At 39.9% G+C, this 144179-nt stretch overlaps 1 protein-coding gene across 1 annotated transcript; it reads left to right on the forward strand.

Moving 5' to 3' along the window:
- Nucleotides 1–13402: 13402 nt before the first annotated feature.
- Nucleotides 13403–83922, forward strand: LOC128067378 (glutamate decarboxylase 1-like). Its single transcript, XM_052660385.1, has 14 exons — nt 13403–13542; nt 57612–57865; nt 59858–59948; nt 65689–65801; nt 66118–66233; nt 68030–68109; nt 70633–70687; nt 71342–71458; nt 72256–72320; nt 72416–72494; nt 76035–76184; nt 82143–82250; nt 82996–83085; nt 83749–83922. Exons 1-14 carry the CDS (start codon nt 13403–13405, stop codon nt 83920–83922), a joined length of 1632 nt encoding a protein of 543 aa, XP_052516345.1.
- Nucleotides 83923–144179: the final 60257 nt, after the last annotated feature.

Below are 144179 nucleotides of genomic sequence, written 5' to 3' on the forward strand. Positions count from 1 at the left end.
GGTCTTCAAATCTAATAATAGGACTTAGAGACATAAAATTCCATTTTTTGATATATAAATTTCATTGTGATTGTTATTGTTATTTTTGGTCGGTGATAGCAGGAGTCATTTAACCTAGTGCTATTGCAGAAAGAAAGGCATAAAGCACCAAGCAAATGTTTCGGAGAGCATGTCCTATAACAAACTGTATGCTGACCTGGGTGGACACTTATTTGGGAACTCTGACACTGGGCACCTCCGTGACTGTAATCAGCCTGAGTACGTGGCAGTCATCGTGTCCAGGTCCTATGCTGGAGAAGCTGTTGAAGGGGTCATTCCCCAGAAAGCAACGAGATCATGTCCTTTTTGCAGGCATGATTACTTGGAAATGGCGAAGAGGAAGTTCACACACAGTTTTACTTTTGCCACTAGAATTTAAATATGCTATGATGATTTTTTTTGAAATTAGAAAAGAAAGGGTCTTTTTTTTTCTTACTTTGGAATTCCTTCACTTACTTCATGCTTTGCTTCAGCATGAGTCACAAGAACAATCAACTCATACAGTTTGGAAGTAATTTTGCAGCATTTTAATGATTCATACTTTGGTTTCTCTTATCTCTGTTTTTATTCTCTACTCTTTCATTCATTGACCCTTTGCTTAAAACATAGCTCTCAGGCCCTGCCGAGACTGGGAGAAACGTAATTCAAAACACCTGACAGGCAGGGTGATCATGCATTCATCCACAGACTCAGTTTATTCTCATAGGGAATAAGGGGTGTTTTAGCAAAGTGCAAAAACAAAGTTGTTTTGATTATTTATTAATAGCTGCCTCTTCTGTAAAGTATTTATGGGAGCATACACAAGAACATAAATACTAAAACACAGCTAAGAATACAGAATCAGACTGAGGGCAGAAATAAGATCCGGGGAAAAGGTGCATATATGGCAGCCATGAATTTCACATGACTGCTACAGTGAACTTCAAATTTATTTTTGGAGAAATGGGAACATTATTGTCAAAGTCTCTTTATCACAGAAGAAGCAACATGCGAGTTCATCTGATGCTGTAAATTATTTTAAAAGCTCTTGACTCTCTGAAGAAAAAACTCGAACCAAGCCTCTGGCTGAAGCAGTGTTGAGAAGATGGCTTGCATAGTGCAGAGACATATTGGAATTAGCAACGTGAACGTTTTGTCATTAGGCTGGCAAAATTGTGACACACAGTTGACACACACACTGAGGCATTTTGGTATTCTTAATGAACATGATAATAGCATAACAAGACCACACTAGTGACAATAGCCCTTTCATAACAATTAGTCTTCTAACACACTATTTTAAAGCACTTTACATTTTAAAATTTGTCAAACTCTCACAGTGATCCTCTGATCCAAATATGATTTACAGTCTCTTGTTTTATGGGGAAGAAAACTGAGACCCAGAAAGGTCACGTATCTTGCAGGGATGATCACTCAGGAAGTGACAGAGCTGAATCATTATTTATCCTGTCTATGATTCACAGAACCACTATCTGGAAGATGCTTGACTTTTACGGAATGGAGATGAAAGCATACATTACTGTGTACGTTATTATAGTTACTACTTTATAGGAAAAAAAACTGAGAGCAGAAAAGTGAAGGTAAAGCCATCGTCACTCTGCTTAGGCGCACAGAACACAGACTGTAAGGCCTACACTTGTTTGGACCAGTTATTTTTGTTTCATTTTCCAACCTGCCCTGGATTTATAGAGTGAACAAACACCAGTGTGGATAGAGCATCCCCAAGAAGGAAGAGTAGCTTGAACTACATGCCTGGCTGTGAGGAGGCGGCGTCTTCCCTGGGGCTGCAGGAGCACCAGCTATGGCCTTGTGTCTTCTGTGTAATGCTGCCCAATCTTTTGTCCACAGGTGAGCATTGTTGCTCTTACAGCAGTGCTGAGACAGTGGGCTTCGTGAAAGTTAGACTATAGGATGAGAAAATATGTTTGCAATAGGATACTAAGAAATTTTTTATTAACTAGTTTGTAGGTGGCTCTTTAAAATGAAGCTAGATCCATATTAAAGAGCACTGGGCTTTTTGCTTAATTAAGCCTAGATTTGCCTCTCTTAAAGAAATGAGGTTGTGGGTTATTTCCGTTATTATTCTACCACTAAACAGGTTATATAAATTAAACATAATGCCTCCCATTTAGTTTTCCACTTTCATTTTCTTTTCTATCTTTTAATACTCCCTTATTAGACTATATCAATCCATGTGTTTATGAAATGTAATATCATTACTAAATACTGATGATTTTGTCCTGTAACTGTAAAAGAAGTTTAAAGAAGCAGGAAGTATCTTGTAAATTTTTTATAAATTTCATATTTTTAATGCAGTGCTTTAACTTTTTTATTTAATGGGAAAGGAAGATATATGATAGGATGAATTGAAGAGTATAAAAGAGATAAAGTAAGATTGAGGGGAAGAAGAAGCAATTATGCCTCTGGTAAATGTTAATGTTGCTGTAATTGAGCACAAATTTAGTTCTTATCTCCTGTAGCTATGGCAAAAATGGAAAGTAATTACTAACGGAACTTATCTTCTTGTTTCCATAGCAACTTATGTATATCTCTAGCATTCAGTTTATTGCAGTGTTTTAGAATTAGCTTTCCCGCTAGACTGAGTTCCTTGAGGTCACAGACTCTGCTTACCCAAAATAATTTCTCCAAGAAATACCTATGATTTTACCACCACAAACTGAAACTCATTGTCTATAAAGACAGCTTATTTCTGTCTTCACTTCCAAGTTTTCACAACTATATAAATTTTTCTTACTAAATCTGAAGGGGAGTTTGCTGCTTGGAATATTATGAGAGGTCCATTGGGTAGATGGTTGGATGGCATTACCAACTAGATGGACATGAGTCTGAGCAGGCTCCGGGAGTTGGTGATGGACAGGGAAGCCTGGCATGATACAGCCCACGGGATTGCAAAGAGTTGGACACGACTGAGTGACTGAACTGACCGATTGGGTAGAACATCAGAGTGTGTCCTCAACAAGTTTTATAGCAAATCCAGTATTTGGAAGTGAAATCCAAATATTCATTTCCCATGGTGAAATGTAATTGATTTGAGAACCTAATATTAAAGCACCCATCAGAGTAGTGACTTACAAGAAGCACACTTAGGAGCTGCACACACGGAGATGTTGGGCAGTTTTAGTTAACTCAGAGGTGGAACTGTATACTTAGAGAACTGTGGGTTATGGGTTTACATGTGTGTTCCATGAACCTTGAGGGTTCTGTAGGACTTCAGAATTCACTAAAGAGTAAGGAAGAGATGGGAGCGTTTGATGTTCCAGATGACAAGTCATTTTCAAACAGAAGATGTATTCTGCAGTCAAGTCCAGCTCTTAGCGATGCCATGGACTGTAGCCCACTAGGCTCCTCTGTCTAATGACTTCTCCAGGAAAGAATACCAAAATGGTTGCCATTCCCTTCTCCAGGGGATCTTCCTGACCCAGGGATCAAACCTGGGTCTCCTACTTACAGGCAGACTCTTTACCACCGGAGCCACCAGGAAGTCCTCAATCTTACGAATGTATTGTTTCTGTATGAACTGCATTGCTAAACTGCATTGCTAAACAAACATACAGGCAAATGAGTTTGAAAGATAATGAGTCTAAATATTTAGATGGTTGCTATATACCCTGCAGGAGTGATTCTCAAACCTGGCTGGTCAATCTGTTCACTTGGGGGTCTTTCTATATCTACACGTATGAAGGTCCTGCCCCTTAGAAATTCTGATCTATTAAGTACAAGTTAGAGCACAAAAATTTGTTCTAAAAAATTAAAAAACAAAACAAAACAAAAAACTCTTCAGAGGGTTCTGTGATCACTCAGCTTCGTGGAACCCACTGCTTCTACCACTTCCAAATCCGTAGTCTCTATGGACAGCTGTTAAGAGGTGAAAGGCTGGATTGTGTTCATTTAAAACATAGTCACAACCAAAAGCTGAGGTATGTTTTATTCAGCAGAAAATTGTAAAACTTAGGCCCCGGAGGCAGCATCTCAAGTAGCCTTGAGAGAACTGCTCTAGGAGGTGAGGGGAGGAGCCAGGCTACTTAGAAGTTTTGCAACAAAGGACAGGTAGTCTGAACATCAAAAGATTATTGCTCATTAAAGAACACCAGGTATCCCAAGTTAGGGAATTGGGCGCTTTTCTGTGTGTGGGAAGATACAGGAGTCTGGGCTTACTGGAGTTGTTCCTTTCCTGAGCATCTCACGTGCATCTCTGCTATCTGGGGCCAGGATCTTGTGTTTTTCACATCCTGTGCTCCCTTGGGGCTCACCACAGGGAGTGGCTGCAGTCGGCTCAGTCACAAGTATTCCTCTCCTTCCTGAGTGCCCTTAGGGCTCACCTGCTCACATTGGAGGACCACAGTTGACTGTGACATCTGTGTTTGCTGATATGGCAGGAAATATTCCATTTCCCAACTGTATGTGTTAATACCATCCCCAAATAGCACATGTATGGTATTTAGTATTAATTTTTAAGGAGGAAAACCATTAGTTTTGAATCAAATGGAGACCGTTTCCAAAAGGCACAATGCAAATGAAACATGGTAACTACCACATGAGAAAATGGAGCTAGGAGACTAAGCTCTGTCCTTTTTCTCTCATGACAAAGTTGTTTATTTCTATCTTAGGGAAGTGAGCCAAAACTTAAGTTGGCTTGCATTGTCAGGAAAAACTGTAAATAATCAAAATAAAAGATGTGAAGATAGTAAGATTGCACTAAAAGTAGGAAGGATTTTCATCTGTAACATAAATGTTATTTTCAACATAATGTTGTATAGTGTTTATCATTGTTCTGTATAATTAAGAGTTCTAATATTCTAAATATTTTAAAGGCATTGGTATAACATTTCTGCTCTTGACAAAGTCTAACCCAAGGACCAGTTGGTGAGTTAGCATCAGTAATCAACATTTCTACAATGAATATGTGTGCAGGTATAAGTGTCTTCTGTAAGAAGCAGGTGTAGATAGAGCAAATGAACATTGCTTTATGAAACCATGCAGGAAATTTAAAATGTAGGAATACCAGCCTCTAACTCCTAGGAGCCTAATGACTGAGCATTACCCAAAAAGATGGGGCAAATGTTGTAGTAACACATGATCAGTAATAATAATGGCTAACGTCTCCTGAGTTCTTACTGTGTGACCAACACCATGCTAAGTGATACAGATATACTCATCCCTTGGTATCCTCAGGCATAGTGCCTCCAGATCTCTCACAGATATCAACATCGGTGGATGCTCAAGTCCCTCATATAACATAAAATGGCAGAGTACTTGCAGATAACCTATGCATGTTCTCCTCTGCACTTTAAATTATCTCTAGAATATTTATACCTGACTAAAGTAAATGCTATGTAAATAGTTGTAAATACAATGTAAATGCTATGGAAATGGTTGCTGATGCACAACAAATTTAACTTTTGCTTTTTTAAAACTGTTTGGAATTTGTTTTAGAATATTTTTTATTATTGTTCATTGAATCCAAAGGTGCGGAACCCTGGGGTTACAGAGGGCTGACTGCACAGGCTATCTTTAATATCACAATGACCAGATGACATAGATATAGTATAATTCTACTGGCTGCTTAAATGGTAAAAAATCTGCCTGCAATGCAGGAGGTCTGGTTTCGATCCCTGGGTCAGGAAGATCCTCTGCTGGAGGAAATGGCAACCCACTTCAGTATTCTTGCCTGGAGAATTCCATGGGGGATTCCTGGACAGAGGAGCCTGGTAGGCTACAGTCCATGGGGTCACAGTCAGACACAACTGAGTGACTTACAGACACCCACACAATGATAAGAAGTCAATCTTTATAGAAGCTAGTCGATAAATAGTAGGCTGGAACTTGAACCCTTGCAGTGACTTAAAACTCTTTGATCAGCTCCTGGGGGGAAAATGAACACCTGAATTAGACACTTTCATTACTGCTGTGGTTGAAAAACACACATGAAATGGCCTAAGATGTTGTAGGTGCCCCCAGAATACTGCTCTGTGCAATAGCAATAATAGATTGAGAAAGATTTGCTGTGTTTTTTAAAAAGATGATTCTGTCATATATATGTAATAGTGAGCAGTCCAATCCTTCACTGAGTGTTTATTATTTGATTTTTTTTTCAGCACTTCAGAAAAATATAATTTATAGTCCTGAAAACCATTTGATGTCAAGTTTCTTTAAAATAAACTTAAAAGTAATCTTCTTTTCACTTTTGATCTTAAATTTTTAAATGCCCTTGGAATGAAAACACAACAGTTTTGACTACATGAGACACACAGTCAATTGAATCTAACGTGGTTTTTAAACTTCCCTTCTCAAAAGGGAAAACTAATTTAATCATTCAAAGTGGGCCAATTTTGTGTTGAGACAAACTTTAATCTTTAATAGATTGAAATAAGTGTTCTGATGAACAAAAACCAGTGTGTCAGTATAAGACCAGTTATAAAAGAGGTGCATACATAGAGGATCTGTCTGATCAAGAAAATCAACAAGGAAAAATAAACAATCTAGCCTGTAGAAGGTACTTAATAAATATTTGTTGGATGATGAATTATTTATTTTATATGCGTGAATCAACTATGTGATGTCAAATTTTTTCCTACAAGGTCATACTACTGATGTTAACATAATACAGCTACTAACTTGGGCTTTCCTGATACAAGGAAGATGGAAAAAATTAAAAATAGTGTAGAAGAATTGAAAAAAAATAAAGGAAAAAAAAGCCAGGGAATTTAAAGATTTGGTATGTTTCTGCAACCTCAGGTGCTTAGTTATGCCTAACCCTCTGCGACCCCGTGGACTGTAACACTCCAGGCTCCTCTGTCCCTGGGGATTCTCCCGGCGAGAATAACTGGAGTGGGTTGCCATTTCCTCCTCCAGGAGATCTTCCAGACCCAGGGATCCAAGGCTAGTTTCTTTCATCTCCTGCATTAGCAGTCAGACTCTTTATCACTAGTGCCTCCTGGAAAGCCCTAGCTATGTATGGTGAATTTGAAAGTCAAAAGTCATATTCTCTAAACTTGGAAAGCTGCTTCCAGTCTGGGAGATGGTCAGTTTCCGTAATAAGCGCAGTGCAGGGGTGAGTGAGTAGCATGGGAAGGGCTGAGTAGTGGCAGCAAACTCTTGATCAGTGATCAGGAGAGCCTTGCAAACAATGAAGTTGTTGGATTTTCTGACTGGGATGATACCTACCAGAGTGATTTGGATGTTTGGAGAGTTGGTAAACATATAATGTGTTTCGTCCACCTCCATACCCCATCAGTGAGCGGGAGATTCCTTCACTAGACATATGGGGATGGCTAACGCTTGACACCCAACACTTGACAGATGAGATCACACCAGCTTGTTAGTCACATATACTCACAGCCTCGGGGAGGACCGCTATTCCATGCAAGGCCACCCTGGGGCTGCTCTTGGGAACAGAGCTATCAACCGGGGGCTGGGGAGGCAGGTTTTGAACCATCAAGAAGGTGAGGTGACCCCTGGTTCTCACTCGAGGATGTGACTGGCTTCTTTGAATAATGCCCAGCTAGCAGCGAACTAAAATACCCTAATCTGGAACTAAGCAGGAACTGCTCCAGGCCCCTTTGATAAGGAAGGTCATTCAGCTAAGGGGCCTTATTCTTAGGAACAGAGTCAGGAGACACTGGGCCATTCAAAGCCCTCTCAGTTTCTCCAGGGATCACGGCAGCACTCAGTGTGTTGCTGCTCAGTCACTAAGTCGTGTTCGAAGTTTTGCGACCCCAGGGACTGTAGCCGCCAAGCTCCTCTGCCCATAGGATTTCCTAGGGAAGAATACTGGAGTGGGTTGCTACTTATTTCTCCAGGAGATCTTCCCAATCCAGGGACTGAACCCTAGTCTCCTGCATTGGCAGGTGGATTCCTCACTGCTGAGCCGCCAAGGACGCCTAGCACTAGTGAGTCTTAATTTTAGTCTTTATACCATATGATGATATAAAGCATCCTCAGAGAATGGACACTTTATTCCACATTTTACTAACAGAGTGAATTGCGAAGAGGCCTTAGTTGGGTAGGAAACATTTCTTTCTCCCCTTGAACAGAGGTGAAGTGAAGGGAAGTAAATAGAGCTTTTGGCACGCTGTACCCAGAGCTTCCCCAGTGCCTCAACTGTAAAGAAGCCCCCTGCGGTGCAGGAGACGCAGGGGACTCAGCTTCAGTCTCTTGGGCGGGAAGATCCCCTGGAGAAAGGCGTGGCCACCCACTCCAGTACTCTTGCCTGGAGAATCCCATGGGCAGAGGAGCCTGGCGGGCTGCAGTCCATGGGGTCGCTAAGAGTCAGACAGGACTGAGCAGACGTGTGCATTTCCCATCTCTGTGCCCCTTTGACCTGCTGTCGTCTTCTTGAACTGTTTTCGTCGTGTTTTCGTGCTATTTCTCTGGTTTACTTTGGCCCCTGAGAAGAGCTAGCTTTAATCAGATGTTTGTCTTTCATTCAAATGCTGGTCCATTCTTTGTGCTCATCAGAACTCGGTTTCTCTTGGGTCAGTATCTTCCATGTACGTGCTGTGGCATAAGGAGAGGGAGCTTTTGAACAGCTAGACCTGGTCTCTGGTGTCGAGTCTGCTATTCACTGTGTGGACTTAAGCAACCTCCCTCATTGCTCTGGCGCTGAGTGCTTCCATTTGTCGGACTAATTAGCTGAACTGTGATCTCTAAGGTATCTTTCAGTTTCTCTATCTCATGCCTCTGAATCTGTTCATCAGAGGCCTGGGCCTCAGGCATAGTTTAAGATAAATTAAAAAGTTGGTTCCTATTCTATAAAGAATGAATGTAAGAGGCTTCCTTCTTGAGCTGAGGCTGACTCCAGTTTTGAAGTCTATGTACCCAGGGGATATCACCTGCTTCTACTGACTATTTGGACCTCATTTCGGATTTCATTCCAGATTTTCTATTCTGCCTTTGACAGACTCTAGCTTTGGTTTTTCTTCTGGAATGGTTCTCTCCCCACTCAACTCCCACTCATTAAAAAAAAAAAAAAGATTCTCTTTCTTCCTGCTCAGGTTTCCAGTCTGAGAGTTTATTTGGGGTTTGTATTAGGAAAGGCAACTGTATTAACTGGTGGCTGGAAGGAAAGTCTCTAATTAAGCCTTGAGGGGATGAATAGACCTTGAATTGGATATAATTTGGAATAGCATCACATAGGTGCCTGCCTGCTTTGCGTCCTGATAAATTCATTTGTACTGGCAGTCATTATGGGGGGGACCAGTTTTCTTTCTTTTTCTCCACAATTACCATTCCCTGGTATCTCAGCTGGTAAAGAACCCGTCTGCAATGCAGGAGACCCCAGTTTGATTCCTGAGTCCGGAAGATCCCCTGGAGAAGAGATAGGCTACCCACTCCAGTATTCTTGGGTTTCCTTGGTGGCTCAGCTGCTAAAGAATCTGCCTGCAATGTGGGAGATCTGGGTCCAATCCCTGGGTTGGGAAGATCCCCCGGAGAAGGGAAAGGCTACCCACTCCAGTATTCTGGCCTGGAGAATTCCATGGACTGTATAGTTCATGGGGTCACAAAGAGTCAGACATGACTGAGCAACTTTCACTTCATTTTGCTTCACCATTCCTGAAAGATTTCACTAAATAGTCCTGGTTGGATGTAGTAAAAATCAGCCTTGGTGTCTACTATTACTGATACTTAATTTTATTCAGCCTCGACTTCAAAGTAGATGGTTTCAAAGGGTCTTGTATAAGGAACTAGTCTTGTTTAATATTCTTTTTATCTTTTGTTGATACAGAGGAGAAACCCATAAGGGAAAAAACTAAATGTGATTAAATGAATTCTCATGGGAAACAATTTAAAAAACTGACCTTTTTAAAAAATAAACTGTTGAGATGTAATTGTATGTGTTTAATATTGTTGTTGTTGTTCAGTTGCTAATTTGTGTCTGACTCTTTGCTACCCCATGGATTGCAGTGTGCCAGGATTCCCTGTTCTTCACTATTCCTGGAGTTTGCTCCAACCCATGTCCATTGAGTCGGTGATGCCATCCAACCATCTCATCCTCTGTCACCCCCTTCTCCTCCTGCCCTCCATCTTTCCCAGCATCAGGTTCTTTCCTAGTAAGTCGGCTCTTTCCATGAGGTAGCCAAAATATTGGACTTTCAGCTTCAACATCAGTCCTTCCAATGAATATTCAGGGTTGACTGGTTTGATCTCCTTACAGTCCAAGGGACTCTCAAGAGTCTTCTCCAGCACCACAATTTGAAAACAGCAATTCTTTGACACTCAACCTTCTTAACTCATTATAACTGGTACAATGGGATTGTTAATTGGATATAACCGATATTTAAAATTTAGCAGTGTTATTGAATAATTGTAAAACTTTTTAATGATATGAATGTAATAACATGATAATTTAATAATAAATTTCATCATTATTTAAGCTCCCAATAGAAAAATTAAACCTTGACTTGGTTTGGTAAGGCCTTTCTATAAAATTCAAAGCTAAGGAAAAGAGAGAAGTTTTAACAAGGGCAATGAAGAGCTTTGGAAATGCAGACCATTATTCTGATCAATACAGCTGACAACTTCCTGTTCTGAGAGGAAGGCAGAAGCAGTGTTAAGTGAGTAGTTTGATGACTTGTTGAGACTTCCAGGTGAATCAGTCAAGGGGCACTATAGGTATAAAGTCATTCAAAATATTGCACATTAGATTCTAATTTGCCTATCCCACTTTGGATCAGCTGGTGGAAAATGTACACATATTTTGATTTCAGAACAATTCAGAAGAACAAAACTCATGCTTCTCAAGGGAAAGATTTGACTGTCTCTGTGACACTTGAGGTTTCTGTTGCTGGTTTGCATTCCTGCTGCGCTTGCCTCAGGAAGTCACGGCAGGACTAGAAATATACATCACTGTGCCAAGCAGCCAGGATAGGAATAAAGAGTATGAGCTTCGCAGTTAAACAGATACATGTGAAATCTGTCTTCTCTGTTTACTGTGTGCCTTTAAAACTTTTGCTTGACCTCTCTGAGTTCTGGGTATCTCATGATACTTACCAATACCATAACTTTGGCCCATGAGAGAAATACTGTAAAAGGCAGTGTCTAGAATATTTTAAGGCTTTACAAATGCTACTTAATATTATTTTACTCAAAGAAATTCTATCTATGATACTCCTCTCCATGAAAAACTTAGTCTAATTATCTTGTATTATGAGAATAATCTTAGCCTGCTGTGAAGCAATAACTTAGCATGAAACCCAATGGAGTTAATCATTACTAGACTGCTAGACTGGTTTTCTCCTTTATTCAAAATTTGATCCCCAAGATCACCTGGGAGGCAGCCCAAACGAAGGCTGAGGTTAGAGACTCTTAAGTTACTTTGATTTTGAAAAAGGGCAAGTTATAACTTTATAAATTTATGAAGACCAAGAAAATAAATATTTTTATAATACAACAATTGTTTACTTCTCTGGCCTTTTTATGCTTCTAGATGTTAATTTAACAAATATGCTTTGCATTTAGGGTCCATGCTACATCAGTATTTTTCTTTTCTAAACAGATTAATGCTATATTAGGAGTTGAAAAAAGTCATAAACATTTATATCAAGCATACTGTAATAAAAACCATCATCTTGTGGGTCACTTTTTAAAATTACTATTTTATAGAATAAATTCATTTATGAAAAGTTGACTGCTAATCTTTTTAAATTAAGTGATACCCCGTAGATAAAAGTCATCTGTAGCTGTTTAGTTTGTCCACTGAAAGGTTAAGATAATGACCCACTGCAATGAAACATGTTCACAACCCTAGGTTATCCAAAAATCTGTTTTCCTTCTTCAACCTTTCCCTTGAGGTAAAGGACTATATTTTTAAACTGAAGACTAGAGTACAAAAGTGGGTACTGAAGTTTGGTGTTATAGCTGAGTGTTAGAGATAAGCGAGGAAGCATAATTTGGATGCAGAAAAAAAAAAAAAAGAGCATTTTTTAGGATATTTCTGGTTGTAGGACAAATGTTATATGAAATCTTTTAGATCAAAAGTATTCCAGGACTTCCCTGCTGGAGCAGTGGGAAAGCACCCGCCTGCCAACACAGGGTACGTGGGTTTGGTCCCTGGTCTGGGAAGATTCCACTTGCCTCGGAGCAACTGTAGCCCACCTGCCACAGCCGCTGAGCTGGCGCTCTAGAGCCCAGGCTCTGCACTCAGGGAAGCCACTGCAAGGACAGCCCTCTCCCAACTAGTGAGCAGGCCCCACCGGCCACAACTGGAGAAAGCCCACATGCAGCCACAAAGAGCCAGAGCAGCCAGAAACAGATACGTAAATAGATGAAAGTCAGCTTCCTAGAAAGAAAAGCAGCTGTGAGTGGGTGTTCAGAGACGTGGAGGTGAGCGCGGGGGAGGGGAAGCCTTCTGTGGTCCTGATCGATCAGGTCTCCATCTTTAGGGAGCTTATGCCTCTGGACTGTGCGCTTTACAAGTATTTCAGAGTTTTTTTCCCTCTCCCCTCTGGTGAGGTAGGATGGCTGCATTAGATTAGTGTTGGGAACAGGCATACCTCAGAGACCCTGGAGTTGGTTCCTACCACTGTGATAGAGTGAATATTTTAATGAAAAAGCCACATGAGTTTTTTTTCTTTTTTGACTTCTCAGTGCATATGCAAGGTATACTGCTGTATTATATTATTCAATAGCATTGATTTACTGGATTTGATGGGATTAGAGAATGTGATAAATATATACACATGTATGTACATTCCATTGACATGCATATCTCCATGTGCACATTGTGACTTGCTCCTGCACACACACCACGATTCGCCCAGACATGTCACATGCCACAGTACAGGGCCCGTGTCACTGCCTGGACACACCACCACAGGAGTGCCCCTGCGTCTAGATACACCAGGTGTGTGGGGACACAACCGGGCACACCAAGGGGCCGTCGCGACATGACTGGATGTTGAGCCGCTGCCTGGATTGAGGTGCACAAGGATGAGCCCCTGTCGGAAACGCCCGCCTCTCGACACACCAGGGAACGTCTCGACACCGCGCCCATGCAGACGCGCAGCTGTGAAAGCCTTGGTGTCGCAACCCATTCCTCCTATCGTGACAGAAGGAGCCGTCCTGAGATGCATGAACGTGTTTCGAGGCCTCTCCAATCGCCGACACGTGACCACACCACGTGTGGTCCCTTCTCCTGGACCCGAGTGCCCCCTGGCCCGACCCCAGGCCAGGCAGGCCCCCCATCGGGACACAATGCGTATGGAGCCCGTGCAGCATGTCAAGACAGAAAACCACACCGCGGCCAAACCCTTTCTGCAGCGGCACGCTCACTATTGCAACCCACCACCCCGTGCTACAGCACGCCCTCTTGTGCTGTGACCCAAGGGGGCCGCGAAACAGGGAGATGCCGCGACACAAAGCGTGTCACAACACGCACGCAGAGCCACGCCGGAGACGCCCGCACACCGCGATGTGTCAGAGCGCGCCGCGCGGATTGCGAGAGCGTGGCACAACGGAGGGAGTGTCGCAAGCGCCCCCTGGGAGGTCAGCATGGATTTTCTATGTTGTGACACGCACCAATGTGATTTTTCCTTCTGGAAAAATGCGGTCTTACAGACTAGGGGATTAGGTCCAGGCAGAACCCAGCTAGGTCACCTGGCCCAGCTACGTCTGCCCTGTAAAGGCCAGCGAACTGCCCTGGGAGCCTGAATGCTGCGGGTACAGCTCACACAGAGAGGAGCTTACCAGTGCCTCTCCTCCTGGCTCAGCTGGTAAAGCATCCGCCTGCAATACGGGAGACCTGAGTTCCATCCCTAGGTTGGGAAGATTCCCCTGGAGAAGGGAAAGGCTCCCCACTCTAGTACTCTGGCCTGGAGAAGTCCATGGACTGTAACCCATGCCGTTGCAAAGAGTCAGACATGACTGAGGGATTTTCACTTTCAGTAATGGGTAAGAAAGACAGTGAACGCTTGTCCCAGAATGTCACGAGAAGTTTGCCTTGGAGTTCCTCACTGCCTCCAGCCTGTTAACAAATAGAGTGAACGGCTTTGTTAAATGATTCACCCATTGGGCAACATCTCATATAGCATGCAGAGAGGTTTCCTGGTTTGGAAATTTATATTTACCATCATAAGGTAGAGAAGGGCCGTGTAACATCTATTATATCCCAAGTCTTAATTCTACTAAGACATTTTATTCTTATTTAAATACAGTCTCAGAAAGACTTTATTATTTTTATCAAGTTTGTTTTTCACCAGCGTCTCGGGAGAAGTCCACTGGGAAGAGTGGCTTCATTGGATTGGTGGTGTTGCTGTTTAGTCCCTCAGTTGTGTCTGACTCCTTTCCCACCCCTGCCAGGCTCCTTTGTCCATGGGATTTCCCAGACAGAGATACTGGAGTGGGGTGCCGTTCCTTTTCCAGGAGGTCTTCCTGACCCAGGGAAGGAACCTGCATCTCCTGCACTGGCAAGTTAGTTCTTTACCACTGAACCACGTGGCAAGGCCTTTATCTAGACTGCAACTCCATATTCTTGATTATCTGCAGAGGTCACCTTCTTTTTCCTTAACAATTTATACCAATACCTTATATATAAATATATAAGTCCTTGGTTAAAGGGGTGATAATTACAGTTTCTGAGTCCATAGCATAGGTTTTAGAGTAATTCATAAATGTGTTCAGTTAATCTCTGAAAATTAACTAGGTCTGTGATCTTGTGTAATTTATTTAATTTCAATGAAGCTGAGTATATTTATGTGCAAAATGTGTCTAAAAGTGTCAGAGTTTTTTTAGGGTGAAATTAGATTAACATAGTAGACAGGCAGACGCTTTAACCTCTGCACCACCAGGGAAGCCCCAGTAAATATTTAAATGGGATTAACTAATCTTTTTATTGGATTTATTAATATATGTCATAATATATTTTTAATAAAAGGGTGGATTCATTTCCCTGTATGTTCCTCGTGAAGCCAAACATCCCATGGCTTAGATCTGATACTTTGTCTTGGTGAGTTAAAGCATTTCATAACCTCTTATGCTTTTTATTAAAAAAATATTAAAAACCTACAAATTGAATTCATTTAAGATAGTATAATAGAAAGCTAGTTGAAATTATTATGCCATTTCCAAATATAAAATGCTTGTGAAAGCACAAAATTAAATCAAAGGGAAATTTTGCTTTCTACCATAATGGAATCATCGGAGCTAGGTTAGCCCTATTGTCATAATTCTATTAATATAAAATAGGGGGAAAAATGCTGGTTTTGAGCAACAGGCAAAGCAAGTCTGTGGTAGGAGAAGCTGAGTTTGGAGGATATGGAAACTGTACTGTACTTGAAATTCTCCTATAAATCCAAAATTGGTCTAAAATTTTTAAAAAAATGATTGAAAAACACAATTCTCTCTTACATACTACTTTGCAACTTGCTATTCCCATTATTTATAATACAGAGTAATTTATTATATAATGTAACCAAATTTATTGAACAACCCTTTATTGAACTTTATAGTATCTGAAATAATGTTATAATGCAATTTGTTGCACAAGCTTTTTTTTGGCCTAGTGGTTTGAAAGGATATACTTCAAAATGTCACCAGTAGTAACTGATGGATGGACAGGTGGAAGTGATTTTTTTATATGTTTATGATTTTACATCGCTTCTCAATTTTCTTTCTTTGTTTTGAAGATGTATTATTTCTATAATGAGAAGATTTTGTCTTGGTTTCCTCAAGTTTTTCCTCTTTCTTTTCTTTTCTAAAATTCGTTTATTAGATAGAGCAGTACCATTTTAAGAAATATTATATAATTATAAAAATCCAGGAGAAAAAAATCAGAACAATGTACTAGATGTATTGGGATTAAGGCAATCAAGTACAATAAGCCCATCCATTACAGTTTCTGAGTTTATTGTAGCCCATGGCATGGTTTTGCAGTCTTTTTTCAGGTAACCCTGAAGGTCCATCGGATCCTTTCAGGGGGAATGGGAGGTCAGCCCCACTTTTATAATAAAACTAGTAAGTTATTTTTCTTTTTCACTGTGTTCACATTTGCACCGGTGGTACAAAGGCAAAGAAGAAGAACATTAGTGGTTCCTCAGCACAAATTGAGTTACGCCGAGCTGGCCTCCTAGACATGAAGACTTTGCTCTCGCAGTCAACCCAAACCAACCCCAACGCACACACACAGCTTCACAAAAGCCCAAAGCAGAACCAAGGAAGCAAACAAAAGCCTAGTTTTGCTTAGGAATGTGCGGGAGGCCGAAGTGGAGACTCTTTGCTTAGCAGACGCTGGTCTTTGAATGCCACGCCGTGCTCACTCCCCTCCGCGAGTGTGCCCCGGAGACGAGACGGCCTGCTCTGCAGGTCTCCCGGCGCCTCTCTCCTCTCTCACTGGAGCAGGTTGCCTTCCCCTGCTCCAGGCGATCTGCATGGCCCAGGGATGGAACCCCTGTACCTTGCTTCTCCTGCAAGGCAAGCGGGTTCTCTACCACTTTGTTGCCTGGGAGAAATAGTCTATATAAGGCAATAGGAAATACACGTAAAGCAGCTGCTGGGCAGCGAACCACCAAGCTTGTCCTAAGGAGAAGCACCCGTTCCACTGAATGCTGAGCTGAACTGGCACCTTTTTTTCATCTAACACTGTTTTCACTTTAAAGAATGACTGACAATCTATGGTTCTTTTAGACGTGGGTATTTGGCAGACATTTTATTACCAATGAACAGAATGAGTCTGCCATTTAGAGGAAAACAATTAAAAAACATTCTCCTACATACGTTTAGGAGCCAGTCTTTCAATGTGTTAATTTTCTTATCTGGAATATTCAAAGACTGGCTCCTAAAGGTATGTAGGAGAATTTATTATTTTTTTTTTAATTTTGAGGATAAAAAAGGAACTGCTAGAAAGAAAACGCACACACAAACACACAGGCACGCATAGACACAAACTAGTTGCAAAGGAAGAAATAAGAGGCTTCTTGAACTGTGAGTTACACAAGCAACAAACACGAAGAAGCAACAGATAGTTTTCACAGGACATATTGTGACAAACATCTCTCGTGCATCAAGCTGGGTTATTATGATATTGCAGTGTGAAGACATTTTTTGTTATTCAAAGACTCAGATAATATATTACTTTTATTATTTTCACAAAAACAACGACACAGCAGCAAGCACAGCACTCAGAGACTGAATGAAGATAGAGAGAAACAAATGCAGATGTAGGCAGAGGCATAGAGGCAGACGCAGAGGCAGGTACGGACAGAGGCCCGCGGCAGCTGCTGGGGAGACGAGGAGCTGACTGCTCTCCGACAGTCCTTCTTAAAACCAATTCATACAGTGAAAACCAGAGTAAAACCAGTCAAGAAAGACAGTTCATACAGTAAAAGACAGAGAGGACAGAAAACAAGGTACCATGAAATACGAAGACAGCATAAGACAATTAAACAACAGGAATGAGACCGAATACGTTCTTTTAAAATTTAGGTGTAAGAAAATAAAACATACCTGTTAAAAGATAAATGTTATTAGTGCCATGTAACAAAATCCAGATATTTGAGTGTTTGCCAAGAAACATTCCTCAAATAAAGTGCTACAGAAAGTTACCACGAGGCATAGTTGCAGTGTAAGAGGTTAATGAGAAGAAATTGGATTTGGGATGTATGGGAACTCTTTGTACGATGCTTGTTATTTTTCTGTAAATCCAAACTTGGTCTAAAATTAAAAGTTTATTTTAAAAAATAGAACACTACTCCATAGACTGCTTTGCAACTTGCCCTCGTTTTGTATAGGTGTATGTTGCAGAAGGTTTCCCATATTAACAATGGTAGATTTACAGTAGTATTTGTAATCTTTGCAGACTAATCCATCATGTAATACAATAGCGTTTCTTTTAAAAATCCTTTGCTGAATTTTATATATCTGAAGCAGTGTTGTAATGCTCCACATTCTCCAAGCCAGGCTTCAACAGTATGTGAACCGTGAACTTCTGGATGTTCAAGCTGGATTTAGAAAAGGCAGAGGAACCAGAGATCAAGTTGCCAAAGTCCGCATCTTTTTATATATATTTTTTTCTTTTTCACTGTGGTTCCTCACAGGACACTGAATACAGTCCCTGTGCTACGCAGGAGGACCCTGTGTATGCGTTCTATGTATGATGCTTTGCATCGGCTGTTCCCAAACTCCCAGTTCTTCCCTCCTCCATCCCCCACCTTGGCAACCCCGTCTGTTCTCTATGTCTGTGAGTCTGTATTTCATAGGTATATTCATTTGTGTTGTAGTTTAGATTCCATGTACAAGTGATATCATATGGTACTTGTCTCTTTCTGACTTTCTTTGCTTAATATGATAATCTGTAGCTCCAGCCATGTTGCTCCAAATAGCATTATTCATTCTTCTCACACTAAGCTGTTTCAATATCCTATATGTAATTCATAGTTTTAAATGCTGTTATTAAATCAGAAAAATCAGAAAATCAATATCCAATTAAAAATTAGGAAAAAGTAAAATAAGTGTAAGGAAATCACATCAAAACCATGAATGCTACCTAATAGTAAAAATGCTATTCAATAAGTAAGTGAAATTGCTCGTCTTTGAAAACACCATTACAGTACACATCCTTCAGTGAGGGTAATTAAGAGAAAAAGACAGCAAGTCTGAATTCAAGTTTTAGATTAAAAAATATATTTCCCAGAATATAGAGTATCTAACATATTAATTAATATCAATGAGAATATCTTGGTGGAATTACTATCCTGCACTCTTCAAATATGGCTTCATTTACCAAATTAGAGTTAAGTAAAACAGTATCAGAGTAGACTACTTTTCCATTTTAAATGACTTTGTAAACTGGACTTATGAAGTTCTATATTTAAGTTTACACAGACCTATAAGACTCTTTTCTTTTTTTAAAATTTATTTTATTAAAGTATTGTTGATTTACAATGATGTGTTAATTTCTCTTTCACGCAAAGTCATTCAGTTACATATATGTGTCAATGCACACTTGCATGCACACACATATACATACACGTATATATTCAGTTATGTGTGAATGAATATATGTTATATACACATACTTTTTCATATTCTTTTCCATTATGGTTTATCACAGAATACTGAATATAATTCTCTGTGCTGTACAGTGGGACCTTGTTATGAGACTGTCCTTTCTATATATTTACTGTTCTAGATCTTAAAGGAAGAATGCTTCCCAATTTTTTCCATTAAAGTAATATAACACTGATTTCCAAACTGCAAAAGACATAGTTATCTGGCATCCCATTTTCTTTACACAGCCGTGAATCAAGGCTCACGTGTATCCCCAAAGTGTGCTCTCTGCAGACCAGCTCGAGGGCAAGCCAGTTCGTAAACTTCTGTCATCCGGTGGGTTGTGACCACACTTTTTCCAATGACGTGTAATTCCTAACATCGGAAGGAGGGTCTCCTTTCAAGATTTCCCCTTCTAGAGTGTGTGCCCTTAGTCCCTGCATGCTGTACAGAATTCTCTTACATTTAATAGTTACTCTTAAAGTGTTAATTGCTCAGTCATATCCGACTCTTGGCGACCCCATGGACTGCAGTCCACCAGGTCCCCTGTCCATGGAATTCTTCAGGCAACAATGTTGGTGTGGGTAGCTGTTCCCTTCTCCAGGAGATCTTCCTGACCCAGGGATTGAACCCAGGTCTCCTGCACTGCCGACAGATTCTTTACCATCTGAGCCACCAAGGAAGCCCCACTCTTAAATCACGGTTTAATAATTCTTTATATTTAACTTCTCAGTAATATTAAATCACTACATGGCTTCACGGAAGAACTGTACAAAAAAGATCTTCACGACCCAGATAGTCATGATGATGTGATCACTAATCTAGAACCAGACATCTTGGAATGTGAAGTCAAGTGGGCCTTAGAAAGCATCACTACGAACAAAGCTACTGGAGGTGATGAAATTCCAATTGAGCTGTTTCAAATCCTGAAAGATGATGCTGTGAAAGTGCTGCCCTCAATATGCCAGCAAATTTGGAAAACTCAGCAGTGGCCACAGGACTGGAAAAGGTCAGTTTTCATTCCAATTCCAAAGAAAGGCAATGCCAAAGAATGCTCAAACTACCGCACAATTGCACTCATCTCACATGCTAGTAAAGTAATGCTCAAAATTCTCCAAGCCAGGCTTCAGCAATACATGAACTGTGAACTCCCTGGAGTTCAAGCTGGTTTTAGAAAAGGCAGAGGAACCAGGGATCAAATTGCCACCATCTGCTGGATCATGGAAAAAGCAAGAGAGTTCCAGAAAAACATCTATTTCTGCTTTATTGACTATGCCAAAGCCTTTGACTGTGTGAATCACAAGAAACTGGAAAATTCTGAAAGAGATGGGAATACCAGACCACCTCACCTGCCTCTTGAGAAACCTATGTGCAGGTCAGGAAGCAACAGTTAGAACTGGACATGGAACAACAGACTGGTTCCAAATAGGAAAAGGAGTATGTCAAGCTGTATATTGTCACCCTGCTTATTTAACTTCTATGCAGAGTACGTCATGAGAAACGCTGGGCTGGAAGAAATACAAGCTGGAATCAAGATTGCCAGGAGAAATATCAATAACCTCAGAAATGCAGATGACACCACCCTTATGGCAGAAAGTGAAGAGGAACTAAAAAGCCTCTTGATGAAAGTGAAAGAGGAGAGTGAAAAAGTTGGCTTAAAGCTCAACATTCAGAAAACGAAGATCATGGCATCCAGTCCCATCACTTCATGGGAAATAGATGGGGAAACAGTGGAAACAGTGTCAGACTTTATTTTTTGGGGCTCCAGAATCACTGCAGATGGTGACTGCAACCATGAAATTAAAAGACGCTTACTCCTTGGAAGAAAAGTTGTGATCAACCTAGATAACATATTCAAAAGCAGAGGCATTACTTTGCCGACTAAGGTCCGTCTAGTCAAGGCTATGGTTTTTCCTGTGGTCATGTATGGATGTGAGAGTTGGACTGTGAAGAAGACTGAGCACCGAAGAATTGATGCGTTTGAACTGTGGTGTTGGAGAAGACTCTTGAGAGTCTCTTGGACTGCAAGGAGATCCAACCAGTCCAATCTGAAGGAGATCAACCCTGGGATTTCTTTGGAAGGAATGATGCTAAAGCTGAGACTCCAGTACTTTGGCCACCTCATGTGAAGAGTTGACTCATTGGAAAAGACTCTGATGCTGGGAGGGATTGGGGGCAGGAGGAGAAGGGGACGACCGAGGATGAGATGGCTGGATGGCATCACTGACTCGATGGACGTGAGTCTGAGTGAACTCCGGGAGCTGATGATGGACAGGGAGGCCTGGCGTGCTGCGATTCATGGGGTTGCAAAGAGTCGGACACGACTGAGCGACTGAACTGAACTGAACTGACGTGCCTTCTGTCTCCTGATTGGACCCAGACTGATACTAGCTTCCTTGGTTTTGATATATCATTCAATGGACCCTGTGAAAATGAGTGGGCAGCATTGCTTCCACCACAGGCTTTTTCTTAAAAGACAGCTTTATTGAGGTTATAACAGACATACGAATATCATATATGTTTAAGCTGTGTGACTTGATGTTTTGATATGTATACATTGTTAAATGATCACCACATCAGGCTAATTATTACATCCATCACCTCTATATAGTTACCATTTCCTTTTCATGTGTGATTGAAAATTTAATTTCATAGATACCCTGTTAGCAAATTTAAAGTATGCAATATAGTATTAATGATAGATACCAGGCCACCAGGCTGTATATAAGATCTCAAGAACTCACCTTCCGTAACTAACCTTTTGCCCTTTGAACAGTGTCACCCTTTCCTGCGAGTCTTTGGGAACCACTATTCTACTCTCTGCTTGTATGAATTTGTCTACCCCAGTGCCCCCTTGGGCTTCCCAGGTGGCTTAGTGGCAAAGAATAGGTCTACCAATGCAAGAAGTGCAGGAGGCCCAGATTCCATCCCTGGGTCACGAAGGCCCCTTGGAGAAGGAAATGGCAACCCACTCTATTATTCCTACCTGAAAAATTCCATGGATGGAGGAGCCTGGCAGGGTACAGTCTATAGAGTCATGAAGAGTCTGACGTGCCTGAAGCGACTAGGCATGCAGTCCCCGCTTGTCTGAGGCCACTCTGTCTGCAGTTTCAGTGACTCTCAATGAACCGTGATGTGATGATATTAAATGGAAGATTCCAGGAACAAATGATTCCTAAGTTTTGTATTGCACCCCATTATGAGTAGTGTGATGAAATCTTGCGCTGACCAGCTCCATCTCTTGGTGTGAATCTCCCCTTTGTCTGAAGTCTCCAGGCTCTTAAATGCTTGTTATCAGATTGACTGTCAATGTATCAGTTTTTTTGTACAAGTAACCCTTATTTTACTTAATATTGGCCCCTAAAAGCAAGAGTAGTGATGCTGGCAAGTTGGATATTGTCTTATTTTACCTAATTTATAAATGAAACTTTATCATAAGTAAGGACTTCCCTGGTGGCTCAGACAGTAAAGCGTCTGCCTACAATGCGGGAGACCTGGGTTCAATCCCTGGGTTGGGAAGATCTCCTGGAGAAGGAAATGGCAACCCACTCCAGTATTCTTGCCTGGAAAATCCCATGGATGGAGGAGCCTGGTGGGCTACACAGTTCATGGGGTCGCAAAGAGTCAGGCACGACTGAGCGACACTCACTCACTCGTGCACGTATAAAGAAAAACACAACACACGTAGGGTTCGGTATTATCTATGGTTTCAGATATACAGTGGGGGTCTTGGAAGGAATTTTCTGTGGTTAAGGGGAGACTACTCTATTTTAGATTCCGTATCTAAAATGAGACCATGCAGTATTTGTCTCTTTAAAGTTAGCTACAAAAAGGGACTATAATTTATCACAAAATATGTCTTGAATTAATTGACTCTTGAGATTGCCTCTCTTCTAACTTCCAAATTTCAATCCGTTTCAATTTCATACTGTTCTCAGTTGGCAGGAATCTCAAAGTTAACTTCTCAGTATTTCCAGCCCAAGTGTGTTCAAGGTCCCTGGCAGAAGGTGGGGCTATAGTGGAGGGTCTTATGGACACAGGGCTTCTACTATTACATCAGTGTCTTCATAACCTATATGATATTTCAGAACTGATTGAATATAAGCCCTGATGATCACCAATATTATCCCTGTAGGGAAATGCATGAATTTGGAACTAGCAGCAGGAAAGCCACTGAAGCTTACATTTGTTTAAATAAACCTCAAATATACGAGATTGGGTTTCAGGCATGAGCTGGGGATCCTGTAGTCCATCGGGCTGCAAAGAGTCAGACACGGCTGAGTGACAAGAAAGCCTAATGAGCAGTAAATGGAGGAAGAGAAAATATCTGTCCAGATGAATGAAATCTTTTCTCATTCCTATCTTAAGATTATAAGCTATATTTATATTTTCTAAACTTTAGTCTTTATAAGGAGAAGCCAACAAATGTTTTTCAGTAGAAGAATTGAACTATCTCACAAGAACAGAGGAAATCCTGATCTATACAAACATGCTTTTTTGATTTATCCTTCTGGAATCCAAAAACATCAAGTGCTTAACATGTCGAATCCAGGAAACTAAAAGAAGAAAATCTCTGTTGTTTAGTAGAAAAAAAAATCAGTGCTTATAAGAGAAAAGTGGTTGGTGATTTGCTACCATGAAATCAGAAATTTCTTTGTTCAAAGATGGAAGGTAGAAAATAATTGATTGTATCATCAATAATAAGACTCACAATTTTCCATTTTATTATCTTCAGACTACTGAGAGTCAGAAAGTTGATTCATAGGACGAAGCCCATAAATGACACAAATGTCTCTAACAAAGGAAAACACCAGTCTCCCCTTCTTCAAAATTCAGTATCACCCTTTGATTGAACTGAACATTCTTGTAAGTGAATAGAAAATAAGCAAAGTGATTCTATTCTTGAGGTTTCTACTATGTCCTTCAATTGAAATCAACTAAAGGCCAGTTTATCACTGACATAAAGCAACCAAGAAACCATGCAACCGGAAATAAAGAGCACATTTCCAATAATGTTATCTATCACACACATTGTTTCAGAAATCAAGATTCTTACTAGAAGACAGAAATGTCGGCAGGCGGTCAGCATGGGCATGTTCTGGGGATAGAAGAGTACCCTCATGCTCTGCACTATTAACTCACATACCCCATTTCTTGGAACCGCGTAAATGCTATGTATTTACCGCCTTTGAAGGTGGTTTTGCAAGTTGTCATCACGTGATGTTCCCTGAGATTCAGTCTTAACATCATCAGTTTCACCACATTAGAGTGATAAAATCGTTTCTGCTACATCTCATCCTATTGCTTTGCCCAGGTGCATTCCCCGAGGGTGACTTGGCTTATTTATGAATTTATCTACTCATAGAAACCATCAGCCATTGAGATAAAATGATTAGTCTTAGCACAGTCCTACTCACTCACTTCATGGAGTTTTAGGTCCTGTAAACATCAAACTGTTTCCCTTATATATATATACTTGTGACGTTTAGAGAGGCAAAGCATTTTTATTATCACTGACCCTCCCAAAGAGTTACCAATTTCTTTAAGCTTTGGCAGGTGTACCTCCCGTAAAGGGAAACGTCCCAGGCATTCACAATCGCTTAGAAGAAAGAGTGTGTGACTTCATGCACGTGAGAACCCTGAGCATGCACTCATGAAGACAACTGTTTCTTTTTCAAGACATCACTGCTGCACAAAGAACACTAGAAATGTGCTCTCCTTTAACAGTGTGCACATTACAATGCTTTGAAATTAAGTAAAGCCTGATTTTAATCCAAGCTCCACGTCTTACTTACACGAATAGGTTCATCTTTGAGCCTCATCTTCAAAGTGAAGAAAAACGGCCCCACTGTTACAGGGCTGTTTTGAAGCCCTGTAAACGAGAAGCCTAGGGCGTGTGAATGGATTCATGTCTCAATGGACATGAGTTTGAGCAAGCTCTGGGAGATGGTGAGGGACAGGGAGGGCTGGCATGCTGCAGTCCCCGGGGTCACAGAGAGTCAGACACGCCTGGGTGAATGAGCAGCAGCAACAGGGGCATGTGAAAGATACATTCCTGCAAGTAGTGATGGGAGATTAGACACAGTGTCCGTGCATCAGTAATATCACTACAAAAATGTATCCACATTATCCCTGAGGCAATGAACGTAAGCAGTTGCCACAGGCCATTTCTCCTGTTCTATACCCAACTGATGTGCAAAGACTTAGCGTATAATGATAGTTACTGTAACTAGGGAGAACAAAGGTAGGAAACTGAACTCCTGCTCTGTGCCAGGCATTTTTCAAGGCTTATTCTGTTAAAAGTACAGTTATAATGAACTTCCATGACTTTTTTAGAGAAACCATTTCCTGTCGAGAGAACTCCAGCTCTTCACGAGGAAACTGTTGTTGTTTGATCACGTAGTCGTGTCCAACTCTTTTGTGACCCCATGGACTGTGGCCTGCCGCATTCCTCTGTCCATGGGATTGCCCAGGCAAGAATACTGGAGTGGGTTGCCATTTCCTTCTCCAGAGGACCTTCCCAACCCAAGGAGCAAACCCACACCTTCTGCATTGACAGGCGGATTCATCACCACTGAGCCCCCGGGGGCGCTCATGACGAAGAAGTGCCTTTTATTTCTCTGCAGACTTTAGCTCTCTCCTTCACCTGGTGTATGCCCAGGAAGATCCTGCAAGAGTTCCCAGACGGGGCAAGACTTCAGGCTTTGCGTTTCTTTCCTCTAGAGAACCATACAGAGAGGACTGAGGCACGATGTGAACGAGCGTGATAATGTCTGGGGTGTGCGTAACCGTGCGGTGAAGCTTGGTAGCACTCACGTGACATTCCTCTTTCCTAAGATTTGCGGGATCTTTTCATTGTCCCTCTATCTTCTTGCCCTTGAATATCACACTTATAGGCATATATTCAAATATAAGGATGATTTTGTTTCAATTGAGTAGAATGGAAGAAAAAATAAATCCTCACACACTGTCCATTTGAGTCATAGAAGAGTATTCAAATTTGCACTTTTCTTTACTGGATTGTGTTTCTTGGCTTCTCATAAAAAAAGAGTTCTAAGATATAAGGTGACGATCTCATGTTACATTGTACGATTTTTACTATTAACTAATATAACTATTTGCTAATAACTAATTGTTATTAGTTATTATATTGTAACTATAATATAATACATTTTCCAGGACTTGAAAAGGTCAGTTTTCATTCCAATCTCAAAGACAGGCAATGCCAAAGAATGCTCAAACTGCCGCACAATTGCACTCATCTCACACGCTAGTAAAGTAATGCTCAAAATTCTCCAAGCCAGGCTTCAGCAATACTTCCATATGTTCAAGCTGGTTTTAGAAAAGACAGAGGAACCAGAGATCAAATTGCCAACATCCTCTGGATCATGGAAAAAGCAAGAGAGTTACAAAAAAACATCTATTTCTGCTTTATTGATTATGCCAAAGCCTTTGACTGTGTGGATCACAAGAAACTGTGGAAAATTCTGAAAGAGATGGGAATACCAGAGCACTTGACCTGCCTCTTGAGAAACCTATATGCAGGTCAGGAAGCAACAGTTAGAACTGGACATGGAACAACAGACTGGTTCCAAATAGGAAAAGGAGTCCGTCAAGGCTGTATATTGTCACCCTGCTTATTTAACTTCTATGCAGAGTCCATCATGAGAAACGCTGGGCTGGAAGAAGCACAAGCTGGAATCAAGATTGCCGGGAGAAATATCAAGAACCTCAGATATGCAGATGACACCACCCTTATGGCAGAAAGTGAACAAGAACTCAAGAGCCTCTTGATGAAAGTGAAAGAGGAGAGTAAAAATGTTGGCTTAAAGCTCAACATTCAGAAAACGAAGATCATGGCATTTGGTCCCATCACTTCATGGCAAATAGATGGGGAAACAGTAGAAACAATGGCTGACTTTATTTTTTTGGGCTCCAAAATCACTGCAGATGGTGACTGCAGCCATGAAATTAAAAGACACTTACTCTTTGGAAGGAAAATTATGACCAACCTAGATAGCATACTCAAAAGCAGAGACATTACTTTGCCAACAAAAGTCCGTCTAGTCGAGGCTACGGTTTTTCCAGTAGTCATGTATGGATATGAGAGTTGGACTATAAAGAAAGCTGAGCACTGAAGAATTGATGCTTATGAACTGTGGTGTTTGAGAAGACTCTTGAGAGTCCCTTGGACTGCAAGGAGATCCAACCAGTCTATCCTAAAGGAGATTAGTCCTGGGTGTTCATTGGAAGGACTGATGTTGAAGCTGAAACTCCAATACTTTGGCCACCTGATGCGGAGAGCTGACTCATTTGAAAAGACCCTGATGCTGGGAAAGATTGAAGGCAGGAGAAGGGGATGACAGAGGATGCAATGGTTGGATGGCATTACCAACTTGATGGACATGGGTTTGGGTGGACTCTGGGAATTGGTGATGGACAGGGAGGCCTGGTGTGCTGTGGTGCATGGGGTTGCAAAGAGTCGGACACGAATGAGTGACAGAACTGAATAACTAATTGCTATTTATTAATAATAAATATTGCTATTTAAAGAATCAATGATTTAGTTTTTTGTTACTGTTGCTGATATTCACTAGAATGTGAGATAATAAATATCAATGTCTCCAGCAAAACATAAGACAGCGCCAAAATGGATCCTTTCCATTATAAATAATAAAATGTTGAATAAAATATAAGAACACTTAAAATATACAGATGAGGTGTAAAGAAAAAAATTTTGAGTACTAGAAATAGACAAGACCCTCTATGCCAAGTCAAGAGACTAAAACTGACGATTTTGAAAACTCCAAAAATGGGAAGAGGGGACAACAAGACCAGATGTAAAGCCTAGAAATTTGGAGCAGAGGTTCTGGCTCCACATGGAGCCTTGGACTTTTAATTAAGTCTTATAAATAGATTTAAAAATTCTCAATAATACCACAAGACTAGGACCTTGAGGTGTTCTCTCTTCAGTGAAAACGAAACAGGAAAAAATCTTTTAACCAACCTTGAAAAGTAGAAAGAAGCTTGTAATTTGCCCCAGGTATAGGCTGGCCTATTGGGGTGGAGTATGCCTTTTAAAATTGAAAACAAAAAATGTGACCCATGCGTGATGTTCAAATTAACTATCAAATGCTACAGCATATTTAATCATTAGAATAAAGAAGAGAAACACACGATCATCTCAAAAGCTGCAGAAAAAAGCATTTGTGAAAGACAAGCACCTTTCATAGTAAAAACAGTCAGCACGCTAGGCTTAGAAGAGAACTTCGTCAAACTGATGAGTGCCATAAATGAAGAAAAACCCACAAAAAGTATAGCTAGCATCGTACTTACACATAAAAGACCGGATGTTTTCCACCAAATCAGGGGTAAGACGAGGGTGCTCCCTGTCCTACCTCTACTCAACAAGATACTGTAAGGGTGCAGTCAGTACAAGAAAAAACAAAGGCATGTGGACTGGAAAGAACAAAGATTTTCTCTACTTGCAGATGACATGCCATGATTTTGGAGCTAGAAAATACAAGTGAATCTACCCCCACAAGTCTGTTAGAATTAATGAGAGAATTAAGCAGAGCAGCATGACATGAGATCCACATGAAGAAAATCAATTGCATTTCTATAAAATAGCAATCAGAAATCCAAAAATAAAATTTAGGAAATGATTAAATTTACAATGCTATTAAAAGGAATCACATATCAATACTTGAAAATAAATTTAACAGAGTGAACGCAAGATTTTACATTGAAAATTGCAAACCCTTGTTGAAAGACATTAAAATAGGTCTAAATAAATGAAAAGATATTGTGTGTTCATGGATTGAAAGACCTAATATTGTTAATAAGGCAAATCAAATCCCTATAAAAATGCCAGTTTTTTTTTGTTGTTGTTGTTGTTGTGAAAATTAACATTCAGATCCTAAAAATTCACATGAAAAGGCTGGGAACATAAATTAGAGCATAAACAATCTTGGAAAAGAATGCAGAGGGAAGCCCCACATAAACAAGGATGAAGGCTAGAAAATAGTTTTGAATATATATGGGAATTTTTTAATGTAATAGAGATAGCAGTATAAAAAACAATGGAAAAGTGAAAATGTTAGGGGAAGCACACTGATTGAAGCCGCCTGCCCTGGCCAGGCACCACAGTAACCATCTGCATGAGTTGTTTTATGACAGGAGGTCTGGGTGAGGAACACGGAACTAATAAGCCTCCACCACACGGAAGAGTTCAGGAAAGGTTAAAAGGAGACACCACCTCCCAGAATCCTTCACTCTGGCATCCATCTTGGCTGAACAAGGCGTGCACCACCAGGAAGGACTCTGAGTCAGAATGATTGGCTAAAGACAACCCAGAAACTAATCCCATCACCATAAAACCCGAGACTGTGAGCCATGTGGCAGAGCTGATCTCCTGGGTTCTCTTCCCCAACTTCTCTCCACCCGGGTGCCCTTTCCTAATAAAATCTCTTGCTTGGTCAGTACATGTGTCTCCTCGGACAGTTCATTTCTGAGTGTTAGACAAGAGCCCAGTTTTGGGTTCTGGAAGGGGTCCCCCTTCCTTCAGCAAAAAGATGGATTGCTTTATAAGAGTGATGTTTGCCATTCAGCTATATATATGTTTAAAAGCTTAGATTCCTGCTCATAGCATAGAGAACACTGAAAATCTGAAAGTAAACAGTGAAAGTTTAAAACTTAGAAAAGTACAGATAAACTAGCAAGAGAAAGTAAGTCGATTATGGAATCAATAAAAAACACAGGCGTTCACTGAAGGGGAGCCCCAAGAGCCAATAGACAGATGAGAAACACCCAATCTTACGGCTTACTAGGGAAATGGAAGACATGACAGCAGGAAAATACCGTTTTCACATAATCGGCACACCTTAAAACTCTGATAATGTCAAGTCTCAGCTAGAACATGGTGAAACAAAGCCTCTCCCACTGGGCTTGTAGGAATATAAATGTTTGCACTGTTTAGAGGAGGAACTGGCAATTTCTAGTAAAGCTGAGCTCTGCCTGTGTTTTGATCCTGCCATTCTACTTACAGAATTAAAATCTATTTAAAAGACCTGAACACGTGTGCAGGTGAGCATATTAATATAATCATTCTAGCCTTATTTGGAAAAGCAAAAACAAATGAAAAAATAAATGTTTACCAATATATACAAGGAACACCTTACTATGGTGCTTTTATACAGTAGAAAGAAATTTAATTAGTTCCATTCAGAATTGATAAATCTTAAAACCTAACATTGGGGTTACAAAAGGAAGGTAAATCATATTATGGTGTAAATTTTAGAAATACACAGAGGAATTGTGTTTGTTATTTATAGATAGTGAATATGTTACGACGTTATAAATCATAAAGAGAAGGGTGTGCGTGGTTTACTCACGAGAGGACAGGTTGATGGTGAGATAGACATTTTTAATCCTTTTTGTAACACTTTATATAAATTGTATTTTTATATATTCAAAAATCTGTATATAATAGAGTATATTATTGTTCACATATACACATTTTATAGTAAATGTGTATATATAAAATCCCTAAGTAAATACAGTAAAGCAATTTTAAAATCTGGGTAGTCTGGGAGTTGGTGATGGACAGGGAGGCCTGGTGTGCTGTGATTCACGGGGTCGCAAAGAGCCGGGCACGACTGAGCGGCTGAACTGAACTGAGTGAGTACATTGCTTCATTGTTCTCTGTACTTTTATTATGTTTGAAACCTTTCATAATTAAAAAAATATATATGAAAGACTTCTTTTGGAAGTAAATCACTTGCTTCTGGTTCTATCAAGAACTGAGTAAGCATACGGCATGTTTTAGTTTAGCATATATATGTAATAAAAGGCAGAGCTTCTTTTCTCCCAGCTCTGAGGAAGCAGTTAGAAACCAAACTGAGTAATAATATGTTCTTACCATCTTAAGTTGCTTCTAAAATACTGAAAACCAAATATCTTTAAAATGGCCATGTCTAAAATAATATTCACCTTTTCTTTCATATGTGTAAGATTTAATTTGGATTTACCCCTCTACTAAATCGGTGGTCCTGGGTTTATGAAGTAAAGATTATGAATTTATGCTTTGTATATACGAGAAGAAATGTAAGCATTCTAGGGAAACAAATGTGGGCCTATAAATCACTGCTATTACAGAAAGAATACTATTCATTAGTAACTCAGTGGTCAGTACACTAATACCAATTTTTTTTTAAAGATAATATCCTTAATGCTTAGAATGGTAAATAGCACTTAGTAATCAATTAGTTATTAATTTTTTATCAAGTAAGTGAGAGAATGAGTGAGTGGAAACATTATCACCTTCAGAATGATCTTAATGAAGGTATTGATCTCTATGAAGTTAATGAGGTTATCTAACTTACCCAAATTCACACCATAAATCACTGCTTCTTTCACAGTGTCCCTTGAGCCATCCTCCAAGAGAGGAATAAGGATTCCCCTCCTACAGAACAGGGTTCCTGTGGATATATTAGCAGTAAAATCTCTGATCGGGCTGTTTTTATAGCAGGTAGACATACTGTGACCTCCAGAAGTGGGTTCTCCTGCCTCTTTCCTACAAATTAGCGGTGGGAGAATCGGAAGATTTCCTCTTTGGAGAGAAAGCCTGCCCTCATCTCTGTATTCTGTTCTTCTTCTCAGTTAAGAGAAAACTAAACTCAAAATTCAATCGCTTCTATCTTCCATCATTTCATAGAAATATATCTCCCTGAGGACCTCTGTGTATGCACATAGTGGGTAATTGAGGCTGTATGATGATGGACCAATAACTTCTCTTTCTCTCATATGTGAAATTATCCTGCTAAACGTCATTCAGTTTGTTAATGCAAGTTTCAGGCCTGTGTATTTTAGTAGTAATCTTTCTATTCTCAAGCTTTTAAACAGAAAATTTTATATTTACCTTGGTCAAGAAGCAATGTAGTTCAGTCTGTAAAGAATCCGCCTGCCAATGCAGGAGACCAGGGTTCGATTCCTGGGTCGGGAAAATCCCCTGAAGAAGGAAAAATCTACCCACTCCTGTCTTCTTGCCTGGAGAATCCTATGGACAGAGGAGCCTGGCAGGCTACAATCTATGGGTCGCAAGAGTCAAACACGACTGAGCGACTCAGCACACACACATATGTTTACCTTGTCTAGGGAGGACCAGCCCAAGTGACACGGCAGGGTGAGATAAAGGCTTCTCACCTGCTGGGGGAGAGAGGAGAATGTGATCACGGGTGGGGGAAAGGGGGCTGAAGATGGAAGCTGCGCAAATGGTTCCACTTCTCCAAGTAGGCCCTTGCTGGGCCTTTGGTTGGAGGCCTCTCACCTATGACCAAGAAGGACAGGTGGATGGCTTTGGTTCTGGGGTCTCTAGACTGGGGCTTCATGACCATGGGTCTCGAGAGTCTAGCAAGGGGATAACACATGCTCACAAGCGACTGTGATATGAGGTGTGATATGGCAGGATACAGAATGTCCCTGTGGGGAGAGGAAGAAAATGATTAGATTTCCTTTCAGGAGAGAATGTGTGGGTCACAGGTACCAAAAGACTTGGAGATTAAGGTGAAATTTCTCATGACTGCTAACAGTTTGGCAGCATTTTTGATGGAAGGAGAAGAAATGGGATAAAAAATGCACTTATCTCAATCAAAAGAGGCAATTAAATATATATGGCCTGCATCAAAAAATGAGTGCTATGAACAAACTGAGGATTATTGAGTGTGGATAAAGAAATACTTTCTCTTATTATGGAAATCCTGGATAATCACATCTAAAGCATACTTTTTCTGTAAATGTGATCTCTCTAAGCCAACACATATGTTCCCCAGAACTGAAAAACGTGTACCACTTGACCCATTATAAATTTCTCCACTTCATTTTAAGTAATTTTATTAATAATTTTGCTATATTTGTAAAACAAATTCCTGTATGAATAATTCAGCAATATGATTTTCTTAATGCACTGAGAAAGGGAAAAGCTCAGGTTGGACTATCAATAGTTAAAAGATACTTTTGTCTCTTAATACACTGTGAGAGGGGGAAGCAGCATGTAGTAGAAGCTATTAAATGGTTTTAAAAAGTAGTTTTGGTAAACAAAGTGAGGGAAGTGGACCTTGCCGAGCTAACTGCTTGAATTCCATCCTGCACAGGCTTCCCACATCTGATTGCAAGTCCAAGAGTGCCATCTACTTCCCATTTTCTGTACAAAATTCCAGCATTTGGCAAACAACACAGAATGATCAAGAAAACAAAACTCTGACCTCAGATTTATGATTTACATCTGCAAAATAAAATAGGTATAGCAAGAAAAATTTAGTCATATAATCTTTCATATAAAATACATAACTCTCAATGTTTTCTATTTCTAAATCAGCAATATCTTTTGCTCTTTTAAGAAGATAGGTGTCTGGTACAGGTTGCTGGAAAAAATTAAATCTTGCATATTATGACAGTTTTAAAGCCATATCTGAATTTTAAGTAATTTTGGAATTTCTTTTTTTTTGTTTTTAATGTGATCTCTAAAGGTTGTCACTGCTTGGAATTAGATTTCCGGAAAACTTGCTCCTGTACTATGTTTATCTTTGAGATCAAATAACTCTTCAGTTGCCAGCTGTTAATTGTCATTAGTCATCTTTACTTGATAGCTTCATATGTTTAGAGACAGCACCCTTTTCTAGATGATTTCTCCTAATAAAAGTAACACAGCAATTTCTTTTGAGGGACTCCACTTTTGTTAATCAGTGTTCTTATTCAATCTGATGGTTAAGGGTACGGACATGTGAGGAAGCGGTTTGTTGAGCAGGGCTGACTCAGTTACCTCTGAGCTTGGTACATGGTCACTGTGGCCTAATTAATATGAATCAACAGTTTTCATTAGATGGAATATTTTAGTTTGTCATTAAAGGTATTATTTCACAGGTAAACATTTTGAGTCCCGACGAAGAAGTTCAGGACTGTCAATGTTTTTAAGGAAAAAACAATAATTGATTTCTTCCAGATCATGATTAGCTAATTAATAAATAACACTGGGAGGAGGGCACAGCAACCCACGCCAATCTTCTTGCCTGGAGAATTCCCATGGACAGAGGAGCCTGGTGGGCAACAGTCCAAAGTGAAGTCACTTGGTCGTATCCAACTCTTTGCGACCCCATGGACTGTAGCCTACCAGGCTTCTCCGTCCACGGGATTTCCCAGGCAAGAGTACTGGAGTGGGGTGCCATTTCCTTCTGGGTCACAAAGAGTCAGACAGACTGAGCAACTAAGCACAGCACAGCATATACCACTGGGCTTCCCTGGTGGCTCAGCGGTGAAGAGTCTGCCTGCAGTACAGGAGGCGTGGGTTCAGTCCCTGGGTTGGCGAGATCCCCTGGAGGGGGAAATGGCAACCCACTCCAGTGCTCTTGCCTGGGAAATCCTAAGGACAGAAAATCCTGGCGAGCTACAGTCCATAGGGTCGCAAAAGAGTCGGACACGACTCAGTGACTAAACAACAATATACGCCGTCCCATCTTGGGAACCAGGGGTACAGAAGTGAGAACATTGAGAGCCTCGTTCTCATGGGGACGTTAGAGAGGGTGTTCAGACAAGCAAATGGTCAACAATTGAATGAATTTTACACTTTCAGATAGTTTTGACTGCTCTGAGAAATCACAGCCCAGTGACATGAGAGTTACAGGTCAGAACGATGAGGAATGGCCAGTCTACAGAGGGAGCTCTCACTGACTTGTCTGAGAATATGAGGCAGTATCAATATTCAGGATTGCACCAAACCTCATACAACTAACACCGCTGGTGTGAGAACGCAGACTTCTTATTCTCGTCTCTACAGCATGAAGGCAAGAAAAAAAAAAGGGAACTGACATCAGGAAAATTCGGGATTATAGCTTGGTGCTATTTTTGCATTGGATTGAACACTTGACACAATTTGGAATTAGAATGTTTTAGCAGTCCACAGGATAGAGTCAGACACGACTGAGCGATTTCACTTTGACTTTTCACTTTCATGCATTGGAGAAGGAAATGGCAACCCACTCCAGTGATTTTGCCTGGAGAATCCCAGGGATGGGGGAGCCTGGTGGGCTGCCGTCTCTGGGGTCGCACAGAGTTGGACACAACTGAAGTGACTTAGCAGCAGCAGCAGTCTTTCAATTACCTTTTTTGGGGTGTGAAACAATTCTTAATTATTATTAAGAAGTAACAATTCTTAATTATTTAAATCACATGTAAGTGGCTAGTCTGAGGTCTTTGCTTTATACTGACTTTGTGTTTTAACTAAAAGTCTGATACTGTAACATACTTAAAGTTAGGTGAATTTAGATAATCGATATTAAAACATATGTGCTATTTATTTTTCTTGTTTTAGTTACCTAATATTTATGCTTTCCTTCAAAACAGTCTTTTACCCTGACTATTTTTTGAGCATAAAAAACAAACTGAAATTAATTGCTATTGACCACACCTACTCCCTGATAAGGCTATAAGGAAGGTTCTACTGTTCATATGCAAACATTGAGCTTGATATCTGTGAAGTTTCTAAGTAAAGCAATTTGCTGTTCAGTTGCTAAGTTCTGGACTCTTTGTGACCTCACACACTGTAGCACGCCTGTCTCCCATCCTTCACTATCTCCCATGGATTGCTGAAACTCAAGTTCACTGAGTCAGTGACAATATCCAACCATCTCATTCTCTGTCACCCGCTTCTCCTTCTGCCCTCAATCTTTCCCAGCATCAGGGATTTTTCCAATGAGTCATCTCTTCACATCACATGGCCAAAGTATTGGAGCTTCAGCATTAGCAACAGACCTTCTAGTGAATAATGGCTGCTTGTAAATACAATTCTGTAAGATTCCTGGTTTGTATTCTAAGGCAGGAGAAGTCTAAATTAAGCCCCAGCATTTTTAATAGATGTTGAAATTACAGGTTTATAGAAATCATGCCGCAGTCCTTTCATGAAAACCAATAACACATTCTATATTTTTCTTGGCTGATAAGAAAATTGTTGCTAGTCTCCAAAATAACTGTAATCCATCATGTGGAAATTGGAGGTTTCAAAGGGAAGATTGATCCAGTATTTTCACTTTTGCAGGCAGGATGAAGTTATTCGGATCCCAGAGAAACTAATACGAAGGCAGATTCTAGTTTAAGAGAATATGATGTATCATTTGACACAGATATTTCAGAAGAGATGCTCTACCTTTGGTAGAGTAATTAAATGAGATGACCTCATGATGAAATGTATTGCTAACCTATTTATACTATAGATGATTGCTATAAAAAATTAAGTTGAAAAACTTGCTGAGTTCTTTGCTAACATCTTGGCTTTCTGTGCCTCTGTGCTAAACAGAAATACAGAAACAGTTACAGAGGAGAAGGAAAGAATGGCTTCATTACTTTCCAGGCAAAGAGAGAACATAGTGGCCTAGTGCCCCAAGAACTGCGCCCCTCTCCCTGGTGAGTAAGGAGAGGCTATATAGTCAGGCAAGGCTATGTGATAAGGATCAAGGCACTAACAGCAACTTTGCATTCTTTCTGCTGCAAAGTTCCAAAAGGAAGAGATTGCTGACAAGATTAGAATGTGTAGAGTCATGCAAAATGCCAGGCTGGATGAGTTACAATCTGGAATCAAGATTGCTGGGAGAAATATCAACAACCTCAGATACGCAGATGATACCACTCAAATGGCAGAAAGCAAAGAGGACCTAAAAAGCTTCTTGATGAGGGTGAAAGAGGAGAGTGAAAAAGCTGGCTTAAAACTCAACATTAAAAAAACTCCATGGTATCCAGCCCCATCACTTCACAGCAAATAGAAGGAGGGGGAGAAGGTGGAAGAGGCGACTGATTTCTGCGGCTCGGCTCTAGGATCACTGCAAACGGCGACTGCAGCCCTGGAATTAGAAGACGATTGATTCTTGACAGGAAAGCTATGACAAACTTAGACAGTGTAGTAAAAAGCAAAGACCTCACTTTGCCGACAAAGATCTGTATAGTCAAAGCTATGTTCTTTCTAGGAGTCATGTATGGATGTGAGAGCTGGACCATAAAGAAGGCAGAGTGCTGAAGAATTAATGCTTTTGAACTGAGGTGTTGGAGAAGACTCTTGACAGTCTCTTGGACTGCAAGGAGATCAAACCAGTCCATCTTAAAGGAAACCAACCCTGAATACTCACTGGAAGGACTGATGCTGAAGTTGAAGCTCCAACACTTTGGCCACCTGATTTGAACAGCTGACTCATTGGAAAAGACCCTGATGCTGGGAAAGACTGAGGCAGAGAAGGGAGCAACAGAGGATGAGATGGTTGGATGGCATCACAGATTCAATGGACATGAACTTGGGCAAACTCTGGGAGACAGTGAGGGACAGGGAAGCCTGGTGTGATGCAGTCCGTAGGGTCCCAAAGAGTTGGACATGATTTGGCAACTGAACACACGACATAGAGTGGTGGCTCTCCTAATCTTAATGAGTCTCCCTGGCCTTTTTAATCTTGCCCCAGGTAGTTTCATCGCTCGAGCTTCCTTGATTAGCAACTGACCTGCCCCTTGGAACTCAGGAAAAGTCATGGAGGCCGGAGTCTTGCCTGTAAGAAATGCAGGACATGCCGGGAAGTCCAATAAGGTACTGCTCAGCATCAAGTTGATTATAAGCCATCTAGTCGAGTTATTCAAGTTTATTCTGCCTTTTTTTTTTTTTTTTTTTGCTATTCTCTCTCACTGTCTTTCTGGATACATGTCTTCAAAAAATTAATGGAAAATAAAGCCAATTTAATTATAGTATATTAATGCCAATTATATCTTTCAACTGGAAGACATTGTACTTCCTTTCCACATGGTAAATTTTATAAAAGAACAAAGGAATAGTTCAAACAATACTTGAATGAACAGTAATTGAATTTCATGCCCCATCAGCCAAATTTAAGGATATTCCCATTGTCTTAGAGCACAAAGCATGGATTTCATTATATTCAACATAGAACAATATCCTTTAGAATGGGCGACCTTCTGAGTTTTGAGAGACTGTGTGGGCGCTTATGTGTGCTCAGTTGTGTCCGACCCTATATGACCCCAAGGACTATAGCCCAGCAGGCTCCTCTGTCCATGGGATTTCCCAGGCAAGAATACTGGAGTGGATTGCTATTTCCTTCTCCAGGGGATCTTCCCAATCCAAGGATCCTGCAATGCAGGTGGATTCTTTAGCCTCTGAGCCACCAAGGAAGCCTGCTGACCTGATCTTTGAGAGGCTAAATAGAGACAAACATATTTTTTTTAAAAAGCAAGTTTCTTTCTGACAGTTCATCTCACAATAGCTGCTGGTTAAATTAACTCCACCTAACATTCAACTTTCCCACACATGACCCTGAAACACTTTAGATAAATACCTGTACTTTTCAGCATTAGCGGTAATTTGGAGGTAAAATAGTTATGCTTTAACTCAGCTCTCTGACTGTCCACGTTGTGTGTGCGTGTGTGTGTGTTACAGGTTGAATCACCTGTAGTCACCTTTTTCTTGGTCTTCATGGTAAGAAAATAATTGGCCCTTGGTCTTGACAGAACAGCCTACTGGACATCTGACCGTAGAGTAGGGAGATAGCAAGTCAAGGTCAGAGGGGAGTGAAAGTTCAAAAATTGGAAATTTACTGGCTGGACCCCTGCAGAGAGCTGAAATAGTTTAACTGGCAATGCTCAAGGGAGAATACAAAGGCTCCTTCCCCTTCAGATAAGTTTCTATAACTGAGCACTCACATGATGGGCTTCCCTGACGGCTTAGATGGTAAAGAAGCTTTCTGCAATGCAAGAGACCTGGGTTTGATCTTTGGGTCAGGAAGATCCCTTGCAGAAGGGAATGGCCATCCACTTCAGTATTCTTGCCTGGAGAATTCCATGGACAGAGGAGCCTGGCGGGCCACAGTCCATGGGGTTGCAGAGTCAGACATGACTGAGCGACTAACACAGGTATCTGGGAGCAGTATCCTACATATTCCCATCCTCCTGTCCATAGGGAGTGGCAGCAGCTGTATCACAGGCAGGACTCACAAGACCCGGGGCTTCCTAGGTGGCACTGGTGGTAAAGAACCAGCCTGCCAGTGCAGGAGACATAAGAGACATGGGTCCAATCCCTGTGTCGGGAAGACCCCCTGGAGGAGGGCATGGCACCCCACTCCAGTGTTCTTGCCTGGAGAATCCCACGGGTAGAGGAGCTTGGAGGCCTACAGTCCATACGGCTGCAAGGAGTCGGACACCACTGAAGGGACTCAGCACACGCACACGCACGTGACCCAGGCGAGGACTGTCTCGGAGCTGGGTGAACGCAGATAGCTCCGATCTGCACCCCTGCTTCCCCAACTTTAGGTCAATGCACTCAACACGCTGTGGTGCGTATTCATAACTGAGGCCTTCAGCCGTCTATGTTCAGATCACAGTTCCATTTGCTTGAGATGTTCTTCTACCCTCCTTTACAATTTAACTTATACATCTAGTGAAAACTACATTTCCTTCCGAAACCTCCCAGCTCTCAAGCAGAGCTGGCCTTTCTCTCTCCATGCTCCCATGCTGCTTCACGTCTGTCTCTTTTCTATCTGTCATAGTTTGTATTTTTTTAATAAAATAGAGTTAATTTACAATGCTGTGTTAATTCCTGCTGCACAGCAAAGTGACTCAGCGACTCACACATATGCATAACATTCTTTTCGTTTCTATTACGGTTTATCCCAGGCTATTGAATACAGTTCCCTGTGCCATATAGTAGGACCTTGTTGTCCGGCTATTCTGTATGTAACAGTTTCCATCTACTATCTAGTCCACTCTGACTATTGATTTCAAATTATTTGATTACAGTTCAGTTTTCCAAGTCAAAGTGCCTGAGCACTTTTAGAAAAATCTAGAAGATGTTTTTCCAGAGAAGGCAATGGCACCCCACTCCAGTACTCTTGCCTGGAAAATCCCATGGACAGAGGAGTCTGGAAGGCTGCAGTCCATGGGGTCTCTGAAGGTCGGACACGATTGAGCGACTTCACTTTCACTTTTCACTTCCATGCATTAGAGAAGGAAATGGCAACCCACTCCAGTGTTCTTGCCTGGATAATCCCAGGGACGGAGGAGCCTGGTAGGCTGCAGTCCATGGGATCGCTAAGAGTCGGACATGACTGAGCGACTTCACTTTCACTTTTCAATTCCATGCGTTGGAGAAGGAAATGGCAACCCACTCCAGTATTCTTGCCTGGAGAATCCCAGGGATGGGAGCCTCATGGGCCACCGTCTATGGGATCGCACAGAGTTGGACACAACTGATGTGACTTAGCAGCAGCAGCAGCAGCAGCAGATGTTTTTCTCCCTTACTCCCATAATTAAGCCTTTTATCCTGGCCCATAGTAGACAGTGTTTGTTTCTTGCACTTGGTTTTTTCTTTTTTGTAAGAGCATCCACCCATGATTTAGTTTGATATTCACAATTTTGTGTGATTTTCTGAGATTTTAGCAATTATCACTAAACCAATCTCACCAATGAGAAACTTGACTTTAAAAGTTTTAGAAACTTGACTGCATCTCAAAGGTTTTGCAAACACCCATCAGTCTCTGCAGTTTCAACCGCTCATGTATGTAAATAGCTTTGCAAATACTTAGCATTTCCTGCTGCTTCTTTGTTGACTGGTTTTGGCTGCTGACTATCATTCTGTCCTCATTCACTCCTTCAAAGTCTGGAATCTATTGCTGCCGCACCTTATCGTATTTATTTTTGCTGTGTATTTTATTTTTTATAACATGCTTTTAGCTAAGTAAATACATTTATTTTTCTTTTATTGGAAGACACATTGTTTTGTAAAACATTTTCTCATGGATGTCACTGACACACTCTAGCTCTTTGAATTCATGTTAAGATTGAAAGTTAGCAATTTTCTTTACCCATCATGAAGAGCCTAGTTTTATGAACATGCCTCTACTTAAGAAAAATGGATTTTTGAAGTCATGTGAGAGACTTGTTGCTATTTATTTTATCTACAGCGACATGTTAGGAGACACAAATCTAAGACTGACAAAGTCACAGCAGAGGACAAGAACACAAGCTTGTGTCTGGGGTATTATTAATGGGACACCAGAGTGGCGTGTTTAAGAAATGTCACTGCTAAATCTCAATAATTTTCTTCCAAAATATTTTGTCAGGTATTCCCTAACAACATATATCATTGTTAATATAGAAGCAGGGAAGCTAATTTAAAAATAGTTATATTTATTAGGGTTTCTTTGTTTTTATCAAGTTCACATTGTCCTTAAAAATTTATAATATGCCAAGCTCCATGCTGTGTGGAACACAGTAGGGGTATGTTGAAAATTATTTTTTTTTTTTACAAGCTGTATCAGTCTTGCTTAAGAAATATCCTCTAATGCAAAACTCAAACATTGACATATTATTTCATTTAATAGATACTTATTGTCTCTTAAGAAGTCCAGAAACTGATGTGAACTGAAAGACGACTGACAAATGAGCAGTCAGTGACTGCTCACCTGTCTAAATACCACAATATGTTAGCATAAAATGCCAAGGAATTGCATAGGAAGGGAACCTAATTCAGTTTTGTATGCTCTGGGAAGTTATGGAAAATGAACATGTGTAATTTACGACCAGAAGGATGAATACCAATTAGCTAAGCAAAGGGTTAGGGAGAAGGATGCAGGGTAAAGGGATTACATTTTAAATGGACCAGATCAGAGAACATGGAATTGTGTTAAACATCTTACCCCCTGGCGGGTAAGATTCCCCTTGAAAATAGACTATGAAGGCTGCGGAAAGAGAAGTGTTAAACTTGGTGGCATAGACAGAATCAGAAAGGACTTTATATATCATACTAAGTAATTTGGGCCTTTGTACCACTGAAAGATTTTAGGTAGGATAACTTTAAAGTAATACTAATGCTTCAAACTGATGACTATAAATGCAGTGTCTGTCAAGAGTGGAAGTTAGGGAATCAAGATAGTACAGATGTAATAAAGAGAAGTATAAAAATATAGAACTACTGAAGACGTAAAGCCAAAAGTACTTAACTATTTCATGAGAGATGTTGCGGAGAAGAAGGAGTAAGGGTCGACACATTTCTCATCCGGGAAAGCGAATATACAATGCTGTATTCAGGAATAGGAGAAAGGTCAGGAAGGACAGAAAATGAGTCCTGGCTTAAATATGTCATTTTAGAATATTAGTTTACGTTTCCAATGAGTTTAAAGCCTGGCAACTTGAACTAGAACTTTGAAATGATGAGCATGGTAAGTAAAATAAGAATTGAAGAGAGTCATGGCTTGAACTCTAAATAAATATCAAAGAGAAACAGGAGCCCGGTAGAGCTGAAGATGGTGTGATCATCAGTAAGAGGTGGAGAGAAAAGCAACATAATATGATATTATACAAAACAAGTTAAGGAAGCATTTGAGAAAGGAGAAAGTGGTCATCAGGATTAAAATTTAGAGACAGGAAAGGAAAAAAGTTTCAATACCTGCGAGGTAGAATGCAAATGGTAACGAATTGAATAATTGCTAAAAGTGGAGCAAACACGGGTAAAATGGCCTACAAGTGAGGAAGCCTGATGCTCAAGAGGAAGAAAAAAATTGTATGATAACAGTGAATCATATGGGTTCACAAATAGAGGAAGTTTTGAAGTTGGAAAAGTTTTGACTTTCTATAAGGACGAATGAAATCTGTATTAGTTTATTAGGGCATCCATAACAAATTGCCATAGGTTGAGTAGCTTAAGCAACAGGAACTTATTTTCTCTCAGTTCTAGAGGCTGCTGCTGCTGCTGCTAAGTCACTCCAGTCGTGTCTGACTCTACGGCAGCCCACCAGGCTCCCCCGTCCCTGGGATTCTCCAGGCAAGAACACTGGAGTGGGTTGCCATTTCCTTCTCCAATGCATGAAAGTGAAAAGTGAAAGTGAAGTTGCTCAGTCGTGCCTGATTCTTCTCGACCCCATGGACTGCAGCCTACCAGGCTCCTCCTTCCATGGGATTTTCCAGGCAAAAGAGTACTGGAGTGGGCTGCCATTGCCTTCTCCGATTCTAGAGGCTAGACGTCTTGAGATTAAGATGTCAGTAAGACCGGTTTCTTCTGAGTCTGCTCTGTTTTCTTGGCTTTGTAGGTGGCTGTCTTTCTCTGTCTCACTTGTTCTTTCCTCTGTGTATTTCCGTGACCTGATTTCTTTTTCCTATGACAGCACGAGGTATATTGGATTAGGATCCATCCTAATAACCCCGTTTAACTCAATCAGCTATTTAAAGACCCTATTTCCAAATGCGGTCGCATTCTAAGGTACTGGGGGGTGAGACGTCAACATATGGGATTTGTGGGGACACGACCCCACCCCCAAACCTTCTGTTGGAGCTTTGTTTCCTATAAAGGGGAAGGAGTCGAAGTCAGAGGAGAGAGAAGGGAACCAAGAGGGAGTGAAGTCCCCGTGGGAGATAGGATGGAAAAAGATGCAGGTGAGGCTTGGCCATAGAGGAGGGATCTTTACAGTAACAGAAACTGAAAACCAGAGAGATGCAGCTGCCCTTAGTGTACACAGGTACTGGGGCCTGGTGGTTTTTATCATCGCAGGAAGAAATATGGTAGAGGAGTTGGGCTAAAATTTTGAGGCAGATTTGCTGGGTGGGAAAGAGGCTACAAAACAATAAAGCAAGATGTTGAGAATATTGACGAGAGACTGCAGTAATGAACCGTGGGGCCTCTGCTGGCTGGGAAGGGACTAAAGACAGGAAGCAGTTAATGGGAAGGTAGTGAAGCAAGTGTTGAGAACTTGAAGCTCTCATGATTTAGTGTTGATTCACTTGAAAAATAAAATCTATGGGATTTTGCTTTTCCTAACTTTTTTTATTAGCTAAATCCATCAGTGTTTTATCATCTCCAAACATCATTAAACTCTCTATATAAGAAAGCTGTTTGCTCTTTCATAGAGGTTAATACAATCACCCAGTACCTCCTTTTATACCAGGTATGGCTTATTTACAGTACAAAGCATATTTGCTTACTATCTGATGATGTTTTGAAAGACAGTGCCCTTGGATTTAAGAATATAATACTTATTTTGAAGGAGTAGAACTGAGGGTTTAAACGTCCATGACTACTAATAAAATTGTTCGTTGCAAAGGATGAGAGATTGCAGAGGGCACCTACAAGTGGAAGGCAGAAAAATAATTTTTTAAGAAATCTCTGAAACAGAAAACAATGGTGGGTGTGGGGTGGGGGAATAAATCTCCACTGCAAGAGCATCAAAGTAAATAAAATGAGAGCTAAAGAGAGTGCCATAATTATGGCTGGGTTGTAAATGTCTATTTTAAGTCTGCTTCATCTAGTTTAAACTGTTTTTCAGCTCCTTACTTGTAAGTTAGTACTGTACAATTACTAAAGTCTGTTAAAATTCATACCTTTAAAGCAAGAAAACTAAGATATGAATTTATTAGGCATTTAGGTCAAGTAGTGTATTCTTTAAAATAAAATTTATTTTCCAAAAGTACAGCTAGTGTACCATGTGATACAAAAACCCCACTGATGATTCGTCACTTTGACCACCTTTGCTGACCTCTATTGCTGGTGTAATGTAAACTTACAAATGTCTCTCATGAAATTTGAGGCTTCCTTCAATCTCCTGATTTTGCAGTTTCACTCCTGCTCCATCTGTCCCTTGATGACAAAGAAATAGGTTATTTGATGATTTAGAAAGTGGAATTAAATGAATTGTACATGGTTATGCTCACCCAGGGAGAAGGCAATGGCACCCCACTCCAGTACTCTTGCCTGGAAAATCCCATGGACAGAGGAGCCTGGAAGGCTGCAGTCCCTGGGGTCGCTGAGGGTCGGACATGACTGAGCGACTTCACTTTCACTTTCACGCATTGGAGAAGGAAATGGCAACCCACCCCAGTGTTCTTGCCTGGAGAATCCCAGGGACGGGGGAGCCTGGGGGGCTGCCGTCTCTGGGGTTGCACAGAGTCAGACACGACTGAGGCGACTTAGCAGCAGCAGCAGCAGCAGCAGCAGCAGCAGCAGCAGCGTGCTCATCCAGTCTTTACCTCAAAGAGTTCCACTCACATTCCTCACCCTTTTTCAGATTTCTTTCTCAGCTACATTCCTTCAGCCTTCCATGGATGCAAGGATCCTGCTGAGATGAACTTAAGTGGAACCTGAACCTCAGAGTGGAGTAACTTTTGAGTGTCAGTGTTAATTTTAAAAGTTAGAATTTGGGTTCAAATTTAGAATTTGGATTCATCAGCTGGACTCATTCACATTTGCTTTATGGGGACCAGTATGAGCAGATGGAAAATCTGTTTTGGGATGGATGGAGAAAGCCAGGTAAAATTCAGTAAAAAGAGGATGATGTAGGGATCCTCCTCACAGCTTATTTGAAGGGAAGCAATCCAGTTCTGATCCAGTTCTGAGGCTGAAATAATATTTTTGTTCATTTGAAAAGTCTTAATTGAACATGTACCAAGTCCTAGGCATATGGCGGAGCCCAGAGATAGGGAATGAAGCCAGCACTATCGCTAACACTGAAAAGGCCACAGTCGAGTCGAAGATATGACTCGGTTCGAACTTACTGGTTGCCATGGCTCAACCAATTACACAATTGTAGCGGTTCATATTGGAGAAGGAAATGGCAGACCATTCCAGTATTCTTGCCTGGAGAATCCTGTGGACGGGGGAGCCTGGTGGGCGGCTGTGCATGGGGTCACACAGAGTCGGACACGACTGAAGCAACTTAGCAGCAGCAGCAGTGGTTCATAGGTATCTCGGGAGGAGTAAGCTGTTAGTAGCACTCTAAGAAGTAGGGAATCTTCATAAATAAGATTAGAACTGACTTTGAAGTATAAATTGGCTTAGGTATGAAAAAAAGAAAGTATTCCAAGCAAAGGGAATAATCCAAAGACACACAGAGAAGTAAGTGCTTAAACATGGTTCACATCTGCTCTGAATAGCGAAAGTCTTTCCCCCATGATTTTTCTCCAGAAAGAAATAACTAATCTTTATGTGGCCATTTAAGATTAAAGAAGTCCTTAAGATAATTCAGTTTTGAAGAATTAAGCATAGCAGAAAAGGGAAATTGTTGGGGTGCTACATAATATTGAAAAAGTATACGTTGGATGATTAAGTGACATTTGTAAACAAGCATCTCCAATTGTATTGGTTTATAGTAAATTACATCAAGTATGCAGCCAGGGGGCTTCCCTGGTGGCTCAGTGGTGAAGGATCTGCCTGCCAAAGCAGGAAACCTGGGTTCGATCCCCCGGTCAGATCCCCTGGAGTAGGAAATGGATATCCACTCCAGTATTCTTGCCTGGGAAAGTCCATGGACATAGGAGCCTGGCAGGCTGCGGTCCATGGGGTTGCAGAGAGTCAGACACGACTGAGCATGCCCACATGCACACATCCCTAGAAATTCTCATCAGTGGAGAAGGCACTGGTGCGAATCTGCACAACAGCCTTAGTCTTCTTGTTCCTGACAACTTCCCACAACTGGTCTCCCCTCAGACTTCCAACATATTCTTTTATCTTTAGCTGAAAATGGTATTTAAGGTGGTAACTTGGGCCATTTTGGGAGTTACAAAGGTTTTCCTGGCTAAATCTTATGTATGCAGAAGGTAAACAAGTTATTAAACTTATTATTGTTTTGACAGGGAGGCCTGGCGTGGTGCGGTTCATGGGGTCACAAAGAGTCGGACACAACTGAGTGACTGAACTGAACTGAACTGAATATGTCTTTATTACAGGCGAGTCTCAGCCAAGAACCTAGAGTTTTCTGGAAAGAAAAACATGTTTTCCTCCCCTACAGACACATTATAGTCAATAAATGTCCTTTTAAGAAATCAATGAACTAACATAATACTCACTTTACTGTGGTTTTTAAGCATTGAATAAAATTTAATTAATGTTACTTTGTTCTGAATTTTCCAAATCTCCTGTAAATGTGTTATCATACCTTCATAATTTAAAAAATGAAGAGAAAAAAGAAAGAAATATAATTACAGAGAATAAATTCAGTTAGGAAACTTTTGAAATCTTGCTGGCAACTTAGAAGAAAATGATACAAAGATATGATTTAAATTGACTCCCAAAAATGGAACCTTGGTGTCACAGATGCCTGAATTCTATGTCTATATTTTGCATTTATTCCAAGACTTAAAAACATGCATTTTATATTTCTTCTTTCATGGTAAGATATGACGTGTTCTTAAATTCTTATTCAATAATAATATAAAATATAATGATGGTATTCTTGATGCTTTATTTCCTTGGTTAAAATTTAATTTTTGGTCCTCACACTAGGTGATTTGGACTAAGCTGATAGAATTTTCTGAGGTTGTTTAATTCACTTCATTAACACAAAATAGCCATCTACTAAGTTTTCAGTTTTGCACTACATCAATATAGACAAAGGTGAGAAAGACACAATAGTAGTTACTTCAAGAAACTGATAATGTAGTCAATGAAGCAGAATGTATACAAGCAAATAATTGCATTGCAAGATAATCAACACTCTAAGGTAAAATCCCAGAATACTGAAAAAACATTCTGTATCAATAATAAGGAAACAGAAAACTATTTCATCTTATGCTGTTGAGAAAGAATAAGTGAGTCCTGTAAGAATAAGTAGGACTTCTCAAATAATAAAGGTAATTTGGGGAAGACATGCAAAATTGAGTTTACAGCAAAACAAATACATTTAATAATTAATTAACTCAAGTGACTGAAGTCCTCTCATCTTGTATATATAGTTCACACTGTAGACTAAGTGAATGACAGTTAATAGATAAATAGAACTCCATCCTCATTCCTACTGCAGACTAGAAAGATGAGAAATAAATGTATTTTCCTCTGCTCTTTTCTGGTTAATTATGGCTGTCTCAGACAGTTTTAAAGCTTTCTAATGTGTAAACAAGAATCAAGCTAATATCTCATTTTCAAATAGTGTTCAGTTATGCAAATCTCTGTCTTTCATCTTTGCTTTTTATTAGCACAGTGGTATCCAGTGATTATAATGGCAGAGGATTTTTTAAAACTATTCAAATGTCATGTATATAAGGAGAAAAATTTTTGTATCAAGCATCTTCTACAAAAAGATGCATAGATAAATAATTCAGGGGATATTTATAAGTTTATTCATTTGTTTTATCCATAGAAGAAATAATGCACAAATAAATATTCATGAGCCAACTTGTGTTACTGGTTTATTTTGTGATACCCAGAGGTTATTTTTTTCCTCTTTGTATTCAGTAATGATCATTTGAGATTCAAATGCAAACACTAGGTGTAGTTGTCATACCTGTCCATCATTAAAAAATGAATTATACATCTTCATGAGGAAAAAAAAATAACTTATTGCCTCCTTCTCAATAAGACACCACCATTTGAAACCCTGCTGTGTATTTCAGAACAATTTTGTATCTACACTGAAGTTTACAAACACAGCACTTTATAACTTTTTGGTCTCAGGATCCCTTTACATATAGTCTTAAAAATTAGTGAAAACCTCAAAGAATTTGCTTTATGTGGGTTATATCTAATAATCTGGTTCTACTAGAAATATTCCAAATTAAATTAGTAAATTTAAAATATTTATCAGTTTATTTAAACGCAAAAATTGCAAATCTATTACACATATTGCACTTCACTAGTGGCTCAGATGGTAAAGAATCTGCATGCAATGCATTATATATTAACAGAAATAACATGGTTTTTTATAAAAAATAATTCTCTTTCCCAAAACCAATCTAAAACTCATTGTAACAACTATTTGTAGCAAACTGGATACTATTAACACTTGGCTGTTTCCGGCTTTCGTGACCGGGATAACCTGAGATTTGCCTTTGTTTCCTAAAGCTGCTGTCAGTCATTTAGCACAGATGTCACAGATCTGGCTCTGTGAAATTCAACTTGGAATTATTTGTTGCTATTAGTCCGTATTCTAAAATCATGCTTCAAAATGTAGGCTTTGAGAAAATATAGGAACTTCTGAGAAAAGAAACATAAAGTGCATGTGTGAACAAATAGAAAGTAGCAACATGAAATAGCCATTCACTTCCCCCGGTGAGGGGCTGACCTGGCGGCTCAGATGGTAACGAGTCTGCCTGCAATGCAGGACACCCGGCCTTAATCCCTGGGTTGGGAAGGCACCCTGAAGAAGGGGGTAAGTCAGGAATTTGCAAAGCCAAGCATCAGTATTACTTTACATATTCCTATTTTATGTTGAAGTGAAAACACACACCAACTGAACGCAATATAAAATACTGATAACATGATAGGCTGGATTTTAAAAAATCACTAGGTGGAAAGAAATGGGAAATGGTGTGCTATGTTGTTTTAATAAAATGAAGAGATTAAAATTGGAAGATCTGCGTTTTGGTCTGGGGTTGAATCTCTGTTCTGAAAGTTGTTAGTTATACTTTGTAGGGGGCAAACTCCCTAAGTTTTCTGGAAAATAGTTTCTATACTGTTGGTATTTTGTTAGAATTATATATCTGAATAATGGGAATGGCATTTGTTTTGCTTTGCTACAAAAAACAAAGCAAAACAAAAAAAGCTCTTTTTCTGCTTTACAAAGCAAGCTGATAAAAGAAAGATGTCCTATAGTCTAGACACAAAAAGTACAAAGAAAAATATTGGTTCAAGTATATTGAATGATTATAATCTTTTCTCCTTACAGTGTGTAAACAGTAGGTTTGCAAGTGCAAATAGGAAAACTAAAGTGAAATGTAAGATGAAAGAATCACATAATTGTAAAGACCAGATTGTTCCATAAAGCAAGAGCTGTTCTCTCTGTCCTTTGTATATTCAGAACATTGTGCTTCATGGTATTGTTAAAATCGTTTCTCAAAGACAAAAACAAATTCTCCCAGAAGAAATCAGTGACTAATGAAAACAAATGAAGTCAAACCTTACAAAGTAAACACACATCAATATGTCTCCTGGGTGTTATTTGTATCTTTCTATTCCACAGTCTTAATTATTTACTCTGTCTTCAAATGTATCTTTCTATTTGAACCCAGATAATCAGACATTATATGGAAAGAAAGGCTAATAAATATTTCCAGTGAAAGCAGTAACAATTCTTCTTTGGACTTTGTAGTATGACTAAGCATCATATAGATATGAAAATACTTAAATGATTTTCTGAAGACAGAAAAAAATACTCTTAAATATTGAGTGCAAGTGTAGTTGAAGAGATAAATTTCAAATTTTACTTCCTTATAGTTAATTTAAATATAAAAACTCATACTCAATTTAGTTATTGGAAAGTTTTAAGTATCTTTGAAACAATTTATATATGTTCATTTATTTTTTAATTGAAAATTGCATGAAATCTAAATACAGACTAAGTATTTCAAATGAAATCTAACATCTTCATTGAGAAGCAGTTCATGCTTGAAATGATAAAACTTAAATATATTATTAAAGTTAATTCATCTGTTTTTAAAATTTTTGAATATGCTATTTTTCTGAGCATTTTTTTCTTTTACTTTTAAGTGCCACATAAAATGGATAGCACAGATCAAGGGAATGGTGGTGCCATAGGAAGACAAGAACTCAGGTCTTTGGATGAACTCATGGAGCAGAACTCTGAACACCTTCCATCCAGTTTAGATTTCTTCGTAAAAGAGAAAATAAAATTATCGGTTTAAATCACTCTTATTTTTGTTTTTGTTAAGGCAGCCATACACTATTTTAACTAATAAACTACTTCATAGATTTGTTGAGAGGATTGAATGAATGAATGCCTCTGAAGGGCTTCGACTAGAGCCTGCCATATACTAAAGCCCGGAGCTTCCCAGGTGGCTCAGTGGTAAAGAATCCGCCTACCGACACAGGGGACGAAAGAAATGTGTGTTTGGTCCCTGGGTTGGGACGATCCCCTGGAGTAGGAAAAGGCAACCCTCTCGAGTATTCTTGCCTGGAAAATTCCACGGACAGGGGAACCTGGTGGGATACTGTCCATGGGGTCCCAAAGAGTCGGACACAACTAAGCCGGCATGCAGAGTATACTAAAAGTTCGAAGCGTATAAGATTTACCATTCTTAATATATTTCCAAACTGAAAGAAATTTTCTCCCTCCATAAGCCTATAGCCCATTTTATATATTTGTATTACATAGTGCCATCATCACTCAATTTCATGCCTTTAATTGGGATTCATTTTGAAGAATTTGTCAGAGAGCCTATGCTCCTGCTTCTAGCATCTCCACTAGTCTCACAGACGATAAAAAAAAACAAACTCTTGCTCTAAGTTTTACCAAGAGACTGACTATTTTCAACCACAATCCCTTCACAATTGTTTCTACAACCATAAGGAAACCACGATCACGTCATCCCACGGCCCAGATCCTGTGCGGTTTTGTCCGCTAAATGCCAAACACATTTATGGGTCTTTCGCACTTCCCCTGTTGATAACTTCTCCCTGTTGGTTTCCTGGGATGTCACATACACTTATTTTTCCTTATTTCCTCAATTAGCACCTCAAGATACTGTGCATTAAAAAAATTTTCTTCGATGTGATTTTCCTGTCTCATCACCTCGTTAAATGTCACTCAGTTCAGATTTCAGCTCACACACACCCTCTTCAGAGAGCTGCAGATGGCCTTTCAGACTGTTAGTCATCTGTTAATTCTCTCAGAGCAACTTGGTGGCACATTCATGGAGCGCCCCGTCCCAGGTCACTACTATAATTAATTATAATTTTATTATAAGTGTGGCATTTTTCATGTCATTAAAATATGTAGAGTTTTGTCCTGTCTGTAACTCTCTTTTCTGCTAAATTGTAACTTCCTTAAGGGTGGGTTTGATTGTACTTTTTGTACCTCCCCTCCAACACCAAGATAGAACTTCTAATAAATGCATTAAACTGCCAAAGGAGCTGTACAAAAATTGAAAAAACGTTGCTCTGATAATTCAGAGGGAAATAAAGATCACTTCAGCTCAGTGGTGGAAATATGCAAATATTTATGGAGTTACTAAGCTATGACAAGAGGAAGGATTAAGAGAGTGCACTCTACAATGAGAATGATTGAGTTCGAATCCTGGGTTTGCCACTTACTAGCTGTGTGATTTCTGGAAAATAGCTTGACTTCTCTGTGCTTTAGGTACTTCATCTGTAAAATGAGGGAAGTAAAAAGCGTTTTATAAGGTTGCAGGGAGAATTAAATGGATTAATGTGAATCTCTCTTACAAGAGTGCTTGGCACATAAGTACTCAGTAAACGTGTGATCCATGGGCTTCTAATTAGGAGAAAGAAGGAGAGAAGTCATTTAAAATATATGAAGTTGCTCTATACAAAGTGCAAGGAAGTAAGAAGAGGTGAAGTTAATAGAAGAGAGTGAGGGAACTATTTTTGAGATGCAAAAGGTTTCTGTAGGTGAGTGGTAGGAGGTAAGGCAAGAAAAGTGTCAACTTAAGGAGTTTATAGTAGATATCATCATTAGAAGTTTTTGGTCCAGGCAATGGCATTATCAGAATCATTTTTGATTGTTTTTTTTCTGTCTGTCAAGACTGTCAGGAAAAAGAATTCATAGTTTGTTATAAACACTTCAAAAGCATCATCTCTTTTTATATTGAAAGCTCATGAGTAGGTATTACTATGGTGCCCACTTTATTGATGGGAGGGCTGAAGTAAAGGAAGATGTGAAACAGAACACAACAGTAATAATATCTAAATCACTGAAGTTCTATGAGGAGTCAATATATGAAATATATTTAGCACTGTATTAAATACAGTAAGTGTCCAATAGGAAAAAAGCTATAGGTTTAACTTTGAGTGACTGTTTTTTAAGAGTATGATTCCCATTTCCTCTGGAAGTCCTATCTAATATAGTGTAATATAATACAAGAAATCTTGGACATGCTCTGTAGATAAAAATTATTGAGTTTTCATTTCAATTTATATATGGTTTACAAATGCATAAAATTAGAATCAAGTGAAAAAAACAGCAACATTAATTTCCCCTTGGGCTGGGGAGGGTCAGCTGTGTGTTTAGACACAAAGGTCTCATTGTGAGGACGTGAAGGGGAAGAAATAGAGCGACAGAGAGTACTCTGTGGGGGAGACCCATTTGCTCAGAACCGGGATTGTCCGAGTCCTTCAGAGCACAGAGTGCCCGCGGTCAGTGTGCGGGGAAGGAGCGGGTGAGGAGGAGGAGGAAGCTAGGGGACTTCGTGGGATGAGCTGTGCGCGGGAGGGGGTTCTCACAGTGCGAGCAGGGCAGGGACAGAGCCGGGCTTATGAACAGAAATGAGCGGGGGTCCAGGAGTCAAGAGCAGAGCCGACCTTCGAATGAAGATACTGAGATCATCTTCCCTAGTGGATGCAGAGACACGAGCGGGGAAGAACCGCCTGCCAGTGCCGGAGACCCGGTTCGATCCCTGGGCCGGAAGATCCCCTGGAGGAGGAAACGGCAACCCACTCCATCTTCTTGCCTGGGGAGTCCCACGGACAGAGGAGCCGGGTGGGCTCCATCCATGGGGGCGCACAGAGCTGGACGCGACGGAAGCGGCTCAGCACGGCCGGGTGGATGTGGCGGTGAAGGTTTGCGGACCATCGGAAGAGCGGCTACGGACTCGGGACTCCGGGGAGCTTCTGGTTTCCATTCTCCCGCTTCTATGTCACTTTCCAGTCATCAGTCAGTTCTACTGGAAGCAATGAAAGCAGCAAGAAACACACAGAGAAAGTGGTTTTCAAATCATCCAATATGTTTCTTTGTTTATTTGTTAGAGGCTCTAGTGAACTCCTTGATGAGGAAAAGATTGTAATAATGGGTCCGGATTAGGTTGGAATTTGTCAATGCCTTTTGACAGCCCTCACTCCCCCCTCCCCAGACATCACTGAATCTTTTTATCCTGGAGAAGGAAATGGCAACCCACTCCGGTACTCTTGCCTGGAGAATCCCGTGGAGGGAGGAGCCTGGTAGGCTACAGTCCACAGGGTCGCAGAGTCGGACATGAAACGCAGAGAAGAGAAGCTAACATATTTCCAGGCCCCTTTGTTTTGTGAGCCACCCATCTTTTCATGTTCTTTCATTAGCATGCTCAAAAGATGCTTAATTTTAAAAAATAGTAATGTTGACCAGCACGTTATTTAATAGTTGTAAATTCCAAGGGACTAGTCGACAAACTCTTGAGAAAAGGTTCACCTGGAAATGGGGCTCAGAAATGACGATCATTATGTATTTTTGGATTATTTTAGAATTTTCAATCCAAAAGTAGAAAATAATTCCTGTGTTACAAACATTTGAATTATACTATTAATATGCCCATGCATTATTTTTGTTTGTACCCTAGAATATTAATATACCTAACATATCTGTCGATCTATAGACAAAAGTTGTAATTGTTAAAGGGAAATTGAAATTCGTTTTTTCCCCAGTAAATCATACTTTTAAAAGGCAAGTGATGTTTAAACACGATACATACAATTATAACTTCCCTGGTAACTCAAATAGTAAAGAATTCACCTGCAAAGCAGACCCAGGTTTGATCCCTTGGTTGAGATTTCCTGGAGAAGAAAATGGCAACCCACTCCAGTATTCTTGCCTGGAGCATCCCATGAACAGAGGAGCCTGGCGAGCTACAGTCCATGGGGTTGCAAAGAGTTGGACATGACTGAGCAGCTAACCCTTACATACAATTCTCTCTCAGTAAATTCTCTAAACAAACAGGAGCATTGTATTGCGGCCTGTTTTACAAGTAATGGAATTGCTCCAAATTTCTATGCCATCAAAAAAAAAAAAAAGAAAGAAAAAAAGGACCTTGAAAGGGTCCCTTATAAATTATAGCAGTTACTCATGTTTAATAGTCAAGTTCTTTTCATTACATCAAAGTGCGCTCTGGGTGCAGGAATTCTCTTAAAGTAGATATTATTTTTTCATGGACCTCAAGGAGTGTGGGTATAGCCTGGCAAGTAAGTTGAAATTTTGTGAGAAAAAGTGAAAATTAAAAGTTCAGACTCTCAAGTCTTGTTTATTTTCTATGATTATTAGTTATTAACATATTTTGACAGAACATATTAGCAATCTTCATCTTATGCATTTAAAGCAAGCATTTTGTTATTAAATATTAATTTAATTTCAGGTTGTAGAGCCAATGCATAGTTGAACTATTAATGGAGTATAATTCTTATTCTGCTTTATCAAATCTTTTAGTCGCTACATGACTTTTTAATAAATGTTCTGTAATACTCTTTCATGGATAGAATTTTTTTATTTCACTTTTCTTGTGATTTTTGTTTCCACTATTTATAAGAAGTGATGCATTTAAAGCTTTAGTACTTTAAAATTTATTTATTATCAATTATTACTCACTGTCTATAGCACTGAAACTTGGAAAAAGCAATTTTCCTCTAGAAGAAAAACTGTACAAAATATTAATTTATGTCTACTGGATCACCATGTAATATGAAAATCTGTTTTTAAGTACACTGAATTCTCTGCAAAATTATCTCACATTTCTGTAATTTATGTTGTCTTTTCTTATGTGCAATTTTCTCATGTATTAGGATTTTACTTACAGAGAAAGCTATACTGAAACACTTTTGTCTATTATACATAAACATTTAAAATGCTTGTGTTTTACAAACTGATAAATGTATGAATGCTTAAAAGTTAAACCAAATTAATCTTGCTGCAGTCTTAACAAATGCAATCTGGATTATATAGGGGAATAGCTTATTTTATTTCAAGAAAAATCCAGTAGAACTTGAAACAATACTACTAAGCTTACAAAATAGAAGCTACAAAATTTAGCCATACATCATTTTCTGACTTGCTGTTGTTTTTTAGTTGCTGACTTGTGTCTGACTCTTTTGTGACCCCGTGGACCGTAGCCCACCAGGCTCCTCTGTCCACGGGATTTCCCAGGCAGGAATACTGGAGTGGGTTCCCATTTCCCTCCCCAGGGCATTTTCTGATTACTTCGTGTTTTTTCTATATAACTATTGGCAAACAAGTCGATTTTATAAATTACAGTTTGCACTTTCTTTTTTCTCCTACGTTGTTCAGGACGTGAAATGATATTAACAATGAAATAGCTGGCTCGATGGGATATTTGTTTTAACAATTTTATTGAAGAAGACTATAAGACTTATTTTCAAATATTAATTTTTAAAGAGGATAATGTATTGATCTTTGGATTTAAACACTTGTCTATAAATTCCAGTCCAACCATATATAAAGCTATTTTTGTTAATAATAGTATCCATATCATAAGCCTGTATTATGAGGATTGAATAGAATGACACAGGTGAAGAACTTAGAACAGTGCCTGGGCCATAAAGTGCTCAACAAGAGTTAGTTTATTACTATTATTTAACTTCTTTAAATCTGTTTATCGACATACTGGGGAAATGTACCTATATTGGATGGTTACTATATGTTACCTATATTGGAGGATCAAATTGTGTGCACAGCACTTAGGACTCTTAATATGTAGTAGATATGGTTATATGTACTTAAATGTCAATACCCATGCAAGGATCTTATCCCGTAGCAGGCATTGTTATTTATAGTTAAAGATAACAGGTCTTCCCTAGTGGTTCAGACAGTCAAGAATCAAGTTGCCATGTAGGAAACCAGGGTTCAGTCCCTGGGTTGGGAAGATCCCCCGGAGAAGAGAATGGCAATCCACTCCAGGATTCTTGCCTGGAGAATTCCTAGTGGGCTCCAGTCCATGGGGTCGCAAAGAGTCAGACATGACTGAGTGACTAACACTTTCACTTTACTTCATGAATGGTCTTTATTATTAGATTATCAATCCTCTATGCTAAGCTGACATGAAGCTAGCGTGTAACAGTTGTATCATTGCTCTCTGTGTGGTGATAAAAGCCCCTCGCATAATTTCAGTAGAGCTCATGCTTCTCTCCAGTTTATCCCGCTCCACCAGAGATCACATGTAAATAAAAATTTCAAATGTGATGAGTTTTTTTCAAAGCATCCATTTGATTACAGATTTGATTGCAGTAATACATCTTATTAGCATGTTTTAATAATTATAAATATTTTCTTTCTCAACTTAGATAAAAAACAGATGAGAAAAAAATCCATTCATGCTTGTCAATCAACTGACAAAGATGTGATAAAAGAAGCTCCTGCTGAGAATCTAATGACTAATTTATCAAATGCTTATGCTTCAGGTATGGATGCTGTTAACAAATGTTGTTTCATTTTTTTAATAAAAAATTAAAAAATTTTATAAAATTCTATGTTATATACATATTATTGAAGTAATTTTGATTTTCTTAAGATCTATAGACTAACTTTTATAAGTATACTTTAGCTGACTTAAAAGTACAACTTACCAGCTCCTTTTTGATGACAGTCAAATAAGGACCACCTGGTAGAGCTTAAAGGGCCAATTACTTTCATGGCGTTTATTTAAATTGGCTTGCTTTTTAGTGAAAATTGTTATTCAGTGGGACTTCAAATGAAGATTATTTGTAGGATTTGAACAGATGTTGCTTTATTTACTATTTGACATGGCCTTCAAATGTCTTTAATTTTCTATGATTAAAATTCTGATAGTGAGTTTCTTTGACTCTTTAGATACTGACCTTGTTGTTTATTTCTTTTTTCTCTAGATTTGTTGCCATCCAAGGAGGGTGAAGATTTAACAAAATGTTTTCTGCTGCGAGTGGTAAATATTCTTCTGCACTACATTGAGAAAACTTTTGATGTTAAGAATAAAATATTGGACTTTCATCATCCTCATCAACTTCTTGAAGGTTTGGATGGGTTTGACTTAGAACTGTCTGACCATCCTGAATCTCTGGAGCAGTTGCTTGTTGATTGCACAGACACCTTAAAATATGGTGTAAAAACAGGTAATTTTCAAGTTTGTTTGCCCGAACTGGAGACTGAATGAGTAGCCTTAAGTTTGAAAAATACCCTAATTTCATTCATTTTTATTTAAAATATTTGTCTAGTTTATTTTAAATTGGTATTTTCATATATGAATTGTTTATTAATTAACAGAGAAAGTAAACCAAATGATTTTGGTTTGGAGGGATATATCCTAATGGCAAATAACATACAGTTTTTATTTACCTTTTTCATGTTTTTGCTTTATTTGATCATATTCATTACTGGATGCTTGATTTATTATCTCTGTACTTCAATAAAATATAGAATGCTAAAATTAGATATATATGTAATTTATATATACAGCCTATATTTTGGAAAGTGTTTTCTGATTAAAATAACATTATTGTAACTGAACGTAATCTCTTAAAACAATGGTATTTCCAGGAGCAAGTGATATCTGAACAAAACTGTAGAGGCAAAACAGATTCACAAAGAGCTATCACACATGTTACCTTTAAGATAGAGTGTAAAGCCAGTGTACAGAACAATCCATTGTGGGGCTAAGGAGGAGAAGCTTAATTTAACCTGAGTTGAATATGGAGTGTTCAATTTGACAGGCAATGTTGTCCTTCATAGAAAAATTTGAAAAATCATTATAAGAGGAACCTGGTATTTTTATAGTTGAAATTATTTATCTTTTTTTGCTGCCTGTATTTTTAAAGAATTCTTTTCCATTTTGGTTTCTTACAGGATGTCGACTATCCCGTGCCCTACGCTAGGACCTTGCTCTTTATCCATCCTACATGTGACAGTTTCCATCTGCTGACCCCAAACTCCCAAACCAGTTTGCCCTCCACCCCTCTCCTCCTTGGCAATCACAAGTCTGTTGTCTGTGTTTGTGCTTCTGGTTCTGTTTTGTAGATAAGCTTATTTGTGTCGTATTTTGGATTCCACGTATCTGTAGCTCAGCCGCTAAGTTGTGTCTGACTGCGACCCCATGGGCTGCAGCACGCCAGGCTCCTCTGTCCTCTATCATCTTCTGGAGTTTGCTCAAGTCCATGTTCACTGAGTTAGTGATGCTGTCTAACTATCTCAGCCTCTGCCTCCCCCTTCTCCTTCTGCCCTCATGTTTGCCAGCATCACAGCCTTTTCCAACGTGTTGGCTCTTTGCCATCAGGTAGCCAAAATAATGGGCTCAGCTTCAGCATCAGTTCTTCCAGTGAATAATCAGGGTTGATTTCCCTTCAGATTGGCTGGTTTGGTCTCGCAGTCCAAGGGCCTCTCCGAGTCTTCTCCAGCACCACAGTTGGAAAGCGTCAGTTCTTTGGCGCTCAGTCTTCTTTATGGTCCAGCTCTCACATGGTGTTTCTTGCTTAGTATGATCATCTCTAGGGACCTGATATTTCATCCAAAAAACGTATAAGCAGCTTTGGAAGGAAAATTATTTCATCTTCCAGGTGATCTTTCCCCCGTTCACTGAGGTAGCTTCCCACACCCCACCTTCGGTCTTTCTACTTCAGCTGGGTTCCTCACTCTGGTATTTGAGCCCCTTCTCGTTTTGGTGCCTTCTTATAGCTGCTCCTCCTCCTCCACTGTTTGGAAATAGACTGAAGACCTTCCCTGAAAGATCACTTCCTCCAAAAGCCTTCTCTGGAGACTGCCTCTCCTACTCCTGACCCCTTAGAAATGGTCTTATAACATGCTGATCCTTTGCTTCATAATTTTTGCTTTTTACTGTTCTTAAATACATTTTTGTCATTATTTGATTATGTCTCCTTCTTTCAATAGCAAGTGAGACCCCCATGTAGCAGCTGTGTCCACCCTGTATGACCGCTGGGCCCTAAAACCCAGAACACTCCCAGCATAGGATAATCGCTCAGGAATGTTCACTGAATGAAATCGTGTACTTGATCCATAACACCTGTTCACTGACAAACTGCTATAAAATTTAACCACATTTCAGCCCTGTGTTTACACTTTGACCCATGTGCAATTTTGTCTTTTTTTCCCAGGACATCCTCGCTATTTTAACCAGCTCTCCAGCGGGCTAGATGTGATTGGACTTGCAGGGGAATGGTTGACAGCCACTGCAAATACCAACATGTGAGTGTCCTTCTGGATCTAAGGAACGTGAGACTGTGAGACACGTGAGCAAGAGTGAAGCTGTCAGTTGTTGAAGTTCCGTGTTGCTGGACAGGATGTTTGCTCTATCAGGAACAAATAGGTGATACCAGAAAGAAATGCAAAGAAAATGGTTCCTGTTCCCAGGTGGACATTTTAACTGGTCCTCTGGACTTTCTCTCTTCTCTAGAAACTCTTAGGATCCGAATTTCCTGATAAATAGTAAAGTTCAGTTGATTAGCCTGAGTCATTAGTGTGCAGACTGGGAGTCCAGCTCCGGGACTGAAATCACTGCAATACTACCCAAAACAGCCCAGAGCATACAGTCCAAAAATGACGCACACCAGTGTATGAAAAGTTGCCTGAATATTAATTGGAACTTCAATCTGCTCCAAGGTGAAGAAAGTAAACTATTAAAGTGAAATCGAACTCCAATGTGGCTCCTTAAAAATTTTGACCTTTGTCACAACAAAACTTTCAGTTATATGAAAATGAGATACACCGCTTGTACTGCTTTGAAGTAAAATTAATTTCAGGGCAATATATTTCAAGTTTAAAGGAATAGGGAAATGATTGGACATGAAATTGGAAGGAATAGTCTGTCTCAGATGTTAATATAATTTAACTACAATCAAAAGAGATAGCTGGTAGAAATTTAAACGTTAAAACCAGGAACTAAACATTTATGAGAACTGACTGCTTTACTGTGTAGGAAAGCTGTGGTTTATTTTCACTGTTTAGTTGTCATTGGGATCTTAATGGTGCACACGGTTTTATAAATGTGAAATGCATAGAAAAATAAGCTGCACAGTTTATTTCTAGTTTTAATTTTCATTGCTTGATTGTAGCTCTTTATTTGAACACACATAGAGTAACACTTTTGGGAGCTTCTCTGATAGCTCAGTTGGTAAAGAATCCACCTGCAATGCAGGAGACCCTTAAAGAACCTATACCATTTGTGATATATAAAATGTGATGCATTTTATATAAATTATTACATAAAAATCATTTTACAAATCTTACTCAATTATTTGGAATCCTATTGCTATGAAGCAATCATTCTCTGTATGAAGGAAATATAGATTTTTGGTTTAAATAGAGAAATAGTAGAGAAACACAAAGAGAAAGCATTTAAGAGATGGTTCTATATGTTTGAATTGTTCTTACTTGAATCGACGGATGTGTGCATGCATGCTAAGTGGCTTCAGTTGTATCCGACTCTTTGGATTATAGTTCACCCGGCTCCTCAGTCCGTGGGATTGTCCAGGCAAGAATACGGGTGTGGGCTGCCCCTTCCTCCCTCAGGGGGATCTTCCTGACCCGGGATCGAACCTGTGTCCCTCGCGTGCTCTGCATTGGCAGGTGGATTCTTTACCCCTGGAGCCGCCTGGGAATCCCAACCATAATGTGAGACAATAGAAAAGCATGTGAGAGGGAATTGATTAGAGAAACAAATTTAAGTCCTAACGCCACCCTTTAATGGGGCTCTGGTCAGCAAAACAAGACCAGGAGCTGACTGTGGCTCAGATCACGAGGTCCTTATGGCCAAATCCAGATTGAAATTGCAGAAAGAAGGGAAAACCACTAGACCATTCAGGTATGACCTAAATCAAATCCCTTACAATTATACAGTAGAAGTGACACGGAGGTTTGTGACATTGTACCGGAGGCAGGGATCAAGACCATCTCCATGGAAAAGAAATGCAAAAAAGCAAAATGGCTGTCTGGGGAGGTCTTACAAATAGCTGAGAAAACAAGAGAAGCTAAAGGCAAAGGAGAAAAGGAAAGATATACCCATTTGAACGGAGAATTCCAAAGAATAGCTAGGAGAGATAAGAAAGCCTTCCTCAGTGATCAGTGCAAAGAAATAGAGGAAAACAATAGAATGAGAAAGTCTAGAGATCTCTTCAAGAAAATTAGAGATACCAAGGGAACATTTCATGAAAAGATGGGCTCAATAAAGGACAAAAATGGTATGGACCTCACAGAAGCAGAAGATATTAAGAAGAGGTGGCAAGAATACATAGCAAAACTACACTAAAAAGATCTTCATGACCCAGATAATCACGATGATGTGATCACTAACCTAGAGCCAGACATCCTGGAATGTGAAGTCAAGCGGGCCTTAGAAAGCATCATTACAAACAAAGCTAGTGGAGGTGATGGAATTCCAGTTGAGCTGTTTAAATCCCGAAAGATGATGCTATGGAAGTGCTGCACTCAATATGCCAGCAAATTTGGAAAACTCAACAGTGGCCACGGGAGTGGAAAAGGTCAGTGTTCATTCCAATCCCAAAGAAAGGCAATGCCAAAGAATGCTCAAACTACTGCACAATTGCACTCATCTCACACGCTAGTAAAGTAATGCTCAAAATTCTCCAAGCCAGGCTTCAGCAATACGTGAACTGTGAACTTGCGGATGTTCAAGCTAGTTTTAGAAAAGGCAGAGGAACCAGAGATCAAATTGCCAACATCCACTGGATCATCAAAAAAGCAAGAGAGTTCCAGAAAAACATCTACTTCTGCTTTTTGACTATAACAAAGCCTTTGACTGTTTGGACCACAATAAGCTGTGGAAAATTCTGAAAGAGATGGGAATACCAGACCACCTGACCTGCCTCTTGAGAAATCTGTATGCAAGTTAGGAAGCAACAGTTAGAACTGGACATGGAACAACAGACTGGTTCCAAATAGGAAAAGGAGTACATCAAGGTTGTATGTTGTCACCCTGCTTATTTAACTTCTATGCAGAGTACATCATGAGAAACGCTGGACTGGAAGAAACACAAGCTGGAATCAAGATTGCCAGGAGAAATATCAATAACATCAGATATGCAGATGACACCACCCTTATGGCAGAAAGTGAAGAAGAACTCAAGAGCCTCTTGATGGAAGTGAAAGAGGAGAGTGAAAAAGTTGGCCTAAAGCTCAATATTCAGAAAACGAAGAACATGGCATCTGGTCCCATCACTTCATGGGAAATAGATGGAGAAACAGTGTAAACAGTGTCAGACTTTAGTTTTTGGGCTCCAAAATCACTGCAGATGGTGATTTCAGCCATGAAATTAAAAGACGCTTACTCCTTGGAAGGAAAGTTATGACTGACCTAGACAGCACATTAAAAAGCAGAGACATTACTTTGCTCACAAAGGTCCGTGTAGTCAAGGTTATGATTTTTCCAGTTGTCATGTATGGATATGAGATTTGGACTAAAGAAAGCTGAGCACCGAAGAATTGATGCTTTTGAAGCGTAGTATTAGAGAAGCCTCTTGCGAGTCCCTTGGACTGCAAGGAGATCCAACCAATCCATCCTAAAGGAAATCAGTCCTGAATATTCACTGGAAGGACTGATGTTGAAGCTGAAACTCCAAAACTTTGGCCACCTGATGTGAAGAACCGACTCATTTGAAAAGACTGTTTCCTGATGCTGGGAAAGATTGAAGGTGGGAGAAGAAGGGGACGACAGAGTATGAGATGGTTGGATGGCATCTCCAACTCAATGGACGTGAGTTTGAATAAACTCTAGGAGTTGGCGATGGACAGAGAGGCCTGGTGTGCTGCAGTCCACCGGGTCACAAAGAGTCATACATGACTGAGCGACTGAACTGACTGGCTGACTGTTGTCTGAAAAGAATAATGTCTACTCCAAGGAATTGAAATAGGATCAAAAGGTAATGTGTCTAAGAAGCTGAAATTGACACAGCACTGGCAAAAATGAGCCTCGTTGAAAGGGAAGTCTGTAAGGCTTGCTTTGTAAACTTTGTTCCTCTTAGAACTAGCAGCTTAATTCTAATAGGCACTGGGTTTTCTCAGTCTGGGTTTTTGTACAGAGCCCTGCGCCAGAGCTTATGTATTATCACTGGATTAGCGCATGCCATCCAGAGGAGCAGGATTGATGGGGAATGAAGGGAGTCAGGACAAGGCAGAGGGTAACACGAGGGCCCTTTTAGACCTGGTTACCCCTTAGAATAAGCAGAAGCGAGTGCACGGTCTCTGGGAATGTACACCCCCCTGTAGAGAACTGCTTCTACCATCAGGCCCTCTGTAGGGAGCAAGGGAACAAATTTGTTCTCCACCAGGTCTCTTACGACCAAAGGACTACACCATAGGATGGTAACGTGCCCCACCCATCATCACTGGGCATTCTTGGGACTCCCAGCTGACTCCATGGCTTGTCATAAGGGTGAAAGGAAGTCCCAGGGCTGAAGGTTAGGGACTGCAAGCGTGTGATTCTCTATCGTGTTATAGGTGAACGTGGTCATGGTGGCTGGGCCTGAATCATGTCCGAAGACCTGAGAGAGAGCAAGCTGAGCACGTCTGAAATGGCACATAGCTGGTGTCTGGTACAGGGATCCACATGGAACTACACATAAAGGAATCCTTAAAATTGTTTTGAGGACAAATAAAAAGGATTTCTTGAGAATAACTGGGCCCACTCTTTGATTTGGGAGTCCTTAGTACATCCATTGGAGCAGGTGATGGCACCCCACTCCAGTACTCTTGCCTGGAAGATCCCATGGGTGGAGGAGCCTGGTGGGCAGCAGTCCATGGGGTCCTGAAGAGTCAGACACGACTGAGCAACTTCACTTTCACTCTTCACTTTCATGCATTGGAGAAGGAAATGGCAACCCACTCCAGTGTTCTTGGCTGGAGAATCCCAGGGACGGCAGAGCCTGGTGGGCTGCCGTCTGTGGGGTCGCCCAGAGTCAGACACAACTGAAATGACTTAGCAGCAGCAGCAGTATATCCATTATTATTTACTGCATTTTGGTATTTTTAAAGAAAAGCGTCAAGCCTTCTATTTTAATCTCAACTTCTTTCTGTAGAGCTAATTTCACAGGGTGACTCAGAGGAGAGTCCCCCACAACAGTCTTCTTTTTTATTTATTTATTTATTTTTATTTTGCTTTACAATACTGTATTGGTTTTGCCATACATCAACATGAATCCGCCACGGGTGTACGTGAGTTCCCAATCTTGAACCCCCGTCCCACCTCCCTCCCCATACCATCTCTCTGGGTCATCCCAGTGCACCAGCCCCAAGCATCCTGTATCCTGCATCAAACCTAGACTGGCAATTCGTTTCTTACATGATATTATGCATGTTTCAATGCCATTCTCCCAAATCATCCCACCCTCTCCCTCTCCCAGAGTCCAAAAGTCTGTTCTATACATCTGTATAGAACAGTCTTCTTTGAATTCTTTTCGATGAAATGTTCTTGCCTGTACCATCTACTTGCTGTCACTGGAAACAACAGTTTTTAGCCTTTTTTTTTTTTTTTTTTTGATGTGTTTGCCCATAATACAATCTTTAGCTCAATAACATTTATAAACCAATTTTTAGAAAAAGCTCTTTCATATTCTGCAAATCATTATCTGTAGCTGTAAATATGTTGACCCTCAGGAAATGTGTATATATTTTATTGATAACTGGGCATTTTCTGTCCCTAACAGTGTTGTGTGTGTGCTGAGGGTATGGGGCTACTTTCAATTTCCTTTTGGTGGCAAATGAAATTCCCAGGTATTGCACAAAACAATAGGAACCATGACACTTTGTAGAACTAACATACTCTTGATCAGGGGCAAGAGCATATAAAATTTAACCATTTCTTGCACAGTCTGTTGTAGAATACAAAAATCTGTATAATCTTACCTAGCACATGACTTTGTCCTCTTCCATTTAATATAATTCAGAGTGGAATTTCTCTCTATATATATTATAGGTTTACCTATGAAATAGCTCCAGTATTTACTGTCATGGAAACAGTTCTTCTTAAGAAAATGTGTGAAATTATTGGCTGGAGAGAAACAGAAGCAGATGGAATATTTTCACCTGGTGAGAAAAAGGTTTATAAGTGAAAAGAAATAATAGGAGAAAGTAAAAATGTATTTAAATTAATATGATTGAGTCATTGAACTAATTTGAATGTTCATAAGCCATATTGTTGGTTATAATCATAAACAAAGTTTTTTGAAATCTAAAAGTTGTGGATTTTGTTGTTTGTGATTTCTTTTAATACTTTCAAGGAAGACTATTTTAAAAATGACATCAGTGATTTACACCATTTTACTTTCAGAAAACTCTCAAATCATCTCAATCAACATTTCAGATTTTTGAAATCAGATTAACAGTCACAATTTCTCTTCCATAGGTGGGAGTATATCAAACCTCTATGGTATATTAGTAGCTCGTTATAAGCAATATCCAGAGATAAAAGCAAGAGGCATGGCAGTCCTTCCATGCATTGTATTGTTTGTTTCTGAACAAGTAAGTATCAAGTCTAGATTTTTCTAAGCTTTAAGAATCTTCTAAGATATACTGATAAAGTAATTTAGACATTGAGAGTATTAGCTTCATTTTTATGTTAAAAATACTCTGTAATCTCTGTTTGGATTTATATATTGGTATTGGAAAGGAGAAAAACAACTTTCCAGTCAATACAGACTATATAGATTAACAATACAAATAATTCAGGAAAAATTTTATTTCAACATAGGAGAAACTAACAGGAAAAAAAATATGATTGTAAATATAAAACATTCTGCTATCTTTACCAAAAAAATATCAAGGCATAAAAATTTCAAATATTTAATGCTTCTTTTTAACATTGCATGAAGAGAAGAAGAAAGTGATTAATGTTCTGTTTTTCCAGTTAGGCCAGAAGGAGTTGGTTGAAGAGAAAGCTTTGTTTTTACACACCCTCAGCCAAATGTTTATGAAATTGACAATAGATCCACTGAGGTCCCCTTTAGCTTTCATGTTCCGACTCTGTGTATAGTATCAAAACTTCTTTAAAAAAATCAGTTAATCCCTCTGATAAATCTGATCACTTTTCCTTTTCCACCCTGGTAACATTCATAACTGTAAAGTGTAATTGAAGTCCCAGCTTGAGAATTGTACCTCAAAGTACTTGGAAACACTGGATTTCCTAAAACTGTCCCTATGTCTGCAATGTCCTTCCTGTACTAAACTAAATTAGCATTATATAAATACATATTACCAAATTGGGACCATTGCTGCATTGTTTTGGTTCAGTGGCTAAGTCTTGTCTGACTCTTTTTCCACCCCATGGACAGTAGCCCGCCAGGCTCCTCTGCCCATGGGATTTCCCAGGCAAGAGTACTGGAGTGGGTTGCCACTTCCTTCTCCAGGGGATCTTCCTGACCCAGGGATTGAACCCGAGTCTCCTGCATTGCAGGCGGATTCTTTACCACTGAGCCACCAGGCAAATTCCATTGCTGCATATTTAATGTAATTTACTATAAAACAATACAATCAAAGATACTTGTTTATAAATGTCATTTTTATCATTTGACATATACTTTTTCAATATTATGAGCAAATAAGCTGAAATCCCATAATGTCATTTAAAAAAAAATCATTTCCTATTTAATCTATGTATTGATACTCTCCATTGAAATGAAAACATCGTAAGGGTTTTAAATTTCTCTTTTCTCTCATATATGTGGTCTTTTCCAGACAACTAAAAATAACCCAGGAAAAGTTTATCTTTGAGCTGTCAGCTCCATCTTACTGATTCTGTTTATATTATGCAAATTATGCCGAGATAGTAGTCACCCAGAAGGCAAGAAATCAAAGTTGATATCAAAGTCAGAATTAAAAACTACAAGCAGAGGAAAAATTGATTCCTTTCTTTAGGCCTCTCCTAAAAAAAATTTGGAAATTCAAGACTTAAAGCTGTCCATAACATGCAAAGATTTACCTGGAGAATATTGTCAGTAAATTTATAAATGACACGATTCATGTGGATACAGAAAACTAGAATAAGAATAATCAAATCCCTGCGTTTAAAGTGTTGTGCTGAGTGACAATGCCTCCTAGAAAGAGGTGCTACAGCCTTCCTCATCTCAACTAACGTCATGATAAGGGTCTGGAAGTGTGCCTTGAGAACTACACTTCTGTATGTGTGTGTGTATATATGTATATATGCACAGATCCATTCAGACGTATGCATATATGCCCTAATTTGAGTGATGCACTAGTGTAAGTGATGATTTAAGGCAGGAAAATTAATGCCTTTCCTGTTTTCATTTTTGCCCAAGGGTCATTATTCCATAAAAAAAGCTGCAGCAACTCTTGGTATTGGAACAGATAATGTAATTGAAGTAAAATGTGATGAAAGGTATGTTTCTTAACACATTCTCAAGATTTTTATTATCATTATCCTTCATATAAAGATTAAAACCCCATTTTTCTATTATCCCAATTTTTAGCAAGAATACTTTTCCCAGATTAGTTTCAATAATTTTAACTGGGAGTAATTGTGAAAGAAGTACCAAAGTTATCCTATACAGTATCCTGTACTGAATACAGCCCTGTGCAAGTGAGAGTGTCGCATACCTTTTCTTTAAGTATATTGAAGTAGCAATATAATGATGTTTGATGAAAAAGTCAGTTGCATCAGAAATTTACAGTGTGAAAATATATTTCCATTTCTCTTGAATCTTACTTTTCATGAATAAGCTATATGATAAATACATATATTCTGGAAGATCATTTTGATGCATATTAAATATATTTATGCATATCAAATTCTGTGTTACAATCTGCAACTTATTTTTTAAATTTTTTTGGCTTTAGAATATATCTTAGAAACCTTAGCCTGTGAATTTATACAGACTTTCCTTATTCTTTTTAAATTACTTTGAAGTTTTCCATTTTGTAAATATAATTTCACATATCTTATTTAAAAGGTTTTCACCTGGATTTAAGTATTTAAAGACAATGATTAAATGAGTGTGTGTGTGTGTGTGTGTGTGTGTGTGTGTGTGCTCAGTCATGTGTGACTCTGTGACCCCATGGACTGTAGCCTGCCAGGCTCCTCTGTTCATGGAATTTTCCAGGCAAAAATACTAGAGTGGGTCGCCATTTCCTCTCGAAGAGATCTTCCTGACCCAGGGAACAAATCTGAGTCTTTTGGGTCTCCCGTATTGGCAGGTGGATTCTTTACCACTCACAGCACCTGGGAAGCACTGATTTAATGAATATAATTATAGAAGTATACTTGAATGTCTGTATTTGAATATTTCTCACATGAATCCCTAGAAGTTGAATTACAGGTTCAAAGACTGTCTGCACTTTAAATGTCATATAGATTTTCATTTGCCCTTCAAATATTTTTGAGTTAACTGACGCTTATCTACTGGGAGAAACTTGAATATTGTCGATACTTCTGTACTTGAAAATTCTGATAGATGAAGATGACCTTCAGTTGTTTAGAACTATTTCTGTCTAGTATACTGACCAACCAGCTGTGTGTTACCGCAACACGTCTGTTCATTTCTGTTTGCCAATTTCTTATTGGTAGTTTATTATTTATTGGCTTGTAAAAATATTTATATACTGAGATATTTTGAAATGTAAAATATATGACTGTAAAATATTTTGCAAACATGCTTTATAAGTTTGTCATTCTACACTTACTTCAAGTTGTTTGGTTTTCTTTATATACACCCTGTACATGTGCTGAGAATCTCTTTCCCAGATATTTTGTATCTGTTTTTACTACTACGAATAGGATATTTTCTACGTTTATTCAGAACAATTAGTTTTAAAAAAATAGGAACCTAATTTACTATTGAAACCCTCCCATTGCTCAACATTCTTATAGTTTTCAAAAGTTTTTCAATAAGCAATGTTAGGTATTCCAGGTATACAACCATATGTACTTAAATTAGAGATTTTTCTTATTTTCGTTTCTATCTATCATCTATTATCATCATGATTACTTCCCTAGATAACAGGTATTTCTTCATAAAAAAAGATACTGTAATATTGATGGTGGTAGGCATCCTTACTTGATTCTGGACTTTAAGAGAAATGCTTCCAGTGAAGACGGTGTTTCAGTCTGATAACGGGATGGAGCAGGAAAATACTGGCTTTTGGTTTTTTGTCTCAGAAATTTGCTGTGAAGAAAAATGTGAGACCACCTGAATTTTTGCCACATTCCCCCCACCAATTTGTATCTTTGATTTTTCTGTCTTAACACCAAGAAGTCTTTATGAAAGTGAAAGTCACTCAGTAGTGTCTGACTCTGCGATCCCATGGACTATACAGGCCAGAATACTGGAGTGGGTACCGTTCCCTTCTCCTGGGAATCTTCCCAATCCAGGGATCGAACCCAGGTCTCCCACATTGCAGGCGGATTCTTTACCAGCTGAGCCACAAGGGAAGCCCAAGAATACTGGAGAGGGTACCCTATCCCTTCTCCAGGGGATCTTCCCGGCCCAGGATTCAAACCACCAGGGTCTCCCGCATTGCAGGTGGATTCTTTACCAACTGAGTGAACTATCAGGGAAGCCCCAAGAAGTCTTTATAATTAAAGGTTAATCAATAGAGAAAGGAAGAAAGGAAAGAGGGAGAAAGAAAACCATTATGTATCTTAGAAAAATCAGAATCTTCTGATATGTAAATAATGCAGATTTTAAGATGATTGAATAGTAAACTCAGCTTCCTTTAATTCGAATAACATGATATTTTATCTTGGTTTAGGGAACTGCTTATTGCTTGTTTTCCACATCTATAAATACCTTTGGGAGTCACTAAGAACTAATTTTTTAATCTTGAATATTATTAATTCTTCTAACTGGTAAAATCAATATGTTTATTCACTCATAAGAAAACAATGTGTATTTGACTTTTTAAGGGGAAAGATGATTCCAGCTGAGTTAGAGAAAAATATATTACAAGCTAAAAGAAAGGTAAGTTCTGAAGTTCCATATTTAACTTGCAAATGCATCTGTATTTTCTTTACTGACTTTCATTAGTGGCAAGCAACTGATAAGAATTTCACTTCTAAAGCTGAAGTGAAATAATTAAATGACATTGCAATATTTCCGTGACCATTTTGTTTCTATTAAATATCAAAAGAAAAGTTATCACCAAAAGTAAATAAAGTAGTTTATTTACTACTAAAGGAGTTTAGTCATCTTTATTGTTGTGGTATGATTTTCTGAAAATAAATTCAGAGAGAAATAACAATAAATGAGATTCAGAGGCAATGATATTTGTTCATCTTATGGTTAAGCTGCTTTTTCCGTTACTGTAGGTGCCTCTAAATGTTTGAAGTTATTAGTTATCTAATGTCCTTACTCAGGGGCTTCCCTGGTGGCTCAGCAGTAAAGAATCCACCTGTCAGTGCAGGAGACGTGGGTTGCACCCCTGAGTTGAGAAGATTGGCTGGAGCAGGAAATGGCACCCCACTCCAGGGTTCCTGTCTGGGAAATCCCAGGGAAAGAGGAGTCTAGTGGGCTATCGTCCGTGGGGCTGCAAAAGATTCGAATGTGAGTTAGCAACTAAGCAGCAACAACGGACTTCACGAGATTATAAGAATGATGCCACTTTTGCCATCCCAGGGCCAGACTCCTTTCTGTGTGGTGGCCACAGCAGGCAGCACCGTGTTCGGGGCCTTTGACCCGCTCCATGACATCGCAGATATTTGTGAGATACACAGACTCTGGATGCACGTGGATGTAAGTCATGTCCTAGAGTTTGGCTCATAATTTCCCTTTTGTAAGAATGTTACCTGTGAACAGCCCTCATAATTTCTTAATTGACATTACAAGCAAGACCAAAATTTCTCTGTAACTCTAATTTTTATAATGAATAAATATCAAGGAAAAGTAGTCTCAGTTGCATAAATTACCTTAAAATAGACAATGCACTACCATAGAAAGAGCTACATATGTATCAACATTTTTTTTTAAAGTCTAAATGCCTATCAATATTCAACCAACAGTTTAGAAGATCAATTGGAAGAAACAGTTAAACCTGATTTTAAATCAAAGAGACTTAGCCCCTTACTCTAATCTATATTTCTTAATTGATAGCTGTTATGGAAGTAAAAACTTTTGATGTTATTGGTACAATGACTGTGCAAAGATGTCTTTGGCTTTGATTAGAGTTGGACAAATGTAAAGTTATATAATATGGTAGATACTTTAATTTTCTGTAGTATTGCCAAATCTGATGCCAACTTTAAAACAATTCTGTCTCTGGAAATCATACAGAAGGTGTCTCTTTGCATTAATTGTCAATAGAAACCTAAAACTTTACTATGTCATGAATAGATAATGAGAATCCATAGGAGGAAAATTCTAAATACATGGCCCTTTTAAATGAGATAATTATAGCCCAGTTTATAGTTATCTAGCATAGCAATCAAATCTTCATCAACTTTCGAAATAAATATGACATAGGAAAGAGCAGTCGGTGCTATGTGAAAAGAAATAATTAATCTAAAAGCACAAATCCTTTGTGTCTATTGTAGGCAGCTTGGGGAGGTGGATTGCTGTTGTCCAGAAAGCATTCCTATAAACTTAGTGGCATTGAAAGGTGAGAACTGGGCCGCTGCTCGTGCAAGTGGAAGGACCTCTCCAGGCTTCTGTTTTGTCTCCTTAGCCTGTGAGCACTGCTGTTTTATCGCCTAGGGCCGACTCCGTGACCTGGAACCCCCACAAACTCATGGGTGTGCCCCTTCAGTGCTCTGCTCTCCTGACCCGGGAAAAAGTAAGTGACCCCTGTTTTCGATTAGTGATGTAATGGAGACCCTGGTCATGACTAGGTTCTTTGTGCATGTTCAAAACCAAAATCATTATGGTCTCATTGAATTCATGTAGTGCAGGACCATTTGCCCTCTAGAGGAAAGCTGCTCCTTAATTATCAACCACTGGGCTTCCCTAGTGGGTCAAATGGTAAAGAATCTGCCTGCAATGTGGGAGACCCGGGTTCGATCCCTGGGTCAGGAAGATCCCCTGGAGAAGGAAATGGCAACCCACTCCAGTACTCCTTCCTGGAGAATCCCACGGACAGAGTCCATGGAGTCGCAAAGAGGCAGACATGACTGAGAAACTAACACTGGCAGTGGGTAACTAAAGTGTCACAGAATCCGATGACTGTAGGGCCGCAGGTAGTAAGTTAATGTGAAAGCGATCTGGGAGAAGACAACAGACAGTGATGAGAAATAGAATAGATGACAGAAAATGTGGTCATTTGTGACCTCCCTTCTAAACACACCATGAACGAATGTAAGGCCTCTTTGGAGTCAGATTTGGCCTGCTGACCAATTTGTTACCTTGGAGAGTAAGGCCAAAACAAGACTTGTTTTAAGTAGGGATAACGGTGATGTACATTTAGCATAAAAAGCAAAAAATTACGGGTTGTATGAAATTATTTTTTGCTTAGGCTTCCCTGGTGGCTCAGAGGTTAAAGCGTCTGCCTGCAATGTGGGAGACATGGGTTCGATTCCTGGGTTGGGAAGATCCCCTGGAAAAGGAAATGGCAACCCACTCCAGTATTCTTGCCTGGAGAATCCTATGGACAGAGGAGCCTGGTGGGCTGCAGTCCACGGGGTCGCAAAGAGTCGGACACGACTGAGCGACTTCGCTTTTTCACTTGTGTATTTTATCTCTGCCAATAGTAAACGTAATGCTACACAAGGAGATAAGCCCATGATCTCCTGCAAGAAGAGATACAATTACAAAGTTCAATTTGAATGTTCCCTGTCTCTACTTAGTTCTCAGAGGTACAGACACACTTTACGCAGCTGTCATTTATAGCTTTGTTTTCTTTCTCTCTTACTCACAAGCAATCCAGTGGTTTGAACTTAAAAATAAAGTGCTTGTCTTCCCATTATAAACTGCCTGAGCTGGTACGCCCCACTTTCTGTTGAGTGAGGTATGAGATTACACACCTCTTCTTCTCTAGCTCTAAGACCATCTTGGTCCTCTCCTACCCCGAGGCATTCTCAGCAGTCCAGGCTGGGACCAGGAGCTCTGCTGCAGCTCCTGCTCAGCTGGCTGCATGGCAACAGCCCTCCACTTTGCTCTCAGGTCTATAGTCCACTTGCCGATTTCCGGTACTTTTATATTTAGGGCTCAAAAACAAATTTTCTGCAGTCTTTCTTCATTTCTTCACTCATAATGAGTATGTGGAAGTAGCCCTGCCCTTCACTGCTCAGCTTCCTACAACCCAGACTGTAAACTCAACTAGGCTAGAGTTTTTCCTTGCCACAAATCCACAGTCCCAGCACAGAGAATGACAGATTTTAGGTGCTTAATTTTTACCTCAGAGGCTTCCCAGGTGGCACAACAGTCTAAAGCATCCAGCTGCCAATGCAGGAGAGGCCAGAGATGTGGGTTCAGCCCCTGGCTTAGGAGGATCCCTGGGAAAAGAAATGACAACCTACTGCAGTATTCTTGCCTGGGAAATCTCATCGGCACAGGAGCCTGGTGGACTACAGTCCATGGGTTTGCAAAGAGTCAGACGCATCTGAGCACACACACAATCTTTATCTAAGAACTATAGTTAAAACTCACATTGTTTACACTGTTTTAAAGTATTTTAGTTTCTAGTTCTAATGGGGCTTCCCTGGTGGCTCAGAGGTTAAAGCGTCTGCCTGGAATGCAGGAGACCCGGGTTCGATCCGTGGGTTGGGACGATCCCCTGGACAAGGAAATGGCCACCCACTCCAGTACTCTTGCCTGGAGAATCCCATGGAGGGAGGAGCCTGGTAGGCTACAGTCCATGGGGTTGCAAAGAGTTTGACACGACTGAGCGACTTCACTTTCTTTCTTTCCTGTCTAACAAAATATTAAAGTCGAAGTTTGAAGTAAACTAACGGGAAAATATTTTTCATGTGTAAATTGGACCCTATAGTGTATAGCGTATTAGTCATTCAGTCATTTCTGATTCTTTGTGACCCCAGGGACTGTAGCCCACCAGGCTCCTCTGTCCCTGGAATTCTCCCGAGCCAGATGGTAAAGAATCGAAGGATGTGCCTGCAAGGCAGGAGACGCAGGAGACATGGGTCAGTCCCTGGGTTGGGAGGACCCCCTGGAGAAGAGAATGGCTACCCACTCTGGTATTCTGCTACTTGAGTATTTTGTTAGATAGGGACTGGAGACTGAAATGTTTTAAAACAGTGTATGTAGTATATATATATATATATGTAGTATATTGTGTACACACACACACTGTACACATACACACACCAAGTACTCTCCTTTGCAAGGTATCATTTCTTCTCTATTTCACCCCAGTACTTCACATCTTATCACCAATTGTGATCCTTTCCTTAGACCCATAAGCTGCTCCTAAATAAGAGTGTGAGTTTTCTTCCCTTGGAAATTGGATTGCCACAGACTCCCAGACGAACTACCCTCTTGTTAGCTCTCAAACTTAGCACTGTACAGATATATGATCTTGAAAATTCCTTACTGTGGTGAAGTTTCTGTTTCTTCAATCTATAAAAATGATATAATAGTAGCGCTTACGCCCTAAGTCTGCCATGAGGATCAGATGTTATGTTTGTGATGTGTCCAGTATGTAATAGGCACGTGATAAATACATTCTTATTTGCTTCATATTCAAAAGGTTATAGTTGGTATGGATTTAAACTCTACCCAGTCAGTGCACACAGGTTTAGCCTTTGTTATGCTGTGGCAATGCATATCTTTTGAGAAAAGCCTCTTTTCAACTGGCTGATGGAAAACATTTCTTTTCTCTAGTGATTATTATTTAATCATTCAAAAGGAATATTTCTCCATTCTTCAACACCAAGGAGGAATGTTTTCGACACCTTTTATGTAAGAGGAAATGGCTAGGAAAGGGCAAAATTAAATAAGTGGACTGTTTTATTCTCCACCTCCTGTGGCCATCAGAGCAGTTTGCTTGACTGGCATCTAAATGGTTGACTCATGAGAAAGCTTAGTTAAAGTGAACCAGACACTCAATTCTAATTAACTTCAAGGCAGGCTGGTCACATAATTTCAAAAGAGCAGCAAAACTTCAAGGTTTTTAAGAAAAGTTAAAGAAATATAGACAACTGGCAATCTAATTACACCATCTACTGTTTCAGATAAATCCAAAGAACAACTGAATCCATGAAAATCCTAAGAAAGTAACATATTTTTATATAAAATAAACAAAAATTCTATTTAAATGTGCCTGTAAAGTAGAAATGCTAAGTGAACTGAAATAAATAAGTGATTGTGCCTTCTTATTGAGATGTGGATGACTTACCCAGTAGATATATCATTCCTTTTTCAGGGTCTTCTGGGAGCATGCAACCAGATGCAGGCTGACTACCTTTTCCAGCCTGATAAAGTCTACAATATTAACTTTGACACCGGGGATAAAACTATTCAATGCGGCCGACATGTTGATGTCTTTAAGCTCTGGTTAATGTGGAAGGCAAAGGTAGGAATTTGCCATCTTTTAAGAGGTCCTATGTACTTGGATACCCGATGTAACTAGTTCCATATTTTAGAGCTTACTTTGGATGTCTTTCCCCAGATTATGGTCCTTTCATTTTAAGTTTTTCTCTTTTTAAAATTTTATTTATTTGTGTTTGGCTTCGCCGCTGCTCGGGCTTCTCTTTAGTTGTGGCGAAGGGGGGCTGCGCTCTAGCTCCGGGCTTCTCCCTGCGGTGTCCTCTCTGGCTGCAGAGCCAGGCTCTGGGGCGCATGGGGCTTCCATCCTTGCAGCACGTGGGCCCGGTAGCTGCAGTTCGCAGGATCCAGAGCGCAGGCACGGCAGTCGTGGCACACGGGCTTATTTGCTCCGCGGCAGGTGGGATCTCCCCAGATCAGGGACTGAATCCCTATCTCCTACATTCGCAGGAGGTTCTTTACCCTTGAGCCCCCAGAGGAGCCCTACGGTCCTTTTATTTTGTTAAACTTCTGTCAACCAAACTGCTCTAACTGCAAATGGCAAGCTTGGTTGTGAGCTCAAAATCCCACTGAGATGGAGAAGATTTTAGCTTCTTTTACCATCAATATGTATTCTATCAAATGGTAGGAGTAAAATCTGTTAGGAATATAAATTTGCCTGCAGGTTTAAAAGAAAAGAAACTTTTTTTTGTTCTAATTGGAATTGGAAATAGGTCAAGCCACTTGAAGTCAGTATATATTCCCAGCTGTGAACACTTATCAATTACCTGAATATTCAATCTACCTTAGAGTCAAGGTCGGGGCTTCCTAGGTGGCACAGTGGTAGAAAATCCATCTGCCAAGGCAGGAGATACAAGAGACCTGGGTTTGATGCCTGGATCGGGAAGATCCCCTGAAGAAAGAAATGGCAACCCACTCCAGTGTTCTTGCCTGGAGAATCCCATGGACAGAAGAGCCTGGCAGGATACAGTCCATGGGTCGCAAAGAGTCGGACACGACTGAGTGATTAATAAACACACACACACACACACACACGTATACACAGGGTCAAGGCCAACAGATACAGTCTCTCCGAAGATCACAACAGCAGGACATGCTCTACATCCTCCTTCCGCTATTTAGAATTTTCAGCTTAAATAATGGAAATGCTTTTAGGAAGCTATTTCTATCACCTCCTTCCTAATCCTCTATAGGAAGATAGGCAGTAGGTCCTCTGAAGATGAAAGCTTTGACATGAACCAACAGCTTCTTTAATACAGTGGGAACCTGATCACAACACATCGCCCAGCCTCTGCATCTCAAGGGGACTCCTCTGTGTATCACAGGTAGTTATCCTTCTCCAGAAAAGTTGCTTAGGTTTTTATTTGGTGGATATAGAATTCCTAGTACAAAACACAAATAGAAAAACATGTTCTGTAACATGAATCACAGAGGCAAATTCAGGATACTTCTTTAGTAATCTATAATACATTGGCAGCATTTTCTCTTACAAATTTATCTTTCATCACCTGCTTTTTCTTAACCTTATAATCACCTTGTTTGAAATAAGCATTTTAAAACCCACGTTGAGTAGTGTATATATATTGATAACTCACCTTAAATTCTTTCAATAATAAGGCATTGAAATAATAAATATATCTATTCAATAGTATAGATCTTCAGTAGTCATGGGTTTACCATACGTTGAACATATATTAGGCTACAAAGCTTCACTTATGTAATTTAGCTTATGTGTCCCAACAGTTGAGCTGGTTATATCTGGTAAATAGGTAAAGAAATTAACTTGCTGATAGATGAAGAGAACTTAATCTAAGGAGCACAGCTGACTGTCAAATTCAAAATCTATTTTTCCACAAATTATCTTTCTTAACATAATTCACAGCACCATGGGAATGCTAAAACTCATCTAGAATAGTGATGAAGAAGCAGGTTTATCACCATTTGCATATGGAAACTATGTTACCAAAAAAAGGTGTATAAACAGATATTATGTTAACAAGGCCATTCCTGAGAGTAGGGAAACAAAATTCCAGTATACAGCAGAATGGAAATTATTTTCATATTTAAGAACATGTTTATATGTTAAAATGCAAGTTCAGGTAAATATCCACGGCAGGCTTGAACGGGAGGAGTTGACTCGCAAGTTTGTTGCCTGATCTATAACTACTAAATATTTAAACATTTGCTGGGTGAGTCTCCATCAGTACTCTTGACAAGATGATGGGAATTAAAGAAGAAAGTCTAGAGATATAAGTGAAAATTTTAACTTTTTTCCTCATTTGCTGTAATTACAGAATGAATACCTCATTGATTACAGAAAAGAGGAGCCATTTTTAATGAAATTCATATTTCCTTGAAGTAAAATTAATTCCATAAAATACTGTGGTAGGTTATAAAACTAAGTAATGAGAAAATCATATAGAAATATAAGATTCCACAAACGCTGATTATTGTCCAAAAGCAAATCTAATGAACAAGCTTCTCTTTTTGGATGGATTTTCTACAAAAGTTGGACTAGTTTCGTATTCATAAAATGACTGTGTTTGGCCAGGAGAAAGCTATCGAGCTTAATTGCGCAAGAGCCCATCTGCTTCTTCTAAAGTCACGATTGCATTTGCCCTGAGGCTGGGGTCCCGCTTTTCTCCCGTCAGTGGCTGACAGTGCTTTCCAGGGAGGCTAAGGCATACAGCTGCTGAGAGACAGGAGACTGTTCCTAATAGCTGAGCTGATGTGAAGAGGTCTTAAAGGCCTTCCTACATCTTAGATTACCCTGTAGTCTAGGATGCTTCCACTCCACCTTTGCCCATCTTTTCCCTTCACTTAGAGTCATATTTGGGCTTGCCTGGTGGCTCAAATGGTAAAGAATTTGCCTGCAATGTGAGACTCTAGGGTTCAATCCCTGGGTTGGGAAGATCCCCTGGAGAAGGGAATGGCAACCCACTGCAGCATTCTTGCCTGGAGACTCCCATGGACAGAGGAGCCTTGCGGGCCACAGTCCCTGGGGTCACAGAGAGTCAGGCGTGACTGAGCGACTAACACACACACACGGAGTCATATTTATTCACAGTCTGAAAGCTTTCGCAGTCTGCCTACCTCCCTCCTACTGTCTTTCACACAGGCATGTGTGTGCGCTCAGTTGCGTCTGACTCTTCGCGGCCCCGAGGACAGTAGTCCGCCTGGTCACAAAAGCTTAAGTACTGAGAAGATGCTGAAGTGCCACCTCATATTGTTGTAAAGGCCCTACATTGCATACCCTAAAGTAACCAGTAATGGGTACCCTCAGCAAAGAATATCTGGGATGCACAGACAGAAGCAGAGATCATTAGAAAGCAAATTCAGTGATGCGGGAGAGGGTGACTTGTCCAGCATAGGGGCAACAAGTAGGTTAAGAGATATTAGAATGTAATTACTGTGTGAAGTTAAATCCAATGGCATTTTCCAAAAAATTCTACTGGGTGTGGGTGTGAAAAAAAGAAGAAAATCAAGGATAAGATGCTGATGGTGTGGACCTTGGCAACTAAAGGATAGAATGGAGATTGGGAACACTGGGAAGTACAAGTTTGTGGAGAAAGGTCAGGAGTTCGGTTCTGGACATGTCATTTTGAGATGTTAGTTATATTAACAGGGAATCAAACATATGAATCTGAGGTTCAGAGATGAGGTCTCAGGTGGAAATAGAAGTGGGAGAGTCGTCAGCCTTTCCATATTGCTTGGAGCCATGAGACAAGTGGCAATCATGGAGGGAAAGAAGGCGAACGGAGACAGAGATGGGTCGGTTTCTCCGTGCCTTTGCAGCCCACTTTATAGCACTCTAAGAGCGAATTAAAGCAAGAGTGCAAAGCACTGAACTACTTACCTGGGCTACAGCTAAAGGTCAGCAACTCTCAGTTCTAAGACATCCTATGCCAGCCAGTATGCCAAGGGCTTCATTTGCCATATTTCCCCTGTTCCTCACTGCATTGTATGAAAGTTTTGAAACATATTGCTCTGCATACTAGACAGATAAAAACCAGATGTCAAGGGCTTCCCTGGTGGCTGAGTGGTAAAGGATCCACCTGCCAACACAGGAGACGTGGGATCCACCCCTGGTCTGGAAAGATCCCACATGCTGTGGGGCACAGGAGGCCAAGAACCACAACTGCTGGGCCTGCGCTCGAGAGCCCGGGGCACGGCCACTGAAGCCCACGCACCCTAGAGGCCACGCACTCTAGAGCACATGCACCCGAGGGCACACTCACCCTAGGGCACACTCACCCTAGGGCACACTCACCCTAGGGCACACACACCCGAGGGCATACTCACCCTAGAGCACACTCAACCTAGAGCACACACACCCTAGGGCACACTCACCCTAGGGCACACACACCCTAGGGTACACACACCCTAGAGCACACCCACCCTAGAGCCACACACACCCTAGAGCCACACACCCTAGGGCACACTCACCCTAGAGCCACACACCCTAGAGCACACACACCCTAGAGCCACACACACCCTAGGGCACATGCACCCTAGAGCACAGGCACCCTAGGGCACACTCACCCTAGGGCACACTCACCCTAGGGCACACCCACCCTAGAGCACACACACCCTAGGGCACACTCACCCTAGGGCACACACACACCCTAGAGCCACACACCCTAGAGCCACACACCCTAGAGCACACACACCCTAGAGCCACACACACCCTAGAGCACATGCACCCTAGAGCACAGGCACCCTAGGGCACACTCACCCTAGGGCACACTCACCCTAGGGCACACCCACCCTAGGGCACACTCACCCTAGGGCACACTCACCCTAGGGCACACACACACCCTAGAGCCACACACCCTAGAGCCACACACCCTAGAGCACACACACCCTAGAGCCACACACACCCTAGAGCACATGCACCCTAGAGCACAGGCACCCTAGGGCACACTCACCCTAGGGCACACTCACCCTAGGGCACACCCACCCTAGGGCACACTCACCCTAGGGCACACTCACCCTAGGGCACACACACACCCTAGAGCCACACACCCTAGAGCCACACACCCTAGAGCACACACACCCTAGAGCCACACACACCCTAGAGCACATGCACCCTAGAGCACAGGCACCCTAGGGCACACTCACCCTAGGGCACACTCACCCTAGAGCACACACACCCTAGGGCACACTCACCCTAGGGCACACACACACCCTAGAGCCACACACCCTAGAGCCACACACCCTAGAGCACACACCACCCTAGAGCCACACACACCCTAGAGCACATGCACCCTAGAGCACAGGCACCCTAGGGCACACTCACCCTAGGGCACACTCACCCTAGGGCACACCCACCCTAGGGCACACTCACCCTAGGGCACACTCACCCTAGGGCACACTCACCCTAGGGCACACACACCCGAGGGCACACCCACCCTAGGGCACACACACCCTAGAGCCACACACCCTAGAGCACACACACCCTAGAGCCACACACACCCTAGGGCACATGCACCCTAGAGCACACTCACCCTAGGGCACACTCACCCTAGGGCACACACACCCGAGGGCACACTCACCCTAGAGCACATGCTCTACAGCAAGAGGAGTCTGTACCCCACAACTAGAAGTAGCCCTGAGTCACCACAGCTAAAGAAAAAGCCCTCCCAGCAAGGGAGAACAGTACATTCAAAAACAAACAAATAAGTAAAATTATTTTAAAAACTCATGTCAAATATTTATCAAACATTTGTAGATCTAGGCAACATAAGCTTAACAAGGCTAAGTACCTTGCCTCAAGTCCCGCAGACAGTAGGGGAGTATAAAGCAGATTGAGGAGACAGAAATAAGGATGCAGTGAGAATAGAGGATACCCGCTGTTAGTAGATAGTAGTCACATTTATTTAAATAAGGACATTTAAATAAATTTAATACATTTCAAGAGCTTCTTAGTTTAATTTAAAGGTACTTAGTTGAATAAAGGTTTTGATTTTTTTTTTTTAAACTACAGGGAACCTATGGCTTTGAGGTACAGATTGACAGATATATGGAACTTGCAAAATACTTCTATAAAGTTTTAAAGAAAAAAGATAACTTTAAGCTTGTATTTGATGCAGAGGTAAGGACTCTATTAGTGGACTTTTTTGGTGATACTTTAATGTATCTTTTCTTTATTTGCTGAGTATTTTTTCTTGAATCTATTACCTGTCTAAAACACTTTGAGATAATTCAAAAGTTATATGCAATAATTATCATACACCTTTTATTTTATCTAAGTGCTGCAAAACATTTAGATCTTAAAAACTTTTCCATTAAATTCTCTTTTTCTATAGGCTTAGGGCCTAAGAGAGTAATTTAATACTTGCCTTGCCTTTCTTTGTGCACGCTTAATTGTGTCTGACTCTTAGTGTTCCCATGGACTGTATTCCACCAGGCTCTAAATTTAAAAAAAAGGATTAAGATAAAACTATTTGGTTATAATTGCTTTTCTGATTTTGATAGCACTTAATCAGAGACATTTAATTTTTCCTAGCATTTGTCATGTAAGTTAGACTATGCAGTTGGATTTCTGGAGAGTAGGTGACATAGGAAAAAGTGGTCTTTAAGTTACCTGATAATCCTTGGTTAATTATTATTAGATGCTAAATTATAGATATTAATGATAAAATTGAGAGTTTTTGCTAGTATTAATCCATCTTCCTCTTCAAGGGCCAGTCAGCCCCTTGGCAGCTTGATGGCATGGGTAATTAAAATACTTCTGGGATAATTAAGAAATTAAGTAGGGCTTTAAGAATACTCATAAAATTACTAGAGAAGTAGATGACACTTTAAGAATACTTGTAAAGTGTTAATTTTTGATTTAGCCTGAGTTCACCAATGTCTGCTTCTGGTATTTCCCGCCAAGACTTAAACACACCCCAAAAAGTTTTGAAAGAGATCAAGAACTGCAAAAGGTAAGTTTGTGTGTGTGTGAGATGGGGGTTATCATTTGAATTCTGCATTTTAAACAGTGTGTGAATGCCCTCTGCGAGTCCCAATCTCGGTGCCACTTTGTCCTGTAGTTTCCATAATGACCCAGACTGTTATGTGATCTAATAGCACCTGTGCGATATTGCTTTAAGAGCTGCGCAAGACATTAAACAGGTAGAACTTTCCTCTGTAGAACTGACAAAGAAGCCATGTTTTGCTGTGAAACAGTGACCTTGTTGAAAAAACTCAAGTTGTATTGTAATAATTGAAAGAGTGAAAGTTAGAATACCAGAAGGTATTCCGACTTTTCCATTCTCTAGTTCATTTTACCTCTCTCCCGGATATGTCTGTTTAGATTGGCATATAAATGTGAACAAAATGTCATACAACCTTCTTTAATGTATTCTAGTACACTTGCATTATTTTATGAGTTTGGTAATTGTGAATCATGGACTAGCAAGAGCATTAATGTGTTTAGAACATGCTGCTTTTTTTTCTGTAGTAAGCTGCTCCTTAAAAGTTTTCCCTGACAGTTTTAAATTGCCTGCAATTTACCTCAAGCTAATGATAGTCATGTAGTCATCTAGGAGGTAGAACAGTATTTATTTGTAAACCTTCTTTTTAATGATATTTGCATTTATACACAGATTGCTCCAAAGATTAAAGCACAGATGATAGTGGAAGGTACAGTCATGCTCAGCTACCAGCCCTGCGGGGACAAAGTAAATTTTTTCCGAATGGTCTTTTCTAATCCTGCCACAAGACAAACAGATGTTGACTATCTTATTGATGAAATTCAAAGACTTGGGAAAGATTTATGATACTGCAGTATAAACTTGAATACCAAATGTAAAAACCAACTTGAAAAATCTATTGCTGAAGATAATAAAGGGATATTATAAATGGTATCTTCTCTTTAGAATGTTTGATTCTTTTTTATCCTGTTATGTAAGATGATGACAGGGGAGTGGGCTCACTGCAGACAGATATAGAGATTCAAGTTTGTTTATGTATTTGTTGGTTTCACTAATTCAGTAAAATTTATGGAAAGTCACAACTGTCTTGGGCTTCAAAATCACCGCAGATAGTGACTGAAGCCATGAAAATAAAAGATGCTTGCTCCTTGGATGAAAAGCTATGACAAACCTAGATGGTATATTAAAAAGCAGACATCACTTTGCTGACTAACATCCATCTAGTCAAAGCTATGGTTTTTCCAGTAGTCATGTATGGATATGAGAGTTGGACTATAAAGAAAGCTGAGCGCCGAAGAATTGATGCTTTTGAATTGTGGTGTCGAAGACTCTTGAGAGTCCCTTAGACTGCAGGGAGATCCAACCAGTCCATCCTAAAGGAAATTAGTTCTGAATATTCATTAGAAGGACTGATGCTGAAACTGAAGCTCCAGTACTTTGGCCACCTGATGCAAAGAGCTGACTCATTAGAAAAGAGTCTGATGCTGGGAAAGATTGAAGGCGGAAGGAGAAGGGGAGGACAGAGGATGAGATGGTTGGATGGCATCGCCGACTCAATGAACATGAGTTTGAGCGTGGTCCAGGAGATGGTGAAGGACAGGAAGCCTAGTGTGCTGCAGTCCACGGGGTCACAAAGAGTCAGACATGACTGAGCAACTGAATAACCACCACAGCTGTCAGGGACATTTCTTGGTGCATTAAAATACATCAGTAAATTAAAAAGACAGAAATCCCTCTGCTTATAAAAAAAGAAATTCCATTGTAAAATTTGGTAAGTTAATATATATTTACATGATTGATTTCATTGCATAAAGACTTGCCAAGTTCAAATCATTTTCAGTATCATATGGTAGCATTCTGTCTCTGTAAAAAATAAAGTAGCGCATATGATGTTTCTCTATTTCAATAAATCAGAGGAAGAAATGTTCTGAATTCTGGAGCAGAGAGTCAGAGAAGAGGATGACAGGGCTGACAGATTGGCCTTTTGCTCCTTGCATTTTTATTTAGAAGGAATTGTGGCTTCTACCAAGCTTACATGCAGTGATTCAATTAATTGTTTCTGCAATGCCATTTTTAATGTCTCTGAAGATCTACAACAGCGATATTTAATGTCCATCTAAACATATCTGCTCTTTTCCTAATCCCAATCCCCAGCATGATGTGGATACAAATTCAATAAATGTTTTTACAGAAATATCAGAGTTGATTTTCTCAATCTCATGTGAGGCTTCTTATCTCTAGGTCCCCATTTTAGTTTTCCTTTCACAAATACAAGAAGAGATGTACATTAAATCTTTCTGACCTTCACTCTCACATGGAATGTCTTTTCATGTAGAAAAAAAAAAAACTTTGCAAGACACTTCCTTCATAAAGTAGTGATAGTGGCTATGCTGATATGTTATTTAAACTCCATATAGGAATAATAGACAGCCCATTAAACCATACCTGTATACTCTCAAACTAATGAAGCATTTATGAGGAGTACCGTTGTGACTTAAATTCTGCAGCTCATTGGATAGTTAAACAGTCTTACCATCTAGCAACTTCCACTCAGTATTCTGAACTATCCTATTAAGAATAACTTAAAATTTTCTTTTAAAAAGTAGCTTTGGTACATCTAGATGCATCTCTGTGTGCGTGCGTGTGTACTCAAGTCACTCAGTCACTTAGTCATGTCCAACTTTCTGTGACCCGATGGGCTATAGCCCACCAGGTTTCTCTGTCTGTGAAATTTTCCAGGCAAGAATACTAGAGTGAGTTGCTATTACCTACTCCAAGGGATCTTCCCAGCCCAGGGATAGAACCTACATCTCTTGTATCTCCTGCACTGACAGGTGGATTCTTTATCACTGGCACCCCCTCGGAAGCCCAGAGGCATACCTTACCAGGTTTTTAATTATAAACAATGGAGTATCATTGTTTATAAACTGTTTCCTCTTGATCTAGTGATCCTCGTAAACTACTGCTTCTCTGGACTACGTGTGTGTGTGTGTGTGTGTGTGTGTGTGTGTGTGAGTTGCTCTGGAGTGTCTGACTCTTTGCGACCCCATGGACTGTAGCCTACCAGGCTCCTCCATCCACGGAACATTCCAGGCAGGAGTACTGGAGTGGGTTACCATTGCCTTCCCCTTCCCTGGACTGCATACATTTCCACACTATTCTCCACTGATGACCCTACTACTGTGCTCAGTATACAATTATTACCAGCTTGATGGTTTTCCGGGTGCCTGTTCATCTGCAGCAGAAGAGAAAGTTCTTGCTCAACTGGCCTGGAGAGATAATCAACCAAGCTATGAATCTTAATTCTGTCTTTACATATATATCATTATTTATAAGATTTTTTTCTGAAATAATGTTTCTTTCAACAATAGATACTTCTTATATTCAATTAGACAATTATCTCTACAAAGATGAGGATGACCTATAGGACTACCATTTTGTAACCAGGACCAATTATGGGACTGTCAAGAATATAACTGTAAGAAAAGCTATGATAAACCCAGACAGCATATTAAAAAGCAGAGACATCTATTTGCCAACAAATGTCCACAGAGTCAAAGCTATGGCTCTTCCAGTAGTCATGTACGGATGTGAGAGTTGGACCAATAAAGAAGGCTGAGTGCTGAAGAATTTATGCTTTCAAAATGTGATGCTGGAGAAGACTCTGGAGAGTCTCTTGGACAGCAAGAAGATCAAACTAGTCAAACTTAAAGGAAATCAACCCTGAATATTAGAAGCTCAATACTTTGGCCACCTGATGTGAAGAGCCAACTCATTGGAAAATACCCTGATGCTGGGGAATGTTGAAGGCAAGAGAAAGGGGTGACAGAGGATGAGATGGTTGGGTGGTTACATGACTCAACATGGACCTGAGTTTGAGCAAACTCTGGGAGATAATGAAGGACAGGGAAGCCTGGCATGCTGCAGTCCATGGGGTGGCAAAGAGTCAGATATGACTTAGCAACTGAACAACAGTAAGAATACAATTAACATATGTTTACTGACATGGATGGAGAAGGCAATGGCAACCCACTCCAGTACTCTTGCTTGGAAAATCCCATGGATGGAGGAGCCTGGTGGTCTGCAGTCCATGGGGTTGCTAAGAGTCAGACACGACTAAGCAACTTCACTTTCACTTTTCACTTTCATGCACTGGAGAAGGAAATGGCAACCCACTCCAGTGTTCTTGCCTGGAGAATCTCAGGGATGAGGGAGCCTGGTGGGCTGCCGTCTATGGGGTCGCACAGAGTTGGACACGACTGAAGTGACTTAGCAGCAGCAGCAACTGACATGGGTAATACTGAATACATGACATGGCATTGATATGCTTGGCAAACTGGCTCTCTCACTGAACCTCTTCTGGGCCAAGGATGACACTATTCTTCGCAAGTGATAGGTATGCAGTGATGTCTAGTAAGTACATCGCTGTGTCATGCACTGAACTGTACAAAGGCAATGCTTCAAGGCTTAGATAACTACAGCATAATGAAATTTAGGACTGTTCTTTCTCTGTGGCTTAACATGTGTTATTTCTTAGTCCCTGTTCTCTAGAGAAATGGTACAGAAGAAAGTGGTACAGAATAATTTAATGCAAAGAGCAGATAACACATAAACCACACACATATAAAAATTACATAAAGTCAGGAGCAATTATATAAAACAAAAGTTAATTCATTCATTATCATAGATGGCCCTAAGCAAGAGTTTAGTATGTTGAATTCCAAGGCTATACATGGGTGTATCATGAGGAGGCAAAGCCAGAATTTTTAAAATATACTGACATTATTTGATCACTCTTCACACATTATATTGACAAGGACTTAGTGGTATTCTTTCTCATTTTTTAGTAAAACACAGTTTTCTGCAGTGTTCTATTAGAGAGATATTACTTGGCTGGAATTCAGCACTTCGGGTGTTTGAACCTTATTTTGCCTCTGGTGGTTTTTAAACTCTGGGTCATGACCCTGTCTGTTCATTCAACTCAGTTTTCTCTGGGGGAGCTTTTTCTTTTTTTTTTTTTTGGTACAATGCAAAGAGCCACCCAGACAAATTAAATGAGAACTTCTGGGATTGTGATCAGAATAGTTTTAAAAACATCCCCAGTGATTCTAATAAGCAGTTATAGTTGAGTCTCTGACTTATCAGTCAATAAAGTTAATAGAGAAATCTGACCTCACTGAGTTCTATTCTCCATACAGCCATCAATAAACTGGCTAGTTTTTTGAGGGAATGAATGTACTCATTTATTGTACACAATGTTTTGCTCTACCACAACGTCTAATGAAATATCATGAGAAATTCTGGGCTGGATGAAGCACAAATTGGAATCAAGATTCCTGGGAGAAATATCAATAACCTCAATATGCAGATGACACCACCCTTATGGCAGAAAGTGAAGAAGAACTAAAGAGCCTCTGGATGAAAGTGAAAGAGGAGAGTGAAAAAGTTGGCTTAAAACTCAACATTCAGAAAACAGAGATCATGGCATCCGGTCCCATCACTTCACGGCAAATAGATAGGGAAACAGTGGAAACTGTCAGACTTTATTTTGGGGGGCTCCAAAATCACTGCAGATGGTGACTGAAGCCATGAAATTAAAAGAAACTTACTCCTTGGAAGAAAAGTTGTGACCAACCTAGACAGCATATTAAAAAGCAGAGACATTACTTTGTCAACAAAAGTCTGTCTAGTCAAGGCTACAGTTTTTCCAGTAGTCATGTATAGATGTAAGAGTTGGACTGTGAAGAAAGTTGAGCACCGAAGAATTGATGCTTTTGAACTGTGGTGTTGGAGAAGACTCTTGCGAGTCCCTTGGACTGCAAGGAGATCCAACCAGTTCATCCTAAAGGAGATCAGTCCTGGGTGTTCATTGGAAGGCCTGATGTTGAAGCTGAAACTCCAACACTTTTCCCACCTGATGTGAAGAGCTGACTCATTGGAAAAGACCCTGATGCTGGGAAAGATTGAAGGTGGGAGGAGAAGGAACGACAGAGGATGAGATGGTTGGATGCCATCACCTACTCAATGGACATGAGTTTGAGCAAGCTCCGGGAGTTGGTGATGGACAGGAAGGCCTGGCGTGCTGCAGTCCATGTGGTTGCAAAGAGTCGGACACAACTGAGTGACTGAACTGAACTGAAAGTATCCAGTTGACCCAAAGAGCTCATTATCTGAGCATTTAATGTATTCTTAGAAAGATCTCTGGTATTTGAATAGATGTCTGGCTTCCCTGGTGGCTCAGACTATAAAGAATCTGCGTATTACTCAGGAAACTGGATTTTATCCCTGGGTCAGGAAGATCCCCTGAAGAAGGGAATGGCTACCTGCTCCAGTATTCTTGCCTGGAGAATCCCATGGACAAAGGAGCCTGGTGGGCTACGGCGGGGGGAGGGTGGGGAGGGGGGGGATAAGGATATGGCAACAACTCCTCTTGTCTCTATAATTTATTCAACAAGTAGAATTGCCTCAGGATTTTTTTTCCTCTAGATAAAACACACAACCAAAAAAGAATGAATCCAATTTTTAATTTCAACTAGCCTTTCAAGAGCATTTCAGAAAATATCCTTTTATTTTCAAGGTATAAAGAATAAATCTAAATTGGAAAAGTCTGAAATGTATGTCATCAGTCTGTATCTAAAGGTCAAAACTTTAATATGAGGTTTTGATAAAAGAAATGCTTATATAAAAACATTTGCCTCTAAAAGTTCTTGACTTCTATACTGCTGATATAAGTTTAGTATTATAAAAAAGAAATTATTTCACTAAATGGTGTATTCTCATATTCTAAACAAAGAAAACAAACCTCTGGCAAAATGATCAATAAATGGATAGAAGTACATGTTAACACTTAAGATGAAACAGGGCCTCAAATACAGATTTTAAAAATGATAATAAAATTCAAAGCAAAAACTAATGTTAATAATTTTGAAGAACATATTCCCATAATACTCTCAATAAGAAGTATAAAAATAGAAGAAAGTAAAAACATTAAATCAGTTGACACAGTAAATTTGCTGCCCTATAGTGGAGACAGACATTGGGTCTTGGTATTTTTGTAGGTGAGTTTTTTTTACAGCCTCAAGAAACAGGTAGTATAATTTCATCACAGAATAAGAAAAGAAAGTAACCCCTAATTCCCAAATATACATGTACTCTGTTTTAGTAAGACCAAAATAGAATAGTATAATAAAACTACATTTTGTACCAAACACTCTTGTGACCACTGAGTTGTATATTTTAAATAAAATACCATCAAATCATTTTCAGCAGTGTTTGCTCACCTAAAAGAAGACTCAGTGTCTTAAAACAGAAGGCTTTCTTAAGTAATCTTTACATTCAAAGCAGTTTCAATCAAATTCTCAACAGAGGTTTTGTGTTTATTTTTCAAAACTTCATAGCTGATCTCAAACTTCTGATAATGGAACAAAGAACCATGAGTACCTAAGTCATTCTGAAGCATAAGTATCAGCATAAGGAAGAAGAACTTGCCTTACCGGATATCAAAACTTTCTGTAAAGCTCAAGTAGTTCAGACGCAGGTAATGACAGAGGAGCAGATCAGTATCTTACTGGACGGCTGGAGCTGAAAGTGAGAATTCATTTATATGTAACAGAAAAGTGAAAATATGGGTGAGCAGGATACGTGCCAATTTCACGATTAATAACTTTCTTCTTGACACAGGAAACAGTCGAAATAGCATTTCAACAAAACATGGAAACTGATGTTTCTTTTTTTCCCAGTTTTACTGAAAAATAATTGGCATATATCCTTCTTTAAGGTTTACAGCATGATGGCTTGATTTACGTACATTATGAAATGATTACTAACATCCATCTTCTCATGTAGATACAATACAAAGAAAGGAGAAAAGGAAAGGAAAATTTTCTGCTTTTGATGAGAGCTCTTAGAATTGACTCTCAATTTTCCTGTATATCATGGGGCATTGTTAACTATTGTAGGAAGGTGGTAAAAATGTCTAAACTTCCAGTGGGAAGCACTAGGGATGTAATATCTGACAGGATAACTACAATTAACACTGCTGCCCAGGGTACAGTGAAGAAACCAATTACATTTCTTTTTTTTATTTTACTTTACAATACAGTATTGGTTTTGCCATACATCAACATGAATCCACCATGGGTGTACACATGTTCCCAATCCTGAACCCCCCTCCCACCTCCCTCCCCATACCATCTCTCTGGGTCATCCCAGTGCACCAGCCCCAAGCATCCTGTATCCTGCATTGAACCTAGACTGGTGATTCATTTCTTATATGATATTATACATGTTTCAATGCCATTCTCCCAAATCATCCCACTCTCTCCCTCTCTCACAGAGTCCAAAAGACTGTTCTATACATCTGTGTCTTTTTTGCTGTCTCACATACAGGGTTATCATTACCATCTTTCTAAATTCCATATATATGTGTTAGTATACTATATTGGTGTTTTTCTTTCTGGCTTACTTCACTCTGTATAATAGGCTCCAGTTTCATCCACCTCATCAGAACTGATTCAAATGTATTCTTTTTAATGGCTGAGTAATACTCCATTGTGTATATGTACCACAGCTTTCTTATCCATTCATCTGCTGATGACATATAGGTTGCTTCCATGTCCTGGCTATTATAAACAGTGCTGCAATGAACATTGGGGTATACGTGTCTCTTTCAGTTCTGGTTTCCTCGGTGTGTATGACCAGCAGTGGGATTGCTGGGTCATAAGGCAGTTCTATTCCCAGTTTTTTAAGGAGTCTCCACACTGTTTTCCATAGTGGCTGTACTAGTTTGCATTCCCACCAACAGTGTAAGAGGGTTCCCTTTTCTCCACACCCTCTCCAGTATTTATTGCTTGCAGACTTTTGGATCGCTGCCATTCTGACTGGTGTGAAATGGTACCTCATTGTTCTTTTGATTTGCGTTTCTCTGATAATGAGTGATGTTGAGCATCTTTTCATGTGTTTGTTAGCCATCTGTATGTCTTCTTTGGAGAAATGTCTGTTTAGTTCTTTGGCCCATTTTTTGATTGGGCTGTTTATTTTTCTGGAATTGAGCTTCAGGAGTTGCTTGTATATTTTTGAGATTAGTTGTTTGTCAGTTGCTTCATTTGCTATTATTTTCTCCCATTCTGAAGGCTGTCTTTCACCTTGCTTATAGTTTCCTTTGTTGTGCAGAAGCTTTTAATTTTAATTAGATCCCATTTGTTTATTTTTGCTTTTATTTCCAATATTCTGGGGGGGTGGGTCATAGAGGATCCTGCTGTGATGTATGTCAGAGAGTGTTTTGCCTATGTTCTCCTCTAGCAGTTTTATAGTTTCTGATCTTACATTTAGATCTTGAATCCATTTTGAGTTTATTTTAGTGTATGGTGTTACAAAGTGTTCTAGTTTCATTCTTTTACAAGTGATTGGCCAGTTTTCCCAGCACTACTTGTTAAAGAGATTGTCTTTAATCCATTGTATATTCTTGCCTCCTTTGTCAAAGATAAGGTGTCCATAGGTGTGTGGATTTATCTCTGGGCTTTCTATTTTGTTCCATTGATCTATATGTCTGTCTTTGTGCCAGTACCATACTGTCTTGATGACTGTGGCTTTGTAGTAGAGCTTGAAGTCAGGCAGGTTGATTCCTTCACTCTTCTTTCTCAAGATTGCTTTGGCTATTTGAGGTTTTTTGTATTTCCATACAAATTGTGAAATTATTTGTTCTAGCTCTGTGAAAAATACAGCTGGTAGCTTGATAGGGATTGTGTTGAATCTGTAGATTGCTTTAGGTAGTGTACTCATTTTCACTACATTGATTCTTCCAATCCATGTACATGGTATATTTCTCCATCAATTGATTTCTTTCACCAGTGTTTTATAGTTTTCTATATATAGGTCTTTAGTTTCTTTCAGTTCAGTTCAGTTCAGTCACTTAGTCGTGTCCGACTCTTTGGAACCCCATGAATTGCAGCGCACCAGGCCTCCCTGTCCATCACCACCTCCCGGAGTTCACTCAGACTCATGTCCATCGAGTCAGTGATGCTGTCCAGCCATCTCATCCTCTGTCATCCCCTTCTCCTCCTGCCCCTAATCCCTCCCAGCATCAGAGTCTTTTCCAATGAGTCAACTCTTCGCATGAGGTGGCTAAAGTACTAGAGTTTCAGCTTCAGCATCATTCCTTCCAAAGAAATCCCAGGGCTGATTTCCTTCAGAATGGACTGGTTCAATCTCCTTGCAGTCCAAGGGACTGTCAAGAATCTTCTCCAACACCACAGTTCAAAAGCATCGATTCTTTGGTGCTCAGCTTTCTTCACAGTCCAACTCTCACATCCATACACAACCACTGGAAAAACCATAGCCTTGACTAGACGGACCTTTGTTGGCAAAGTAATGTCTCTGCTTTTCAATATGCTGTCTAGGTTGGTCATAACCTTTCTTCCAAGGAGCAAGTGTCTTTTAATTTCATGGCTGCAGTCACCATCTGCAGTGATTTTGAAGCCCCCAAAATTAAAGTCTGACACTGTTTCCACTGTTTCCCCATCTATTTCCCATAAAGTGATGGGACCAGATGCCATGATCTTCGTTTTCTGAATATTGAGCTTTAAGCCAACTTTTTCACTCTCCACTTTCACTTTCATCAAGAGGATTTTTGCTTCCTCTTCACTTTCTGCCATAAGGGTGGTGTCATCTGCATATCTGATGTTATTGATATTTCTCCCAGCAATCTTGATTCCAGCTTGTGATTTTTCCAGCCCAATGTTTCTCATGATGTACTCTCCATAGAAGTTAAATAAGCAGGGTGACAATATACAGCTTGACATACTCCTTTTCCTATTTGGAACCAGTCTGTTGTTCCTTGTCCGTTTCTAACTGTTGCTTCCTGACCTGCATACAGGTTTCTCAAGAGGCAGGTCAGGTGCTCTGGTACTCCCATCTCTTTCAGAATTTTCCACAGTTTCTTGTGATCCACACAGTCAAAGGCTTTGGCATAATCAATAAAGCAGAAATATTGTTTCCTTAATTTCTTTTTCTACTTTCTCATTATTAGTGTATAGCAATGCAAGGGATTTCTGTGTTGTGTTGATTTTATATCCTGCAACTTTGCTATATTCATTGATTAGCTCTAGTAACTTTCTGGTGGAGTCTTTAGGGTTTTCTATGTAGAGGATCATGTCATCTGCAAACAGTGAGAGTTTTACTTCTTCTTTTACAATTTGGATTCCTTTTATTTCTTTTTCTGCTCTGATTGCTGTGGCCAAAACTTCCAGAACTATGTTAAATAGTAGTGATGAAAGTGGGCACCCTTGTCTTGTTCCTGACTTTAGGGGAAATGCTTTCAATTTTTCACCATTGAGGATAATATTCGCTGTGGGTTTGTCATATATAGCTTTTATTATGTTGAGGTATGTTCCTTCTATTCCTGCTTTCTGGAGAGTTTTTATCATAAATGGATGTTGAATTTTATCAAAGGCTTTCTCTGCATCTATTGAGATAATCATATGACTTTTATTTTTCAATTTGTTAATGTGGTGAATTACATTGATTGATTTGTGGATATTGAAGAATCCTTGCATCCCTGGAATAAAGCCCACTTGGTCATGGTGTATGATCTTTTTAATGTGTTGTTGGATTCTGATTGCTAGAATTTTGTTAAGGATTTTTGCATCTATGTTCATCAGTGATATTGGCCTGTAGTTTTCCTTTTTTGTGGCATCTTTGTCAGGTTTTGGTATTAGGGTGATGGTGGCCTCATAGAATGAGTTTGGAAGTTACCTTCCTCTGCAATTTTCTGGAAGAGTTTGAGTAGGATAGGTGTTAGTTCTTCTCTAAATTTTTGGTAGAATTCACCTGGGAAGCCGTCTGGACCTGGGCTTTTGTTTGCTGGAAGATTTCTGATTACAGTTTCAGTTTCCGTGCTTGTGATGGGTCTGTCCAATTACATTTCTTGACTATCAAGCAAACGGAAAAAAACAATAGCAAGCTTTGTTTATCTGAATGATGGGTGAATGGAAATTTGTTAAATCATCTTCTATATGATTAAAATATTTCATATTTAAACAAATTAGAAACTCACTTTTGGAGTAGTTGGAAAATATGAACTGAAAGTCAGAAAACTTGAATTTTCATCCCTTTTCAGCCTTTAATTATCTCTATAAGTGAGCTGTCAAGGATCAGTGTTCTCCTTAATAAAATAAAGCCACTAGAAGAGGTCTGTGCCTTCAACCACCAAATGGTAATGGCCCTGGCTGCTCTAACCCACGTATTTCCCAGGAATTTCAATGAGCTTTGAATTGTAGCAGAATTTATCAGCCAGCCTGTGTTTGTCAAGCAGGTGACTACAGTTCTTAACTCCTGCTCCTTAATTCTCCGAGGAGCAATTATGATAATATCATCAATGTAATTCACTAACTGGCTCTTAATGTTTATCATTTCCAAGTCCTTCCTCATCTAATTATGACAAATGGCCATGTATTCAAATATCCCAGTGGGAAAATAGTCAATGTCTACAGAGTTCCATCCAAAAGAGTGGAAAGTGGGCCTGGCTGGGCTTCAAGTTTGCATTGAAAAGAAGACCTTAGCCAGATCTGTGAGGACACAGCTCACTTTGAGTCATTCGTTCTTTTTCCCTTTGCATGGAGCGGGAGCCACCAAAGACACCGCCTGTGTGATTCTCCATACTCTTAACCTCCAGAGTATCTGCTTTACTTGCTGACCTGACAAGCCTGTTAAGTGGGGATTTAACGGGACTTCCCTGGTGGTCCAGTGGCTCAAGACCCCAGTGCAAGGGCATCGGTTTGATGCCCCTGGTTGTGGAACCAGATCCCACATGCAGAACCTAAGGCCTGGCACAACCAAAGAAATAAAGAAATAGAAGTATTTTAAAAAAGGGGGGGAGGGTAAAAAAGATACAAAACAATACTTCTGCTGCAGTTGTTGTTTTAATAAGAGTAGTGATCTCTTGCTGCCTCCCAGGCAGGTCTCAGTGTGGTCATTTAGTCCGGCTAGTTGTAACTAGGCGCAGGGCAGAACTAGACCATAGGAAAACGAGCTGATAACATGGTTGTTCACTCATTGTATCTGCCCCACTCATGCGTTCAGAAAAAGGCAACGAGACTTCAGAGTAACCTTTCCAGCTACATTTTCTTTGCACTGTGTGACACAGTTCACACCTTTCTAGCCTCTCCAGCACTGACTCGCCATACTGGACCTCCCCTCTCCATCACCAGGCCTCTCAGAACGTCATTGCTGCCCCTCATAGCCACAAAGCCAAAGCATTTTGCCCGTGACGCTCCCTGCCTGCTTCACTCAGAGGGTGGCCTGGGATCCCCACCAGGGGTAGGATGGTTGGCCAAGCAGATCGTGGGCTCTGAACTTTTTTTTTATCAGATTGTATCACTTAAAACTGAGACAGTGAACTCAGCTCTGGTTCAAATATTTTTCATTCCGGACTGAAATCCTCACAGGTGAATTGAAATTCCTCAAGGTCTTGGAGGTATAAGGAGAACAGGTCCTGTCATCCTTTTTTTTGGGGGGGGGGGGTTGTTTTAATTAATTGCTACTGGGGTATAGTCGCTTTCCAATGCTGTGTTAGTGGCTACTGTACAGCAAAGTGAGTCTGTCATATGTATACACACCCCTCTTTGGGGATTTTCTTCCCTTTAGGTCACCGCAGAGCACTGAGCAGACCTCCCTGTCATCTTCATTGATTGACAGAGCGCTCAGTTTTGTGTGGACAGGCACTTAGGTTTGAGTTTTGTGTGGACAGGCACTTAGGTTGCTGGAGTTACCCTGTCAGGCCTGAGAGTGGACACCTGGCTGTCTTTTCCCCAGGACTTTAAAAAGCATATTTAAAAAGGCAAAGGAATATAGTTTCATGAAAGTGCCAGCAGATGTCAGCAAAAGGCAAGGCAATCACACTTGACTTCTATATTGGGACATCAAATATTTAAATATCAAATTCAGAGCTTAACAAAACATATTATGTTTTTATTTTTATTTACCTTTTATTTATATTTTAAAAATTGGGAGTAGGGGTGGGGAGTTGTGCTTCACAGCACACAGGATCTTGGTTCTCTGACCAGGGATGGAACCTGAGTCCCTTGTAGGGGTGGTGGTGGTTTAGTCACTAAGTTGTGTCCAAATCTTGTGAGCCCATGTTCTGCAGCCCTCTGGGCTCCTCTGTCCATGGAATTCTTCAGGCCAGAATACAGGAGTGGGTTGCCATTTCCTTCTCCATGGGATCTTCCAGGAATCAAACCTGGGTCTCCTGCATTGTAGGCAAATTCTTTACTGACTGAGCTACGAGGGAATCCCTTGTAGTGGGTGGAGTCTTAATCACGGCCACCAAGGAAGTCCCGAAAGTTTTCAAATGCACTGACTCTACCTTTAATTCCCTTTTTGGGGACAGTGGACAAGGGGGATAGCAAAAAGAGAAATTTGATCTTCCAGGGTAGAAGTTCTACTGTTTGATGCCAGGAAACTTCCTACAAGTCACTCAGTGATTCTGGCCTATCATAAAGCTCTGAGAATTCAAACTGAGAAGGTATTCACAAAGAAATCTCACACCTGGAAGGGGCCAGCACCCATTATACCTTATACCTGATGAAGCTGTCTGAAGTTTCCCTCAGAGTGACTAAACTTTAGACAGACTTCTTCCTGATGCTCAGTCAGACCCTGACCTTCCTTCTATGAAAACATTCGTTTTAGAAAATTTATAACTGTAAATTCATTGACTAACCCTTTGAGATATAAATCTTTTTAAAACTTCTTGCCATTTTTACAGTCTAAGAATGTCTTTTGCAAGGACCTGGGAACCATGCCTTTGAAATATCATGGCGTAAGCTTACTAAACATTTCTTTAAAGCACATTTTAATATTCAAAATTATAAAAAAAAGTCATAGCAACTTTTCAAAATGGTCTGTTAGATGGTCATGATGAATAAGGGATGGCTAAGTTATCCTTCAGGAAATTTTTTATTTAAAATTTTTGAAAAATAATTATTAAAATAATATTTTATTATAAAATGCTGATGTACAAAGAGCTCTCAACACAAAACCACACTTCCATAGACAGTGTATTCCTGTATTAGATATAAAATCTAAGACTTTAACTTTTAATTTGTCTCTATAAGTGACTAAGCAATGTATAAAATTATACCAGATAATAGCAAAAAATACTTCCTTAATAATGTAGCTAAGAAAGTTCAGCTTGTATAAGAGCTTGATTGGGAACACAATAATTCCTTAAATCAGTTAAAAGTTATTTAATAACCTATTTGAACAAATAAAACCAAAATCTTCTCTTTTTACCAATGCTTAGTCCTACTCTAAGGGCCATGAAATTGGCAAGATAGATGTGCTTGAAAACTGCAGCAACTAGGTTCAGTTCAGTTCAGTTCAGTCGCTCAGTCGTGTCTGGCTCTTTGCGACCCCATGAATCGCAGCACGCCAGGCCTCCCTGTCCATCACCATCTCCCGGAGTTCACTCCAACTCACGTCCATTGAGTTAGTGATGCCATCCAGCCATCTCATCCTCTATCGTCCCCTTCTCCTCCTGCCCCCAATCCCTCCCAGCATCAGAGTCTTTTCCAATGAGTCAACTCTTCGCATGAGGTGGCCAAAGTACTGGAGTTTCAGCTTTAGCATCATTCCTTCCAAAGAACACCCAGGGCTGATCTCCTTTACAATGGACTGGTTGCAGATAATTACAACTGAAAAAGCACATTTAATTCTCTGTGGATGAAAATAACATTCCATCAGTGTAAAACCAGGCATTTTGTATAAAAAGCAAAACAATGTGTGAATAAAAATATCAAGAATAACTTGATATGGGCTATTACTAATTTCTAAAAGTTCAAAATGATCAGTTATCAGAAACTTTATTTGCTTAAACTTTCAACCACTATAAAACATTTCAAAAGTGTCTTGATTGGCGTTTCAAAGACAAAGCACTTTTTTATTTGCTGATATTGTACTAGACGATCGAAGAGTTAAGAGCAGTGGTAGGTGCATGCCTGTGTGCTAAGCCGCTTCAGTCTTGTCTGACTCTTTACGACCCTATGGACTGTAGCCTGGCAGGCTGCTGGGTCCATGGAATTCTCCAGGCAAGAATACTGGAGTGGGTTGCCATGCCCTCCTCCAGGGGATCTCCCCCTGCCATAGATCCAATCAGCATCTCCTGTGACTCCTACACTGAGGTTGGATTATTTACCACTGAGCCACCAGAGAGGCTCCTTAAAAAAATGAAGAGTCCAACTTGCTCATGAATCATGGTAAATGCAAGTTTAATTGGCTTTCCAAAGTTATTTTACCCATTGTATTGAAATATGAATTTGTACATATTAAATATAAAGGTAAGCTTGTTCTTTACATTAAAAAAGAAGATAAAGAATGAAAGAATGATAAGCAGGTTTGGATGCATAGATGTTTCTACTATTAGTTTGCTGCTGCTGCTGCTGCTAAGTTGCTTCAGTTGTGTCCAACTCTGTGCAACCCCATAGACTGCAGCCCACCAGGCTCCCCGTCCCTGGGATTCTCCAGGCAAGAACACTGTAGTGGGTTGCCATGCCCTCCTCCAGGGGATTTTCCCCACCCATGGATTTAATCCTGTGACTCCTACATTGAAGGCGGATTATGTACCACTGAGCCACCAGGGAGGCCCCTTAAAGAAATGAGGAGTCCAACTCACTCATCAGTTCAGTTCAGTTCAGTCACTCAGTCTTGTCCGACTCTTTGCGACCTCATGAATCGCAGCACGCCAGGTCTCCCTGTCCATCACCAACCCCTGGAGTTCACTCAGACTCACGTCCATGGAGTCAGTAATGCCATCCAGCCATCTCATCCTCTGTCGTCCCCTTCTCCTCCTGCCCCCAATCCCTCCCAGCATCAGGGTCTTTTCCAATGAGTCAACTCTTCGCATGAGGTGGCCAAAGTACTGGAGTTTCAGCTTTAGCATCATTCCTTCCAAAGAACACCCAGGGTTGATCTCCTTCAGAATGGACTGGTTGGATCTCCTTGCAGTCCAAGGGTCTCTCAAGAGTCTTCTCCAACACCACAGTTCAAAAGCATCAATTCTTCAGTGCTCAGCCTTCTTCACAGTCCAACTCTCACATCCATACATGACTCACTCATAAATCATGGTAAATGCAAGTTTAATTGGCTTTCCAAAGTTATTTTACCCATTTTATTGAAACATGAAATTGTACATATTAAATATAAAAGTAAGCTTGTTCTTTATATTAAAAAGAAGATAAAGAATGATAAGCAGGTTTGGATGCATAGATGTTTCTACTGTTAGCTTGCTGCTGCTGCTGCTGCTGCTGCTGCTAAGTCACTTCAGTCGTGTCCGACTCTGTGCGACCCCATAGACGGCAGCCCACCAGGCTCCTCCGTCCCTGGGATTCTCCAGGCAAGAACACTGGAGTGGGTTGCATTTCCTTCTCCAATGCATGAAAGTGAAAAGTGAAAGTGAAGTCGCTCAGTCGTGTCTGACTCTTAGTGACCCTATGGACTGCAGCCTACCAGGCTCCTCCATCCATGGGATTTTCCAAGCAAGTGTACTACAGTGGGGTGCCATTGCCTTCTTTGCTAGTTTTTCATATAAAAATATGAAAGCAATCTGTTAGGCTTGGAGGACCATATGGTCTCTGTCACAATACTCCACCCTCCTACTCTAATGTGAAAACATCAGAGACAACATGCAAACAAATGGGCAGAGCTGTGTTCCAATAAAACTTTATTGACAAAAATAGGTAGTAAGCTGAATTTGGAGACGGCAATGGCACTTCACTCCAGTACTCTTGCCTGGAAAATCAGTCGATGGGGTCGCGAAGAGTTGGATACGACTGAGCGACTTCACTTTCACTTTTCACTTTCATGCATTGGAGAAGGAAATGGCAACCCACTCCAGTGTTCTTGCCTGGAGAATCCCAGGGACGGGGGAGCCTGGTGGGCTGCCGTCTGTGGGGTCACACAGAGTCGGACACGACTGAAGTGACGCAGTAGCAGCAAGCTGAATTTAGCCCAGAGGCCAGAGTTTGCCAACCTCTTTTCTAGAATAAAATCAGAATGTGCCATTTGAGTAGCAATTTATCTGAGTCATCTCAATATGGTATGGATATTTCCTCACCTAAACTCGAATGCCCATTAATACAGCGACTGATTTTAAATGTAAAACAAAGAAGAAATGTAATACATTCCTTAATGTGGGTAAGCAGTGAGTTCTCTATTCTTTTCTATTGGTTTTTCCACTGCCCTTAATGCTGTTTTATACTATATTTTCCTTATTTAAATGACACTGCTCAATATTGTAATCTCTTCTGTTCTCCTGTAATATTAAATTATAGTAGAAGACATAAATTTGGTTTTGGTTGTTTATCCATTGAAAAGTATAGTTCAGTTTATGTTGCTTTTCCTTCCAAGGAAATCAAAGCAAAAATCATATCAATTATTTACAGGAGAGAATTTATTTAGGGTACCTAAGGGGACTCTAATAATGATATTTAATTTATAATTTTTACAGATTTAAAGAATTATCTAAAGATGTGAGAAGATGCATGATTGTACTAAATGAGCATAAATATTTTTAAAGCCATGCAGGCAACGTTATAGATCATATAATTTATATCTGTCCAGAAATAGACTCTGAGAACAGTATTTGAATTTATATGGGAAGTGTAGGCAACACCTACAGGGGTGTGGGAGAGGCAGCCAATAAAAGATCTCTCAGCTAGGCAGCCACCACCATGAGCAAACAGACCTTAATTTAACCCCACTGAGACACAATCAAAATCAACAATCACAGACTGAGGGCTGTCCCTAGAATGTTAATTCTCTAGGACCTCTGACTTGCTGTATGCACACTAGTCAGGCTCCAGCGGGGGATGAACCCCTCAGGCAGAGGTGTGCTGAGTGCTCAGTACAACTCTTCTGCAACCCTTTGGACTGGAGCCCCCCAGGCTCCTCTTGCTTGGAATTTTCCATGCAAGAATAATGGAGTAGGTTGGCGTTTCCTCCTATAGGGAATAGGCGCTTGCAACAAGGAGTGAAGCCCAGGGCACTGCAAAGTGGAATGAGAGGGGGTTTAGTTGGGGCACTGGCAGTGTCTATTATGGTGCATCTGACTCGGTGACCAACACCAGCTTTGTTGCTTAGAATAGTTTCAATGTTATTTTTCCTACTCTTTCGGACTGAGTTGAGAGCAAGTTTGTCTAATGAAATCTTATTTTCTTATTTTTTTAAGTTCCTATAAGTTTCATTATTAAAAAAACTGATCACAGAGCATCAGAGAGATTATTTTCCATTTGACTTGAAGTTGCTTCTCCACTCGCAGCTCATTTCCAAAGCTTCATTTTCTTGGCTTAGTTGGGAAAGGACTTTCTTGTTGGGAGGGACTGCCCAGCTCAATGCATTTACGGTGGCAACGGGCTGAGGAGCCCTTCAGAGCAGTTCTGCAGACAGCACATCTCGTGGATGCCTGAGAGCTGGCAGAAGTGGACTTCGCCAGCACAGTCTCCAAACTGGACTCTGAACCTGAATCTACAGACCCTGCCCCCTTGAGCTCATCAGAGTCACCTGCTAGGACACAATTTGCTTTGGGTGTTGTTCGTATCCGTGCATCCAGTTTTTCTTCAACACACTTTAACTACAAGTGCACCAGAGGAAGAAATAAATTAAAAGCTAGCCAACTTGAACCATTAACTTGTTACTATACTTTTTTCTTTATAGTAGATTTGAAGAATTTTTAAATAAAAATTAATAGGGGAAAAAAAATGAGTCTTGATCTGATTCTTGAATACCTCTGACATCAAAGATCAGGTGACGTCTGAGCCAACAGAGGATAAGAAATAGCAAGAGAGATACAGCGGAAAGCAGAAGGATATGCTGTCACTGAAGCTAAGGGAGGAAAGTGTTTCTAGGACAATGGAGCTGTCAGTGTTCCGAGCTCCTAAAAGGTCATATAAGATGAGGGCTAAAGAAGAGTCATTGGATCAAGTAACACGGTGGTCACTGCTCATAACATACAGTTCAAAACTGAGGTTGTTGTTTGAAAGAAAGGAGTGAAGTATTCATTGTGAATTCATTTAAAACAAAAATGGAAAGAGTCCCATGATGGAATATGGGAAAGAGATAAGATTACTCAAGATCAGGAAAACTGGTATCCCTAGAGAGGAGCACAGAATTGAAAATGCCCCCCAAAATAAAAATTCTGCAAAACTGGACAGTTGTTCTCATCCTTGGTTAAAACTGTGCTATGAATTCAGAAGAAATACAAAAGGGTGGGGAAGGCCATTGTGAAGATCTTAAATCACCAGTCTTGGATCTCAGCTGACTAGGCTGCGATGTGTGCAAATGAGGAGTCTGAAGGATATAGATGAATGTACTGGATGAATAGAAGGAACTGGGATTCTGTTTCTTGAATAAGAGATTTGGAAGTGGAACAGTTTTCAATAATAGCAAAACAAACAAGAAAAAGAAGTACAGAGTAGGTATGAAATTATACGAATGAAAGAATTTCAGAATTAGAGTGCCTCCATTAGTTATGACTACAGCAGTTACTCTCAGGGGCTACCTAAGAAGAGTCCACTAGCAAGTGAATTATTGACAAAGGCATTGCATTTTGTAGGAATTTAAGAAAAAAAAATTGGATAAATACGATCAGAAATTTTGAAGGAAAAAAGATATGGGAAAACATGAAATACAAAGACTGCTCTTTGGTTGAAAACATCATTTGCTCAGTCTTTGTCTATCAAAATTTGAAACAGATTATTATAATTCCAATAAAATCTTTCCTTAGGTTGATTTGTAAATTTAACCAAAATATTTTGTTTCAAGGAAGGAGATAATTTACAGTAAATTTCTTATCAGTGAAGGGCAGGTAGGGAAAAAGCATGTACTATATTGAAAATACAGTGTATATTTCTGCATGTAAAAAAATACAAAAAGAAAGCACTTTAAACATAAAACAAAGGGTGTGAATGAAATCAATCTTTGGGTTTTTTTTAGAAAACAATTTTATGTTAATTAAATCACTTAGATTTTAACTTTCAAGTGTAAATAATTAACAAAATTGGAGTGTCAAGTCTAAGTGAAATTCAGCCATATGCATTTATGTATTTATGGGGTTTCATCTTAAAATCTATGTATTTATGGGGTTTCATCTTAAAATTCTTTTAACCTTAACAATTAGATTGTCTCTGACTACAATCTAATTAGCAATAGCCACAATGTTCTTAAATGTAATCTCTCCATCTTACTGATTAAATCTGTTCTTTAATTTACAGAAGCACAAAATAGATTTATTTTTGAAGCTCTAGAGCATTTGGTTAATTCAGCATTGGAAAACCAATTAATGTCATCTGTCATATCACCAGGCTTAAGAGGAAAAATCTTATGATCATATCAAAAGATGCAGAAAAAGTATTTGACAAAAACCAACACTTATTCATGATAGAAACACTCCACAAACTACATAGTTCGTACTTGATAAATAACTCAACTTGATAAAGGACTTTTACTCTATAGCTAAAAAGAATGAGAAGAAACACCACAGACAGTGAAAAATAAATTTGGAAAAGACGTATCTGTGGACTATTAGCCAAAACATACAAAGACCCACACCCTGAGGGGATGGAGACGAAGACTCCACGGTGCAGCTTCCGCCTATCCAGTGGTCTCAAAAGCCCTGCTCAGGTCAAAGGCAACAGCAGTTTCTCATTTTCCCTTTATCTTCCTTTTCCACAAGGTGGCGCCTCTTCCCCTAGAAACTTCGGCTTATTGTAGTTCATGTTCGAATGGAAGTCATATGCGATTGCGTGGTGTCTTTCTTTGCAGAAGTTCTACGTATGTACGATAGATTCTAAGAGTTTCAAAAGAAACAGAAGATCATGGGTTTCTGTGTGCCATTTAACCAAAATTCCAGTAAATGAAATGATATTCAAAGGGTTGATAAGCCAGAAGAATTACCTGCTGTAGAATGCCTAATTTGTTTCAAGCCATAGGATGTTATTTCTCATTAAAAAATGAGAATATTAATATACTCCTTGTAATCTTCTCTTGTGAAAATTAACTGATATTATGAATGCAAATTAAATGAGACTCAGAAATTAATGCAGTTTTCTTAAGTTTATCCTGCATAACTGACCAATAGGGGTTTGGCACTACTCTGTAGAACTTGTTAGATATATTTGGGGCAAGTTTGAAACTAAGATCATGGCATCTGGTCCCATCACTTCATGGCAAATAGATGGGGAAGCAATGGAAACAGTGACAGACTATTTCGGGGGGGGGCTCCAAAATCACTGCAGATGGTGACTGCAGCCATGAAATTAAAAGATGCTTGTTCCTTGGAGGAAAAATTATGACCAACCTAGACAGCATATTAAAAAGCAGAGACGTTACTTTGCCAACAAAGGTCCATCTAGTCAAGGCTATGGTTTTTCCAGTGGTCATGTATGAATGTGAGTATTGGACTATAAAGAAAGCTGAGTGCCAAAAAATTGATGCTTTGAACTATGGTGTTGCAGAAGACTCTTGAGAGTCCCTTGGACTATAACGAGATCCAATCAGTCCATTCTAAAGGAAATCAGTGCTGAATATTCACTGGAAGGACTGATGCTGAGGCTGAAACTCCAATACTTTGGCCACCTGATGGGAAGAACTGACTCATTGGAAAAGATCCTGATGCTGGGAAAGATTGAAGGCAGGAGGAGAAGGGAATGACAGAGGATGAGATAACTTGGATGGCATCACCAACTCAATGGACATGAGTTTGGGTAAACTCCGGGAATCGGTGATGGTCAGGAGGCCTGGCCGTACTGCAGTCCATGGGGTCACAAAGAGCAGGACATGGCTGAGCAACTGAGCTGTACTGAACTGAATGCCACTACTTGGAAACTGATCTTTTTATAGTTAGAATGGAATATGCTACTTTATTTCCTAGTCTTTAATACCATCCCTTTACTACTTTCCATCACGCATGCATACAGGCACCAAGAAACCGTCCTTGCATTTACTTAATCTGTCCACCAGATGGCATGGTTAGCCCAGAGGCTGTGAAATAGTCTAGAAAAGGAGTTCTTGCAAAACTTTGACATGCTTTATTTGCGAGGAATTAGACAACCTCGACGCTGCTCCCGGCTGCGGGTTAGGTGGGTCTCATGGCGAGCTGCGAGATCCCGGAGCGCGTTTGGCCGGTGCTGCAAGCGAGGGAGGCGTGCTGCGCCAAGTCCTGGGAACGCAGGCGTCGCCTCTTGCCGGGCAAGATTACCTCTCTTCTCCGCGCACGACTTGCATCAGCCAGAACCCAATAGAGGCAGTGGTTGTGGGATGATTCTGGCTTTGTGAAATATTTGCTTGCATATATAAAGGCTTGAAGTGGTGATATGATAGTGACTGATAAGAGCGATAAGAGCCTGAAAGCCACGGGGGCCCGCTTCAGTTCAGTTCAGTTCATTTCAGTCGCTCAGTTGTGTCCGACTCTTTGCGACCCCATGAATCGCAGCACGCCAGGCCTCCCTGTCCATCACCATCTCCCGGAGTTCACTCAGACTCACGTCCATGGAGTCAGTGATGCCATCCAGCCATCTCATCCTGGGTCGTTCCCTTCTCCTCCTGCCCCCAATCCCTCCCAGCATCAGGGTCTTTTCCAGTGAGTCAACTCTTCACATGAGGTGGCCAAAGTACTGGAGCTTCAGCTTCAGCATCATTCCTTCCAAAGGAATCCCAGGGTTGATCTCCTTCAGAATGGACTGGTTGGATCTCCTTGCAGTCCAAGGGACTCTCAGGAGTCTTCTCCAACACCACAGTTCAAAAGCATCAATTCTTTGGCACTCAATTTTCTTCACAGTCCAACTCTCACATCCATACATGACCACTGGGAAAACCATAGCCTTGACTAGATGGACCTTAGTCGGCAAAGTAATGTCTCTGCTTTTGAATATGCTATCTAGGTTGGTCATAACTTTTCTTCCAAGGAGTAAGCGTCTTTTAATTTCATGGCTGCAATCACCATCGGCAGTGTTATTCCCACTGGATCTTACATTTTTACAACAGATTACTCCCACCCGCCCCCCTATCTTTATCCAGAAGGGTTAGAACCAGTGGCATGCCTCCAGCAAGCTGTAAATTCCTTGGTCCTTTGATTTGACTTCACAGCCTAATGTTAACAGGATTCGGTTCTGGGGAGCCTGAGAAGGGCTGCCGGCTTTTAGATTTTCCATTGCTGTTTCAGTTTGCCTAGTGTATATTAGAGAAAAAGATAAACATTTGCAGCTACATTGAAAGATATACAGCAAGCGATCGTTTTACCTTAAAACAACTAGACAGTCACGTTAGAAGGCCTTTTGAATAGCTTATGCTGGTTAGGTTGAAACTATTTGGGCAATGGTGAATACAGAAATTATTTCTTGCATTCTTTCTATATGCTAGGCACTGTACCTAGCGATTTATATATACTATGTGCATTAAATCCTCACAACAAATGTTAGGGAGATGCTATTATGAACAATTTAAAATAAGTGTTGCAGTTAGGAGTACTGGATTAATAGAAACACACTTGGTAGCTCAGAGGTTTAAAGCGTCTGCCTGGAATGCAGGAGACCCGGGTTCGATCCCTGGGTCAGGAAGATCCCTGGAGAAGGAAATGGCAACCCACTCCAGTACTCTTGCCTGGAGAATCCCATGGAGGGAGGAGCCTGGTAGGCTACAGTCCATAGAGTCGCAAAGAGTCGGACACGACTGAGCGACTTCACTTTCACTAGGCAAACATATGGGCTTCCCCGGTAGCTCAGACAGTAAAGAACATACGACCAGGGTTCGATCCGTGGGCCAGGAAGATCCCCTGGAGAAGGGAATGACAACCCACTCCAGTATTCTGGCCTGGAGAACCCTATGAATAGAGGATCCTGGCGGGCTACAGTCCATGGGGTCACAAAGAGTCAGACACTAATACTTTCACTTTGACTTCATGGGAAAAAACGGGGCAGGGAAGGCAAGAAGGCTGGCTTGAGATTGGCTAATCTGAGTAACTTCAGCAGGTTCTGGGTGGCAGGAGCTGTCCCTGCTTGTCTGGGACCTGGCCTTGGGGCAATGAAGGAAGTCCTTTGGGATACGGACTTAAGCTACTGTTCAGGAAGGAGAACTGATTTCAAAAGAGTCAAGACCAACACACACACACACACAACTACATTTTGTAGGTGTCCTTAAATATTGTGGTAAGTCTCTTCATAATTCACACAAGTGAAAAAGTTTTTCTGTTCTGTTGAAAATTGGTACTCTGTCCATTTATCCCTTAAGTGCGGTTCCTGAAGGAGTTCTAGCAGCCTCTAGCCTCCTCTGCCCGAGCAGTGTAGAGGAGTCAGCTGGGAGTCTCCTTCCTGGAAGGGAAGGCGGGGTGGTCTTTGCTTTCATTTTATTTACTTCTGGTGGCCTGAACTGAACTGGTGGCTCAGATGGTAAAGAATCTGCCTGCAATGCAGGAGACCTGCGTTTGATCCCTGGGTCTGGAAGATCCCCTAGAGAAAGGAATGGCAACCCACTCCAGTTTTCTTGCCTGGAGAATTCCATGGACGGAGGAGCCTGGCGGGCCACAGTCCAAGGGATCGCAGAGTCAGACACGACTGAGCGACTAATAGAGACACACACACATCTTCCACACTCACTTTTACACTTTGTGTCTGTTTTTCCCTGTGTATAAAATTAAAAAGCTGAACTAGATAACAAAGATTTCTTCCTTATTTACATCAGGATATTTGATGCATAGAACTTGAGAGTCTGAAAAAAAAAATGGCAGGCAAACTATGTAAGTTCTGGTTAGTGAAAATCAATTAAATAATCAAGTATTACACAATAGAAAGCAAAACTTGTGGATCCTGGATTAAGAAAGCGGGGAGGGGCAAAATGCAAATGGAAAGAATGAATTCAGGCAAAAGGCGGTACGTATATTGACATTTGAAAACTGAGAGCCTGGAAGCTTTCAGGCCAAGTCTACATGAATACTGCAGCCCCTTGTCATCACTCCCCACAGCAGAGAAGGCCCTCTCCCCAGGCAAAAATAAGTGCTCGCCTGGCAAGAGGACCCTCTCTGAAGGTGAGCCACTCTGTCGGGTTCCTCTGTCCATGATACTGACTGGAATGGATTACCATGCCCTCCTCCAGGGGATCTTCCCACCCAGGGACGGAACCTGCATCTCTTCCGTCTCCTGCATTGGCGGGTGGGTTCTTTACCACTAGCACCAGCTGGGAAGCCACTCTGGCTGTTACTCTCAAAGGAAAGAGGTGATGAAGGGATGCATCTCAGGACATGGGATGCATCTCAGATTCTAACCGGACAAGCGCTTTCTCCAGCTTCTGTCAGCTGGATAATGGATTTGCCTGAGGCAGAGCGATCAGGCAGAGTGACCAGCCAGTTCAAGAAGAGCTGCGAAGAAAGCACAGACGCAATATTTTAGAGGTCGTACTGCAGCGGGGCATAGGCAGTGTAGATAGCTACCTTCTATCTGATACCTTCACATGTTCACTTTTTAATTCCATCTCACAATTTGCAGTTGAATATAGAAATTTAAAATTCTTTTAAAATGGTTCATTGAGGTTGCAGATTTTGCTTTTGGTTAGGATTTTTATTTTACCTTTTTTATGTTGTTACCTTGTGATTTGAAATCACATAGAATGCATTTTCCAGGTAGGACCAAGCCTACAATGACAATGCTTTCTTAATAGGTAGGGTAGACTTCTTAGACCCAGACACACCAACCTATTCCAGCTGTAGCCACCCACATGGAAAGGGGAACTGTACAAATATGAAAGTATAGCTAAGCTTTTTTTGCAGGCAAGGATGTTTGTCTCTTTTGTTCATTTCTTGTTTGTTGCTCAGAATTGAGCATGGTACTACTAGGTCTTCAATTTACTTGTTTTGTTGAATGCATTAGAACCAATTTAATTTGTTCATAAATTGCTGTTTTGAAGGAAGGAAAAAAAAATCAAGGTTGAGTCGCATAAATTTCTCAAGAGAAAAATGTATGCAGCTTCAAATTGCATGCAAACAACTAGTGTTTAGAGGGTGAAAACTGTAGTCTTTCAAAGCTGCAGTATGAAGGAAGAAAGATTCTCAGTCGACCCTAATAAAAAATGAAGATAACTGAACTGGTGCAGAATTTGGTAAGGATAGTTTTGCTGAAAGTGTTGAATATAATTTCCTTTAGAAAAGGCACTTGGCTGTTTGGTTGATCTATGAGACAATTCTTTTTTTTAATAATTAAAAAAAAATCCATCAAGAGTATTGATCAGTTGGGAATAGCTAAAAAAGACCAGGATGGATTGTTTGGATTTTCATTTTATGTCATAAATTTCTAGGGTTTTAAAAATCACGTATGACAATATTTTGTACTTCATTTAGCGTATCTTAATTTTTTTCCATTTCTTCTAGACCTGGGTTTTTCTGTACTAGTGGATGGTTCCCTTAATATTGTGACAGCCTTTCTCTGAGGCCAAGGCCAAATTATATATGCATCTTCAAAAAAGACAATAGTTCTGTAGTTGCAGAGTAATTACTTTTCTAACTTCCATGGTAAATTTTCTCTTAAAACACTATCTACAGTGTGAAATTGAGTAGACATCTGATGGAGCTCAACCCATTTATTTCTCTCCTCAAAAATCATTAGGTTTAAGTCACACTGAAAGCTGTACTGACATTAAAGAATGCATTCTATTGCTTTAAATTGCTTTTCTACCTACACATTATCCAGGGACAAAGGCACCTCACAATGTACCACAATTTGAGCTTGTGTGTTTTAAATACACACACAAACATATTATTGTTTTATAATTAATAGGTTATAGTAACACACAAGAAAGAGAACAGCCTGACATAGTTTTGGCTTCTTGGGTGACAATAAGCAGTTTTTGTGTGCAGGGATGTAATTTGGTACTAATGTTCCAACAAAAGCACTTGTTCATTATAATTTATTTTGCCTTTTATAAATTTGTATTAGTTATGCAGAAAATGTTAGCACTCTGGTTGACTTTTAATTAGCATATTCCAAGAAGAGAATTTAACCCTAGTAGGGATATAAGGATATTGATTTTCTGCCTTCTAAGACACAGGGTCAAGTATAACATGGGTGTTTTTTGTAGTAATATATATTCCTAGCAATAGCATTGGAATCTGTCACTCTTATTGATTCTTGTTTTAAAATAACCAATGCCCATTAAGTTAGGCAGAAAAGTGATTGGGATAGGTTTAGTGCTTGCTTGCTATGACTTACAGTCAATACTTGACCTATTGAACAGACATTCATATATTGTACTTTATGCATACTCATCAAAGTACACAGCATGCAAAAAGATACAGTGGATGTATATATTAGAAGCAGCTTGTAGACCGCCTGTCCTTGTTGGTTATTTTCTGGTGGATTTCCAGGGGCGCTAGAGAGAAAGTGTGCACGGTGGTAAGGGTGTCTTGCAGAGTATGTGTGGCAGAAGCTATGGTATCTGAAATAGTATTATGGAAATGTCTGGAGTTTATAAGAAAATTCCCGATACCCTAAGCACATTGGATATAAAAGAATTTCTAGACTTCCATAGACAACCATAGGGTAATGACGTATAGGTAGGATATGACTAAATTTGAAAATTCAGCAAACGTGGAACTGAAAACTTGCAGTGTGATATAGTCTACTTCCTATTTCTCAACAAATATTAGATGTTATCAACTATTCTAAAGTTATCCCATGTTCACATGAATTCAGGTCTAGAAGGAAGAGATACACTACCTTAAGAACTTTCGGAAACTGCTCACTTTGAGTTATCCCTGTTCTAGGTAGGTCTATGTGTTCATTTAACCCTGACCTTACTACAGACTTTTAGGTTTAGCCTTTTGTCTTGTATCTCACTATTTCATTGCATCTGTGGCCTTGGCACTAACTAATGTTCTTGGCTTGACCCTGTTTTCTGTGGCGAACCCTGGGGATTTTACATAGCTTCTCCTTGTTATGGCCTGTCTGATGCCCACACGAACTTGGTTTTACAACTTCCCCGTCGTTTTGCACAGGGGAAGGAAGAAAACATACTTTCTGTCTTTAAGTAAAGCGTCTAAAGGTGATTCCAGAGAAATGAGCGTATTTCAAATACCTGAATTTCGGGGAAAGTTTCAAGGCATTGAAACATATTCTATGTTTCACAAACATATTGTATGTTTTAAGGCATTCCCAGGGGACACAATGATAAAGAATCTGCCTGCCAATGCAGGAGACGTAAGAGGTGTGGATTCGATTCCTGAGTCAGGAAGATCCCCTGGAGGAAGAAATGGCACCCCACTCCAGAATTCTTGCTTGGCAAATACCATGGATGGAGGGGCCTGGCAGACTACAGTCTATGACGTCACAAAGAGTCAGCTATGCTTGAGAGACTGAACACACACACATAGACACACACACACAGACACACACATAGACACACACACAGACACACACACATAGACACACACACAGACACACACACACATAGACACACACACACAGACACACACACATAGACACACACACACACACACATAGACACACACACACAGACACACACACACATAGACACACATACACATAGACACACACACACACATAGACACACACGCCTTCTTTTCTAGAACTCCTGTGATTGTTCTTGTTTCTTGAGAGAAGTGTACTTGGGGAGAAAAATTAGTTGATCTTGTCTCCAAAGATCCATATCACTAATTAGTATAAAGATGATTTTTGACTTAAATTCTGTTATACTAATGTATGAAATCTCTCACTATGTTAGTAGTTCAATCTAATTTCATTGCGAAGTGGGATTTTCAGTCCGATGGTAGACAGTTTGGGACCTGTGAAGCACTTGGGTAACTGGTTAATAAATGTTTGAGTCTGGCTTGAATCTTAAAGCATTGTATTCTAAAATATTTAAGAATATTGAATTTAGTTGTTCTTGGAGAATTTCACTCAGTATGTCTCAAAAGTATTAATCTTTCCAGTTGTACCCTTTTAAAAAAAGATTCTTCCTTTAAAAAAAATCACAAAAATATGGGGGTATTGATCAAAAGCCAGCCTTTGGAGTTAAACAACCTTGTTTTAATACCCAATTTAACTACTTAGTGACTTAGAACTTTGGCAAGTCAGTCAATTTTTCCAAGGATATTTCCTCAGTATCATCAGGGGATGCAAATCAAAGCCTCAATGAGCTGTCACCTCACACCTGTTAGGACAGCTATTATTTAAAAAGCAGATGATAATGTGTTGAAGAGGATGTGGAGAAAAGGGAGCCCTAATACACTAATGATGGTCTTAAATTGGCACATCCATTACGAAAAGTGGTATGGAGGTTCCTCACAGCATTAAAATATAGCTACCGCATGATCCTTCAAGCCCACTTTTGGGGTTTTATGCAAAGAGCTGAAGTCAGTATCTCAAAGAGACACCTGCACTCCTATGCTCATTGCGTCAGTAATAATAGCCAAGATATGAAAACAACTCAAGTATCCTCAAGCAGTTCAATTCAGTCGCTCAGTCATGTCCGACTCTTTGCGACCCCATGAATCGCAGCACACCAGGCCTCCCTGTCCATCACCAACTCCCGGAGTTCACTCAGACTCACGTCCATCGAGTCCGTGATGCCATCCAGCCATCTCATCCTGGGTCGTCCCCTCTCAGACTGATGGATAAAGATAATGTGGCATATATGCACACAATAGAATATTATTCAGCCTAAAAAAGAGGATATCCTTCCAGCTATACACGGATGAGCCTGGAGAATATCATGCTGAATAAAATAAGCCGGACTCAAGGACTCACACTGTATGATCTCAGCCTTATAGAAACAGGGACAGAATGGTGTCCCTGTTATAATAAAATAAGCTGGATGCTAGGACACATACTGTATATCTCAGCCTTATAGAAACAGGGACAGAATGGTGATTCCCAGGGGCTGAGGGCAGGGGAAGTATGGCGATAACGGTCTAGATGCATTGTTACCGTTGATAGCTAATAATAATGTACTTAAAATTCGCTAAGAGGGTAGACCCTATGTTGAGTATTCTTACTACAAAAATAATTGAAAAGTTGTAAGTCAAGCTTACAAACCCTCAAGTAAAATGTATTTGTTGATTGAATATTTATTGATTCAAGACATCTTTTGCAATCTACATGACATTTAAAATGTTTTAATACTTGTTAATAAAAATAAAATAAAAAATAGCTAGATGCCAGAAAGAGGAAATTTCTACTGTGCATAGTAACTTTTTTGAATATTTCATGAACCCAGATGTCACTGAAAACCAACAGCTATTACAAGACACTATGAAATATTAGACAAAACATTACCCACTTGTTGGCCCTGTGTCCCTTGGAGCTGTTCGGTTATAAGTTTTGAAGGCCTTTTTAACATTTCCTTGTAAGCGCCAGAGTGAGAGATTAAGTAAAATGTGTTGGAGGAGGGCATGGCAACCCACTCCAGTATTCTTGCCTGGAGAATCCCATGGACAGAGGAGCCTGGGGGGCTGCATTCTGTAGGGTCACACAGAGTTGGACACGACTAAAGCGACTTAGCATGCATGCATGCATAGAAGAACAAAAAGTCATTTTTAATCCAACAGTTGGCCCTAAGAAATTGTATTTAAACCTACTTTGAAACAGTGAAGCTTTCTAACCTCTTTAGGAAAAAATACTCCATGGTTTGCTTAGACACGTACTAAGGTAATTTTGTCTGTTACACATAAGCAAATCTTAGGTTTCATAAACACACACTTGCACATACACGCACATGCATATTACATTTCCACTGTGTGATCAGGTTATAGAAATTGATAATTAGGTGGACAGAGAAAATATCCAAGTCTCAGCTTTTTTCCAAGGATGGATGTGTCGTTGTTATTGGGCTACTGACCTCTGCATTCTCTCGGTTGGCCATCTTGCCAGACACAGGGAGGCCCCAATTCCATCAGGCTGATTCTCTGCGGAACTCGATATGTGACCATCATCCCGTTGTAGACTCATCTTCTTCCATCTGGGTCTCGATGAAATCTGATAATTGTGTTATTTTTTTGAGGGAGAGAAAGCCATTTCACAGTGCCCTGGGGAGGGAAGCTGTGCATTACCACTTCAGAAGCCTGCTCACTTGGCAGCATTTTTCTCCTGGCCTCTGAGGCGTGTGTGCTGGAGTACCTGTGTGCTTAGTATGGGTTTGCCAATTGCAGTTCATTCCTGGACACCATGTTTCATAGAAGGTGTCAAGTCAGATGTCTTTCTGAGCTTCAGCAGCTCTAGTTTTTCTAAAGCTCTTCACATGATGAGAACTTATTTCAAAGTCACACTTTAAAAGGAAAACAAACTCAAATGCATGGTAAATAGCATTTATTTTCCTGCAGGAGAATAATCACTCAAAAATGGTAATTATCTAAAACTCTGAAACAATTCAGCAATCATTGAACAGGTTTCAATCTTTTGATATTAAATAGAGGGACAGGATCTAAATGGCATTAGGAAGAATGAAAAATTTCATAGTTGGCATAACAGTTTTTGTTGTATCAATATTTCAATGTCTACAAAGATTACAAAAATCAAAATAACAAATTATGACCAATTAAGCTTGATAATTGTGAAAAAGAATTATTCCAGATTTGCAATAATGAGAATTAAGATGAAGGTTATTTTGCATATTTTTTACACAGCATTCCTTGCTCCCTGGGCTTTATACATCATCAAAATCAGAATAAAAAGTCAAGAAAATTTCCGGTCATGGACAGGCTCATGCTGATTTTATTTTAAGCAAGTAAAAAAAATCTGTGCAGTTTCTTAAATTCCAAAAGTTGTTCTCAGGCACATCTGCTCTACAGTGTTTACAACAAAGAGTCTAGTTTATCAAATATGCAAATGTTTATTTTAATTTAATGTGGTGTTTCCAATTCAGTTAAGAGTTTCCTGCCAGAGTGAACTGTTTCACAAATCAGTTCTGATGCTTGCTCATGTCCTATCTTAACATGTCCTTATCTCAGTGTGTCCTTTAAAGCCTGAGGTGAGGTCATCCTGGAGCGAAAGGATGTGGCATGCACTGTTTGGGTCACTGCTATTTTAAAAAGTGATGTTTATTTCTTTGTTTTTGGCTCCACTGGGTCTTCATTGTGGTGCGTGGGCCTTTCGTTGCAGTGACTTCTCTTGCTGTGGCAGGTGGATTCCTAACCGCCAGACCACCAGGCAAGTCCTGTCTTACCATTTTCCATATCACAAACAGCGCTCTGAGATTCTGATGACGTCTATGTGAGTCTATGGATCAATCCCCTTGATAACATACAACAAATGACAGTATTATATGCAATTTCAGCGAATCGGTGTCTTTCGGACTGAATTCATGGGCTGCATTCAGGAACCTCAGTTTATTTGTTTCCCATATATAGTGATGAACATGAATTTGAGCCAACTCCGGGAGACAGTAGAGGACAGAGGCGCCTGGAGTGCTACGGTCCATGGGGTCACCCAGAGTCTGACATGACTAAGCAACTGAGCAGCAACAAGTGTGTAGTGAATGGGGCTTTAGAATATGCAAACAGGAAGCAAGTGAGCGGTGAGCTTTGCAGTGTGATGATAGCCTCAACCGCCTGCACCTCAGTCTCCTTTCTGGGAAAATGACTGTTGTGTCTACAGGTGAGTTACTAACATCTATAACATGCAGCTTCTTCAGTTAAGCAAGGACAATAATTCTAATCTCATAGTACTGCTGTGAGGATTAAAGAAAAGAATATGTGTGAAGTCCAGAAGGCAGTACCTGACCCAGGCTGATTCTCTACAAATGTTATGTCACCTCTCTATATAGTTATATAGCATATAACTGACTCATGTTTAATTTAACTTTTCAAATATATAGGTAAAACATACATATATACACATGTTACCTCTTTAGTATTGAGGATGGAAAAATTAAAAAACGATAAAAACCCATTAAACTAGAATTTTTACTTCTCCAATTGTGACTTTTAATCTGATGACTAACTATCCAAGTATATGCTAAGATTGGGAAATAAAGAGACAGAGGATAACAATTTACAGTTATAGTTTAATATAAATAGTGCACATTTGAATCTTGCAAACACATTGACTGTCGCTAACAATAATGCTCCTGTCAACTCCAGAATGTGCTTGTCATTGAGACTTTGAAGACTTGTGCATGTGTTGATATGGATACAAAAATCCTTCCTCTATTTGGCTTCTTCTTCAACTGGAATGGGCTTCCCTGGTGGCTCAGAGGTAAAAGCATCTGCCTGCAATGTGGGAGACCTGGGTTCGATCCCTCGGTTGGGACGATCCCCTGGAGAAGGAAATGGCAACCCACTCCAGTATTCTTGCCTGGTGAATCCCATGGATGGAGGAGCCTGGTGGGCTACAGTCCACGGGGTCGCAAAGAGTCGGACACGACTGAGCGACTTCACTTCACTTCGACTGGAATAGATCAGCTTTTGTGAAGGCAAATGGTTTCTCAGGAAGAGTTCAGATAAACTGCATTGTGGAGGCCACTGCCCAGACTCAACCATAGGAGGATAGTCTTTTTAAATCAGCAATATATTTCTTGAGCAAAACTCTGAGGAACACTGAAGGGAGACATTGTATTCTGTTAACTAATAAAATTCAGGCTCTAAGCATGCTCTGACAGCCAGTGTGAGACCTGAGCACAAATTTCCAGCTTATGTATATTTTCCACTTATTCTTGACTCTAAAATTCAGTTCACAGATTTACACCCTTAATGTGCTTAAGAGAAAACAGTTCAGAAATTTTAGTCTAGGTGATATATTTCTGTGTTCCATGAAAAATCTGAATTTCCTTGTCATTGAAAATCAGAAGTATAAAATAAAATTTTGTTTTAGTATCTGGTTATATACTTCTTTCCTTGGAAAAGACTGTGAGTTCTATATTTCTTTGGATAACTCCAAAAGCTAAGTGTTAACTCCTCCCTTGGGACTCTCTTTGAAACCATTTGACATAAAACAGATTTGTGCAATGAATCACAGTAGACTCACAAGATATTTTCCTAGCTCAACAAAAAAATATTTTTTGCTAGAGGAACGGTGCTTTTCAGAGCACAAATAAGGGTCTAGACTTATTCACTAAAGATATGTTAGTAATTAGTGGCTATTTACAGAAGCAGACCTTCATTGACATTTGGGAAGGCATGTCTAAGCAGACAGTTCCAATTGACTTCAAAATGCAAACTGGACCCAAGGGTGAATTGCTGAATTATAAACCTCATCTCCTTCACCAAGATGACTTTTATGTAAACATCGTGGACATCTTTCGAGGAGGCCTGACCTGCAGAGAACCTGCCTAATTACAATGCTCTGCAAAACTATATGATGCAAAACCCCTTGCTTATTCTAAAAATAGCAAGTATAATTAGTCTTGAAAATCAATGTTTCCACTCATTAGGATGACAAAATAACTTGTAAATAGGTGCTTAATTTACATATCCAAGAGTCTACAAAAGCTTGTCTACCATTTATTTGATTATATTCTTTTAAGAGAGAAAAAAACGTGCAGCCCATTGGCCAGCTGCCGCTCTCTGAAGTATAGGAGGTAATTACTGCCATAGTGTTGTCTGTTGTAATGGCAAATGCAATCTGCTTTCAGAGATTATCTCCTCTGGAGCTCCTCCATTCATGATTATTATGATATTGATGCTTAATGGTGAAATTTAACAAAATGTAAATAAATTGAAAATGCACTTCGCATGTAATATCTTGTGATTAATTCAACAAAAATTTTGGAAATTAAAATAAATATATATATACACACATGTATATATGTAGAAATCATTTAGTTTTTTGAATAGTAAAGGACAAAAATAGTGTGCAACAATGTTGTCTTTAACATAATTAATGCCAATGATATATCCTCAACTATTTTTTTAAGTGATATGAAGCAACAGCAATTAACAGAATTTCACTTATACTAGAATTGAACCATTATTAAAATATTTTGATGGCCAAAAAGAGAAATCTATCAAAATTTTGAGAAAGTATGAAAAATTTAAAAGACGGGGTGAACTTTTGTGTCTGTTATTGTATTTCTACATTCAACTTTGGATGTGAGTTACTTTTTTTTTTCATTTTAAAACATAGCTCTTATGGCGTTCATTTATTCCCTTAAGAACCAAAGTAACATTCAGCTGTTTAGTTTTCAGTCTTCATGTCTAGTTCACTCAGATCTTTTGTGCACAGTAATTCTTACTCAATCATCTGATTACCAAGACCAAAAATGTTTCATGCCTTTAAAAATTTTCTAGGAACAAATATACTTGTCTAGGTGGAATATTTGAAATCATTGGTATCAGTACATTCTTTCCTGGTTGATAGATCTACCTGGGAAGAAGTTCATTACAAGAAATTAGCTTTAGCAAGTAGTATGACCTTAGAATCGAGGATGATTTTTAGTTTTTTGACATAAGGATAAAACAGCATCATAATATACTACTATTTATAATGGAAAATATAAATTTAATTACATTTAAAATCAATAAATACTTGTTGAATAGATGCATTGAACTGGCCTCCTGTGTTCCAGAAACAATTCTAAGGGTTGAAACCCAGTGATGAATAAGCCCTGAATGGGCACTTCCCTTACAAAGCCTACATTTTAACAAGGAAAAGAGAAGATCAAAAATTTATTTTAAGGGGAGAGCAGTACTTGAAAATATATAGTAGAAGGGGCTGGGCTTTTTCAGAGGTCCTTTAAATTTTCTCTGAGGATATTAACTATAAGCCAAAACCTGAAAGATTAGCAGGAGTTTAAGAAAAATACATACTTTTCTTGGTTTGGCTGATTTTTTTTGTTTTATTTTAAATATTGCATTATTTATGTTTAGTTTAAATTACTATTTAGCCTACTTAATAATACTAATAGCTTAATAACACTTTTGGATTATTTGAAATCATTAATTAAACATGATAAAATGTATTTAATATCTGAAGTTTGGAGAATGCATCATTTTTTTCTAAATAGAATGTGTGTAACACAATATTCTCATATGTTATGATTACCTGAAGAAAAAGGAAAGGGAACCAAATCATTTAGGAAGTAATTATTCTACAATAAGCCTTTCCTAGGAATTATAGCATCAGAATAAAATAGCACAATGACAAATGTTATTATTTTTATAAATATACATGAATAATGTTCATTTATGTACAAGTTACGTGGATTATAAATTATGTATTACAGATGTGTAATATAATAAACACAAATACTATTTTTATTTGATAGGAACTTTTCATACATCATATAGATGAGAATCGGAATAAATAATCTCAAGGAAATGAGGACCAGTTTTCCATTTCCAATCAAGTAGTCAATAACATATGTCTGGAATTGTCACCATATTTCATGGCTCTATATTAATTTTACGAGTTAAAAATAAGTCATAAATCCATTTTTCTATATATCCTACTTATGACTATCCTTATGTTACAATTAGCTTAATTCATTTTATCAACAATTAGATTGTGTCTACTTTGTGGTAGGCCTTGATATAGAAAGAGTCTAAAACCCTAATACACTCCACGAATAGCTCAAAAGAGACAAATGGTGATCTACATACAGTTCAGGAAAGAGCAAAAGCTCTGGGATTTGCAATCTCATTTGATCCTGGAAGAAGAATATGGTAAACAAGAGAGATATTTTTAATCACATTAATTTTAAAAGGGAAGCATAAATGAATTCCCTGTTACCATGCATTTTGTGAATTATAGAAGTAGATTCTGCAGCCACAGATTAGAGGGACTCACCAAGTTAAATAAAAACCACTAGCATTAGGTCCAAAAATCAGAATAAAATACAGAATTTGTGGTTAAAATTTTTATCTACATAACAACCCCTCATGCAACTTCTACCAATTCCCCACTTAAAACACACACACACACACACAAAAACCCCCCAAAACAATTAAGAAATGAAAAGAGGAGAACATTGAGTGACAGCTAGCTATCGCCGACATCTTGGGCTGGAGGAGGAATTCATTGATGATAAGGTGTGTGGATCCCAATTAACACCCATAATCAGAAGTGGTCATTCATTCACTATTGAAATTTACTGGGAGTAAGACATTTTGTTCTTTCTTGAAAGGGAGGTAGTGATATGACTTAGTTTTTTCCCCCTATTGTTATGGATCTGTTTCTTTTTTTTTATTTAAATAATACCAACATCTATGCTAAGCAGAAAACTGGGCAGCTAGTCCTTGCTTCTGAAATGGTCAATGTGAATAGTTATTCTCAACTTTTCAGAGATTGCCACAACCCAAAAACAGAAGGGCACAGAGTGTGAATGAGCGTCCATTGCACTGTGGGGTGAGTGGGAACAAATCCCAACGTGGAGGTTGCAACCCCAGAAATAAAGCGAGTGGAAGCAGAAAAAAGAGTCAGGTATTCTTTGGTTTCTTTCTATTCTTTTCTACTTCATATCCTCCTAAAAACAAGCACTAATGCAAACACCTAATAATAGGAGATAATATTTCTTTCCAGCAATACTCCACATATCATATTTCACTCATGTCATTCAGGGTTTCCCTGAGACCTCTGTCTCTTCATTCTTTCTGGAATTATTTCTCCACTGATCTCCAGCAGCATATTAGGCACCGATCGACCTGGGGAGTTCCTCTTTCAGTGTCCTATCTTTTTGCCTTTTCACACTGTTCAGGGGGCTCTCAAGGCAAGAACACAGGAATGGTTTGCCATGCCCTTCTCCAGTGCACCGTGTTTCGTCAGAACTCTCCACCAGTGGAGAAATAACTCCAGAAAGAAGGAAGAGACAGAGCCAAAGCAAACCCAGCACCCGGTTGTGTATGTGACTGGTGACGGAGGTAAAGTCCGATGCTGTAAAGAATAATATTGCGTAGGAACCTGGAGTGCTAGGTCCATGAATCAAGGCAAATTGGAAGTGGTCAAACAGGAGAACTGTTCTGAACTGTGGTGTTGGAGAAGACTCTCAAGAGTCCCTTGGACGGCAAGGAGATCCAACCAGTCCATCCTAAAGGAGATCTGTCCTGGGTGTTCATTGGAAGGACAGATGCTGAGGCTGAAACTCCAATACTTTGACCACCTGATGGGAAGAACTGACTCATTTGAAAAGACCCTGATGCTGGGAAAGATTGAAGGTGGGAGGAGAAGTGGATGACAGAGGATGAGATGGTTGGATGGCATCACCGACTCGATGGACATGAGTTTGAGTGAACTCCAGGAGTTGGTGATGGACAGGGAGGCCTGGCATGCTGCGGTTCATGGGGTCTCAAAGAGTAGGATATGACTGAGCGACTGAACTGAACTGATAGCTTAGTTGGTAAATAATCTACCTGCAATGCAGGAGACCCCAGTTCAATTCCTGGGTCAGGAAGATCCGCAGGAGAAAGGATAGGCTGCCTACTCTAGTATTCTTGGGTTTCCCTTGTAGTTCAGCTGGTAAAGAATCCGCCCGCAATGTGGGAGACCTGGGTTCTATCCCTGGGTTGGGAAGATCCCTTGGAGAAGGGAAAGGCTACCCACTCCAGTATTCTGGCCCGGATAATTCCATGGACTGTATAGTCCATGGGGTCACAAAGAGTCAGACATGACTGAGTGACTCCCACTTTTACTCATTTCATTCAGGTCACGTATGTGGGAATGCGCTATAGTCTAGCTCTACCATCGGAAATAAAAATTAGGCCAGGTTCAGAAACATCCCTCTTTCCACTATAAAACGCTTGCCCAATTCTAGTAACACCCAAGTTGGTATAAGCAGGGACAAGGGGAATTCATATATTCTGAATGAACCACATCTTAACAGATTGCTTTTACTTTAGAGTAAGTAAACATTTGAAAACACCCTTGAATTCTGCTTCTGCTTAAGATGCAGAAAGCTTCAAGAGAATATCATTTTCAAACTTACGATGAAAGAAGAAGGGTCAGGTAAACTACACAATCGTTACTTTTTATTGAGCTCATCAGAGACTTAAAGTCACAAGTCAAGTAAACCACATTCCTGACAGAGGCAACGCTTTTCAGTGAGTGATGAGGCACAGGAATTTTTTATCTTAGAGAACAAAAGAAAGATGTAAGCGCCATACAAACAAGCTAAAAAAAATGGCTGGAAGTGTAACACATTATGAAAGAGCGAATTGTGGGCTAGCATCAGATTAGAAAATTCTCAGACCCAAGGGGCGTTCATGCTCATTCACAATCTCTGTGCCTAGCTCTCCAACAGGCGCTCATGAGGAAGCCTAGGGAAGCTGGGGGCTTCCCACGTGGCACTAGTGGTTAAGAACCCGCCCGCCAATGCAGGAGACGGAAGAGATGCGGGTTTGATCCCTGGGTCAGGAAGATCCCCCGGAGGAGGGCATGTCAACCCACTCCAGTATTCTCACCTGAAGAATCCCATGGACACAGGAGCCTGGCGGGGCTACAGTCCATGGGGTATGAAGAGTGGGACAGGACTGCAGAAGCTGAGCACTCATGCACAGCGGATGTCGGGGGAGACGAGGAGGGGTGCCCTTAGGCGGTACAGGTGTAGGAGGTGCTTAATGCTGGGGTACAGATGCAGAACCCTGCCGAACTTCCTAGACCATTCCCTGCTATGAAGCATAAATTTTAAAATCCTAGGATATCAGTAGCAATCATTGAAATCCCAGGGCTGTTTACAAATTAATTCTGAGAAAGAAACAGAAGCAAAACCCCTCTATCTTTGGATGAGGGTAGAAAGACCTGTGACACAGGATACAGCGAAGATCAGTTGCCTGGAGAAAAACCTTCTGCACCTGGAGGGGGACAGGAAACCCTAGTGGGTTCAGGATTCTACATCCATTTCAAGCAGGAGTCTTTTGCTAACCCTGGAGGAGGAGCGGGAGCCTAAGGCAAATCGCAGATACACATCTGAGCACGCGGACGGAGCATCCTCGGCGACCAGATAAACAGGGGCTGCCTAAGATAGAGGCTGACCAGGCCACAAACAGAGATCTGAGTGAACTGCTCCCACTGGGGAAGGAGCAGAGAGAACCCTTCTGCAGCACAAGTGGGCAGGGACTGCTGAAAGCAGAGGGTGGAGCTGGAACCCTGAGAAAAACCCTCCAGACCCAGCCCTGCTCTACACACAGGTAAGAGCAGCGTTAGAAGGCTCTGATGCACTGAACAGAATTAACAGCAACAGTGAAACCCAAACCCACATCAACTCCTTACGTTTGGAACTGGATCTCTGTATGTGATATGTTTCTGGCTGATTTTTATATCTGTTACTTGTTTTGGAGTTTCAAAAATTTGGCTCTACAGTCATCTCTGGGTATCCGTGGGGAAATTAGTTTCAGGAACCCTAGTGGATTCCAATTGGAGAGGGAAATGGCAGCCCACTCCAGTGTTCTTGCCTGGAGAATCCCAGGGACGGGGGACCCTGGTGGGCTGCCGTCTATGGGGTCGCACAGAGTCGGACATGACTGAAGCGACTTAGCAGCAGTAGCAGCAGCAGTGGATTCCAAAATCTCCAGATGCTCGAGTATACCCAATCGCAAGCTGTGTGGTAGATTCAGCCCTCTGAACCCACAGATCCAACCAATTACGCACTGGTTTCTGATGGCTGATTACGCCAAGGTGTTTGTTTTTTGTGTTTTTTTGAATTCTGATTAGAATTTGCTGAGATTTTTGAATCTGTGGGTCAAATTTTTTTCTCTATTTCAGAAAGTCCTCAATTATTTTCTTTTCAAACATACATTATTTTCTGGATACCTTATTTTTTCCCCTTTTCTTCAGGTCATGCTGTGCTTAGTTGTTCAGTCGTGTCTGACTCTTTGTGACCCCATGGACTGCAGCCCGCCACGCTCCTCTGTCCATGGGACTCTCCAGGCAGGAATACTGGAGTGGGTTGCCACACCCACCTGAAGCAGATCTTCCCAACCCAGGGACCGAACCCAGGTCTCCCACATTGAAGGCAGATTCTTTACCATCTGAGCCACCAGGGAAGGCCTTTCTTCTGGGAATTCACATAGAGTGTTAGACTGAAAGTGCTGACAACAGATTTTAGACACTTTTTTCTGTGTGTTTTAAACTTTTTTTGTTTTAGTTTGGATTGCCCCATCTTCAAGTACAGTGATTCTAAATAGCCTTCTATTTAATCTACCAGATAACCTCTCCTATTTGATACTGAGTTTTAAATTTCTAGCATTTCTACATGGTTCTTTTTGCAAGTTGCCATACTTCTGTAATTACCATCTGTTTGTGAATGTTATCTACTTCCTTCAATAGATTCTTTGGCATTTTTTCATAGTTGTTTAAAATTCCTGACGTAATTTCAACAACCAAGCCATCTCCAGATCTCCTTCTACAGACTTTTCCTTATCTTGTCTATATGGCACATTTTCTAAATTTGTTCATGTAGATTTTAAAATTTGTGATTATGTATTATCATTTCCGAATAAAAATGCAGACGATAAATCAAATGATATTTACTTTCTGCATATCCATCTGATCTATAGTTTATCTGCATCTGGGCTTTGTTGCTTACTGAATTTGAGTCCATTCTCCACTGATTTCGAATGTGTTGAGAGCTGGATGGAGACTTCCTGTCTGTGGGGCATAGGGCTAAGAAGTGATGGCGCCAAGCACTCTGGCCTGTGCTGGCCACCTAAGGCATCGCCGCCCATGGCACAGCCTGCCGGCAAGGCTTCCAGGCCACCGGAGTGCCCCATCTCCTCCCCATTCTGCCCCTTGTCTTCTGTACCTGCAGAGATCTCCAGAGTCCTCGTCTCTTCCTTCAGGGGGAGCCTCCCGGAGCTCTGGGACAACTCTGAATGTGTGTGAGTTTCAGCTCTTCTCTGCCTCCAGGCTTTGGTTTCGGAAATACTGGGCCCTTCCAAGGTGGCGCTAGTGGTAAAGAATCCATCTGACAAGGCAAGAGATGTAAGAGCTGCGGGTTCGATCTCTGGGTGGGGAAGGTTCCCTGGAGGAGGAAATGGCAACCCACTCCAGTATTCTTGCCTGGAGAATCCCATGGACAGAGGAGCCTGGCGGGCTACAGTTTATAGGGTCGCAAAGAGTCGGACAGGACTGAAGCGACCTCGCACTCACCCCACCTCCAGACTGTGTGATTAAAAGCCCTGATTCCTTTAGGTGACCTCCTCCGTCTACAAGTGCAACTCTCAGATTTTTGGCAGTTGAGAACCAGGGGGCCTGGGGGATGTTTTCTAAACATTTCTGCCTCACTCTTCTCAGAGCAGAAAACCCCAGAGCATCTTTGACAGATGTCTGCTGGTCCCTGCCCTCCCTCCGCTTTCCCCAGGGGACTGCTCTGCAGCGGAGGCCACAGGCACCCTAGGGATGCACTTCCTGGGCTCTCCTCATGTGTCCCAGCTGCTGACACGCTCCTCCCCAGTGTTTGGTGAAGTTTTGTGGGAAAATGCTGATGTTTGAGAGCAGGCCTGCTCTGTAGTGGGGATCCTTGCCCTTCTAACATGACTCAGCCCACACGCTGATGTTAAACGTTGTGACGAGTTTATCCATTTTCACTGTATCATTGTCATCACCCCGACATCATCGGCGGTGGATTCCTCTCTCACCTGCTCTTTTACCAGGGCTAGGCTCAGCTGTGGGTCTTACGTCTTCGGTAGAGGATTTGCCACTGTTGGGAGTTAGATCCTTTAGGACTAGGAATGTCTGAGGCCTCAGCAAACTGTTGCTTCTGTCTCTTGTGCTTGCTGTTGCACTTTGAATAGCTTCCTTCCACCAGGTCTTTTCATCTATGAGGATTTACTAGAATATATCATTCAGTTATTATTATTCAATGGTGACCCTTAAGTTTTTTCTCGCCCTTCACCACCTCATGCAGTCACTCCATCTCACATGTCCTATTCCACAGAAAAGTGAAAAACTGATGGTCGTTCAGTTGTGTCTGACTCTCGCAACCTCATGGACTGTATCCTGAAAGGCTCCTCTGTCTGTGGGATTCTCCAGGCAAGAATGCTGGAGTGAGTAGCCATTCCCTTTTCTAGGGGATCTTCCAGACCCCAAGATTGAACCCAAGTCTCCTACATTGCAGGCAGATTCTTTACCACCTGAACCACCAGGAAAGCCCTTTGTCATACTCCATTACCATACCCAAATTATATTTTCTTTACAGTCTTCTCACTCGGTGAAGTCACGTTTTGACATATGTGCCTACTTATTTGTTATCCAAGTTTCTCCCCAGAATATAATCTACATGAGGGAAGGCACTTAAGCTGTTATAGTTTCAACAAACAAATTTTGGGTGGGACATAATTTACTCCATAACAAATCTTTTATTTGTTATTATTATTCATAATAATCTTTTATTTTACTGGCTATTGGGTCTTTCTTTAGAAGTGTTAGCTCAAGTGTTTTGCTATTTTCTTATTGGATTTTCTGCTTTTCTTTCCTTGATGGCTCTTTATAAATTCTGCATATTTGTGCTTTGTTAAATATACATATTACAAATATCTTTGTCTTATCTGCAGCTTGCCTTTCACTCCTAAATGCTGTCCTTTGATAAAGGGATACTTTAAGTTGTCAAATTTATTCATGTTTTCTTTGTATTTTTCTCTGTTTAAGAAATTTGTCTAGCAAGTGAATGACAATTTTCTCCTATTTATTCTAAAGCTTTTATTATTGTATCTTCCTTATTTACCTCTGCAGCCCACTTAAACTGATTTCCATTTACCTTATGAGGGAGGAGTCAGGGGTAATATTCTCTATGCGCATATCCCGTTTGATTCAATAACATGCATTGAAGACGGTAGCATTTCCTTATTTTTCTGCAGTGTCATTTTGGGCAAAGATAAGATGACCACTTATGTTGGGGTCTGCCACCCAGGGGGGTTCACCTGATTTCATTTATCAGAGATTTTTCTGGAAGTGGTCGCATAAAGATGGATGACTGCCTAGGGGACTGACTTCAGTGCCAGCGCCTTTAGAAGTTGAAGTGATGCCACGTGGCCCAAAGTTCCTGCCATAAATCACACTGTTAGCATAGATAGTCGGGTGTGGCCTGCAGTTCCCAGGAAAACAGAAATATTTTTCTCAGTCAGGACATTCCAAGAATTTGCAGGTTACTTCTCTGGAGCCTGAGACAAAGGGCCAAACCTTGCTTTGGGCAAGGTTAATCTTTTAATGCACAGTTCTGTATAGGCTTCCCTGATAGCTCAGTTGGTAAAGAGTCTGCCTGCAGTGAAGGAGACCCCAGTCCAATTCCAGGGTCGGGAAGATATGCTGGAGAAGGCACAGGCTCCCCACTCCAATATTTTTGGGCTTCCCTTATGGCCCAGCTGGTAAAGAATCTGCCCGCAATGTGGGAGACCTGAGTTGGATCCCTGGGTTGGGAAGATCCCCTGGAGAAGAGAACAGCAGTATTCAGGACTGGAGAATTTCTTGGACTATGGGGTTGCAAAGAATTGGACACTGCTGAGCAACTTTCACTTTCTGTATAGGCATTTATTCAATTAGGTAATACAAACTGCACATCACGTAGACATACATGCTTATTTCTCCTTTTTTTTTGTATGCTGATCTATAATAAACAATAACAACAAAAATTCATTACAGAAATATGGCAAGTTGACACAATAGCTTCCTGATTTGGGGAACAATTTACCATTTCATTCCCTCATTCCTTTTATTTTTTTCTGCAATGGTTTCAAGCTTTCAACTAATCAAATGAAATTTTAATAGAATGTAGCTTTAATAAAATTTTAATTTTCATAAAATGTAATTTTATTAGTTGAAAGCTTGAAATCACTTCAGAAAAATCCATGAATAATCAACATTTAAGGGAAGTTTTGCAGAGCAAATACTAACAAATGATGCTTAGAATTCATTTAGACACAGGTTTTTATCTGAAGAGTCAAGCAAAGAAATCTATTATTTTTACCTCTTTTCCAGTTTGCATTAGAACTATTATTTATGGCAATTAGAAGATAATGCATTTTAAATATATACAAATCATAGAAAAGAGAATAAAATCTTTTATATTGGTATCATTATCACTTATACTCCATAATTCAGTTATAGCCAACATTATTAGTAGTTATTTGGGGATTAGGTATCTAATTTGTTAGTGATGAAGCATATTTTCTCAACTCTGAGCATTTTCATATTATTTTGATTGTATTTTGTGCACTTTATTCTGTGAAAAGAAATTTGAAATGACAAATAACCAGATAACCAGATAAAAGGCTGTATCAAAGCTAAGGAGATGTTGTTAGGATATTTAATAAAACATTTGCAGTTTTGTTCTCTTCCAAAATTACTCATCTACTCTACGTGAGTAAATACATAGTATCTCATTTGGATATAGTATCATTCATAAACAATTTTTGTCATATAATTTTACTAAAGAAAAATTGTCAAGTGTGAGTTTCTTCAATTACTCAAATGCTTAATAGAGACTGCTTCCAACCCTGAATGACAGACCTAATCTGAAGGACAGCCAGTTATAAACAGCTGGAAAGGTTAGGGAACCAGGAGGAAAGTCAATGAAAGACAAGAAAGATCTTTCTCGTCTTTCTTTTCTTGGAAAAGAAAATCGTCCTAATGGACCCAGAACTGGAAACAGAGAGGAAGGATTATCCTTAGAACTCTTGTCTGGACTAGAGGCTGAAGCCAGTTTCCAGGTTAATTTGATCTGTGTTCTGAGCTGATTCAACCCACTTTTATGATTTAATTTGTAAAGACACTGAGCCCTTTGTCATAAGAACAGCTTCACCCTCTCAAGTACCACCAGTGTAAAGTTAAACTAGCAGATATTCAAAAGCATTAGCAATGAAGCATGAGCTTCCCAGGTGGTGCTAGTGGTAAAGAATCTGCCTGACAATGCAATTGACATAAGAGAGGCAGGTTCGATCCCTGGATCCAGACGACCCCCTGGAGGAGGGCATGGCAACCCACTCCAGTGTTCTTGCCTGGAGAGTCCCATGGACAGGGGAACCTGGTGGGCTACAGTCCATGGGGTCACAAAAGTCAGACAGAACTGAAGCGTCTTAGCAAAGCATGAGCTTCCTAGGTGGTACCAATGGTAAAGAATCTACCTGACAACGTAGGAGGCACAAGGGATGTGTGTTCATTCCCTGGCCTGGCAAGATACCCTGGAGAAAGACATGGCAACCCACTCCAGTATTCTTGCCTGGAAAACTCCATCGACAGAGGAGCCTGGTGGGCTACAGTCCATGGGGTCACAAAGAGTCAGACACGGCTGAGCAGTTGAGCACAGCACACGGCAGTGAAGCTCAAATTTCCTTTGTGTGAATAATCTGATGAAATGGCATTTTGGAAAACAAATTCTACTATCTAAATATTATAAAATTTAAAAGTTCTTTTATTTTTCAGACAACTAAAAATGGACATATCATCAATGCAAGATTGACCAGATAAAATTCTTATATATTCGGTGTAGGGGACTGTCTCGATGGCACAAAATCCGTGATACAAAATCTAGTAATCATGTTTAATCACATAGATTCCAGTTCTGATTAAAAGAAGTACCAAGACATGTTTCTTACCAAAATGTGGATATCTTAATTACTGCTGGGATAAAAGGAACCATAATTTAGCATATGTAAGAATTTTTCTGTTTCCCAATTCTCACTGCAGTGATACTTATTGCTATTGAGTTTGATTTGCATTAATTATGTTTCTCTTCACAAAGGGTGATATTTTCGGTGACATAAAAAGGAATCATGTAGGTCTGAGTCTTCTGGTAGGTATTAGAGAGTCTTCTGGTAGTAATTTGAGGTCAGTAATTTTAACATTAACAGATGGAAAAGAGACTATCCTGAGCAAACATTGATAGTTTACCAGGAACGTTGTAAATCCCTGAAGATTTAGGTCGGGACCAGGGACCAGGCTTGGTCACTCAAGAGCTTTAGTGTAGCAGAGTTTTATTAAAGTATGACAAGGGACAGAAGAAAGCTTCTGACATAGACATCAGAAGGGGGAAGGAGAGTGCCCCCCTCATGTTAGCAAGGGAGTTATATACTTTTTAAATTAGTTATTACAATAAATCAAAAGAATGTCTCAAGGTTGAAAAGATCTTACCAGACCCACTCCCACAATTTACATTTTAAGATAACAGGTTTAGTCAGAAGGTTTTCAAGAAGAGAAACCATCCTCAAACAGAATAAATTCTTGCTATATAATCCTTAGTCCCATCACTTCATGGCAAATAGATGGGGAAACAGTGGAAACAGTGGCTGACTTAATTTTTTTGGGCTCCAAAATCACTGCAGATGCTGACTGCAGATGTGAAATTAAAAGACACTTGCTCCTTGGAAGGAAAGTCATGAAAAACCTACACAGCATATTAAAAAGCAGAGACATTACTTTGCCAACAAAGGTCCGTCTAGTCAAGGCTATGGTTTTTCCATTGGTCATGTATGGATGTGAGAGCTGGACTATAAAGAAAGCTGAGCACAGAAGGATTGATGCTTTTGAACTGTGGTGTTGGAGAAGACTCTTGAGAGTCCCTTGGACTGCATGGAGAGCCAACCAGTCCATCCTAAAGGAGATCAGTCCTGGGTGTTCATTGGAAGGACTGATGCTAAAGCTGAAACTCCAATACTCTGGCCTCCTGATGCGAAGAGCTGACTCATTTGAAAAGACCCTGATGCTGGGAAAGACTGAAGGTGGGAGGAAGAGGAAGACAAAGGATGAGATGGTTGGATGGAATCACCGACTCAACGGACATGAGTCTGAGTGAACTCCGGGAGTTAGAGATGGACAGGGAGGCCTGGCGTGCTGTGGTCCATGGAGTTGCAGAGTCGGACACGACTGAGTGACTGAACTGAATCCTTAGTACAGAGTTTAAACTGAGCTGTTTTGTTGTGTAATAATCAGCTCCAGGCATAAAGGAAAAAAAATTATGTGACTAAGACTAAGGAATATATATAGAAAAAAAAAAGAGACGCTTGTTCTTTTGTCCTCCTTGAGAATCCCAGACTCCTATCTCCTCCTTGGGGACCCTGGACTTCTTATTAACCTACCTAGAAACTTACTCTGTCAACATAAAATACCATGAAAACCTCATCCATTTTGTCATACCCTTCAGAACTTATTAATATGTGAATAGAATCCATTAATGTTTACTTTTGCTGAATACTTTTTTCCTTCATACAACTAATGGTATAAATACTGGAGGAAATATTATGGACAATATAACATTTTTAGACACACTAATTTCCATGAGTGACACACGTAAGAGTAACTAATCCATGGGAACTTCCTGGTGGTCCAGTGGCTAAGACTCAGCACTCCCAGTGCAAGGGGCCGGGGTTCAACCCCTGGTCAGGGAAGCAGATCTCACAGCTGCATTAAGAGCTGACATGACGCAACTAGAGATCCCGCACGCCGAAACTAAGACCTGCTGCAGTCAGACACGTTAATAAGTACTGTTTTAAAAAAGGCAACCCAAAAGATTGTTTTTAAGTAAGAAAGTGTAACTATTTTTTAATTTTTAAAAAGCTCAGATTTTTTCAACATTAAGATAACTATCCCCAGTCTTATGATATGCTCTTGAATATATCTTATTTCAATCATTTTTTTTTAACATGGGAAAACTTTTGAAATTTGTAGCTCTGCTATTTTTCTCCTATTAGAGAACCAACACATCTCTCTACAAGGCATATAAACAGGATTTTTCTGGGGATTTACCTAAAGAAGAAAAATCGAAGGAGTCAGGAGACTCAGATTATCAGAATTAGCAGATTATGTAATTTTTAATAATATGTTCAAATTCAGACTAATTTCAGACATGTCAAGAAAACGAATACGTTTGTTTAGTTTGTAGTACTTCCCCTCCCCAAATCATTTTTTATACTATCAGATATTCGAACATAAACTCACTGCTAGTAAATATTCTCTAAAATAATAGACCAAGCACAACCTTACTGGCACTCATCTTCTTCTAGCATTGTAAGAACGTGCGTAAACTGATTTTTGTATTTTTTGTGTAAAATATTTTCCAAATCTACATTTATTTAGGAAATTCTTTTTTGAAAAAACTTGTCAAATGATCTAAATATCTGAGAGGAGTTTAATTTTACGCACCTTTAATCTGAAGTTTAGCAGGCAACATTTACATAAAAATAAGAATTAAAGATTTTAAAATTAAAAAAATAAAAAACTATTAAAAAAATGTTATTTCAAGAAGAATCCATTATTTAAGTTCATGTGTTTGCATATTTCATGGGAGGATTAGATAAAATCTCTATGGCAATAAGTATTTCAGAGAGAATGACATATTTAGATCTGGGGAAAAGCTTCCAAATGTTGTACAAACATATATGAATTTTTTTCAAAAAACTTATTGAAAATATTCGACTTTTTTGTAGAATTAAGCAAGATCAAAGAAAAAACAAAACCCTAAACATACAGAGGAAGTTGCAATTGCATCTAGGTGGAATTATTAATCATCCTTGGACACAGTTTTTGACAAAGATGGAAAGTAGAATTTTTAAAATTTTCATTGGACTCTTGTCCATATGATCAATTTATATTTAAAACATAATTATAAAGTAATCTATAGAGTTGTCAGGATTATGTGAATATATTTTGAAATTATAGAATGTAGGTTATAAAATGAATATATATATACATGTCCCTTTGGAAGCAGTCAGAGGCGAATTTTCCTAAATTTTTTGTGGCTTTAGGAATTGGATATTTTAAGACAATTCCTAGAGATACACTGAAATAGATTGCTATAGCCCAAAGAGAATTTGAAAGTGGTATTTTTACTTACAGGCTTCAACCATGTAAATAAAAGCATGAAAGCTTCTTACTGCTCATGGAAGCTACTTTATTGTTTTATACAAAAGATGCTATCAATACTCTCACTGGCAAAATCAGCTACAAAAGCTGGTAAAAGACATGGCTCCTGATTTCAAAGAGCTTTCCTATTACAAATATGTACCTTTCACTATGCCTCACCCATTACAGATCCAATTCCTCATCAGTAAACAGAAGCCAAACCAAGAAACTCCTGTGAAGCTTAAATTGGAACATGTCTGGAAGACATCATTTTACTTGTCAATAAAATGAAACTGCTGTTATTTTTAACGATTTAGAAATCTTTACAAAAGAACCACGTAGGTACTGTCTGCTAGCATATGATGTCAGCCAAGTATTTAATTGAAGTTTCCTAGTAGCCACATAGAAAAGTAAAAAAGAATGTGGGAAAATTAATTTTAACAATATATTTTATTTAATTCAAAATATGCAAAGTGCTATTTCAACTTTCGACATTCAAATTATTAGCACAATATTTACATTCTAGAGCTTTTTTAAACCAAGTTTTGAACCCTGGTGTGTATTTTATGCTTACAGAACATTTTAACTCTCACTGGCCACATTTCATGTTTTCAATAACCACACATGACTAGTAGCTAGTAATGAATAGTGACTTAGACATTGAGACATTTGTCTCAGTGACACTTAGACATTTGTCCTCTGGCAAGAGCAATGTCCCAAAGCAGTCCTAATGTATCCACTTCTGTCCTTCCTGATATTCCCATATTTCTCCTCTTGTCTTTTCCCAGTCCTGGCCATTGAGGTCATCAACCACTCCATTAGATTTATTAAGCATCTATTATATGCCAGTGGAGAAGAAAATGGAAACCCACTCCAGTATCCTTGCCTGGGAAATCCCATGGGCAGAGGAACTTGGTGGGCTACTGTCCATGGAGCGGCAATAGCCCGACATGATTACTAAGCAACAATTATACGCCAGACGGTGTTCTAGTTACTGAAGAAACAGACAAACGAAGCTAATACCAACTAGTTCTCTGTCACCGTCAGGCTTATATTCTACTGGCTACATCACTAGTTTTGCATCGGTGTTGGTCAGAGCAGCACAGCTCCTATTAAGGTACACAGAATGAGCCATTCATTATAAAGATGAGACCTCACACGATGGTGGGAGCTAGTTGTTTCTATCCAGTGTTTGGCCTGAAGTCAGCAGAGCTGGCAGTCAGGAAGGAAAGATGGTAATGCAGGGGAAAACCAAAACCCACGGAGAAAAACCAGAATCATGAAGCCTCCTCGAACTCACATCTATCTCTTGCTGCTTTCAATCCTGATGCCATGGGTGATGGATAAGTTGGCACCATGCACCACAAAGCAGCGCAGGCACCTGACCCAGGACTCCTTGAGTCTAAAAGAAGAAATCGGGGGAGCTGGGAGAACGGGGAGCCCTGGGACTGCCCCACACCCACCCGGGGAGCCAGCGCGTGAGGCGGGCCGGAAGCAGGGCTGCAGCGCCTTGCGCACCTGTTCCCAGCGTACGCAGCAGAGCGCTCTTTTCTGCTTCCCAGCTTTTGCACTAATTCCCTCTGTGGCCAGCCTTAACCCAGAATCTTAAAACAAAGGGGATACTATGAAGACGAGTTCGAAGGCAGCTCCTCTGACACAGTGCAAACCCATCACCGTGTCTATCTCACAGGGGATTCCCAACATCGTCCTTAGAAACACTTATATTTGATTTTCCTCTCTTTTATCCTATAGTTATCAAAAAACCTTGAAATTTTAAATGCCGAAGAAAACATCAGAAAACTAAGCACTTTGAGCAAACAAGGTTTATGTGAACTAATTTGCATATTTTCTATAATACTAAACATGCCCAAGAGTCCTGTAAATAGTAAGAGGACTTCACTTAAACTGACCCACAGAAAAGGAGGTGTTCCACATAAGGAACCAGTTCAGATATACTGAGGTTACTGCCTTAAACTCATAAAAACTAACCTTTGCTTACTGAGGGTGTCACTATGTTAGTGGTCAGTTCTGTGCTATAGTCACTGATGCTTTTTAGAGATCCTACAGTCATTTTCCCTTATTGATCAATAATGAGAAAGTACTTCTGAAGCAAAGTCAAAGTGGGTGAAATTATTCAATTAAAAATTATTTCTATACAGCTACTTGGAAATTCATTGGGAGGAAAAGCAGCAAAGAAGTAATACCTAAGCTGGCCGAGAAATCGTTTTGATGTGTCAGGAAATGGCACGGTGGCTCACCTCTCTTCTTCCACATTAACTGAACAAACATCTGAAAACAAGACCTGTGCCCATCTCATTAAACATATAGGTTTATCACACACAGCAGATTGCTTTCCTTAGATGCATTTTAAGAATGTCAATCCTACTTTTACTTTCTTTTCATTCCATTGGTGGCAAATAGTCATCTACAATATTTGCTGCAATTGCTAAGCCTGTTTCTGTGGATTCCCCCTAAGTTACCTTCACTGTAAATCTTCTGTAGGCAGGGAAATTTAATTACTATAATTTGGAGGAAAATTAACTAAGCTTATTACTATATCCCTAATGACAATGCAAAGTCTTCCCCAGTGGTGCTATTGTTAAGGAAGCTGCCTGCCAACGTAGGAGACGAAGGAGACTCAGGTTTGATTCCTGGGTCGGGAAGATCCCTTGGAGGAGGGCATGGCAACCCACGCCAGTATTCTTGCCTGGAGAATCCCATGGATCGAGGAGCCTTGCAGGCTGTAGTCCATAGCATCAGGAAGAGTTGGGCATGACGGAAGTGACTTGGCATGCACGCGTGCAGTGACAATGCAAAGGGCTTTTCTTCATGATGGACTTTGTCACATTTATTTCTGCTGTCCAGATATGTGTTTTACTTAATTTGTTTTCTCTTTTTTGCGTTTGATAATATTCTACCAGATAAGTTACCTCTGGAATGATAACAAGATAGGAATTAGTTTATTTATATATGTGGAATTTATGTGTAATTACATAAAACATCATTAGTAACTTTAGTGTCTTGGTTTCTGTCATTATCTATAACAATTCCAAATCCTTCTATCACTAATCATTAGAAGAGAGTGTTTGGAAGAGATTTTAACGATAGCATTGACGAAACACTATGAGAAATCACTTCCAATTCAGTGTTTATTTCTTATGTTTTCTTATTTCAGTCTTCCTGAAGTGAATACTGTTTTTTCCCATTCACAGTCTAATAACATGATGAAACATTAATGAGTAATTTCTTAAGATTACAACTAAATTTTAATCATCCATTTGAAGGTAAACAAATCTTTGTGATATTTCTAACTACTATTGATAATGTCTTATGGAATTAATTCAGTGTCAATAATATGTCTTCTGAATCCTGATAAAGTGGGTGCTCATTTCACCTTCTCAATTCCACTTGTTTAATCATTTGCACTTTTTATTTACTTAAAATTGTGTTTTCATGGCACTGATTACAACCAGTCAAAAGATGTTTTAATTATAAAAGAAGTATTTATAGAACATTTAAGTTACTTTTGTCACTACACATAAAATATCTAAAGTCCTCATAAGAATTAGGCAAATTGAATGTTATTATCCCCTTTTCCCACTCCAGTATTCTTGCCTGGGAAATTCCATGAACAGAGGAGCCTGTCAGGCTACATAGTCCTGCGGTAGCAAAGAGTCAGACATGACTGAATGACTAACACTTTGACTTCTGATCCCTATTTTATCTAAAAAATTATTTCTATATATCATACAACTATATGAATCAGACCTAGAAACTGAATTTAGTTCAATCTGAATCTAGGTCCTGTGCTTTTTCCTTTATGGAACATTGCCTTTCTTTTTTGGTGAAGAAAAGAAGCTTGTCTAAGAAAATAATCTATATATTTTTATACAGATGGAAACGTGCACCAAATGACATGTAAACACAAACACTTATTATGCAAAAGGGACATAATAGTAGTTTGATTTATATCGCTAGGGCTTTGGGAAATGAGCATTCTGTACTTTTTTCTGTCTATATAAATTATTATATGTGCCTGTGTGCTAAGTCGCTTCAGTGGTATCCTACTCCTTGTAACCGCTGGACTGTAGCCCACCAGGCTCCTTTGTCCATGGGATTCTCCAGGCAGGAAAACAAGACTTTAAAAATTTAAATGTCTTCAAATAAATGCAAGTCTCGAAGTTATTTAGCAGTAAAAAGCAGAATAAACTGGTGGAGAAGAACACAGACTCATTATATTTGTGATTATTCTTCCTTACTTAAAGGGGGAAATCAGAGATTTTCAAGCTTCATGGCACGTGTGTGCATGATAAATTGCTTCAGTCGTTGCCGGGAGCCAGCACGAGGAGTCCTGCCCGTGGCAAAGGTCATGAGGTTAACGGGTCCGACAGGCAAAGGCAAGTCCGGCCTTAAGGGAGCCTCGCTGGATTTTCTCGAGCATCTACCCGCAAAACCAGAGTCTGCCTGCCGAACTGCATTATGCTTTTCGCTTACATTTCTGACATTAACAGCGGTGTCCCTCACCACCTTTTTCTGGAAAAAGTCAACTTAGAACTCCAACTAACAGTCTCCTGCATATATAAAGAATGTCTCGGCTTAAAGCCCTCTGATAGCTTACTAAATTACCTGACCGGTCTGTCCAGATTTTTACAGCCGTGCATGTGAACTGTTTACAGCCTCCCAACCACGAGAGGCACTGAAAGCTTAAGAAATTCTAGGAAAAATCATTAGAATAAAACTGATTAAGGGTTTCATTGTTGAGCCAATACTTGCTGCCAAATTTCCGTATCTTTTATTTGTTGATATAGTTGGTTTAGAGAAAAAACAAGTAGCAACATAGATCTTTGAGTTAAGTACCTTCTTTGTTATAACCCACTGCATCTTTGTTCTACAGGGATGTAACTTTATTTAGTGCTTTAAGGGTGATGCAGATTAAAGAAAAACACTTTAGGGGAAATGAGATTAACATTCATTAAGGAAGAGAGCCATAAAACATTAACAGGCCTTTTGGCCAGAAGATAATGTACATCACCTGAGACCCTTTCTTGATAAGGGTCAGGGCTGCTGACCCTGCATAACTTTGTATTATCCATTGATCTCTATGTACAACCAAAAGTATGAAAAGCTTTCCTGGAAAATAAAGGACGGACCAGTTCCTGGAAAGACTGCTTTCCCCCGTGTGGTCTTTTCTCGTTCTCTTCGTTTCTGGCTGAATTCCCATCTGGAGCGTGGAGGCTCACCATGTCTACTTATTTGCCCTGGCTTCTAAGACCCACACGAGAGGGAGTCCAAGGCGGGGCACCCTCCACTACTCAAGTGGGTGCTGGTGGCCTACGTAGGTGCTGCAAACTCCTTGTCTTGGAGTTTTATTGGTTTTCCACATAAACAGAGTTATTCAGCCTCTTTTTCTCCATTAATTTTCCTACTATACTCTTCTTTTCTAATCTCTCTTTATATCTCTAGTTAAATAATTATTTCCTAAGACGCCAACTCCGTCCCCGCTTCGAATTCCCTGGATCCACTGGGGCTGGACCCCGGCGAGTCATGTCTGACTCTTTGTGACTCTGCGGACTGTAGCTCACCAGGCTTCTCTCTCCATGGGATTCTCCAGGAAAGAATACTAGAATGGGCCGCCATGCCCTCCTCCAGGGGATCTTCTCAAACACAGGAATCGAACCTGTGTCTCTAATGTCTCCTGCAGTGGCAGGTGGGTTCTTTGCCAGTAGTGCCACCTGAGAAGCCCTTTATAACCCATAGATCACTGGAATAAGATAGAATTATATAAAAAAGAAAGTTTACTAGATATCAAATTTTGATTCCAAAGTGTTAAAAACTTTTACTTTATGGGACATATTTACAAGATGAGTTATATACATGTAATATCTTTTCAAAGCACAGTTGTATCATGCAACTTTGTGTACATAACGATTTCTTCCCAGTTCTCCAATATTTTGCTATTTAATTGACCATTCTACTTGCAATTTAGAGTCACCTATTTTGGTGATGTAGCTAAACAAATAAATTCACAACTATTAATTAAAAAAAATTCTTCTTATCTTCACCCCTCAAATCTTTCATTTTCCTTGTTGTTAATTCTCCTGGTCATATCAGAATGCTTTAAATTGTTGATAACTCTGATCAGTGTATCAGGATAAAGATGAAAGTATTATAGAAGTTCTTGAAATTTTTCAAATCCTTTTATTCCTTGTTTGAAACATATTGAATAATACATGCAATTGACATACACATATATAGTAAAAATGTATTACACAGCTACTGGTTGCTAAGAACAGTGGGATTTATGGCCCCTTGGATAACACAGATATTTATACCACTACTCGAGGTACTAGGTGGTGGTTTATTATGGGGTTTAGGAGAGCAATGTACAGCCTTGAATAGACTACTTACCTAGTCAGAATTAAGGGAGACATGTGGTTGTGGGAGACCTTTCCAAGAGGGTGTTGGGGCCCTTGTGAGAGCAGCTGAGGAGGTGGCTGTCAATGCAGGATGGTGTCTAGGAAGGGTCGTGCACACTGACATAATTTGGGCATCAAACTAAGCAATAATGATGATCAACTTTGTCATAGTTAATATTTAGCACAATTTAGTAATCTATGAGGGGTTCCCCGGTGGCTCAATGGTAAAGAATCCACTTGCCAGTGCAGGAGACTTGGGTTCAGTCGCATCACAAAGATCCTTTGGAGAAGGAAATGGCTACCCACTCCATTATTCTTGCCTGGGAAACCCCAAGGACAGAGGAGCCCTGTGTGCTACAGTCTATGGGGTTGCAAAAGCTGGACACAACTTAGCAACTGTACAACAACAATAGGAATCTATGAACTTATATTGCTATAGATAACAGAATGAGTGAATAAGAGAAAGCTCTTTCTTACAAGAGAATACTAATACAAATAGAAACAATGAGGTAATTATAAAAAATCACTGTTTGGTAACTGTCATAATTATACAATTTTTTAGGCAAGATTCTTTATTGAACTTCTAGGTAAATTTTGATTAGCTAGAGATGAAATTAGGATACAAGGTGATGTATTTACATAACACTAAAGTATCTCCACATACTTTTTAATATATATGGAAAATGAGAAGTTTTACTGTGAAGGAACTGACAGATATTACTTTATTTAACTGCATAAAGCTAACATCAATAGTAATGGAACACAGTGAAGTTATAAAGCTCCAGAGGGGCATAAGGAAAATGTAGAATCTCTCTGGAGGATTCCTGTCAAAAGTGAAAGCCTTAATCAAACCATTAGGAAATAGTAGACAAACCCAAACTGAGGGTCATTCTATAGAATAATTGATCTGTAACATTCCAAATAATAAAATCACAGAGATCTGGACAGGACTGAGGGACTGTTCCAGAGCTGAGTAAATAAGGAAATATACTGAGGATAGTGAGAGTCAAGTTCTTAAGTAGAGAAGGTAGTTATAAATATGACAATGAGAAAAGCTAGAATGAACCTTCTGTTTTTATTGGAATTGGTGGTGTCACTGTGAAGCCATGTTTTTGATGAGAAGGTTAAACGGATAAACAATAAAATGGAAAGATGACAGACAGACAGACAGATACATTCATATACACATACGTATGTACATATACACATATTGAACAAGTCAAAAGAGATATGCCATGATCCCATGAGACATGCTTGATCCTAGATTGGATCATTCTGCAAAAAATAGAAGCAACTGGATAACTGACAAAGTTTGAATGGGGTATATGGATGAAAGGAATTCAGACTTTCTGAAAACTTATGGTTCTTTCAAGATAAAAAGTTTTTATTTTAATTTGAGAAATTTCATACAGGATAAACAACCAATACATTGAATACGGTACTTTGAAATGGGTCAATATATTCAAGTTAGTGTGCTTAAAGTACAGTTTTCTATTTTATCGATACTATGTAATTATACATTCTAATTATGCAACTGATTCCTGTAAGTATACTTATATAATTAAATGATATAATTACAGAGAGTAATTGCATAATTATTGTAAAGACATAATTATAGTAACTACTCAATTTCAAAAAATTCAATGCATAAGTAAAACAACCAAATTAATCGCTTTAATAAAATATCTCCAAAAAGGCCATTTTGAATTTTAAATGGAATTTTATTTACAGCATATTTTAAAACTACAATAGGTACATATAAATTTTAAATGTACTCAGTTTTTTATCTCTATCCACCATTTAAAAAATACAGACCTAGTCAAGAAAAATATTGTACATTATTATTTAATGTTTACAGTGAATTGATTTCCTAAAATTTACTAAACTGTTTAGTTCATTATTTTCTAACATTTACTTCTAAATATTTGTGTAGAAGTACAGGAAATGCTTTTGAAAGTAAACCATTTTGCTGATTTTTTTCTTATTGATTCTTCACAAAGAATTCTCCATGTAATGAGAGATGCATTTTTTTTTTTTTTTATTAATCTCAGGGCAAATAGGAAATCCATAGTATGTAAGCAAAAGTGAATACAGACACCCACATTAGAAAATTAGTTGTATAAATCACCAAGATGAATATTCTCTTGAAGACTCCTGGACATGGCTCCCTTCACTAATTTTCCATTTGGATGAACATCTGAATGTGTTTGTAACCCACCAAGAATGTGGTGCTTATTTCACTTCTGTTAGTGGATTATCTTGCTTAGTTTGTCACTGCTTCCCTTTGCATAGCACTTTCTCACGAGGGTTTTGCAGAGTTAACTTTAGGTTAGCAAGGATGAAAATTTCAGTTTCCTTTAGATTATCGTGTCACGTAAGTTTGTGCCTTTCTCTCAACCTTACTCTGAAAGAAAGAAAGTGAAGTCGTTCAGCTGTGTCCAACTCCTTGTGACCCCATGGACTGTAGCCTGCTAGGCTCCTCTGTCCATGGGATTCTGGAGTGGGTTGCCATTTCCTTCTCCAGGGGATCTTCCCCACTGGGGATCGAACTTGGGTCTCCTGCACTGCAGGCAGACTCTTAACCGTCTGAGCCACCAGGGGCTTACCTTACTATAGAAACAATTTTTCCCTCTAGTATTAGTTTGTATTATTTTTAGGATACTAAATATTTGTGTTTGTGTTTGCCATTTCACTTTGATGTGAATTTAGGACATTCAGTCATGGGTATATTTGCCTTATACCTAAGGTGTATATGGGTATAATGCAAATATACTCTTTCCTGGAGGCTCAGTGGTAAAGAATTAGCTTGCAATGGCAGGAGACACACTCCCCAGGTCAGGGAGATCCCTTGGAGAAGGAAATGGCAACCAACTTCAGTATTCTTGCCTGGAGAATCCCATGGACAGGGGAGCCTGGCTGGTACAGTCCATGGAGGTCACAAAGAGTTGGACACGACTGAAGTGACTTAGCACATTTGCATTTTACATTCTTTTATTTTTGATTCCTTGAAAGCCTTTGATTGGTGGAGCAATCAGCAAGTTTTTTTTTTTCTGTGAGAGAAATGGTTTGATAGAAAAAAAGAGAATAGTTGGTATTTCTGACATCAGAGAACATAAGTAGTTGCCCCTTTTCAATATTTGCATTTTGATGCTAAAAATATCCTGGCACCTAAACATGCTCTTGAACTGAGAGCATTTTAGCCCCCGTGAAAGAGAGAGTACTAGATTTAGTTTCTGGAAGAATATTTTTTCCACATACATCTGTGATATTTGGGCTATCTTAATTTTTTCCTAAATGCCATAATTAAAATTATAATTCAAGTTCTATTATTTATTTGAGTAGTTGAATTTTTTTAGATAAAATTTACATAACATAAAATTAATCATTTCAAAGTGAACAATTCAGTGACATTTCTATTTCCAAAACATTTTCATCACCTTCAAAGTACCCATTACGGCTGCTGAGAACCATTTCCAGTCCTAGTTCCTGCTGTCCTTCTGGCATTTTTCCCTCAAGTTGGAATCAATTTCCTTAAAACTTAAAAAGCATGTCTTTGTGACTGCTCACTCAATAGTGTCTGGCTCACTGTGACCCCATGGACTGTAGCCTGCCAGGCTCCTCTGTCCATGGGATTTCCAGGCAAGAATGCTGGAGTGGGTTGCCATTTCCTCCTCCAGGGGATCTTCCCGACCCAGGGATCGAACCCCATCTCTGCATCTCTTGCATTGGCAGGCGGATTCTTTACCACTAAGCCACCTGGGAAGCCACAAGTGCGTCTTTGCCCGTTCCTAAATGCCATTACTAAACTCTTCCATAGGCTGCAGACCTCTGAAAGTGAAGTTGCTCAGTCATGTCTGACTCTTTGCGACCCCATGGACTGTAGCCTACCAGGCTCCTCTCTCCATGGGATTCTCCAGGCAAGAGTACTGGAGTGGGTTGCCATTTCCTT

Source organism: Budorcas taxicolor, chromosome 22 (genome assembly GCF_023091745.1).
Source record: "Budorcas taxicolor isolate Tak-1 chromosome 22, Takin1.1, whole genome shotgun sequence".
NCBI lineage: Eukaryota > Metazoa > Chordata > Mammalia > Artiodactyla > Bovidae > Budorcas > Budorcas taxicolor.

Bases quoted from the DNA above. Each gene is read 5' to 3' on its own strand.
- LOC128067378 (XM_052660385.1), top strand. From the start codon at position 13,403: ATGCCGCGACACAAAGCGTGTCACAACACGCACGCAGAGCCACGCCGG. The intron at 70,688-71,341 runs GTAAGTTCTGAA...TTGCCATCCCAG, and splicing joins TATTACAAGCTAAAAGAAAG to GGCCAGACTCCTTTCTGTGT. The intron at 83,086-83,748 runs GTAAGTTTGTGT...ATTTATACACAG, and splicing joins GAGATCAAGAACTGCAAAAG to ATTGCTCCAAAGATTAAAGC.